This window comes from Leucoraja erinacea, chromosome 2 (assembly GCF_028641065.1).
Source record: "Leucoraja erinacea ecotype New England chromosome 2, Leri_hhj_1, whole genome shotgun sequence".
NCBI lineage: Eukaryota > Metazoa > Chordata > Chondrichthyes > Rajiformes > Rajidae > Leucoraja > Leucoraja erinaceus.
The window spans coordinates 52,224,986-52,356,461 of NC_073378.1; the positions used below are offsets into that span (position 1 = coordinate 52,224,986).

The 131,476-nt window shown below is 44.2% G+C and overlaps 2 protein-coding genes across 2 annotated transcripts in view; both read left to right on the forward strand.

Annotated features, from left to right (window-relative positions):
- Window positions 1-22,856, forward strand: part of blvra (biliverdin reductase A) — a 45,060-nt gene extending 22,204 nt beyond the window's left edge. The window contains exons 3-7 of the mRNA XM_055656803.1: window positions 2,915-3,034; window positions 8,477-8,574; window positions 10,917-11,024; window positions 14,888-15,059; window positions 21,549-22,856. Coding sequence (XP_055512778.1) covers window positions 2,915-3,034; window positions 8,477-8,574; window positions 10,917-11,024; window positions 14,888-15,059; window positions 21,549-21,819 — 769 coding nt within the window. The 3' untranslated portion in view covers window positions 21,820-22,856. The remainder of the gene's footprint in view (window positions 1-2,914; window positions 3,035-8,476; window positions 8,575-10,916; window positions 11,025-14,887; window positions 15,060-21,548) is intronic.
- Window positions 22,857-60,572: 37,716 nt separating this feature from the next.
- On the forward strand, window positions 60,573-121,492 carry vopp1b (VOPP1 WW domain binding protein b). The gene is made up of 5 exons (XM_055656815.1): window positions 60,573-60,774; window positions 104,800-104,858; window positions 107,451-107,528; window positions 115,155-115,306; window positions 119,988-121,492. The coding sequence occupies exons 1-5, from the start codon at window positions 60,715-60,717 to the stop codon at window positions 120,179-120,181; spliced, it is 543 nt and encodes a 180-aa protein (XP_055512790.1). The 5' UTR covers window positions 60,573-60,714; the 3' UTR covers window positions 120,182-121,492.
- Window positions 121,493-131,476: the final 9,984 nt, after the last annotated feature.

The window sequence follows — 131,476 nt, forward strand, 5'->3', positions numbered from 1 at the left end:
CTCCTTTCTGAAGGTACATCCTTTTATTCTGAGGCTGATGTGATTAGATCACTTAGCTGAGGAAACCCTGGACAGAACAAAGACCCTGGATAACCAAGGTACATCCCAGCCATGCCACATATGTCCCAAATGCACTGCAGCAAATACATTTTACAGAGGTTCCACTCGTCCTTTTATTCTGAGGTTACGGCCTTTGGTCCTAGACTCTCCCACTAATGGATACATCCTCTCCACATCCACTCGATCCAGGCCTTTCACTATTCGGTGAGTTTCAATGAGGTCCCCCTCATCCTCCTAAACTCCAGCAAGTACAGGCCCATTGCCATCAAACACTCTTCATATATTAACTCAATCATTCCTGGGATCATTCTCGTAAACCACCTCTGGTCCCTCTCCAATGCCAGCACATCTTTCCTCAGATATGGGGCCAAAAACTGCTCACAATACTTCATATGTGATCTGACCAGTTCCTTATAAAGCCTCAGCATTACATCCCTGCTTCCTTGCTTCTTATTGCTATGAACATTACTATCTTCCACTGTTAATCTTTGGTTGGTTATTTCGATTTATTCTAACTTCCCTTTGAAAAGTCCTGGTGGAAAAAGCTGTTCATTTTTTCTGTCGATTCTAGCAAAGACTTTTTAAACTTTAGTTTTAGAATGACAAACAAAAACAGATAAAGTCCTGGAGCAATTTTCTTTTTAGAAATACTGCTTGGAAACAGACCTTTCAGCCCACTGAGTCCAAACAGACCTGTTTGCTCCCTACACCATTTACACATACCAATTATCCTACAAACCCACACATCTTTGGGACATGGGAGGAAACTGGAACTCAGAAATTGATCCATAAGGTATTTAAAACTAACCCAGGAGACCAAAGTGGCTTTGGACAGTATTTTAAGTTACTTTGCTATCCACCTGTTTAATAGTGAGATCAAGGCAGAAATATGCTCATCTCCCTCCTGAAGGTTGGGGCGAGATGGCTCAGTGGCATATCAGCTGGCGCTACCTCCTGGTAATTCCAGTGACACAGATACAGTCCTGACGATTGGAGTTTATCTATTTTCCCTTTGACTATGTGTGTTTCCCCTGGGAGCTCTGGTTCTTCCTACATCCCAAAGACATGCAGATTGTTAGGTTCATTGACAACTGTAAATTACTCCTGTTGTGGTACCCCTGATGGTGGGGTTTGGGAAAATCTAAAGGGGGTTAATGGGTGACTAAGAATAGATTATAAGGAAATAAATAGGAAAATGAAATTGTTGGAGGTGTTGTGAGAGCCAATATAGCCTTGCTGGTCCAAATAGCCTCTTAGCAAGTTGTGAGGAAATATAAATATGGTTTCCTTAGTTTTGCTGATTAGGATATTTGGATAGGTTCATGGTTAGGAATGGTTTAGAGGGATATGGGACAATCCCAAGCAAATAGGACTAGCTTATGTAGACATTGATGAGTTGAGCCAAATAGCTTAATTCTGTTTAAGAAGGAACTGCAGAAGCTGGAAAATCGAAGGTAGACAAAAATGCCGGAGAAACTCAGCGGGTGCAGCAGCATCTATGGAGCGAAGGAATTAGGCAACGTTTTGGGTCGAAACCGTTCCTCAGACTGATGGAGGGTGGGGCGGGGGGGGGGGGGGAAGAAGGAGAAGAAAGGAAAAAGGAGGAGGAGCCCGAGGGCTGAGGGAGAGCTAGGAAGGGGAGGAGACAGCAAGGTCTAACTGAATTGGGAAAATTCAATGTTTATACCACTAGGGTGCAGACTGCCCAAGCGGAATATGAGGTGCTGTTCCTCCAATTTCTGGTGGTCCGCACTCTGGCCATGGAGGAGGCCCAGGACAGAAAGGTCGGATACGGAATGGGAGGGGGAGTTGAAGTGCTGAGCCACCGGGAGGTCAGGTTGGTTATTGCGGACCGAGCGGAGGTGTTCGGTGAAACGATCGCCACGCTTGGTCTCACCGATGTAGATCATCTGACATCTAGAGCAGCGGATGCAATAGATGAGGTTGGAGGAGATGCAGGTGAACCTCTGTCGCACCTGGAATGACTGCTTGGGTCTTTGAATGGAGTCGAGGGGGGAGGTAAAGCGACAAGTGTAGCATCTCGTGCTTTTGCAAGGGAAAGTGCCCGGGGAGGGGGTGGTGCGGGAGGGAAGGGAATAATTGACAAGGGAGTTACGGAGAGAGCGGTCTTTGCGGAAAGCAGATGGGGGGAGATGGGAAGATGTGGCGAGTGGTGGGGTCACGTTGGTGGTGGCGAAACTGATGAAGGACTATTTGTTGTATGTGACGACTAGTGGGGTGAAAGGTGAGGACTAGGGGGACTCTGCCCTTGTTGCGAGTGGGGGGATGGGGAGAGAGGGAGCAGTGTTATGGGGTATGGAAGAGACCCTGGTGCGAGCCTAATCTATAGTAGGGGAGGGGAATCCCCGTTCCCTGAAGAATGAGGACATTTCCGATGCCCTGGTGTGGAACACCTCATCCTGGGAGCAGATGCGGCGTAGACGGAGGAATAGGGGATGGAGTCCTTACAGGAAGCAGGGTGGGAAGAAGAGTAGTCTAGATAGCCATGGGAGCCAGTGGGTTTATAGTGGACTGTTGCATAACTCTGTTATGGGAAGGGTTTTGTGGTGATGGCATTCATGGTACCTCTCCACTACTTTGCCTGCCCTTCTATGTCTATATTTTCCGATATTGTTAGAGGGTAAGGATCACTGTGGCTTGAAAGAAGATGAGCTTGTTGCTCGGTGTGAAGTCTTGATCTCCTTGCCTCCATCACCCAAATTCTTTACTAAAAGCAATGGTGAATGTGTGATCATTGGTGGCACGAACTCAGTGGGCCAAGGAGCCTGTGCCCATGCTGTACCTCTAAACTAGGATTAAAGTAATTGCTGTGCTTTGTCCTTCAACTCTGTAGGCGGACATTGGGCAAGATAGAGCACGTGGATCAGATCACCTTGGATGAAGCCCTGCTCAGTGATCAAGTACAAGCTGCCATCATCTGTCTGGAGAATTCGTTCCATGAAGAATACACCAGGTATGAGGAAGAAGGTAGCTGGCGAAGTTGTGTCTCGGTTAATCACATTAGTGAGACAGGAATCCATTTTAATGCTCTGTACTACCTTGATGAAGGCAGCAGACCAGAACATATTCTGCAATTAATCTGGTTGCTTCAAAATAAATAAAATCTTGTTTACCCTCTCCCTCAAATAATTTTTTTTCCATTTATTCCCACATTGTATTTCCATCTGTTTATCCTTCTACGTTGAGTGCTTAAATTATAAAAGGCAGAATAGACTAATTTAATTTGGCATCACGTTTGACACAGATTGTGGGCCTGTTCCAATGCTATACTGTTCTATATTCCAGCTTGAGCCAATCTGTTCCATTGCCCAGCTTGTGTTCAGTGACCTGCAGTTACAATATGTAAAGTGCTCGTCCAAATATTTAAAAAAGATTTTCTGCTTCTCACACCCAGACAATGAATTACAGATGTCACCACCTACTGTTGATTTTTGTTATTTCTTAGTTCCTCTCGTTCTTAATTCCATTATGGAACCTGTTCATGTAATGGAAATTCACTTTTTCAGAATTTGCAACTTACTACCCAAAAAGTTGAGATACAGAATAAAATAACTGAATTTGCATGAAAAAAGCAAACTTTTTTTTCAACTTACAGTGTAAATGTATGTGTAGATGATACGACTTTGCGTTTATGGAAAATTGTGATTTGGACCGTTATCTCGAAAGGAAAACCCGCCCGCTCTGTGACAAGGGATTGCCTGTACCGTAAATGTATAACAAAAATAGGCAATACAAAGAACATACAACTGTACAACACAGCAACAGGCACTTCAGCCCACAATGTCCATGGTGAACATGATGCCGCATTACTCTCCTCACATGATCCCTATCCCACCATTCCCTACATATCCATCAGTGTATCTAAAAGCCTTTTAAATGCCACAGTTGTATTTGCTTCCACCACCAACTCTGGCAGTGCATTCCAGACACCCTTTTGTTAAATAAATTGTCATCCTCTGACTTTAAAGCTATGCCCTCTAGTCTTTGACATTCCCATCCTGCAAAAATGGTTCTGATTGGTCACCCTATCTACGTCTCTCATCATTTTATATATTTCTATCTGGTTTCCCTTAACCTATGCAAAATTCCAAATAACCATGGTTTCCACACATCTTAATCTTCTGCACCAACCAAAATGAAGGACTTTATCAGATCCATGTAGAAAACATCCACTGCCTTATCCGGATCAATCACCTCCTCAAAAAAACACCAAGCAAGTATGATGTTGTAGGAATTACAGAGACATGGCTGCAAGAGGGCCAGGGCTGGGAACTGAATATTCAAGGGTATATCTCCTATCGAAAAGACAGACGGGTGGGCAAAAGTGGACAAAGGTAGCTCTGTTGGTGAGGAATGAAATTCAGTCCCTTGCAAGGGGTGACATTGAAACAGGAAATGTGGTCAGTATGGATAGAACTAAGGAATTGTAAGGGTAAAAAGACCCTAATGGGGCTTATCTACAGGCCCCCAAACAGTAGCCTGGACATAGGGCACAAGTTGAATCAGGAGTTAAAATTGGCATGTTGCAAAAGTAATGCTACGGTTGTTATGGGAGATTTCAACATGCAGGTAGACTGGGATAATCAGGTTGGTACTGGACCCCAAGAAAGGGAGTTTGTGGAATGCCTCCGTGATGGATTCTTAGAACAGCTTGCATTGGAGCCTACCAGGGAGAAGGTAATTCTGGATTTAGTGTTCTGTAATCAACCGAATTTGATAAAGGAACTTGAGGTTAAGGAGCCATTAGAGGTACTGACCATAATATGGTCAAGTTTAATCTACAATTGGAGAGGGAGAAGGGTAAATTGGAGATGTCAGTGTTGCAGTTGAATAATGCGGACTATGGAGCCATGAGGGAGGAGCTGGCCAAAGTTAACTGGAAAGATACCCTAGCAGGGACAACATGGCAGATATTTTTGGGAGATGCAGAAGGTGCAGGATCAGTTCCAAGGGGAGTAAGGGGCGACCGTGGCTAACAAGGGACGTCAGGGATAGTATAAAAATAAAAGAGAAGTACAACGTAGCAGAGATGAGTGGGAAGCAAGATGATTGGGTAATGTTTAAAGAGAAACAGAAGATAACTAAAATGGCAATACGGGGAGAAAAGATGAGGTACGAAGGTAAGCTAGTGAAGAATATAGAGGAGGATAGTAAAAGCTTCTTTAGGTATGTGAAGAGGAAAAAATTAGTTAAGACCAAAGTTGGACCCTTGAAGATTGAAAAAGGTGAATTTATTATGGGGAAAAAGGAAATGGCAGATGAGTTGAACAGGTACTTCACCAAGCAGGATACAAACAATCTTCCTGATGTACTAGTGGCCAGAGGATCTGGGGTGACAGAGGAACTGAAGGAAATCCACATTAGGCAGGAAATGGTGTTGGGTAGACTGATGGGACTGAAAGTTGATAAATCCCCAGGGCCTGATCGTCTGCATCACAGGGTACTTAAGGAAGTGGCTCTAGAAATCGTGGACGCATTGGTGATATTTTTGCAATATTCTATATATTCAGGATCAGTTCCTGTGGTTGGAGGTAAGCTAATGTTATCCCACTTTTTAAGAAATGCGGGAGAGAGAAAACAGGGAATTATAGACCAGTTAGCCTGACATCGGTTGTGGGGATGATGCTGGAGTCAATCATAAAAGATGAAATAGCGGCATATTTGGATAGCAGTAACAGGATCGGTCCGAGTCAGCATGGATTTACGAAGGGGAAATCATGCTTGACTAATCTTCTGGAATTTTTTGAGGATGTAACTAGGAAAATGGATAAGGGAGAGCCAGTGGATGTAGTGTACCTGGATTTTCAGAAAGCATTTGATAAGGTCCCACATAGGAGATTAGTGGGCAAAATTAGGGCACATGGTATTGGGAGTAGGGATTAACGGGTCCCTTTCTGAATGGCAGGCAGTGACTAGTGGGGTACCGCAAGGCTCGATTGCTGGGACCGCAGCTATTTACAATATACATCAATGATTTGGATGAAGGGATTCAAAGTAACATTAGCAAATTTGCAGATGATACAAAGCTGGGTGGCAGTGTGAACTGTGAGGAGGATGCTATGAGAATGCAGGGTGACTAGGACAGGTTGGGTGAGTGGGCAGATGTATGGCAGATGCAGTTTAATGTGGATAAATGTGAAGTTATCCACTTTGGTAGCAAAAACAGGAAGGCAGATTACTATATCTAAATGGTGTCAAGTTGGGAAAAGGGTTAGTACAACGGGATCTGGGGGTCCTTGTTCATCAGTCAATGAAAGTAAGCATGCAGGTACAGCAGGTACCTCCGGTAGGCGGCGCGGCTCTGGCCAGCAGCGGCCTCTGCAGCCTGTCCGCGTTTTTATTATTTTTGTCTGTGTTTTTATGTAGTGTTTGTTATTGTTGGGGTGGGTGTGTGTGGGGGGGGGTGGGGGTGGGGTGGGAGGGGGGGGGGAAAACTTTTTGAATCTCCCCCTGCACTGGAGACCCGACCTTTTCTCGTCGGGTCTCAGTCGTCGTTGAGGCCGCAACGAGGAGCGGCCTCCAACAGGAAGAGACCGGGGACTCAGGTGTCGACTCACCGTTGCCGTCGCGGAGCTGGCCGAGTCCGGAGCGGTGGAGGAGCACTGCTGCTGCTGCTGCTGCTGCTGCTGATGCTGTTGCTGCTGTTGCTGCTGTTGCTGCTGTTGCTGCTGTTGCTGCTGTTGCTGCTGTTGCTGCTGCTGCTGTTGCTGTTGCTGCTGCTGCTGCTGCTGCTGCTGTTGCTGCTGCTGCTGCTGCTGCTGCTGCTGCTGCTGCTGCTGCTGCTGCTGCTGCTGCTGCCGGAGAGTCGGAGGCTCTCTACAGGTCTGTGGACGACGGCACCGGGAGCCCACGGCTCCCTGGAGGGAGACCGCTTTTCGGGGCTTCTGCGGCGGCGACTTCTCCCGCCCGAGTTGCGGGGGGTCGAAGAGCTCCTGGAGCGGGGCCTGACACCACTGCCCCGCGCGGCTGGAATGGCCGCGGACTCTGCGAGCGCACACCGGGGGCTCCAACACCAAGACCCAGTGTGCGACCTCGCACCACCCGGCGTGGCTTTAATGGCCGCGGGACAATCGCCATCGCCAGCCAGGGGCTATGACTTTGAGTCTGACATCGGGGGGGGGGGGGGAGAGTGCAGTGGAGAGAGAAGTTTATTTGGCCTTCCATCACAGCTATGTGATGGATGTTTATGTTAAATGTGTTATGTTGTGTCTGGGGTCTATTTGTGTGTAATGTATGGCTGCAGAAACGGCATTTCGTTTGGACCTCCAGGGGTCCAAATGACAATTAAATTGACTCTTGACTCTTGAGCAGGCAGTGAAGAAAGCGAATGGCATGTTGGCATTTATAACAAGATGAGTTTTGTATAGGAGCAAAGAGGTCCTTCTGTAGTTGTATAGGGCCCTAGTCAGACCACACCTGGAGTATTGTGTGCATTTTTGGTCCCCTAATTTAAGGAAGGACATTCTTGCTATCGAGGGAGTGCAGCGTAGGTTTACAAGGTTAATTCCTGGGATTGCGGGGCTGTCATATGCTGAGAGAATGGAGCGGCTGGGCTTGTATACTCTGGAGTTTCAAAGGATGAGAGGTGATTTTATTGAAACATAAGATTATTAAGGGTTTGGACACACTAGAGGCAAGAAACATGTTCCCGATGTTGGGGGAGTCCAGAACTAGGGGCCACAGGTTAAGAATAAGGGGTAAGCCATTTAGAACATAGACGAGGAAACACTTTTTCTCACAGAGAGTTGTGAGTCTGTGGAATTCTCTGCCTCAGAAGGCGGTGGAGGCCGGTTCTGTGGATACTTTCAAGAGAGAGCTAGATAGGGCTCTTAAAGATAGTGGAGTCAGGGGATAGGGGGAGAAGGCAGGAACGGGGTACTGATTGGGGATGATCAGCCATGATCACATTGAATGGCGGTGCTGGCTCGAAGGGCCGAATGGCCTACTCCTGCACCTATTGTCTATTGACCCATAACGACCCATAAAGGAACATACAACTCTGACGGGGCGGGGGGGCTAAAATCGTGAGCAAAAAACAAACTGCAGGTGAGGCAGCATCTAGAGAGAAATGACAATTATCGTTTTGTGTCGGAGGCCATTTAGTTTGAAGATATGAGTGGAGCAAACTCATAAATAACAAAAAGCAGGCCAGTTTGAACCATTGAAGATTCTCGAATGGCCCATCATCCTCTTCTGTTTTAATCTTCTCCTCAAGTAACTGAATCCCTTCGCTGTTGCTCCATGCTTTTTGATCACAAGATGATCATTCACTCGATAAAGGGATAAGGTCATCATTATCTTTCTTTTCAAGATGATATGACTCGTGCTAGATTCAGTTTGTTCCCAAAATAATCATGCAATTTTGTTTATTTGATGTTCATTTTTTTTTAAAAAGGAAATTTCTGAATGCGGGAAAGCATGTCTGTGTGGAATACCCAATGGCACTCTCAGTGGCTGCTGCCGGTGAACTGTGGGATCTTGCTGATGCCAAAGGTAATTTAATGAAATAGTTGTAGTGAAATAGTGTTAGTAGTGACTGGATTGCAGTGACTAACAATTGGAAATATGTTAGTGCCAGAGATTGAACAGTTCTTCCAGCAATTTATATTTTAGTGGATAAAATAATTTTGAAAACCAGGGTCCTTTGGAGGCTGGTCTTTGAATTAATTTTAATATTTAATTCATCCCTTGTTCTCACCTTGTTGGGGAAAATAGAAAAATAACCATATTTAATTATAATTATATTATGAAAGACTTTTACTGAAAAAATGAACATGTGACAGCAACAATAACAGCATTGATATGTTTTTCAATGAAGATATACAGATCTAATCCAGTGCACTTTACTTCTTTACATCATTGAAGCAATTTAATTTTGCATACATTTCTCAATACAATGACCGACATCTACTACAAACCCACTGACTCCCACGGGTATCTTGACTACAATTCTTCCCACCCAGCACCCAGGTTGAGGCGTTCCAGTGCAGGGCATCGGAGATGTCCTCATTCTTTAGGAAACGTTGGTTCCCCTCTTCTATTATAGATGAGGCTCTCACCAAGGTCTCCTCTATATCCTGCAGCTCTGCTCTTACTCCCCACCCCCCTACTCGTAACAAGGACAGAGACCCCATGTCCTCACCTTCCACCCCATCAGCCAGCGCATCCAAAATATAATCTCTGACACTTTCGCCACCTCCAGCGAGATGCGACCACTGGCCACATCCACCCCTTTATTCTTTCTGTGGAGACCGTTCCGTCCTTAACTCCCTGGTCAATTAGTCCCTTCCAGACCATCCCCTCTCCTGGTACTTTCCCTTGCAACCGCAGGAAATGCTACACCTGTTGCTTTACCTCCCCCCTCGACTGCATCCAAGGACCCAAATAGTCTTTCCAGGTTCGGCAGAGGTTCACCTGCACCACCTCCAACCTCATCTACTGCATTTGCTGTCGTTGGTGTCACCTTCTCTACATAGGCGAGACCAAGCGTGGGCTCAGCGACTGCTTCACCCAAAACCTCCACTTAGTCTGTACTAACCAACCTGATCTCCCGGTTTCCCAGCACTTCAACTTCCCCTCCCATTCTGAATCTGACCTTTCTGTCCTGGGCCTCCACCATTGCCAGAGTGAGGCCCAGCATAAATTGGAGGAACAATACCTCGTATTTCGCTTGGGTAGTTTACAGCCCCAGCAGTATGAACATCGACTTCTCTAATTTCAGGTAGTCCTTGCTTTCTCCCTCCTTCCCCTCCCCCTCCCAGCTCTCCCACATAGCCTACTGTCTCCGCCTCTTCCTTTCTTTTTCCAGCCCCCCCGACATCAGTCTGAAGAAGGGTCTCAACCCGAAACGTCGCCTACTCCTTTTCTTCAGAGATGCTGCCTCACCCGCTGAGTTTCTCTGGCATTTTTTTGTCTACTTTTGAATTTTCCAGCATCTGTAGTTCCTTCTTAAACAATACAAATGATTGCTATGTTTGATAGAAACCGAAAATTAGGAATGTCTCAAATTGGGGAACATTTGCTTGAAAAATCATTACTGTGCTTTATTCTCCATTAAAACCATTAAAACCCCCCCACAAACAGTAGCAGGTTTGCTAGACTGGTTTGATTGGTAGTGGATCAGTCAGGAAAAATGAGGGGGAAGGAAGGGGGTAGGGGAAATTATGGAAATGGGATGCAGGAAGTGGAACAATAGATATGTAATAAAGTAACGGGACATTGGTCTCCTGGGGAACTGCCTTCCTCCCCACAACTATCGAGAGGAACCTGTGATTCAGGCCACGCCCAATCACTTGCAATCAACAGATGTGGTGGGCACACACATTGAGGTGCACATTGCATCAGATTTTTCCAATTAAAACATTTCTCCCATGAATATATGTTGAACAAAGAAAATCTAATAATGGGGGAGTGGACTAGGGAAGATTTTAAAACACACATAGTCCATTACTTTCATATTGATGCACTCCTTGTGAGGTGTAATTATGAAACCCAGGGGAATGACCTCTTCACCCAATTTCTGTAGTTGTACAGATTTAATCCAGAGTATTGTACATTATTTTTATTGTTTTGTATCATCTAAAGAATGAATTCCCCATAACATTTTGAATACAGTAAAATATGACATATACATTTATTGCCTTCAATGCACATTTATCATTTTGACATAACTTAAACTACTAATTTCCAACTGGAGATCAGCTCAAAGAACATTACAATGTCTCCGTATTTAATGCCAGGTGGGATTAACTGGTAGAAAATCAAAAGTGTGTCAAAAGTAACTTTTGTATGCCTTTTAATGGCTGATGTTATGGATTTTTTTTTCTGAAATGCAGGAAAGATTCTACATGTGGAGCACATAGAACTACTAACAGCAGAGTACAATCTGTTAAAACAAACAGTGAGCGGAAAAGAGCTGATGGAGGGTACTCTACATTTCACAGGTAGCCATAATAACCAAATGCCTGCACCTGAAAAGCAGCATAAATTAACATGATGATATGAAAAGGTGCAAAAACGTGCTTCCACAAATTGTGCTATTAACGCGTCCGTTTAATTTACTAAAGATGATAGCTGATGTAAAGAGAGCTCCCTCCGTCTGCAACAGATTATTCTGCCACATTGTGACAATAGGTAAGGAAGTGTTGTAAAGCTTGTTACAAATGCATATTATTTTATTATTTTCAACCAAAATTATGAAGGGACTTGCATTTGTACATATCAAAACCATTCCACTGTTTTACCACACTTTAGAATGTTCTAAGATCACAAAAGGAGTATATTATAAGAGTAAATATTAGCATTTTTCGTTTTCTACCATTTAATTCAGTTGAGGATTCTCAACTCTTCAGTAAACTACATGTTGGCCATGCTTTTTTTTGTGTGTCTGACTGGTGAGGAAAATAAAATAACGAAGGACTATTGAGGTTGCTCTGTCCTAGTGTTCATAACACTAGTGAATGCCCTATATTTAAATTGAGACAGCATCGGCTAACTGGCTTTTACACAAGATCAATAACTTCTTTAATGAATTTTATTTTTTGACTGTAAAATACTTTAGCACAAAAGTCATATAATAAATGGAAGGTTTTTACTAAACCAAACCTGCAAGCTGTAGTGGAGAAAAAAAATGCTGGAGGAATTCATTACGGATCCTGATGCAAGGACTCGATCCAAAATGCCAACTATCCTTTTCGCTCTTCACCCACTAGGGATGCTGCTTCACCCACTTTCAACCAACAGTTAAGGGTCTGTCCCACTTGCATGCGATTGTGTGCGTATGTCGCGACCAAGCGGAGGTCGCGCGAAGTTCGCACGTGACGTCATTTACACATATAAACGTGTTGTTATAAACCTCAGATATGCACTTCTAAGCACCAAGCCTTCACTTCATTCACACAAAAGCAACGGCATTTTGGACTGGAAATTGTATTGGTGATTTGGTTTAGGCCAAAATGAGCTGTTATTGTGGACTGTGGGATGGCTTTGAAAAGTGGTGGATTGAGGTTGAAAATTCTCATCAACTGGGTGCAACACGAGAGATATTGAGAAATTCACAAATTCGGGTCATGACACTTAATTAACAATAAAGAGTGAGGATGGATGTGGCTGCCTGAAGCAGTCAGTCAAGATATTCAGGCTAGAGCTTTGCCTGTGTGATTAAAATGAGAATAATGGATTGGCTTCAGGCGGTGACCTCATCACGCAACGCCACGCGCTAGGCGTTTGCCGTCAAGACGCTGCGTACGCCGTCAAGATGCTGCATACTCCCGCAATGCACCTGTGTGCGTACCGACAGGCCTCTGGCGCGCGAAGATTTTGGTCACTGCAGGAATTTCGGAGCCCCGCGCGATGTCGCGACCATCCCCGCACAACGCGCCATACCCCTCCGCCCTCATAAGTGGGACCGGCCCCGCACGGCCAAACGGTGCCCGTACGCCTGAAGCGACCATGAGGTCGCGTAATTTGTGAGCAAGTGGGACAGGCCCTATAATTACTATCTCCAAACTGCAGTATTTACAGTCTTTGGTGTCTCATTAAACAAGACAACGCCACATTAATCAATCTGCAGTCCGTCTGTCTTTTTTATTTTTGTCCCGTTGAATGTATAGTTTGTTGTGGTTTTATATTGTTTTTAGCTGTGTATATATGGGAGGGGGGGAACTTTTAAATCTCTTCCCTGTACGGGTGACCCGACCTTTTCCCTGTCGGGTCTCCGTTGTCGATGGGGCCTTGCACCGTGGAGCGACCTCCAACCGGAACGACCTGGGACTTGCCTGTCGCGGAGCCTGCCGACTTACCGTCGTGGGTCTGGCCGGCTTCGGAGCGGGGAGAGCTGTGGTGGCGCACGGCTGCGACCCGACTCCGGAGCTCGGAGCTCCAGCCTGTGGTGGCGCACGGGGCGGGCGACCCCGGACGGCCGGAGCTCGGAGGCTGACCCAGAGCCGCAGGTGAGACCCATTGACGACCTCCGCTCGGTCCGACCAACCTGACCTCCCGGTGGCTCAGCTCCACGGTCTCCTCCATGGCCAGGCGAGCACCACCGGAAATTGGAGGAGCACCGCTATTTCGGAGCATCCTCCCATTGCAACGGCAACTTCTCAGTGCCAAGAAGGGTTTTGGCCCAAAACGTTGCCTATTTCCTTCACTCCATAGATGCTGCTGCACCCGCCGAGTTTCTCCAGCATTTTTGTGTACCTTCAATTTTCCAGCATCTGCAGTTCCTTCTTAAACACTTGATTCTTTTATATTTCAGTGTAGTGTAATTGAACCACATTTTTGAAAATGGGCTGTAAGGTGTATTTGATACAAGAGGAAAGCTGTATAATGTAGATTTCAAACTTTAAAAATAAAATTCTTATCTGTTTCCACACTGTGTGACTATGATTGTGTTCATGCAAGTGTGTAAGAGACCCATGTGAGTTTAGTTATTCTTTTTCAAATTACAGTACCCTGTACTTTAATATCATTTTGCTCTTATTCCACACAAAAATAGTGTCCAGTACGATTTAGATTAAATAATGCTATCGGAGAACCCAACTGTAGGATATTCTTTCATTTCCATGATTGGAAACTATAATATTGAATCCTTTTGTGGCTGAAAATAAAGCCTTTGCACTTTGCATCCTGACTGAAAAGGGCTAATTATTACCATCTAATTCTGGGTACATCATTTATTTCAAAATCATCCCATAAGTACCAAATTATCTGCATTCTTATAACACCTTTCCAATCCTTGGAAGCCCGCCGGATCTTTCATATATAGATTCAGTGGTAGGTAAATTGCAGTTAAGTGATGTTTTTGCAGGGATAGATGTTAGCTAGAACACCAGGAAATTTTGCCTGAACCTCTTCTCATGTTTAGTTTACTGTATTATTCCTCCTCATATAATGTCATACAAATTTAACATCATCATAACAGATGGACAAGTCTGTAGGTAATTCTTTCTCTGTAAGACAGTCCCTCAAGAAATGTCACATGCCTTTTGTACAGCACTGAAGTATCGTGACTTAATCGTATTCTGGTTTATAAGATCCGAATCATAGACACAAGGAACTGCAAATGTTGGTTTACCAAAAAAAGATACAAAGTGCTGGAGTAATTCAGCAGGTTGGGCAGCATCTCTGGGAAACATGAAAAGACAATGTTTTGGGTCAGGATAGTTCTTCTGATGAAAGGTCCTGACCCCAAAACGTCACCCATCCAAGTTCTCCAAAAATGCTGCCTGATCCTTCGAGTTACTCTCGTACTTTGTGTCTTTATGCATGTCATTGAGTGATCCCAGCTCATCATCATAGAGAAGAAACATCGAGATTTTTGAAATTCCTATTAATTTTACACCAATTGTGATAAAAGTAAGATCCTTGGCCATGGCTTAATCCCTGTTGACTAAGAATTTAATTTTTCAGTGTCATTTAAATATGAATATTATGTTTATTGAAATCTACATTTATATTTTCGGCAACTAAACCTTTGAAAGCATCCCTGATTTTAAGAAAAAACAACTGTTGGAGGTACTCGGCAGATCGGGCAGCATCTGTGAAGGGTAATCGACAGATATTATTTCTGGTCGGGACCTTCATCAGCCTGAGGAAGGGTCCTGACCTAAAAAAATCATCTGTTCATTTCCCTTTACGGATGCTGAGTTCCTCCAACAGTTGTTCTCTGCTCAAGATTCTAACATTTGCTGTCTCGTGTCTCCAATTGTTTTTAAGAAGATATTTATCAAATTATATTTATCTGCTTACATTTGAAAAGTATTGTCGTTGCAAAGCAAAGGCATTAAAAATCCTTATTATCTTCTAGGTGGACCTTTGGATAGGCAACACAACGGATTCCCTGCCTTCAGTGGTATAGCCCGTCTGACTTGGCTCATAGATTTGTTTGGCGAACTCACATTCAAATCTGCTACACTCAGTGAGGATCTAAAGCAACAATACTGGAAGATGACAGCACACTTACACACAAAAGATAACAGGTTAGAAATTCAGATATCAGTCGTGTGACAATATTTAGTTCTACTTACAGCAAGCAGTAGAAATTTAGAGATTTGTCAAGGCAAGTTTATTGGCATATGCACAAGTACGGTGAGGTACAGATATAACTCGCACCTAGACGGGTAACATATAAAACATAAATTACACAAATTCTGCAAGAGAATGAAAAGAACATGACTGCAACAAACACAAGACATTAGGGCAAAATACAATCAGTAAAATTTAACAGAAGAACAAATATCACAAAGTACTGGAGTAACTTAGCCGGTCAGGCAGCATCTATGGAGAACATGGATAGGGATTGTTTTGGGTTGGGACCCTTCTTCAGACTAATTGTAGAGGACGTGGAAAGAAAGCTAGAAGAGAGGATGGGCACGACAAAGCCTGGCAAGTAGAAAGTGGATATAGGTGAGGGGAGGTTTTCATGGGCAGATGGTTGGACAAAGACCAAAGATGAAAAAGCAGAAGGAATGAGACAAAATGATCGAAGAGTTACAAATTGTGAAGCTAGAGGAAGGAATTGGAGGGGGGAAAATAGGTGCAAGTCTAGGTGGGGTGCAGGGGAGGGAAGGGGAATAAAGGGAGTTGGGAAGAAGAGGAAGGAGATGTGGTTTAGTTACCTAAAAATTGAGAATTCAACGTTTATACCATTGGGTTGTAAGCTACCCAAGTAGAATATGAGGTGCTGTTCCTACAGTTTGCACTTGGCCTCACTGTTTCAGTGGAGGAGGCCCAGAACAGAAAGGTCAGTATGGAAAGCATTGCCCAAATTCCTCCAGAGAGGCAAAATAAGAACTAATGATATCTGTAAAAGGGTATGCTTCTGTCAAATTATAGCTGAAAGTCAATGGAAGTATTCAAGGACCAACAGTGAAAGATGGATATCAGTAATTTCAAGTCATGCTACCTCTTAGTGCAGTAGAGTGCTGTACTATCTTTTGATTCAGAGACTAAGCTTCAACGTTAAAAAGATTAAAATGCTTGATTAAAGATTGTGTAATCTTAATTCACCACTGATTATGCACTACAGTTGTTTGCTTTATGATATGTAGAAATTGTACTGTACTTAAAGGTGCCTTAAAATAGCAATGTTACAAAACTTACCTTTAGCGGCGCTGCAGTTCTGCCACTGGCCGTGTGCACGACTTTGGCGCCTTTGGGGGGTGGGTGGGATTAAAATGCCATTTTCTCCTGCCTGTCGGAGGCGGATTTCCTCGGGCTGCTAGCTGCTGAAGAATAATCGATCCGACTTCTGTTACCGATGTGTGTTTATTTATATATATTTTTTAATCGCGAGACAATTTAATAATTTGATTAAAATAAAATGCGACTTCTAACGCCTTCAACGCCTACAATGTGTCGGATCGCAAGAACGGGACAAAACAAAGGGTAAATCATTTATTTTACATATAAACTTGCTTCTTGGTATGGCTTTAATCTAATTTTACGTTGCGAAAATGTGATTTGGGCCCCATACGAACCGGCAGTGTTTTTCCTGCTGATATGGAGTTCAAATTCACCGCAAATGCAACGTTCCAATCGATCGCGTTCCAGAAAAACCCACTTGCAAGATGATTTACATGCTCTTTTTTTTGGACAATCATGTCATAAGAGCATCTAAATCGTCTATGTTTTGTGTTATTGTTGACCCATGGTCAATATTTTTATACTAAATTTTAGTTTTGGTCCCAGGTATTGTGCAAAAAAATTAAAATGTTGATTATATTGAGTGGATGTTTCTAGATTAATTTATGGGATTTAAACATCAAATTCCTTCCATCTGGCAAATTAATTAATGACAGATTTAAAAATCATGTTAGATTGTGAATTCTTGTGTGAATGGGATTAGTTTGTTATTTGGATATATTTGGCTATTTAAAAAAAAAACATCATTTTCTTCAGAAATGGAATCTACAGGACATTCTTAATGGGAAAGTAGTGGGCAGAAAGGCATGTCATGCGTGGTTTGAAGAGCAAAAACTTGTAGTTTACAATGCCAAAATTGAAAAGTTGAGGTGGCTTGCTATATCAGATACCAAGGTTCAATCCTGACCTCAGGGGCTGTTTGCACCAAGTTTGCACGTTCCCCCATGACTGCCTGGGTTTCTTCTGGGTGCTTTGGTTGCCGCACACATCCCCAAAATGTGGATTGCTAGATTAATTAAGCACTGTAAATTCTTCAAGAGAGTGAAAAGAACTTGTGTAGGTAAGCAATAGAATATGAGGATATATCGGATGGAGGCGCAGGCAGGCCCCGAGGAAGCAAATGTGGCTGTGGTATCGAGTCTGGGTAAGGATGTGGTCGTACAGTTGGAGGGCAGGGGGATCACAGAGGGTGTGCAGTTAGAGAGGAGGTTGTGAAACTGTCTCCGGAGAGAGGAGGAGAACTTCTTCAAAGTAGGCATACAGAATATGAGGATAGTTGATGAGAATGTATAGAGAATTAAAAAGTAACATTAATGTAGGATTATTGTAAACGGGTGGTTGATGGTCAGTGTGGACTCGGTGGGTCAAAAAGCCTGTTTCGAGGCCGTGCCTCTATGGCACGATTAGAGGATGCTTGGACTTTCCAAGTGAAGTAGGAAGGCTTGGAAATGCTAAAATTAAAACCAAAGTTACCAAAGTAAGGGTTTCTGCAGTGTGTGAACATGGTTAATCATGGACCTTGTACGTGCAGAACACTGTCGCACAATTGATGTCAAAATATGTATTGCACGCTGCTTGATGTTTCCAGAAATGGCCACTGGCCTCTTCATGCATGTAGCCACATGGCCACTGGTGTCTCTGTGAGAATGTGTAAAATTTCTAGCTGGTTTTCTTTTTTGGCAAAATATAACATACTAGATTAGTCTGGACCGACATCTACTACAAACCAACTGACTCCCATAGCTATCTTGACAACATTTCTTCCCACCCTGCTTCCTGTAAAGACTCTATCCCCTACTCCCAATTGCTCCGTCTATGCCGGGGCATCGGAGATGTCCTCATTCGTTAGGAAATGGAGTGAAAAACTTGGAGTGAAAAAAAAAGTTTAATTACCACTGGAAAATCATTCTATTAGAATGATAAAAAAAAAACATTCCAACATCTAAACATCCAACAACATCCAAAAACATTCCAACATCTTCAGCCCCATCCTTTGATTTACTGCTGTTTTTATCCTTGGAAAAGCAGCTCAAAAAACCATGTAGTATGTGATTTAATATATTAGTATCCAGCTAATATCTATATATATATATTACTAAACCTCTCATCTTGACCACTTCCTGTCTGCGTTATAATTAAATTTGCGCAAAAATAATCCCCCATAGCACTACGATTTTTTGTCATCTTACTCACCATTCTCCTCTGCTACAAGTCAAATAAGTTTTGTTCCGATCGGTGAAATAGTACAAAGGTTTTGAAGGTTCCCCCTCCCCCACACGTCCCCCTTCCCCACACCACCCTCCCCCACACCCTAGGCAGATGGCTGGGATTCTGATTTTTTTACCTTTGGGATCTCCTCTGAGGCAGAGGTGACCTGCACAACAGGGATGGGTTGCATCTGAATTGCAGGAGAACCAATATCCTAGCCGGCAGATTTGTTAGTGCTATTGGGGTGGTTTAGAATAGATTGGCAGGGGACAGGATCCAATGCAGTATTCAGGCAGGTGGGAGGCTAAGCGTTGGTCCAAAAGTTAATTACAGCAATTTCAGTAGACAGGATTGGCAGGAACATAGCAGGAGCGAGGAAAGACATTTGGATTAAATTACAGTTATTTCAATGCTAAAGATAGGTAAGGCAAACTTACTCAGGGTGTGGATAGGTACATGCGACTGGGATGTTTTAGCCATTACAGAAACCTGGCAAAGGAAGGGACAGGACTGGCAGCTTAATGTTCCAGGATATAGGTAGAATAGAATAGAATAGAATAGAATAGAATAGTTTCTTTATTGTCATTGTAACATGAACCATGTACAACGAAATTTAAAATGTCAGCCAGTCAGTGCAGCATTCAAACATTTCTAAAAGCTAATGATACATACAAGGTAAAATATTAAAGATAAACAACTAAATAAATATCACGGACAAAGCACGCATACACACCCAACCCTCCATCCTTCTGTCGATTTCCAATTACCACAGTCCCTTAGTCTGTTCCCTGCGTTCCTTGGCGGCTACATTTAGTGCTTTTATAGCAGTGGGGTAAAAAGGTCTAAACTTGTACTGTAGATCTGTACCGTGTGGATAGGCAACAGTTCAAACAGGGAGTGTCCGGGGGGAAATGTCCTTTATGATATTCTGGGATTTTTTGGTGCAGCGGGAACTGTGTAAGTCCTCCAAGGTAAGGAGAGGGCAGCCGACAATCCTCTGGGCGTTGTCAATGGCCCTCTGGAGTGCTTTCCTCTGAGCCGCTGACCCTCCCTAGGTGAGATGGAAGTGAGGGTAAATGAGGAAGGGGAGTTGATTTATTTATTAAGGAGAACATCGCAGCAGATAACGAGCTGACATCAATGGGACTAAATGGGTGGAGCTATGAAATAAAAAGGTGATGATCACCCCACCCACGCTCTCCCTACGTACATTCTTGTGCAAGAATCATTATTGTAGTTTATTTCCCTTTAAAAGCTTTAAGACCCTCCCTACATGTGTCACAGACAGTAGCAGCTTGCTAGACTGGTTAGAGTTGAAGCGGATCAACCACAGAAAAGACGGGGAAGGGTGGAGGTTGGGGAAATGTTGGAAATGGGATTCAGGAAGGGGATCATCAGGGATGAAATTGAGTAACTGGACATTAGTCTCCTGGGGAACTGCCCGTGGAGAAGAACCTGGGTGTTGCTCCAATCCCCTGCAAACTACAGAATCAGTGGGCTCACAGATCGAGCTGATTATTAGTTGACACAAATTATTTTTTTTCAAATAAAGATGCATGGGAGGATATTTTGAACAAAGGAAAGATAATAATAGGGTAGTGGATCAGGGGACATTTTAAAGCACACATAGTTCATTGCTTTCATATCAAGAAACTCCTCACTTTTCTGTGAGGTGACTATGAAAGCCCTATCACAACCAATCCTATTACAGTTGTTAAATACTTGAACTGAGCTGTGCATGTTGAAGATATCATCACATGCTGGAAATATGACATACCTTAAACCTGTGTTAGAGTGATTGATGTTCAATAGTTCTCCTAATCATACTTTATTACCCAAGTATGTTTTGCAACCTGCAAGGAATTTGATTTGCCATATGGTCATACTAATAAAAAGCAACAGAACACACAAAATACATTTTAATGTAAACATCCACCACAGTGACTCCTCCACATTCCTCACTGTGATCGAAGGTGAAAGCTCTTCCCTTCATTGTTCTCCCGCGGTCGGGGAGCCTCGAGCCTTCCGTTGATGGGACCATCTTGCCTCCCGTAACCGGTGGCGGGCCCTCGCGTCGGGGCAGTCAAGCTCCTGCATCGGGGGGATGTCAGGTCCCCAAGCCAGGCGATCGGATCCAGGCCGGGCTGGTCGAAACCTTCAGCGACTTTGGAGCACCCAACATCAGTCTCTCATCTGAGACTGCGACCTCCTGATGTTAAAGTCCGCAGGCTGCGGTTGGAGCGTCGATCCCAGGCAAGGAATCTGCCCCGATGGTAAGTTCACGCGCCACCGTGGGGCTCAAAGTCAGTCCCGAGCATGGCCTCCAGCTCCATGGTGTTGGGCCGCAGAGGGACCAGATATAATCGCATCTTCGGCAAGGGAAGAGATTGAAAAAAAGTTTCCCCCGCCCATCTCCACATAAAACAAACCAGAGAACATTAACACAAACTTTTAAAACACTAAAAATGACAAAAAAAAAGATGAAAGGACAGACGGACTGTTGGCGAGGCTGCCATCGTGGTGGCACTCGGTGGTCAAATCTGTTCCAATTTCCTTACTAGCAGTGCCAGAAATAGACACAAATATTTCAAAACAGGCAAATGTTTTTTTTTGTAGGTACACAAAAATGCTGGAGAAACTCAACGGGTGCAGCAGCATCTATGGAGCGAAGGAAATAGGTGATGTTTTGGGTCGAAACCCTTCTTCAGACTGATTTTGTTTTTTTTGTGCCCTGTTATGCCTAATAAACAGGTGCAAGTGGATCCAAGTTCAATGCACTCGAGAATTTATCCCATGCCACTAATTTAAAAACCTTCTCCACAAGGAAATCTTTGTTATATCATAAATGAATGTTTACCATTCTACACAAAATATTGTAATGATGACAGAAATAGTGAAAATATTTTGTTTATTTTGTAAGAGATATCAATTTCTTGATGACTTTAGTTGTGATTTTGAGTTTGCTTTTTCGGTCTCTCTGAAGTTAAAAGACTTGGGCTGATCGACATCTAATGCTGAAACGCCAGGTTGTACTGATGTATCAAGGAAATATGTGATATGGAATTTCAATATACTATATCTTATCAAGTGTCTGTTTTTTATTAACTCCATTTTAGAGCCTTAACCTGGATTGAAGAAAGAGGACCAGGATTAAGACGTGCAAAGCAGATCAATTTCCAATTTAAATCGGACATTTTGGATCGTCTCCCAGAAGTGCCCAATAACCATAGTGGATTATTCATGAAAGACCTCAATTTGTTTGTCCAGAAGCTAATAGGGCAAAATCTCACTGACACTCCTGAAAGGAAACGCATCCTGTACTGCCTGGGCCTGGCAGATGAGATAAAGGCTTTCTGTGAGCAGTCTCCATCAAATTGTCATGATTAATAAACTTTTACTTTTGCATGTATAATTGGCTATGTTAGATTGTTGGAATTTGGTGTGAGGATTAATATGTGTGCCTGTTTTAAAAAACATTTCAGATGAATATAATTTCATTAGACCTCTTCAGAGCTTATGTTAAAACCAGAAAGTGATATATTTCGTAATTATACAAAGTAGTTACCAGCAGTTGGATAAATACTGATTTCATTGAATCTTTTGTTTTGTTCTTTTCTGATGGTGTTTGTTAAAATATCACATGGCTAGAAATACTATGATTTATTTTGGACATAACCTTTATCTGAAGCAATAACTGGAGCAGGGGTCAGTAGTCATTAGTCTTTTGCTGTTAATTTTTTCCTGCTTGCTTACTAAAACTTGATACGTGTGATATCTGAGCCTTTAATATTACTTGTTTCCTATAGCAACGCAGAATTATAAGACAGCCATTTTCCTCTCTTCTCTTTAGCAATGTTATATGTATGCATGGAGATAATTCATGAAAAGATTACTTTGTAAATATTTGTTAGATCCATACATTCTCATTATAGTAAGGTTAAGAATACACATTAATTCTGATTCCAACCACAATAATTTCAGTTATGTTTAGGTAAAATTGTAGCACACTCCATGACTTAATTTGTGATCTCCACAAGATTGATTAAAGTAGTCCCCGTGTGGTAACGTATTTGATTATTGTGCAAAACACAATATGCTGGAGTAACTCGCGAGTTAGGCAGCATCTTAGAGGAAATGGATAGGTTACATTTTGTAGTAGGGGGGAGAACAAAGTCTGACAGGTTTAGGTGGATGAGTGGGCTGATTGGCAGATAGATGGAGTAAGTGACAAAGGTTAGTTGAACAGGAGACAAAAGGGTGTAAAGAGAAGTTAAATGTAAAACCAGAGGGTTATATGTGGAAGAGACCAGGGGCGAGGTGAAAGAGGGTGGTAGAGTGAGAGAAATAGGTGCATGCTGGGACGGTGTGGGGGCGGGTGGGTAAGAGCACAGGAAAGAGAGAGGAGGAATTTCTCCCACCTACCCCACCCCCCCCCCCCTAACATCACCCCTCCGTCTATATGCTTTGGCTTTACAATTAGTTCAGCGCATTCTTAACTTTTACTTAAGCAATAAATAAGTGAAGCAAGGCCTGGCATGTCTTCCTCCTTTTCCTTTGTCATGTAATTTTCAAAATTCATCAAATTTCATGTGATGTGTCTTTAAATAATGATGCTGAAATTGAGCTATCGATATTACAGATCCACTACTGATTTTCTGGCACTCTGGAATCGAACGGTACCGGAATGGTTCAGAAATTTCAAGTGCGCTCCCATAATTATGTTCGGATTATAGGAGGTGCCAGACCTCCAGTTGCCAGAAAATTGATGGTGGACATGTATCATTATGCCTGTACACCCTAATGGCCCTGTCTCACGGTGCGAGTTGACCCACGAGTGTCCCAGAGTGAATGACTCGTGGTTGTATATGAGATTCCAAGTTTATGATTAAGAGTTTAACCGAATTCCCACAGGTATGACTAAGTTTGTCGTTTACTTGTCATTTCTGCGATGTTCCAAGTTCCACTCCCGAGTTACTCTTGAGCCAACAACGTCTACCGACTTGTTGAAGAATCATCACATGGTAAAAATGACTTTGTTTTATTTAACTTTAACTGTGGACTTATTTTTTCATTTTAGTGTAAGTAATTTAATTGCATCCGTCTTTTCTTTAAAAAGTGATTATCATGCATCTGCTTATCTGATGGTAGATGTCAAAACTTGCCATTGAGTGCTTTGCATTGTCTCTTTTATTGCTTGAATTTAGGCTTGTGCTCCATTTCTCAGCTGAATGAGAGTATATACTGGAAATACTTATTTGTGCTTAATTTGTTGATTTGCATGTTTGAAACGCCCTTTTTCAGACCACTGTGTTGTTTGCTGTGGTGCTCCTTTACTCAATATGTGCAAAAAAGTGTTTTTCATATTGAACAAGATGAATAAAGACTTTGTTTCACATTCACCGTGCTGTTTGTCTTGTTTTCTGATCTACTGAGAGGGGACAATTTTTAACATTTAAAAAGCACAGCATACGAGGCACCTGAGTCCTTAACTCTCACAAATGATTGTGAGAATCAAGATGTGAATATATTGTGCCACTTCCTCAATTTTGTGTTGTATGATGAATGGAATATTACATTCAAGTCATGAGACTTTGTAGTGATATTAAAATGAAGACTTCCAGACATCAATTTGATCTTGATAACAAAGAACTCTATTTTATTGTGCAATGAAGTAAACAAACAGTGAGAATCAAACGGATTAGTAAAAAGCATTTCAACACTTTAAGCTATTAGAAAAAGTGGGAGTATCCAAAAGAAACTAAAACATGCTCAAACAGGCAAAAAATAACATAAACATACAGATAAGAATCAACATCAGAGGGATAACATAACTAATCTCCCAGGTCACTGTTCTCTGTCCAGCTGCCGAGTTTAGAGTGCCCACGAGTTAACACGGTAGACTCAAAAGTCACTAAGGTAAATTCGCGGGCCACCAAGTTCTTACAACAAGTTTAAATGTCTCAATTTTTAACTTCAACAGTAAATTTGACTCGTAGAAAACTTTAAACATGTTTGAAATTTTTCAAGAGTTAACAAGTATCACGGCTACCTGCCATTAGCGCCACGAGTCGCTAAGTTGCGTCCACAAGTTCCGACGTTCCCGCTACGTTAATCGTACGTGATTACCACGAGATTAATTTGTTTTAAACTCGGGGTTACTCGTGGGTCGACTCGCACCGTGAGACGGGTTTAAGGGTTGATAAACTCTGGTTCCAAGAGACACACTGTTGCAGTGTCAAGAATTTAATAAACTGTATTCATTCACATCATTTGTTATTGTTTTATCATATGCAGAGTTTGGCAAAATTAATAATAATATATTAATCTGTATATTCAACTATATATCTGTATATTCAAACTCGGCAAGGCCAGCAGCATAATCAAGGATGAGTTGTACCCCGGCCACTCCCTCTTCCCTCCCCCCATCAGGCAAAAGGTATAAAAGTGTGAAAACACACACCTCCAGATTCAGGAGCTGTTTCTTCCCAGCTGTTCTCAGGTAACTGAATCATCCTACCACATCCAGAGCGCAGTGCTGAATTACTATCTACCTCTTTAGTGACCCTTGGACTGTGGGAGGAAACTGAAGATCTCGGAGAAGGCCCACGTAGGTCACGGGGAGAACGTACAAACTCCATATAGACAGCACCTGTAGTCGGGATCGAACCCGGGTCTCTGGCGCTGCATTTTGCTTTAAGGCAGCAACTCTACCGCTGTGGCACCGTGACTTTCCAGGTTTATGTCCTCGATAAGGTGGTGTAAATGTGGGAATGTACCATGATGGCGGACTGAGGTCTTATATCAAAGAGTCAAGAGTCAAGAGTCAATTTAATTGTCATTTGGACCCCTGGGGGTCCAAACGAAATGCCGTTTCTGCAGCCATACATTACACACAAATAGACCCCAGACACAACATAATTACATTTAACATAAACATCCATCACATAACTGTGATGGAAGGCCAAAAAAACTTATCTCTCCACTGCACTCTCCCCCCCCCCCCCCGATGTCACAGTCAAAGTCAAAGCCCCCGGCTGGCGATGGCGATTGTCCCGCGGCCATTAAAGCCACGCCGGGTGGTGCGAGGTCGCACACCGGGTCTTGATGTTGGAGCCCCCGGTGTGCGCTCGCAAAGTCCCGCAGCCGTTCCAGCCGCGCGGGGCAATGGTGTTAGGCCCCGCTCCAGGAGCTCTTCGACCCCGCAACACGGGCGGGAGAATTCGCCGTTGCAGCAGCCCGAAAAGCGGTCTCCCTCCAGGGAGCCGTGGGCTCCCGGCCGAGCCGTCCGCAGACCCGCAGTAGCAGCCTCCGACTCAGCAGCAGCAGCGGCATCGGCAGCAGCAGCAGCAGCAGCAGCAGCGCTCCTCCACCGCTCCACCCGCTCCGGTCTCGGCCAGCTCCGCGACGGCGACGGTGAGTAGCACCTGAGTCCCCGGCTTCTTCCCGTTGGAGGCCGCTCCTCGTTGCGGCCTCAACGACACCTGAGACCCGACGAGAAAAGGTCGGGTCTCCAGTGCAGGGAGAGATTCAAAAGTTTCCCCCCCCCCCTCCCACCCCCCCCCCCGCCCCCCCACACACACACCCCAACATAAAATAACAAAAACTACACAGAAACACAGACAAAAAATAACAAAAACGCGGACAGGCTGCAGAGGCCGCTGCTGGCCAGAGCCGCGCCGCCTACCGGAGAGAGAGACGCAAAGTGTCAAGAATGTTTATTAGGAACGGGGTACTGATTGGGGATCATCAGCCATGATCACATTGAATGGTGGTGCTGGTTCGAAGGGCCGAATGGCCTACTCCTGCACCTATTGTCTATCCTTTATCTGGCTTTGCTGGCTTTACCTTGCACTAAACATTATTTCTCTTATCATGTATCTATACACTGTAAATGGCTCGATTGTAAAGCATGGAATAATCTCCACCCAACTATAGTTTCCTAACCAGATGCAACTAAATTTAAAGTAGCTCTTTCTTCCCAATAACCCTTTCTGGCTTAAGCCCTCCCTTCACTACCTCCAGTTTAAATTCCATTTGCAATATTTTGGAGGACCAAGAAACCAAGAAACAAGAAACCAAGATGTATTGTCTTTCTGCTGACAGGACAGCACGCATCAAAAGCTTTTTGCTGTACCGCAGTGCATGACAATAAACTAAACTGAACTGTATCAATTACCAGTTTGCTACTTCAACAGGAGAAAATTAAATAATGTTTCTAATAATACAAAGATTTGGGATATTATTAACAAAAGATTGTTTTAACAATCCTTTGTGGTTCAGAAATGTAATTGCAAACTCAGAATAAAATAGATCAGGATGCTAGCTTAATTGGTAGCATCACCATCATTGCAGGTTTGTAATATTCTTATATTCTCCAGTCTTGAAGATTACTTCAAATACACCATATGTGACGCTACCGTGAAGATTCAATGTCCTATTACAATTCACATTTACCATCACATTGCCTTGTCGTGTAAAAAAGTGAAACTGATTTACGTTCTTATTCACTACTTATGAATTTTGTTCTTTTAAAATATAAGTATAGTGCTTCTAAGAACTAAATTACACAGTTAGATGTTTTAAAATAAGTTTACTAAAAGTATAGGGCACGCTGAAAATAGCAATAGAAAGCCCACTAAATACATTTACACAGGTTTGTCCTCCCCACCCAAGATCATGAATCATGCATAAGTATATTTAACTGTTACCAGCATTATCTGCACTTCAATCATTGAGTGCAGAGGAGCGCCAGCAAATTATTTGACTGCTGTGAAATAGGAGAAGCAACCCACCTGTGCCATTACCGGCCTGCACCTAATATTCAGCAGGAGTATTAGATGTCATTGTTAAACTAGAAACCCGGCTGATATTTTTCCACTTACTTTGCCCAGAGACATTGAAACCAACCACAGAGTAACAACATGTTACTGAAACCAACAAGCAATATAGAGATTGAACCTTAAGCTCCACAACCCTTTTCTATATTCGATATTGCAACTTCACACTGGGCCATTGATTTATATTAAATGGAGAGATACAGCAGACACAAGCAAATGCAGATGCTGCTTTACCACATAAAGACACAAAATATTGGAGTAACTCAGCATGTCAGGCAGCATCTCTGAAGAACATAGCTGATGGTTTGGGTTGGGATCCTTCTTCAGACTGATTGTTAGGGAAAGTTGGAAGGAGGAGAGAGGTAGGATAAAGGCTGGTGGGTGAGGGAGGTTGGTTTTAGATAGGCAGATATTTAAACAAAGGCCAGAGATGCAAAGGCAAATGGTGTGAGATAAGGATCGAAGACTTGCAAATTGTCAAGCCTGAGAAAGAAATATAGTTGGAAGGGGAAGTGGAGAATGGTGCGTGTCCTGGCACAGGAAGAGGAGGGGGAGAAAAAGAGGATTGTAGGTTAGTTACCTTAACTTGGAGAATTCAATGGTCACACCATCAAGTTGCAAGCTACCCTAGCGGAATATGAGGTGCCATTCCTGCTGTTTGTGCGGAGCCTCACGCTGGCAATGGAGGAGTCTCAGGACAGAAAGGTCAGTATGGGAATGGGACGAGGAGTTAAAATAGTTAGCAACCAGGAGATCCAGCAGGCCTTGGTGGACTGAGCACATTGTTCGGTAAAACGGTGGCTGGGTCTATGCTTGGTCTCACCAATGTAAAGGAGGCCACATTGGGAACACCACAAACCCTGTTAAAATAGGTCAATGTAAACCTCTGTCTCATCTTGACTGCTGGGGTCCCTGGATAGATGTGAGGGAGGAGGTATAGAGTTAGGTTTTATATCTCCTGCAGTTGCAGGGGAAAGTACCTGGGGAGGGGGTATTTTGTGTGGGTGAGTAAATCAAGGAGTTGAGGAGGGAGCAGTCTCTGCAGAAGGCAAATAGGGGTGGGTTTGGGAAGATGGAACCAATGGTGGGATCATGTTGAAGCAGGTAGAAATATTGGAGAATGATGCAGAAGTTGGTGTGATGGATAAGGATCAGGGGAACTCTCCTTGTTTCCTCTTGGGGAGGGGAAACAAGAGCAGAACTCTGGGAGACAGAGGAAAGTAGGTGAGGGATTCATCTATGAAAGCAGGGGGAACCACATATAAAAATGAAAGAGAGTAGGGGATAGTTTCATTGCAAGAGGCAGGGTGGGAAGAGTTGTCATCCAGATAACTGGAATGGAAGTTGGTGCGTTTGTAGCAGATGTCAATCGGTAAGTCTGCCCCGTGATGACGAGAGATCAAGAAAGTGCAGAGAGGTGTCAATGTTTGGCATTGAAAATGGAAACAATAATTTTCAGAGTTAAAGGGAGTCTTGGTTCTTGCGTTAACTTGGAGTAAACAAGAATAGGTTTGCAATTAACTTGGAAACACATCTGTCTTTGTAGCTGGAATCACAAATTGGATCGAATGCCCTCGTCTGCTCCTAATTGGTTTGTGTTTGGTGTAGGTCTTGTAATCTATGTCGAGCTGACCATTTAACATTTTGTAAAAACAGGTCAAACGGTGAGCTTCACGTCTGTCTTGGGAAGGGTTCCACCCCAGAGAATTCAGAAGTTTGGTAACACTCGCTTCTCTCTCATAGGTGTTAGTAACAAATCGAGCTGCCTGTCTTTGGACACGTTCGATGGAAGAAATGTTTTTATTTGTGTATGGGTCCCATGCTGCAACTGCGTAGTCCAAATGAGGTCTAACGAGGGTGAAGTATAGCTTCTCCTTGACAGAAGTTGAACAATGATGAAAGTTGCGCCTCAGAAAGTTTAGGACACCTGTTGCTTTCACCGTTGCATGATGAGTCTGACCATTCCAACGCAGATCATTCTGCAATTTGATGCCAAGATACTTGGTTTGTTTGGATTCTTCAAGGGTGGCACCAAGTATATTGTAAGATGTTTCGCCTGGATTCCTCTTTCTGGTGACACGCATGGTTTCACATTTGGAAGGGTTGAACTGCATGCCCCATTGTTGTGACCACTCAACCATAGTATCGAGATCCTTTTGGAGAGCATCTTCATCATCAGCTGACTTAATTGGACGGTACAGCAAACAATCATCAGCGAATAGTCTGGTCGTACTTGCGACTTTTTCATGGATGTCATTTATGTAAAGCAAAAACAGATGTGGGCCAAGTACTGTGCCCTGAGGTGTACCACTCAACACTGGATGCCAATTGGAGCTCTTTCCGTTCACACACACACACACGCTGAAGACGTTTTGTCAGGAAACTGGAAATCCATCGTTTCGTGTTGGAACGAATACCATAGAAGTCAAGCTTCCGAAGCAGTCTCTGGTGTGGGATGGCATCAAATGCTTTAGAAAAGTCCAGCACAACTAAATCCGTGATGACGTTACTATCAAGGTGCTTGGCCAGGTCATTTGTCGTCAGGATAAGCTGAGACTCACATGATCTATGCCTCCTAAATGCATGTTGGTTGTCAGTAAGAATGTTATGTTTGCTCACGTGTCGCATCAGATTACTATCAATTAAATTCTCCAGCAATTTTCAGCAAGTACTTGTTAATGAAACAGGACGATAATTCTCTGGGTTGGTGGTTGAACCCTTCTTAAAGAGAGGAGTGATGTTAGCCTTCCTCCAATCCAGCGGAACATCACCTGAGTCAAGCGATTGTTGGAAAATAAACTACAAAACTGGAGCCATTTCTTGGGCTGCGATCTTGAGGGCTTGATTCTGTATCTGACCTGGTCCAATTGCTTTTGTGGTATTGATGTTGAGCAATAACTTCTTGACACCTTCAATCTCAATTTTAATAGCAGGCATATCAGCATAAGGGCTGAGCGGTAGAACTGGAAATGATGAAGGCTCCACATCTTCCCGGGTGAAAACGTGTTGAAATTGGTTTGCAAGAGCTTCTGCTTTCGCCTGGTCCTAATATAAATCACGAGTCTAATATAAATCACTTAGCATACAAAGATCACTCAACACCAGAGATTTTAGTTTTCAATTGGTGATGTGATGTTGTTAATTGAGGTGTGTCGATTCATGATGCTAAGTGGAACCTAACCCCTGCCAAATTTTTTAATAACTTTCTACCTTTCTTCTGATTTAATGTCACGGTTATGCTGATGCACCAAGGCTAAGCACAAACCGAAAATGTTATATTTTCAAAGAGTAAATTTTATAAACCTCTCAATCCCGTTACTTCCACAATTGTAGGGGTGGAGGAAGGAAGTATAGCTGGAACAATTAGTCTTCAGGTTTGGTACACTGTTCTATCTCAAATTAGCACATTGCCAGAATAATATGGTTGAGATTGCTGCCATGTCAGGCTTGCAGTGAAGTTCCAAAACTCTTCCAAGTTTATTCTTATTTGCCTGGTTACAGCATTTTCTAGAAACAAAACCACTGTGTAGCTCGTCTGGTAGAGCTGCTGCCTCAAAACCTAGTCTTCCATCCAATTTTGGTTGCTGTATGGAGTTTCTATGTTCTGCTTGTGACCGTGTGGATATACTCAGGTTACTCTGTGTTCTGCCTATGACCCATGTTCTGCCTATGACCACAATGATAGTCCCTGCTCTGGTTTCCTTCTACACCCTAAAGTTGTATTGTTTATAAGCTAAATGGGCACAGCAACTAATCATGGTAGTGATTGGAATTGGGGGCATGTTCATGAGAATATGTGGGGAATTGATTACAGAAATAATTAGTGGGGGAATGTGAGTTGCCATAGATGATCTAAATTTCAGTTAAGAATAGGTTTGCAATTAAACATAGAAATTAAGATCTTAATAGACAAATGCTGCTGTCTGCCTGTCTGCCTGTCTGTCTGTCTGTCTGTCTGTCTGTCTGTCTGTCTGTCTGCCTGCCTGTCTGTCTGTCTGTCTGCCTGTCTGTCTGTTTTCCTGGTCTAACACTAAATTCATCAATTTTAAATCATTCATCTTTATTCAGGGCTTACATTGATTCTTTATGTGTTCTTCAATTTGCTTGGTCTAGTTACACAAGTTTGATGTGTACTTTATAATAATAATAATAATAAATTTTATTTATGGGCGCCTTTCAAGAGTCTCAAGGACACCTTACAAAAATTTAGCAAGTAGAGGAAAAACATGTAAACGGAATGAAATAAATAGTAGAGACATGACTAGTACACAAATTAAAGACAGAATTCAATTCAAAACACAATACGAGGCAATTAATGCACAGATGAAAAGGGAGGGGGCCGTGGGGCTAAGGATAGGCAGAGGTGAAGAGATGGGTCTTGAGGCGGGACTGGAAGATGGTGAGGGACACGGAATTGCGGATCAGTTGGGGGAGGGAGTTCCAGAGCCTGGGAGCTGCCCTGGAGGAGGCTCTGTCCCCAAAACTGAGGAGGTTGGATTTGTGGATGGAGAGGAGACCGGCTGATGTGGATCTGAGGGACCGTGAGGGTTGGTAGGGGGAGAGGAGGTCAGTGAGATATGGGGGGGCCAGATGGTGGAGGGCTTTGTAGGTGAGGACCAGGATTTTGTAGGTGATCCAGTGGGAGATGGGAAGCCAGTGAAGTTGTTTGAGGACTGGAGTGATGTGATGCCAGGATTTGGTGTGGGTGATGAGTCGGGCGGCTGCGTTCTGGACCAGTTGGAGTCGGTTGATGTAGGTGGAGCTGATGCCAAGGAGAAGTGAGTTGCAGTAGTCCAGTCGGGAGGAGATGAAGGCATGGATGAGTCTTTCAGCAGCGGGAGGTGTGAGAGAGTCTGATTTTGGCGATGTTGCAGAGATGAAAGAAGGAGGTTTTAATGACATGGCGGATGTGAGGCTCAAGGGAGAGGGTGGAATCAAAGATCATGCCAAGGTTGCGGGCCTTGGGAGATGGGGAGACAGTGGTGCCGTCGATGGTGAGAGTGGGGTTATTGATTGTGCTGAGTGTGGCTTTGGAGCCTATGAGGAAGAATTCTGTTTTATCGCTGTTGAGTTTGAGGAAGTTATGTTGCATCGTGGTTTTTATAGCTGTTTTATGGCTATGACATACCGTTTGCACAATTACCAAATACAGGATGAGAAAAAGGAGATGGGTATTAAAGGAGCAAGGACAAATTTAAATTAGTAGTTGACAGGATTTTTTTTGCCATTACAAGAAGTAACTGTGAGGTGCTTCAGTATACAGGTGCACAACCTTTTATCCGGTGTTCCGGAAACAGAAAACCTCCGAAAACCAGCCATTTTTTCCAGGATGTCGTCTACACACCAAAGCTCGCGTTTGGCGCCAAACTTGACCCGAAACGACCCACGGTCAACCTAGGTCTGTACTACTGTAGCGGCTGCCTCCTCCCCGGAGACCGGGGAGACACTTAAACATCTGTAAATCATTGCTTAAATGTTAGTTTGGAGGGCTTTTATGTGAAGGGGGGGTGAAGGGGTAAACTTTAATTCTTAGTCCCCTACCTGGTCGGAGAGGCAGGGAGCAGTCAATGCCTTACCGGGTCGCCGTGCAGTAAGCTCCGCAGCGCTGGGGCTGCGGGCGTCCGGCGCCGGTTGTAGCTCCGACCCCGGCAACTCTACCCCTGGCTGCGAGGCGCTCCAAATACACCGCCGCCCGCGGCCGAACGCCCGCAGCCCCAGCTCCGCGAATGTTGGGAGTCGGCGGCGTCGCAGCGCTGGGATACCAGCGGGGAGCGGGCAATGCCTTACCGGGTCGCCGTGCGGTAAGCTCCGGAGCGCTGTGTCCGCCGACTCCCAACATTCGCGGAGCTGGGGCTGCGGGCGTCCGGCCGCGGGCGGCGCTGAATTTGGAACGCCTCGCAGCCAGGGGTAGAGTTGCCGGGATCGGAGCTCCAACTGGCGCCGCCCGCGGCCGGACGGAGCCCCCAGCTCCGCGATGTTGGGAGTCGCCGACCAGGTAGGGGACTAAGAATCAAAGTTTCCCCCTTTACCCCCCCCCCCACCACCACCACCACATAAAATCCCTCCAAACTAACTGACTAACATTTATGCAATGATTCCCCGGTCTCCGGGGAGGAGGCAGCTGCTCCAGACTTTTCAAGCTGCCCGCGCTACCTTCCAAATCTACGCTAAAAATCTTCCATTCAGAAATCCGAAAATGTCCGAAATCCGACAAGTGTCTGGTCCCAAGGCTTTCGGATAAAAGGTTGTGCACCTGTATACAGAAAATTAAGTGCCATAAAAATCTAAGGGAAATAATCTGCTTTTCATGCCAAACAATTCACATGAAGACAGACATAAGGGGAAGTGAGATATTATGTAAGCTATTTTTCTTGTTCTTGCCAGCTAGATCTCATTTGTTTTTTAACATCAAAATGTAACAAGGCCACAGCATAGGAGATCAGATTTCTATGTAATTTACATTTCCTCTTTAGCATCAATGCAATGACTTGAGCTTTAAGAATGCATAGCATTAATTTATGTAAATTGAATGGTAATAGTTGGCAGCTGAAGGCATTGAGTTTATTGTCATTTGCACAAGTAAGGTGAGATACAGTTACAATGACAATTGTACTTGCATCAACATCACAGGCACATGGACACAGTGTAGTGGCCATTTGGCCTGTTTTACATGCAATTGATGATGGCATGTGCCTTTAAATTTTCGACTGCCCATTATATTGTCGGTGAGATTTATGACGTATTTTTGGGCGTGTTTGGAGCTAAGATACTTGCGCAGAAGTTTAGCTTTTCGTGTAGTTTGGAGCGAGCTAAGGAGAAAGTTAACCCTTTGACCATGCGGGCCATGTTGGCCACATGCGAGATCATGTGAGTTTTAAAGGAGATCATGCCAGTGTTATGGAGACACGAGGAGTTTTCTAATGTTTAAAGTAATAAGCTGGAGCTCGATGAAGATTGTAGTAACGAGTCTGAAGAAATTTGGATGTATCTTACTGTTTTCTATCAACAATAAAGCATTCATTCATCAAAAGACTGTGTTTTGCAGCCATATCTATGACGAAGCTCTGAAGGTCTCTGTGAGCCAGCTCGTATGCGTATCGAAGATATTCCCCTTATCCCTTTGCATCCTTTCAGCGACTAGGGAGTTAATTTCCCAAAAGATATGAAAATCTGCCGCTACACACAGATAAACACGCAAAATATAAATTATATATAAATTATACAAGACTGAAAAGGAAAAAGGTCTTGTAAAACCAAGACATAAATGCAAAACATACTTGGAAACCAGTCCAGGGTAGTACAAGAGATGGTCCATGGTGTTCCGTTGCTGAGGAAGGATTATGGTTGTCCAGGTTGGTTCAAGAACCATGAATGTGGGAAAGTGGCTGTGTCTGAACCTGGTGGTGTAGGACTTCAGGTTGCCCAAACGAAGTAGCGAGAAGAGGACAATCCTGGATGGTGAGGATCCTTGATGATAAATGCTGCCTTCTTGAGGCAGAACCTATGTAGATGGTTTAGATGGTTTTGGGGGGGGGGGGGGGGGGGGGGGGGGGGGGGGGGGGGGGGGGGGGGGGGGGGGGGGAGGGGGGGGGGAGGGGGGAGGGGGGGGGGGGGAAGGGGGGTACCTGTGAAGCACTTCCCTCATTTCACCACTCTCAGCAGCCTCTGTGCATTGGTATAACCCTACCAGGCCATGATGCAACCAGTCAGGATATTTTCTACAGTGTATCGGCAAAGGCTTGTTAAAGTATTCAGTGACATGCCAAATCTCTTTAAATTTCTAAGAAAATTAAGATTTTGGCACATCTTCTTTATAATCACATCGAAGTGCTGGGCCCAGGACAGGTCATCTGAGCTGTTTATATCCAGGATTTTGAAATTGCTAACTTTCTGTACTGCTGACCCATCAATGAACATGCAAAACAGTAACATGCAAAAACTATAACGCTTGTAAGGGATTGAACTTGTTCCCAAAACTCGACCAGTGTTATGTTGTTTCCCTGGTTACAGTATTTCACTGAAATAAAATTACTGTTATAGCAGTACAATGCTGCAGTGAGTAGAGCTGCTGTCTCATGATTCAGGTTCAATGTTGACCTGTGGTGCTGCTAGTATTGCGATTTTGTGTTCTCACAATGACTATTGGTTTCCCTGGGTGCTGTCATTCCCTTGAACATCTCAATGACATGTTGCAGATTGGCTAATTGGCCTCTATAAATTACTGTAGGAGGCTGGTGGGAGAATCAGCGAGGAATTAATGACCATGCAAATAGTTTACAGGGAAATAAGTGAGGGAATGGGAGTGGTGGGATTGCTCCGAGCAGGGCCTCTGAGAGGAATTTTATCAGTGGGTACAAAGTTTCTTTCGGGCCCCCTTCCCTTCTGTATTAGTCATCCTGTTTTATCCACTACATTTTATGCCATGAGCTGTAGCCTGTAAGGCCAAAATGGGTATGGAAGATGAGAGAGGGGTGGAATGGAGCGCTCTGTTGATTTTCTGCATTTGAGGCCTTATGCTCCTATACTCCCTCCATGATAAATATGAATAAATATAAATAAAATAAAAGGATCCGAAAGAAGAAAGCACATTTGTTTTGAACATCTTTGTTTATGCTACAATACAGATGAGAAATAATTCACATTGAAACACCCTTTTATATTTCAATGCAGATCAGATCATCAGAAGACATAATTATTAGTAAAAAGTAAAAAAAAGGTAGATAGTATTTACTTTAAATAAAGAGCTTTCTAGGACTCCAATGCCGCAAGTATGCGTACAAGTATGCATGGAACCTTTCACAGGCCCAGTGCTTCTTTCTCTGTTTGAGAATACCTTCTCTCCACGCTGGTTAACAATCGACTGGCATATGCTATGATTCTGGGTCCATCTGCATGTGTCTGTACCAGCACTGCTCCTAAGCCGACCGGACTAGCATCTGCTATGACTTTTGTTGGTGCAGCTAGATCATAATATCCAAGGGTGTCTGCACTCATTAGACTCTGCTTCAGTGATTTGAATGCCTGGCTCTGTTCACTATTGAACTAGAATTGTACGTCTTTCCTGGTCAACTTTCTCAGTGGGATCTGCCAGTGTAGCAAATTTTGGAATACATTTTGCACAGTAATTGACCAGTCCTAGACAGCTCCTCATCTCGGTTGCATTCTGAGGTTCACGTGCATCTGCACCAGCTTTCACTTTAGCTTTGGCTGGGTTCAGCCCTTCACTTGTGAGTCTGAGGCCGATGAAATCCATCTCAGAGTCGGCAAACTTGCACTTGTCTTCATTCACAGTGAGACCCGCTTCTTTAAGTTTTGTCAACACTAGCTTCAACCTCCCTTCATGCCCTTCACGAATTGATGCATGGACGATAATGCCATCTGATGTGTTTGCTACTCCTGGTACACTTTGAATCACTCTGTGGATTTCGTATTGATAGATCTCGGGAGCAGCATTGATTCCAAACATCAGTCTTTGTATCGGTACAATCCGCAGTGAGTGACGAATGTTGCCACCTTTCTTGACTCTGGATGTAATTCCAAATGATGATATCCCACGAGCAATTTTGGACACCACTTTACTGGTTGATAACTCTTGTAGCACCTTATCAACCGTAGGAACTGGGTGTCTTTCTCTGATTATTGCCTCATTGGCTCTCCCCTTGTCAACGCACAGCCAAATGTCATCATTGGGTTTCGGCACAAACACAACTGGATTCACCCATGGCGTCGAATATTCAACTGGTTCAAACATCAACTCCTTGATTTTAACTTCTACTTTTCCACAAAGTCCAAATGGCGTTCTCCACACCGGTTGAGCTATCGGCTTGACATTTTCATCAATGGCTAACTTCACTTGCCGGCCTTTCAATTTTCCAACCCCTTGAAATACTGAATGAAATTCCTGCCTCATGTTATCATATGACTGCACTGAATTGACATGCACTTCGATGTGAAGCACTCTCAGCTCTTGAGCTGTATTTCTACTCAGCAGAGGTTCTCCCTTCTCCTCAATCACCACTAATTCTGCTTCACTTTCTCCATCCCCTACATTAGCCGTGAGACATCTAATGGTCTGCAATGGTTTAGTAGCGGTGTATGGATATAAGTTCCTACTACACATCCTTGACATATTCTTCTCTTGGGAATGCTCTTCATTTGGGAATGCTGTTTCACGCATTCCCAAATTGATCTGTCAATTGCATTGCTGTCGCTACCAGAATCTACAATCACTGGCATTGTAACACCCCCGATGGTCACTGCAACTTTCTCGTGATGGCTCTCATTCAATGCAAACTGATAATTCCTTTTAACAGCATGCTCACCAGCTTCATCACTGTCTTCATCACTTTCGAAATCACCTTCTACGTGACGGATATGACCCTTCTTTTTCTGCCAAGGTCAGTCTTTCTTTTCACTGGAGTTCCCTTTCTTGTTGTAATCACTTGTCTTGTCCCTGGCCTTACTTTTACATTTCTTTTCAAAATGATCTTTATCTCCACATTTCCTATATGTTCTACCTTTTGCTGGACAACATGCATCTTTACCTGTGTGACCCTTGTTGCCACAATCTGTAACAAGTGATCTCACGTTCAGGCATACTTCTTGGTCTACCGTAGGACAGCTGCTTAACTTGCCCAGTCTTGGAATCTTTCAATTTCATGCTGTGAAATTGTCCCAGAACAGCTTCCAGTGCTGCTGCAATCAACAAAGCATCATTAAGGACAGGGACAAGACAAGTGATTACAACAAGAAAGGGAACTCCAGTGAAAAGAAAGACTGACCTTGGCAGAAAAAGAAGGGTCATATCCGTCACGTAGAAGGTGATTTCGGAAGTGATGAAGACAGTAATGAAGTTGGTGAGCATGTTGTTAAAAGGAATTATCAGTTTGCATTGAATCACCCCCTTTTTCTAGCAGCCTTCTCCTGAGCTTGGCTGAGTTGTAATGCTGGATAACCTGATCCATCTGGTTTTCCACATCAGCAGCCGCATATTTGCATACTATAGACACCTGTCTGAGTCTCGTCACAAATTGAGCAACAGTCTCGCCCTCTTCCTGCATTGTTTTACGGGATAAATGGTGTTGAAATGCAGCATTCGGCACAACCATATAATGACCGTTCAAAGCATCAACGGCTTATAGGCCCCACGGTGAAAATTTCTCGAAGTAAGTAAGTAAGTAAGTAAGTAAGTTTTATTTATATAGCACGTTTTAAGTCAACTCGCATTGACATCAAAGTGCTTTACATAAATTAAATAATAAGTTCCATTATAAACCATAGAAAAAGCTTAAAAAAAAAAGAATAAAATGGACACAACACATTATAGAGTTCAACACAAACGTCCCCCCACAGCAGAATCAAAACTTTCCACTGTGGGGAAAGGCACCAGAAAGTTAAGTCCTCTTCCTCTGTGAAACACCCGAGGTCGGGGCCCATTTGTGGCCTTGCAGCCAGTCCGATGATTTTCAGGGCCCTCTTGCCGTGAAGATGGAACGTCGGCGTCGGGTGAAACATTCCTCAGCGGCTTGGAAAAGTCTGGAGCGGCTGCCTCCTCCCCGGAGACCGGGGCACTCGTAGCCCTCAGGCCGCGCCGGTTGGAGCTCTGACCCCGGCAAACTCGAACCCTGGCTCTGCGGCGCTCCAAATCTAGCGCCGCCCGTGGCTGGACGCCCGCAGCCACAAATCCGCGATGTTGAGATCGACGGCCACAGCGCTCCGGAGCTTACCGCACGGCGACCCGGTAAGGCATCACCCGCTCCGTGTTGGTATCTCAGCGCTGCGCCACCTCCTGTCAGCGTAAGCTTCAAATTCCACCAGCCAAGCATTCCACTTCACGCTGATGATACTTGCATCACCTGTTGGATCGGTGTGGAACTCCATGACGTGCTAAGAAATCAGCTACAGCAACCACCATTTAAAAAAAAATCTGTTTCCAGCTCGAAGCCACGGATTTAGAATCCAAAATATCTAAAATATCCGAAATATCCTCGTCGCCAATATCGCATCTAGGCCTCAGATGTGGAATAATAATGATACGGACGCAATATTTATAGGTTACATTCCTTGGTCTCTGTGTTTGTTATCTCACCCAGTCATGGCCTCCTTCCTAGGTTTCCACAGCGCACATGTGATCTGACCTCCAGGTCAGCTGATACAAACATAGAAACATAGAAATTAGGCGCAGGAGTAGGCCATTCGGCCCTTCGAGCCTGCACCGTCATTCAATATGATCATGGCTGATCATCCAACTCAGTATCCCGTACCTGCCTTCTCTCCATACCCCCTGATCCCCTTAGCCACATCTAACTCCCTCTTAAATATAGCCAATGAACTGACCTCAACTACCCTCTGTGGCAGAGAGTTCCAGAGATTCACCACTCTCTGTGTGAAAAAAGGTCATGATATTTGCATATCATCATCATGACTCGTCGTCATGACAGCCCGGTGCTCCACCGCTGAACCGCGGCGCTGCCTGCCCGAGATGGCCACCACCAGGAGCAGCAACAAAATCCACCCCTCTCCGACCCTCACCGTCTACCCGGCCAAACCTAGACCTGGCCCACTGAAACTGCCACCAATGGTTGCCACTCTCACCGCCTCCCCGGGCGGGGCCACCGCAGCCACTGTCGCCGACCTTCACTGTCTTCGGCAAGCCATCAATGCTGCTGCCCTTATCCCTACTCCAGCCCCCCATGGGCCTCCACCAGCCACTCCGCCGACCCTCACCTTTCCACTGGCCACCAGCGGGCCAGATCCGTCACCTCACCAGAGTTCCAGGCGCAGCACTAGGCCCACAACCTCCACGATGCAGACAGCACGTGGTCTGACTCTGCTGGGTCCTACTGTTCTCCCACCCCACTCCTACAGGAAAGTTACATCAATAGTGATGGGTGTTCCCCTTCCCCCTCTTTTAATCAGGTTACCCTGACCACACACCCGCTAGTTAAAATTCCCCACTTTATTATGGATCACAATTTCTACGAATGACGATATATAAAGCTATGTAGGCTCACACAAAATGTGCATGCTATCTTCACAAAATATACGCAAACATTTTCTGAAATTGCAGGAAATTCCTGTCTCTCTCCCTCTCCCTCTCCCTCTCCCTCTCTCTCTCTCTCTCTCTCTCTCTCTCTCTCTCGAAGACCTCGCAGACGCACAACTGGTTTGAGGACAAGTCGACTGAGATGTCTCCCGTCATCAAAGCCAAACGTGCCGCCCTAGCCGAGTACAAGCAGTCAGCTAACGAGAAAAACCTGCAGATCCTCAGCGCTGCCAGGAACAAGGTTCAGCAGACTGCCAGGCGTTGCGCCAATGACTACTGGACACAGCTTGGTGAGGACATCCAGATGGTCACCATAACAAGGAACACCAGGGGAATGTACGATGGCGTTAAGAAGGCACTAGGACCAGTCCAGAACAAGACAGCCCTCCTCAAATCCTCCGCTGGTGAAGTAATGACAGTGAATGCCAGCAGATGGAGATGTGGGTGGAACACTACTCCGACCTCTACTCTAGAGAGAACATTGTCCCCCCCTCAGCCCTTGATGCACGAGTGCCTGCCGACCATGGATGAGTTAGACGCAGAGCCGACGGAAGAAGAACTCAGCAAGGCCATTGACAGCCTGGCCTCAGGCAAGGCCCCAGGCAGCGACGGGATACCCCCCTGACCTGATCAAGCATTGCAAGACTACCTTACTGCTTCCTTTGTATGAAGTCCTCTGCCAATGCTGGCAAGAAGGAGCAGTACCGCAGGACATGAGGGATGCCACAATCATTACCCTCTACAAGTACAAGGGAGAGAGAAACGACTGCAGCAACTACAGAGGCATCTCCCTCCTCAACATCGTCGACAAGGTCTTTGCTCGGGTCATCTTGATCCGCCTGCAGAAGCTGGCAGAACACGTCTACCCGGAGTCACAGTGCGGTTTCCGAGCTGGAAGGTCAACAGTGGACATGGTCTTCTCCCTTCGCCAGTGCCAGGAGAAGTGCAGAGAACAGCAGATACACCTGTATGTTGCTTTCATTGAGCTCACCAAGGCGTTTGACCTCGTCAGCAGAGATGGCCTATTTAAGGCCCTGCCAAAGATCGGCTGCCCACCAAAACTGCAGAGCATGATAGAATCCTTCCACATCAACACGAAGGGGACAGTGCAGTTCAATGGCAGCTTCTTGGAGCCCTTCGACATCCGCAGTGGCGTCAAACAAGGCTGCGTCCTCTCTCCCACATTCTTTGGGATTTTCTTTGCTCTGCTCCTCAAACATGCCTTCGGCACTGCAACAGAGGGGATCTACCGGCGTACTAGATCTGATGGCAGGCTCTTCAACCTCACCCGCCTCAGAGCAAAGAGAAAAGTACCTGAAGCGAGACATGTTGCTTGCCGGCAACGCTGCAGTTGTGTCCCACAGGAACTACAGTCACTGATAGACCGCTGCTATCGGGCATGCAAGGACTTTGGGCTGACCATCAGCCTGAAGAAGACAAACGTCTTGGGGCAGGTTACAGAGGCGCTGCCTGTCATCACCATCGACGACTACAAACTTGATGCCGTCCATCAGTTCACGTACCTCGTCGCCACCATCACCAACAACCTCTCCTTGGACACAGAGATTGATAAGAGGATCGGGAAGGCAGCTACAACTCTCGCTCGCCTCACAACTCGAGTGTGGACAACCCAAAGCTGACAGTGAAGACAAAGATAGCAGTGTACAACGACTGTGTCAACAGCACGCTGCTATATGGCAGTGAGACATGGACTACATATGCCAGGCAGGAGAGAAGACTCAACAACTTTCACCTGAGAAGCATCCGCCGTATCCTGGGCATATCCTGGCAAGACAGAGTGTCCAACGCCGAGATCCTGCCTCGCGCTGGCCTTCCCAGTACGTACACTCTACTCAGGCAGCGCAGACTGCGGTGGCTGGGCCATGTCCACCGCATGGAGGATAACCGTATTCAAAAGACATCCTCTATGGAGAGGCGACATCTGTGAGGAGAACCATCGGCCGCCCCCAGGGGATGTCTGCAAGAGAGATATGAAGGTGCTCAACATCGATGTGGAGTCCTGGGAGAGCCTTGCAGCTGACCGCATGAGGTGGAGAGGTACCCTGATCCAACATCACAAAATGGGGAAAGAGAAACTGTTGAACGCAGCGGCAGACAAGCAGGCACGCAGAAAGGAGCGCAGCAACTTCAACAAATCAGAGACCACACACAAATGTGACCTTTGCGACAGAGACTGTCACTCCCGCATTGGTCTCTTCAGCCACAAGCGACGCTGCTCTAGCCGAGGTTTGGAGCAAACAGCCAACAACTAAGATGCGTCCGTCATGACTGAAGGGGGCCTACGATGTGCAGGAAGGAACTGCAAATGCTGGTTAAAACCAAAGATAGACAAAAAATGCTGGAGGAACTCAGCGGGACAAGTATCATCTCTGGTGAGAAAGAATGGGTGACGTTTTGGAACAAGACCCTTCTTCTATGCCATCTGAGTTCCTCCAGGATTTTGTGTCTATTTCCAGTACTATATCCCTTGTTCTGCAGATCACACGTACACAGCAAAGTGTTTATTGCATATGATGAAAGTTTCTCTGTCTGTCTCCTTCAGTGAGTCTCTAACATTTTGTCTCTAATATTTTCCAGTTGAAAAACATTTAATCATCTCTCTTTCTAATTTTTCTGCTACTACCTTTAATAATGACCCTTCTCAATAGTACCATTTACGCACTATGCCTCATTATTTTACCAAATCAAACTAAGTTTTCATTCAGACTTTTCAATTTCAAAGCAGCCAACCCTAGTTTATCCAATATTCCAGCCTCGTATATCTCCACTGCACACTCCCCAGTGAATCGCATCTTCATTGTTATGTGTTATTGAACCAGAAGTGTAAGTAGTATTCAAGCTGTGAAACTAGTGCTGTATTTAACAGTTAGGCATTGTTATTCAAGCAAACACTGAGTTTTATTAAGCTCCTTTCTGGTATTCGTCATCTCAACATGGTGGGAAGAGATTATAGTACCAAACTAATAACCCAGATGACTGGCAATCATCCAAGGTTATGAATTAAAATCCTACTATAGCAGTACTGAGTTAATTATTTGGAATTGATATAAAGAAATTGTCTTCAATGACCAGGAAACTACTGAATTAATATATAGCTCCACCTGGTTCACAAATTTACCATCCATGCAGCTTATTTTTGACTCCAAAACCATCAGAAGTGTGGTTGATTCTTAACTGCCCTTTTTCACTCAGTTGTATCATGATGACAATAGTGAACCAGATCAGAAGTGAACAAACAGACCATGTAATATTGACTGAGGCACTAGATTCAGACGTGACAAAATGCTCCGAACAAAGGCACCCAAACATCTGGCAACCGCCACCTATATTGGGAGAGATATCCCACAGACAGAACATACAAAAACCTGATATTCGCAGAATCTTAAGGGCCTATCCCACTTGGGCCGTCACTTACGCGACAGTCCAGTAGTGACTGATGCGCGACGGTCCCGTACGTCATCATGCGTCTGCACAGCCGTCTGGAGCGCGTGACGTCATTTGAAGATGGACACAAAATGCAGGAGTAACTCAGCGTGACCGGCAGCATCTCTGGAGAGAAGGAATGGATGATGTTTTGGGTCGAGACTCTTCTTCAGTCTGAAAGAAGGGTCTTGACCCGAAGTGTCACCCATTCCTTCTCTCCAGAGATGCTGCCGGTCCCGCTGAGTTACTCCAGCATTTTGTGTCTATCTTCAATCTTTTTGGCCCCGCTCTGGGAGTAGGAGTGGGGGCGGATCCGGATCCGCAACGGCCGTGAGCCCCAGGCCGAGCACAGCGATCGCCTGCCTACTTCTGCTGCTGTTGGAAGTGAGACGTTGCGCCGCGCTAGGGTCTGGGGCCTGTCCCACTTTGGCCGTCAGTTACGCGACAGGCCAGTGGCACGCGAAGATTTAGTTCAGGACGAAGTTCACACTCCTCCACACTACTCCACACTACTCCATGCATCCGTCCCGCACTACCCACGCGCTACCCACTCGCTACCCACACATAGAAACATAGAAACATAGAAATTAGGTGCAGGAGTAGGCCATTCGGCCCTTCGAGCCTGCACCGCCATTCAATATGATCATGGCTGATCATCCAACTCAGTATCCCGTACCTGCCTTCTCTCCATACCCCCTGATCCCCTTAGCCACAAGGGCCACATCTAACTCCCTCTTAAATATAGCCAATGAACTGGCCTCAACTACCCTCTGTGGCAGAGAGTTCCAGAGATTCACCACTCTCTGTGTGAAAAAAGTTCTTCTCATCTCGGTTTTAAAGGATTTCCCCCTTATCCTTAACCTGTGACCCCTTGTCCTGGACTTCCCTAACATCGGGAACAATCTTCCTGCATCTAGCCTGTCCAACCCCTTAAGAATTTTGTAAGTTTCTATAAGATCCCCTCTCAATCTTCTAAATTCTAGAGAGTATAAACCAAGTCTATCCAGTCTTTCTTCATAAGACAGTCCTGACATCCCAGGAATCAGTCTGGTGAACCGTCTCTGCACTCCCTCTATGGCAATAATGTCCTTCCTCAGATTTGGAGACCAAAACTGTACGCAATGCTCCAGGTGTGGTCTCACCAAGACCCTGTACAACTGCAGTAGAACCTCCCTGCTCCTATACTCAAATCCTTTTGCAATGAAAGCTAGCATACCATTCGCTTTCTTTACTGCCTGCTGCACCTGCATGCCTACCTTCAATGACTGGTGTACCATGACACCCAGGTCTCGCTGCATCTCCCCCTTTCCCAATCGGCCACCATTTAGATAATAGTCTGCTTTCCCGTTTTTGCCACCAAAATGGATAACCTCACATTTATCCACATTATACTGCATCTGCCAAACATTTGCCCACTCACCCAGCCTATCCAAGTCACCTTGCAGTCTCCTCACAGCTAACACTGCCCCCCAGCTTAGTGTCATTCGCAAACTTGGAGATATTGCCTTCAATTCCCTCATCCAGATCATTAATATATATTGTAAATAGCTGGGGTCCCAGTACTGAGCCTTGGGGTACCCCACTAGTCACTGCCTGCCATTGTGAAAAGGACCCGTTTACCCCTACTCTTTGCTTCCTGTTTGCCAGCCAGTTCTCTATCCACATCAATACTGAACCCCCAATGCCTTGTGCTTTAAGTTTGTATACTAATCTCTTATGTGGGACCTTGCCGAAAGCCTTCTGGAAGTCCAGATACACCACATCCACTGGTTCTCCCCTATCCACTCTACTAGTTACATCCTCGAAAAATTCTATAAGATTCGTCAGACATGATTTACCTTTCGTAAATCCATGCTGACTTTGTCCAATGATTTCACCACTTTCCAAATGTGCTGCTATCCCATCTTTAATAACTGACTCTAGCAGTTTCCCCACTACAGATGTTAGACTAACTGGTCTGTAATTCCCCATTTTCTCTCTCCCTCCCTTCTTAAAAAGTGGGGTTATGTTTGCTACCCGCCAATCTTCAGGAACTACTCCAGAATCTAAAGAGTTTTGAAAGATTATTACTAATGCATCCACTATTTCTGGAGCTACTTCCTTAAGTACTCTGGGATGCAGCCTATCTGGCCCTGGGGATTTATCGGCCTTTAATCCATTCAATTTACCCAACACCACTTCCCGGCTAACCTGGGTTTCACTCAATTCCTCCAACTCCTTTGACCAGCGGTCCCCTGCTATTTCCGGCAAATTATTTATGTCTTCCTTAGTGAAGACGGAACCAAAGTAGTTATTCAATTGGTCCACCATATCCTTGTTCCCCATGATCAACTCACCTGTTTCTGACTGCAAGGGACCTACATTTGTTTTAACTAATCTCTTTCTTTTCACATATCTATAAAAACTTTTGCAGTCAGTTTTTATGTTCCCTGCCAGTTTTCTTTCATAATCTATTTTTCCTTTCCTAATTAAGCCCTTTGTCCTCCTTTGCTTGTCTTTGAATTTCTCCCAGTCCTCCGGTATGCTGCTTTTTCTGGCTAATTTGTACGCATCATCCTTCGCTTTGATACTATCCCTGATTTTCCTTGTTATCCATGGATGTACTACCTTCCCTGATTTATTCTTTTGCCAAACTGGGATGAACAATTTTTGTAGTTCATCCATGCAGTCTTTAAATGTCTTCCATTGCATATCCACCGTCAACCCTTTTAGAATTAATTGCCAGTCAATCTTGGCCAATTCACGTCTCATACCCTCAAAGTTACCTTTCTTTAAGTTCAGAACCATTGTTTCTGAATTAACAATGTCACTCTCCATCCTAATGAAGAACTCAACCATATTATGGTCACTCTTGCCCAAGGGGGCACGTACAACAAGATTGCTAACTAACCCTTCCTCATTACTCAATACCCAGTCTAAAATAGCCTGCTGTCTCGTTGGTTCCTCTACATGTTGATTTAGATAACTATCCCGCATACATTCCAAGAAATCCTCTTCCTCAGCACCCCTGCCAATTTGATTCACCCAATCTATATGTAGATTGAAGTCACCCATTATAACTGTTTTGCCTTTGTCGCACGCATTTCTAATTTCCTGTTTGATACCATCTCCAACTTCACTACTACTGTTAGGTGGCCTGTACACAACACCCACCAGCGTTTTCTGCCCCTTAGTGTTTTGCAGCTCTACCCATACCGATTCCACATCCTCCAAACTAATGTCCTTCCTTTCCATTGCATTAATCCCCTCTCTAATCAGTAACGCTACCCCACCTCCTTTTCCTTTCTGTCTATCCCTCCTGAATATTGAATATCCCTGGATGTTCAGCTCCCAGCCTTGGTCACCCTGGAGCCATGTCTCCGTGATCCCAACTATATCATAGTCATTAACAGCTATCTGCACATTCAACTCATCCACCTTATTACGAATGCTCCTTGCATTGAGACACAATGCCTTCAGGCTTGTTTTTACAACACTCTTACCCCTTATACAATTATGTTGAAAAGTGGCCCTTTTTGATTTTTGCCCTGGTTTTGTCTGCCTGCCACTTTTACTTTTCACCTTGCTACCTATTTCTTCTACCCTCATTTTACACCCCTCAGTCTCTACGCTCACACATTTAAGAAACCTTTTCCCTTTAACTCCATCCTCCACTATCCCATTCGACACCCCACCCCCCTTTATTCAGTTTAAAGCCACCCGTGTAGCAGTGGCAAACCTGCCTGCCAGAATGCTGGTCCCACACCTGTTAAGATGCAATCCGTCCCTTTTGTACAGTTCCCCATTACCCCAAAACAGATCCCAGTGATCTAAGAATCTAAATCCCTGCCCCGTGCACCAGTTCCTCAGCCACACGTTCAGGTCCCGTATCTCCCTGTTCCTGCTCTCGCCAGCACGGGGAACTGGAAGCAAACCGGAGATAACAACCCTGGAGGTCCTGCTTTTCAACATTTTTCCGAGCTCTCTAAAGTCACGCTGCAGAATATTCATCCCCTTTTTTCCGACATCGTTTGTGCCGACATGCACTACCACTTCCGGATGTTCACCTTCACCCTTGAGGATTTTCTGCACTCTGTCAGTGACATCCTGGATCCTGGCACCGGGAAGGCAGCACACCATCCTCGCATCCCGTCTGTTGCCGCAGAAACTGCTGCCACACGCTACCCACACGCTAGCAGTTCGCGTAAATGGCGCGCGAAGGACAGCCAAGTGGGACAAGCCCTTTACTTTGAAAAAAACGTGACAATCTAGGTAATAACTCATCCCAGCAGCAAGACAGATCCAACAGAGAAACAGGAAAGTGTACTCCTGGGCATCATTAAGATTGATTCATGACCCTGCGAAGCCACATGGGATCAGGTGAAACATGGGCAAGGAAAACACTTCTTTACTACCTACTGTCCATCCTCAATTAATGAATTAGTGCTTCTCCATGTTGAACTATGCAGTAAAAGCTCTGAAAAGTCGCTGCATGTGTTTGGCATATGGACACACTGATCTGTTTTGTAGTAAATGCCTACTATGTTCTGTGTGCTGAAGCAAAGCAAGAATTTCATTGTCCTACCAGGGACACACGACAATAAACTCACTTGAACTTGAACTTGGGTGGTGATCTTCAATACCTCACATTGAATACCTCTTATTGAATCCTGAAGTATTTAGCTGCCTATATATACCTGAAGCAGCTAGTGATTGAACCAACATGAGGGATTCTGCCTACTGTGTCTATACTGGCTCTATTAATCCCATTAATCCTATTCTTGTGTGCCCATTAATCACCACCCCCTCCCCATCTCCTCGTTTCCCGCTATTATTTCCACAAACATTTCTGTAAAGGAACGTTCATTTTTTACCTCTTCTTTCTCATACATCTCGAGAAACCTATAATGTTAATTGGTTTTATCTCATATAATGGGGAAAGAATGGGAATATGGACAGGGGATGTCATGATCGTATTAATGATAGGACAGACTCAAAGAATCATATGGCGTATACCTGCTCTGACTTTCTATGCCTTTATTTCTCAAATTTTTCCTTTCTTGTATATTTCTTTTAGTCATGCTTTTTTAAAATATTCTGATCAAACATCTGACCTGCTACTTTGCCCAACTACATGTTTTGTTTTAGGCTCGTTTGCTATCTTTAATGTTTTTAGTTAACGATCGATGGTGGGGTCTCCCCTTCGAAATATTTTTTCTTACTGGAATGCAAATACGAGCAGTCCATGGCTTATGTTATGGTTCCATTCTTGAGAACTGTCCATAAATTGAATTCTCTATATATCAGAGACATCCATTTTCTCCAGTAATCCATCTTATATAAACTGACAACCTTCGCTTCCCCCCTGGCCATCCACTGACCGGGAATACCGATGCTTCGTCCGCTGACCCGGGCTCCACTCCCCGTGGGCCTCCACCAGCGATTCCACCGACACTCGCCACTCCACCGCCCACCGTCGCCTAACCTGAGTCCCAGGCTCAGCACCGCGCCACGATACAGACTCCCACACCACGGGGCCTGACTGTGCTGGGTCCCACTGCTTCCCCGCCCACCCCTCCTGCAGGGAACCCTTCTTTCCCTTTTACCCACAATAGTCCTCATGTCCCCTATCCTCTCTGAACACCCACGATCCCCCCCACCAGATATTGCCTCGGCCTCCATCCACTCACCTGCCTCCGACTCCAACCCCCACCCTTGTCGTGTGTTCACCATCCCCGCTGACCTCCCCCTTTCTTATATGGAAGAGTCTGTCCTCAGCAGAGGCCTCACCTTTCCCTCGGGCCCCACCTCAATGAGTTCCAGGTCCACCACGATGTAGAGCCCTTCTTCCGTCGCCTCCGACTCTGGGACTTTTTCTACGGGAAGGAGTCCTCACCACCCAATGATGACCCCTTCTCCTGACTCCAACGGACCCCCACCCCTTGGACCCCTGGATGGCCATCTACCTTCTTTAGACCTTTTCATTTCCAACTGCCGGCATGACATCAACCGCCTCAAATTTTCCACTCCCCTTACTTACTCTAACCTCTCCCCCCTGAACGTAAAGCCTTCCGCTCACTCTGCAGCAACTCCGACTGGATAATCAAACCCGCCACAAGAGAGGTGCCGTGGTAGTCTAGCACGCGGACCTCTACTGGGTTGAGGCCATGCTCCAACTCACAGACACCTCCTCCTACTTATCCTTGGACCATGACCCCACAGACAAGCACCACGCCTTAATCTCAAGCACCATTACTGATTTCATCACTTCCGGCTCTCTGCCCTCTAAAGCCTCCAACCTTATTGTTCCTCAGCCGCTCACGACCTGATTTTATCTTCTCACCAAAATCCACAAACAGAACTGTCCTGGTAGACCCATTGTTTCTGCTTGACCCACCAAATTAATTTCCACATACCTCAACTCCATCCTATCCCCCTGGTCCATTCCCTCCCTACCTATGTCCAAGATACCCCACACGCTCTTCGGCTCCGCAATGACTTGCGTTTTCCAGGCCCCCACTCCCTCATCTTTACCATGGATGTCCAGTCACTCTACACCTCCAGCCCCCACCAGGAGGGTCTTAAAGCCCTCCGTTTCTTCCTCGACTGCAGAACCAGCCAATTTCCGTCGACTAATAATCTCCTCCACCTAACAGAGATGCTCCTTACCCTCAAAAACATCTCCATTGACACCTCCCACTTCCTCCAAATTCAAGGTGTAGCTATGGGCACTCGCATGGGGCCCAGCTATGCCTGCCTCTTTGTAGGGTACGTTGAACAATCCCTGTTCCAGGCATACACTGGCCCTATCCCCGAACTCTACCTTGATGCTACCTCCTGCACCCATGCAGAACTCACTGACTTCATCAACTTCACCGCTAATTTCCATCCGGCACTCAAATTCACTTGGACCATCTCTGACATCTCTCTACCGTTTCTAGATCTCACCGTCTCCATCACAAGAAACAGACTATTGACCGACATCTACTACAAACCTACTGACTCCCATAGCTATCTTGACTACACTTCTTCCCACTCTGCTTCCTGTAAAGACTGTCTCCTACTCCCAATTCCTCCGTCTTCACCGCATCTGCACCCAGAATGAGGTGTTCAATACCAGGGCATCGGAGATGTCCTAATTCTTTAGGAAATGGGGGTTCCCTTCTTCCATTATAGATGAGGCGCTCACTAGTGTCTCCTCGATATCCCGCAGCGCCGCTATTACTCCCCCACCCCCCATTCATAACAAGGACAGAGCCCCCCTTGTCCTCGCCTTCCAGCCCATCAACCGAAGCATACAGCATACATGCCTCCAACATTGTCGTCACCTCCAACAGGATCACACTACTGGCCACATCTTCCTATCTCCACCCCTTTCTGCTTTCCGCAGAGACCGTTCCCTCCGAAACTCCCTGGTCAACTTGTCCCTTCCCACCCAAAACCATACCCTCCCCGAGTACTTTTCCCTGCAACCGCAGGAGATGCAACACCTGTCCCTTTACCTCCCCTCTCGACTCCATCCAAGGACCCAAACAGTCTTTCCAGGTGAGGCAGAGGTTCACTTGCACCTCGTCCAACCTCATCTACTGTATCCGCTGTTCCAGGTGTCAACTTCTCTACATCGGCGAGACCAAGTGCAGGCTCGGTGATCATTTCGCTGAACACCTCCACTCAGTCCGTCTTAATCTACCTGATCACCCGGTGGCTCAGCACTTTAACTACCCCTCTCATTCCCAATCTGACCTTTGTGTCCAGAGCCTCCTCCATTGTCAGAGTGAGGCCCAGCGCAAATTGGAGGAACAGCACCTCATATTTTGCTTGGATAGTTTACACACCAGCAGCATGAACATTGACTTCTCTAACTACAGATAGCCCTTGCTTTCTCTCCATTCCCTTCCCAATTCTCCCACTTGTTTTACTGTCTCCACCTACATTCTATCTTTGTCTCGCCCCCCTCCCCTGACATCAGTCTGAAGAAGGGTCTTGACCCGAAACGTCGCCCATTCATTCTCTCCAGAGATGCTGCCTGACCCGCTGAGTTACTCCAGCATTTTGTGTCTACTTGCTATACTTATTTACTTTTTTTGAATAATTATCCAAACACCACTTATAATTGAACTAATAGAATATATGCTATATCTGGCCATTAATGAATAATATGAAACATTATTATTACTACCTTGAAAAATGTTTTTTAAATGTTTGCGACAATTTGCATAAAGCCAGATCTCGATAAGTATGGCATTCATAACCCGGAGAGCCCCAGTTTTCTGTATATTCCGAAAGTTACCCTTAAATGAATGCTACTGCATTTTATCTGACTGATCTCTTGACCTAATTTTCCAGCTGGCTTTAGCTTACTCTGCTTTCAGTTTCTCAAATGTTCCCCTTATTTAGTCCTCTTTTCCTCAAACTCGATGTAAAATTTAAGCATGTTGTGAGGTACGTGTTTCTCCAAAATGAGGTAATTAATTAACCCTATTTCATTGCTTAATTCAAATTGGGTATACATGCTCTCTGGTAGGTTTCTGAGAATAGTCTTTGAACTCATCTTGGTGACCTTTGCTTATCTGATTTTCAAGTGTGTATCTAGATTAAAATCTCCCATAATGATTGCCATACCTGACAATTTTTTTGCTTCTTTTATGCTCCTGTCCCAATTAGGAAACCTGAACGGAAACCTCTGGAGACTTTGCGCCCCACCCAAGATTTCCGTGCGGTTCCCGGAGGTTGCAGGTGGTTGCCGGAGGTTGCAGGTAGTGGAAGCAGGTAGGGAGACTGACAAAAACCTCTGGGAACTGCACGGAAACCTTGGGTGGGGCGCAAAATCTCCAGAGGTTTCCGTTCAGATTTCCTAAGTGGGAGAGGGGCATAACAGAGCCACTTTTCCTACCTTCCTCCCCTTTCTAAATATCGCATAATCAAATTCCAGTCTGTGTTGTCCTGCTGCCACGTCGCTGTAATGGCCATTGGGATGGTCTTAACAATTTATATTTTCAGGTAAATTGGCTTCCGTAAAGAAAAAGTCCCTCATGTGTAGGATAGAACTAGTGTATGGATGATTGTGGTCGGCGTGGATTTGGTGGCCACACTGTATCTCTAAACTAAACGACATCTTTCTTATTTCAAATGCATTCAGAATTAGATTTTTTTGTTTTGTCCTTTTATTGGTTTTATAATCTCTAGCCTCGTTTACTAATTTACTTAATTATTTTTACTTTCTATTTGTTTCTGTTGATAAACTATTTATCATTTTGTAGACATTGAGCCTCATGGGTAAAACACTCCAATAGTTGGAGTCAAACTTTGCACAAGAAAATGTGCTTGTGTGGGTCCGTCACCTGTGGCAAATTAACTTTACAGGAATTCCAAAGTACAACCATTTTCAACTCCATCATCAATTATCACTCTTTCTTCATAAAATCAGATGCAGGGTGGGGTGGAAGATTGCAACCTTCACGTGCAACCCTGTTTTGATTAATGCAATCAACCCAGTGTGCACATTCAAATAAGATCAAATAGAACAAGTTATCCTACAACTTTAGGCTGTGCACGCCATACGCAAGAAGAAGACGCAGGGTAATTATTGCATTTTCTTCCCCCCCCCCCCCCCCCCCCCCCCCCCCCCCCCCCCCCCCCAATTACCTAGTTCCATCCACAAACTGCCCACATGTTGCACCCACTGGATCCCCTACTCCACCTGGTTCCTCTGGCCTTCATCTCTCCCCTCATGTTTCCCATTATCACTTTCCTTAAATATCAGTTTCCCGTGCTGGTAGTCCTTGTGTTCCCACGTATCACCCTCCAATAGTTATCTTCACCTTCCCCACCCTCCCCTTCCTCCCACTTGGACACATCTGATCTTTTATTTTGTCTCTGTCTGCTTTCATCAATCAGCCACCTTCCTCTTCCCATTTTCAACCCATCTGCTGCTGGCTGCATCTGTCTGCCATCCTTCACCTCGATCCACCTATCACCTACTGAATCCTGTCCCACTCCTTCCCTCGCCTCTTTACACTGGATATTTTCCATTTTTCTCAACTTAAAACGCCAGCAAATCATTTCATCCCACAGATGCTGCTCTACCTGCTGAGTTCCTCCAACATATTGTTTTTCTGTTCCATTATCAACATCCTGGAGGTCACCAGCGACTAAAATCACCGCTGCACCAGCCACACAAACACCGTGGCTACATGAACAGATGAGATACAGATTGTGTGTAGGAAAGAACTGCAGATGCTGGTTTAAATCGAAGGTAGACACAAAATACTGGAGTAACTCAGCGGGACAGGCAACATCTCTGGAGAGAAGGAATGGATGACGTTTCAGGTCGAGACCCTTCTTCAGATTATCCCATTGCAAGTGACTCACCTCATGACACCCAAAGCCTTTCCACCACCTACAGGATTCAAGTCAGGAGCGTGGAATCCCTTTGCCTCCACAGAGACGCTGCCTGAATCACTGAGTTGCTCCAGATTCCAGCATTTGCAGTCTCTTGTGTCTGCATGGAAGAATTTTCATTTGGTTGGATGAGTGCAATTGCAGCAATACTGATCAATCCCGAGACCTTCCAGGTCAGTGAAGCCCACTTGATTGGTGTCCCCATAAATAGTCAGTTGCTCCATAGTGGCTGCTGAGTGCACTATCCACAAAATGCATTGCAGTTACTTAACAAAGTTATTGGAACCGTATTTTTCTAAATCTCTACCACTACTAACACAAGCAGCAAGCGTATTGGTATGCCAGCACAACATATTCCCCTCCTACACCACCCTAGTTACCAAATATTTGGTGTTCCTTCGTCATCATTGCATTTAAATCCTGCAACTTTATGTCCAACTTCACTACCAGAAGAACAGTAGCAATTCAAGAATGTGCTAATTGCGACCTTCTCACAAGCACTTAGAGAAGGGCAATAAATGCTGAATTGTCAGTGATATCCTTATTCTGAAAAATAAATATATAGAAAATACACAACACCATTTGTGTCATTCGGGCTCTTCCAGTTTCTGCTCTAGTACAGACTTTTATTGTTTGTTCTCCACCTCTATACACTTTATTTTGCAAATAAGGCTGTTAATCCTCACCATTAACAGTGTTGATGCAATACATATTATGCATGTAAACAATAGTCCTGGATAAATATCAGCATTTATAGTTAATGGGATCTATCCCAGGTTATTGAAGGAGGTAAGAGAGGAGATAGCAGGGGCCTTGACAAGGATATTCTGACTGGAGATCTGTGACCAGTGGAGTTCCGCAGGGATATCTGCTGTTTGTAGTAATATATAAAAATGACCTAGACGTAAATGTAGGTGGGTTGGTGAGTAGGTTTGCTGACAACAACAAAATTGGAGAAGTTGTATTCAGTGAGGAAAGCTGTCAGAACATACAGCAGGATTATAGATCAGGTGCAGAAATGGGCAGAGAAATGGCAGGTGGAGATTAACCCCATCGTGCAAGTTGTTGAAGGTTGATTGTAAGAGAGTATACAGTTAATGACAAGACCCTTAACAGCATTGATGAGCAGAGGGATCTTGGAATCTGGCAGCACAAGTAGATAGGGTGGTAAAGAAGGCGTATGGTATGCTTAGCTTCATAGCTGTGGGAATTGAATGTAGGAATCAAAACATCATGATGCAGCTCTGGAGGACTTTGGTTATGCCACATTTGGAGTATTATGTGCATTTCTGGTCACCTCATTATACAAAAGATGTGGAAACTTTGGAGAGGGTGCAAAGGAAATTTACCAGAATGCTGCCTGGATTAGAGGGCTTCAGCTGCAAGGAGAGGTTGGATAGACAGATTGTTTTCTCTGGAATGCGAGAGGTTGAGGAGAGATTGACAGAAGTATATACAAATATGAGAAGCATAGATTGGGTACAGTCAAAAGCTTTTTTCCACTTTGAAAATGTCCAACACGAGAGGGCATAGTTATAAAGTGAGTGGGGGACATGTGGGGTAATTTGTTTTACAGAGGATGGTGGGAGCCTGGAACGCATTGCCAGGGATGGTGGTGGAGGCAGATATGACAGTGGCGTTTAAAAGGCTTTTAAATCAGCACATGGAAGTGCTGGGAATAGAGGGATATAGATCATGTGCAGGCAGATGAGATCAGTTCAGTTTAACTGGGCATCATGTGTAGGAAAGAACTGCAGATGCTGGTTTAAATTTTAGGTAGACACAAAATGCTGGAGTAACTCAGCAGGACAGGCAGCATCTCTAGAGAGAAGGAATAGGTGATGTTTTGGGTTGAGACCCTTCTTCGGACTGATGTCGGCATGAATCATGTTTGGCATGAATATTGTGGGCTGAAGGGCCCATTCCTGTGCTGTGCCGTTCTATGTTATATGTATATGTATGTAGGTACTATAATGTGGATTCACATTTTCTTGTCCAGAAATTACCTGAAGGTTTACTAAATGAGGCAAAAGCTTTTAAAACATTTTTTCAACTTTACACACATCAAAAAAAATCCCCAAACGAATAGATTAAGAGCCAGCAAAAGGAATATATAAAACATGTATTTTCAATTCTATACGTCACAACTATGACAAAAACAAGTCATAGATAACCCCATCGCAAAGAGGAAGAAAGATTCTAAGGGGAGTAAGAGGCAACCGTGGCTGACAAGGGAAGTTAGGGATGGAATAAAACTAAAAGAAAAAGTGTATAACATAGCAAAGAGTAGCAGGAAACCAGAGGATTGGGAAACTTTCAAAGGACAACAGAAGGTAACAAAAAGGGCAATACGAGGTGTACGATAGATAGATGGAATTCAAATATTATGAGTACTGGACATTGAACCTGATTAGAATAGTCTGTAGTTTACATAGAAACATAGAAATTAGGTGCAGGAGTAGGCCATTCGGCCCTTCGAGCCTGCACCGTCATTCAATATGATCATGGCTGATCATCCAACTCAGTATCCCGTACCTGCCTTCTCTCCATACCCCCTGATCCCCTTAGCCACAAGGGCCACATCTAACTCCCTCTTAAATATAGCCAATGAATTGGCCTCAACTACCCTCTGTGGCAGAGAGTTCCAGAGATTCACCACTCTCTGTGTGAAAAAAGTTCTCCTCATCTCGGTTTTAAAGGATTTCCCCCTTATCCTTAAGCTGTGACCCCTTGTCCTGGACTTCCCCAACATCGGGAACAATCTTCCTGCATCTAGCCTGTCCAACCCCTTAAGAATTTTGTAAGTTTCTATAAGATCCCCTCTCAATCTTCTAATTCTAGAGAGTATAAACCAAGTCTATCCAGTCTTTCTTCATAAGACAGTCCTGACATCCCAGGAATCAGTCTGGTGAACCGTCTCTGCACTCCCTCTATGGCAATAATGTCCTTCCTTTACAATATTTAGAATAGCCTTATTGCTCTACAGTCCTTAAAGGGTGTCACTAGTAATTATATTGATTATTGTGTTGGGATATATTATGCAGTTACACAGTCCGCTCAGCCTAGTCCTCGTTGGAGGAACCGTAACTATAAACTCTAAAAGGGACACACATAGGCAAATACATTTTTTGTTGCTTTTTCTAAAAATCTAACACTACAATCGCAAATGTTGTACCTCTGAGATTCCTTTCCTAAAATAAATTATTCCTGCTGATGTACAAAGGCACCCGGTGGTTTTCCATATCTTACTTAAACAAAGTATCCTCAAGCATGCCTAGATAATGAATATTGGCAGGCTTTTCAACAATGGAGATCATTACAGCTGACCCCAGAGGTGCATTTCCAGAAAAAAATTCAGGATAACAAATAGGAGAGGAATGTATAGACATTTTTTTATCAAGGTAATTAGATTAACTGTAGCATTACCCTCTGTCACCTTGAATGAAAGCAAACAAAGTCAACCTTGAATTCCCTTGTTTGTACCTTCATATGTTGGTGGTGATCGTGAGGGCTTTGGTACATTCGGTACATTGGTCTTCATTAGTCAGAGTATTAAGCATTGAAGTTGGAAGGTTATATTACTGTTTACAATACAAAGGCAGCATTTGAAGTATTCACTTCTGGTCACCCTACTGTAGGAAGGATGTAATTAAGCTGGAAAGAGTGCAGAGAAGATTTAGAAAGATGTCATCAGCAGGCCTGGACTATTCCTTGGAGCACAGGAGGTTCAGGGATGATCTTATAGTGGTGTATAAGATCAGGAGGGTAATTGACCACTAGGGTCGCCATACGATTGGCAGCCTCGCCAACAGTCTGTCTGTTTTTTCGTTTTGTTTTTGTTATTTTTAGTGTGCTTTAAAAATTTGTGTAAATGTTCTCTGGTTTGTTTTATGCGAGAAGGTGGGGGGGGGAGGTGAGACCTTTTTTTCAATCTCTTATCCTGCGGGAGATGCGATTGTTTTCCGGGTCGTATCTCCGGTTGCTCTGCGGCCTAACATCATGGATCTGGAGGCCTTGCTCGGGACTGACTTTGAGCCCTCCCGCGGGGCGTGGACTTACCATCGGAGCCAATTCCTTTCTGGGATCGCTCCAATCGTGGTCTGCGGACTTTACCATCGAGAGCTCGCAGTCTTGGGTAGAGACTGTAGATGTCGGGAGCTCCAAGACGCAGAAGGTTCGACAAGCCCCGATCCAGGATCCAAACGGCAGCTGGGGAGTAAGATGGTCTCGTCAATGGAAGGCTTGAGGCCCCCGACCGCGGGAGAACAAAGAAGGGCAGAAAGTGAACTTTTTTCCACCTTCCATCAGTTAGGTATGTGGAGAAGTCACTGTGTTGGATGTTTATGTTAAAATGTATTTTGTGTGTTCTGTTGCTTTTTATTTGTATGATTGACTTGGCAAATGAAATTCCTTGTATGTTGCAAATCTTTATACTTATAAAACTCTCACCTTGTCCTCTTCCGGTTTGCGTTATTTTTTAATTTGCGCAAAAATGGCACGATAGCACTACAATTTTTTGCCACCTTACTCGCCATTCTCCTGTGCTGCAAGTGCAACAAGTTTTGTTCTGATCGGTGGAATAGTACGAAAGTTATGAACGTTTAAAAATTACAAAAAACGCCCCTTCCGGCACCCGTTGTCAATCACCGGCGGTGAGGAGAATAAAGCTGAAGGAGCGGATTGAGCAGAGTGTATTGAGTGAGTGCGGGGAGTGAGCAGCGTGTGGGGAGTGAGCAGCGTGCGAGCTGCGTCTGCTGCGCCCACACCCCACCTCCCCCACACCCACCCTCCCCCACACACACCCCCTCCCCCACACACCACCTTCCCCCCACAGCACCCTCCCTCCCCCACACCCCCCCTCCCTCCCCCCCACCCCCTCCCCACATCCTATCTCCCCACGCCCACCTCCCCCACACCCCACCTCCCCCCACGGGGGGAGTTTCGGGGATGGGAGCATCCTAGAGCTGGGGACGGGATGACTCTGCTGCAGTGGGGGAGGGGGAGGCTTCCGGAGGGAGCTGTCGGGAGCCGGGGTGGGGGGGGGGGGGTCCTACAGCGGTAGGCCATGGCAGCGCTGCCCCCACCAGCTCCCGACAGGCCCCGTCTGAAGAACGCACCAAGAGACGCAACACATACACACCTCCCCTCCCCCCACCCCACACCCCCCACTCTCATCCCCCCCCCCCCAACCTCCACCCCCCCTGCCTGCACACATGAAGGGGGGGGGGGGGGGAGTGCTGGGGGATGAGGGGAAATGAGCCGCACCTGCGCAGATAGGGGCTATGGGTGAGTGGTGGAATATTACTTTGGGGGAATGGGTTGCATTGGGAAAACAGGTGAATGATAGAATATTGCGTTGGGGAATGGGTTGCACTTAGTCTAGTAAAGTATCATTGTGTTATATTGTATGGATAGGATGAATGCACAGGAATGAGTCCTTTACCCAGAGTAGTGGGATCAAGCACCAGAGGTTATAGGTTTAAGGTGAAAGGAGATTTAATTCGGATCTGAAAAACAACTTTCACACATAGAGTGGTGGGTTTATGGAATGAGCTGCCAAAGGAGGTCGTTGAGGCAGGTAATATAACAACATTTAAAAGGCATTTGGACAGGTACATGGATAGGAAGGGTTTAGAAAGATATGAGCCAAACACAGGCAGGTGGGACGTGTAGATGTCGGCATGGGCAAGTTGGTGCCCCATGGACCAATGCAGTACGGCTCTGCTTGTCATTGGCTTGCTGAAATTAATATTTTCACATTTCACAGGGTATTGTCATTGTAGTTGTACTGGTTTCACTGTCGTCCTGATGAGTTTCATTGTCTGTATAACTTATTTTCATCTAGCCCATAGCTAACAATGGACCGTTTCCTTGATCATCGTTACTTTTTCGCATATCTTTCAATCATTTGTTCTATCTCTCTATATCACCGTCTATATCTCTCGTTTCCCTTTCCCCTGACTCTCAGCCTGAAGAAGGGTCTCAACCCGAAACATCGCCTTTTCCTTTTCTCCAGAGGTGCTGGCTGACCATTGATTTATTCCATATTTATGTGTCTTGCCGGGGTTCTGTTATTTTTTGACTTAATAGTTGTCATTTAATTGGGCCAGAATGTACAAATGGTGTTGATGGCTCTAGTCTAAAGGTAACAGATCAGTTCTTCAATCTCTCACAGCTAAGTATGCCACAGACATATGCTGGCCTGTCATGAGGCTGGGACTAACAGGGAATGTAATAGGTGGTAGTTGCAATAAGATATTAATATAAAAATCAAACGTTTATAAAACGTGTTGTAATAACCTTCGATGGTTTGTTAAAGCTGCTATGTCCAATAACACTGGCCCCCGGGACTGGCGGGTTAACGGTGCGCAGTCTCTGTCCACAGGCGTGCTGTCCCTCGGGTGATTCAAGCGCTCGTGCGCTGCGCGGGGCGGCGCGGGGCGGGGCGGCCGTTACATAAGGCTAATTATAGCAGCACCGTCGGCCGCCGCTCGCAATCGTTGGAAGACATGAGACTCGCTTGAATCGTCTTGGCCCCGCTCTGGGAGCAGGAGTGGGGGCGGATCCGGATCCGCAATGGCCGTGAGCCCCAGGCCGAGCTCGGCGATCGCTTGCCTGCTTCTGCTGCTGTTGGAGGTGAGACGTTGAGCTGCGCCGCGCCGGGGTCTTTAGACAGCGGGGTCAAGGAGGATGGAGCCACCGTTAACCCGGGGCTGGACCCGGTCCGGCTTGGGGAGACTGGCGGAGGTCTCCGCGCAACTTGAGCTGTCTGAGCGAGGGAGCCCTGCTGTTTGTGTCTTAATCAAACCGGAGGCCCCGGGATAAGACGCGGTACTCGGCTTACAGCTGCCTCTGTCTCAGCAACCATCTCATTCCTTCCCTCCTGCCTACTGTAGAAGGGCATTTGTTTATGCGAAAGCAGGGCTGGAAACGTGAATATGTATATTTCATCAGTGTGTTGATAGTTTTGGAAATTGGAGTCAAAATTGCCTTTTTTTAAATTAAAAAAGGGGAACGTTGCCGTGTTTCGAATATGTGTTGTCAATAAGTAGACGTGGACCAGAGTTGAAGGGACAAGCTGCTCCAGATCATTTGCATAAATCCAGATATTTTTGGAAACTTCGGTACAGCCACAAACCATTAACCCACTGTAGTTTTATAATGTCTGGGATCATCAGCTCACCCTAATTAACTAGCTTCTCTTTTGTGTAAATAGATACAAACTGATTATATGTTACGTTAACATAGAAATTAGGTGCAGGAGGAGGCCATTTGGCCCTTCGAGCCTGCACCGCCATTCATTGTGATCATGATTCTGCTAGCCCCTAGAGCTCTATCTAACTCTTTTAAATTCATCCAGTGAATTGGCCTCTACTGCCTACTGTGGCAGAGAATTCCACAAATTCACAACTCTCTGGGTGAAAACGTTTTTTTCTCATCTCAGTTTTAAATGGCCTCCCTTTTATTCTTAGACTGTGGCCCCTGGTTCCCCCAACATTGGGACCATTTCTCCTGCATCTAGCTTGTCCAGTCCTTTTATAATTGTATATGTTTCTATAAGATTCCCTCTCATCTTTCTAAATTTCAGTGAATATAAGCCCAGTCTTTCCAATCTTTCCTCGTATGACAGTCCCGTCATCCCGGGGATTAACCTCGTGAACCTACGCTGCACTGCCTCAATAGCAAGGATATCCTTCCTTAAATTAGGAGACCAAAATTGCACCCAATACTCCAGATGTGGTCTCACCAGGGCCCTGTACAACTGCAGAAGGACCTCTTTACTCCTATACTCAAGTCCTCTTGTTATGAAGGCCAACATGCCATTAGCTTTCTTCGCTGCCTGCTGTACCTGCATGTTTACTTTCAGTGATTGGTGTACAAGGACACTACATCCACTGGCTCTCCTTCATCCATTTCACTTCTCACGTTCTCAAAAAATTCCAAAAGATTAGTCAAGCAGGATTTCCCCTTCACAAATCCATGCTGACTTGGACCAATCCTTTTGCTGATATCCAAATGCGCCGTTATTACTTCTTTAATAATTGACTCCAGCATCTTCCACACCACCGATGTCAGGCTAACTGGTCAATAATTCCCTATTTTCTCTCTCGCTCCTTTCTTGAAAAGTGGGATAACATTAGCTTCCCTCCAATCCACAGGAACTGATCCTGAATCTATAGAACATCGGAAAATTATCACCAATGCGTCCACAGTTTCTAGAGTCACCTCCTTGAGTACCCTGGGATGCAGACCTTCAGGCCCTGGAGGTTTATCACCTTCAGTCCTATCAGTCTACCCAATACTATTTCTCACCTAATGCAAATTTCTTTCAGTTCCTTTGTCTCCCCAGATCCTCTATACTCTAGTACATCTGGGAGATTGTTTGTGTCTTCCTTAGTGAAGACAGAACCAAAGTACCTGTTCAACTCTTCTCCCATTTCCTTGTTCCCCATAATAATTTCACCTGTTTCTACCTTCAAGGGATCCACATTTGTCTTTACTAATCTTTTTCTCTTAACATATTTAAAGAAGCTTTTACTATTCTTCTTTATATTCTTGGCCAGCTTACCCTTGTACCTCATCTTTTCAACTCGTATTGCACTTTTTGTTACCTTCTGTTGTCTTGAAAGTTTCCCAATCCTCTGGTTTCCTGCTACTCTTTGCTATGTTATACACTTTTTCTTTTAGTTTTATTCCATCCCTAACTTCCCTTGTCAGCCACGGTTGCCTCTTACTCCCCTTAGAATCTTTCTTCCTCTTTGCGATGGGGTTATCTATGACTAGTTTTTGTCATAGTTGTGACGTATAAGATTGAAAATACATGTTTTATATATTCCATTTGCTGACTCTTAATCTCGATGTTTTGGGATTTGTTTCGATGTGTGTAAAGTTGGAAAAAGTGTTTTAAAAGCTTTTGCCTCGTTTAGTAAATCAAAAATTAGAAATTGAACATGAGACATTAAAACAATATTTTCCTCACATGGATTTAAACACACTTAAAAACATTTAAAAATTCTCAAAAGATCCCATTAACTAAAAATTCTCAAATTCGCAAAATATGCTGAACGATTCAATTTTAGTTGAGAGATTCCCTGTGGTTTCAGAAAAGTTGTGATGCCGGACTGTCATATGCTGAGAGAATGGAGTGGCTGGGCTTGTATACTCTGGAGTTTAGAAGGATGAGAGGGGATCTTGTTGAAACATATAAGATTATTAAGGGTTTGGACACGCTAGAGGCAGGAAACGTGTTCCCAATGTTGGGGAGTCCAGAACCAGGGGCCACTGTTTAAGAATAAGGGGCAAGTCATTTAGAACAGAGGTGAGGAAACACTTTTTCACACCGAGAGTTGTGAGTGTGGCCATTCTCTGCCTCAGTGTGTGTGCCAGTTCTCTGGATACTTTCAAGAAAGAGCTAGATAGGGCTCTTGAAGATAGTGGAGTCGGGGGTTATGGGGAGAAGGCAGGAATTGGGTACTGATTGGGGATGATCAGCCATGATCACATTGAATGGCTCGAAGGGCCTAATGGCCTATTCCTGCACCTATTGTCTATTATTAGTGAATGGTAGTTATTGAAAATATGGAGGATCAAACTTGAAGTAGATGTCTGAATTCTTGTGAAAAATGGCTGTTTAAATCTGATATCCAGAGTGACTAGCATAAAATGTCTATGAAGATGGAGGAAATTGTCAATATAAAAACTGAAAATGCTTGAAATACTCAAGCCAAGCTGCATCTGTGAAAGAGACGAGGCTAACATTGAGGTTGAATACCTTTTGTCAGAACATGCACTTAATTAGGTGAAATTTACTGGTTGGCAATTTCCTAAGCATGTTATGATCTAGTACTAAATGCAAAAATATCAAGTTCTTGACTGCAATCTTATTTTAAGCTGGGAGGGGGTGGGATGGGATGCTGGGAAGGGGTGAGAGAGAGATTCTTGGAATTTAGCTGTTGACCACGCAGCAGTTCTTGCCTAATGGGCCTGCCCAACTTTTAAGAAGTCAGAGATACACAGCTGTGAAGCTCGGCAGACATTTAACATTACCGGTCGGTTATCCTTGGTTCTGAAAACGGCTGCTTACCTTTTTTTTCCCCAATGAGCCAATGATATTCACCTGTCAGCACCGGCTACAACCTTCGAGAACCTTAGACCTCCTAGCAACCCATTAGGACCTCCTGGCGACCCACTTACGGCTCCAGAATTCTCGCTACTCTCCAAGGCGGCTTCATTCCAGTCGGCGCTAATTTTTCAACATGTTGAAAAATTCATGGCGGTCATACTGAGGCTGCGACTAGTTCCCAGAATGTGGGAACTCCTCATGACCATGAAGGCGACTCCCCGGCAACCACCCATGAACATGTGGCGACTGCAGTCGCCTAAAAAGTCACTGCTAAGTGGGACAGGCCCATTAAGCCGCATAATGTATTTCTGTATTGAACTGTTGCAGCAGTAGTAACTGAATAAAACCAGGAAAAATGATTTTCTAGCAATGCCAAGATAAGCTGATATATCTGTTTAAACAAATATGGCTTTGAGGTGTATGCATTAGAGAAAGCCCAGCTGCCCCCGACTCAGTCAGAATGACTATTTGGTTTTGACACTTCCTAGATTAGGGAGAAACTAATTGGCCAATTTCCTTAGTTAATGGCTATTTAGTAACTCCAGATGAAAGAGTGTATGATGACATTTATGGTTTGTTAACGTATTACAATTAATTCTGTAGACTCTAATAGAACAAGTAGTCAATTGAGGAAGAGTACCAACAAAGAATCATCAAGGGCAGAATGGATAACATAGGAGTAATTTGAGATTTTCAACCAGTTTTACTTCAATAATCCAGTGTAAGATTTAATATTCACTAAAGCAACTTCATTAGTGCTTATGGAAGTATTGAGGAAAATTGAAATACACCATTGATTTGTTAATGGTAGCTTGTCAGAGCAAATTGATTTCTTTGATATGATGCATGATTACTGAAGATAATGCTACATAAGGATATTAAAAGATTTATTTTATCAGAATTTCAATCCTTATAGTTTAGGACAGGGGTCGGCAACCTGTGGCCCTTGGGCCGATTGCGGCCCGTAACCCAAAATTATCCGGCCCGCAGGGGGATTTTTTTTTCCCGTAATCATCCGGCCCGCCGAGCAAGCTCTGGCTGTACAGCATCCTGCGCAAAGCTGCCGGCACGGCCGCGAGCCTTCTGTGAACACATTTAAGAAAGAACTGCAGATGCTGGAAAAATCATAGGTAGACAATGCCGTAGAAACTCAGCAGGTGAGACATGCAAGGATTGCATGTGGCTGTCTCACCCGCTGAATTTCTCCAACATTTTTGTCTATCTTCTGTGAATATGAGATTTGATGCCTGCCTGCCGGGGCAGGCTGAGGGCGGGATCCATGTGTACACGTGATAGATGTGGCCCGCCATCCGCTCACAGACATGCATCCTGGCCCCTATGCAGAACAAGTTTGCCGACCCCTGGTTTAGGAGGTGGAAGTGAATTAATAAAGGCACAAATTCTTCTAGTTGATTCTCCTCAGTCTGAAGAAGGGTTTCGGCCCGAAGCGTCGCCTATTTTCTTCGCTCCATAGATGCTGCTGCACCCGCTGAGTTTCTCCAGCAATTTTGTGTACCTTCTTCTAGTTGATGGTTATTTGATAGATTAAAGGGAAGTGTGCAATGTTTTATTATGTCAATTGATGTTAGGACTGCAGTTCTTTTTTATGCATATTAATTACATGACTTGAAGGCACATGAAATGGATCCAAAGTTGTTTTTGAGAATGTGAAACTCAAATACTGTAAGGAGTCAGGAAAATAGTAATGCGACATAAGGATGTAGACATACAATAGGAAAAATATGCCTGGTGTTGATATTTGATCATCAATGGTGACCCCAGTGACTATTGGTTACAGAGAACCGTTTGTAGCCCTGGTGTGTGTGAGGGACATTATGTACTTGTCATTTTGATCAAGGGAGATTTTCAATTATTTATTCATTTAATTATTACATTGTTATCACTCATAAAACAGTTTGGCAGCAATGAAATGGCACCTGGGAATTTGGCAGTCTTTTTATTGCATCCTGCCTAATTAAATTTGGCCTGAAGCTACAATGGTTCAATTAAAAATAAGATCTCTTGGCGTTTGGTAACTTGACTTTCACCTTTCAAACTGTCAATACATCCTCATACATAAACTGGAAGCAAATTAAGTTTCAAATGATCAAAAAACACTGCATTAGAGTACAGTATTTTCAATTTATTTGAACCAGCCTTTTTAAAAAAAATGGTTAGGACTGAATGGGTGACATATTTTAAGTACAGCTAAGGATCAATATTGGCTTAATCAAAGCCTGCTAAAATGGATTCTGAAATAACCAAAAAAATAATTATTTGGCTATATTCATCACCATCTGATATTCCAATCTAAATACATTTGGTGTAATTAGTTTGTTGCACTGATATACAGTGCCCTCCATAATATTTGGGACAAAGACTGTTCTCTTATTTATTTGCCTCTGTACTCTACAATTTGAGATTTGTAATAGAATAAATCACACGTGGTTAAAGTGCACATTGTCAGATTTTATTAAAGGGTATTTTTATACATTTTGGTTTCACCATGTAGAAATTACAGCTGTGTTTATACATATATTCAGAAGACAGAAAAGCCAGAAATCTTCCAAGACCGGACAATGTTTCCCCCTCTACTCTCAAACTCTGTGCCGAACAACTGGAACCGGTCTACACAGACATTTTCAATCAGTCCCTGCAAACCTGTACTGACCCTGCCTGCTTCAAAATCTCCACTATTGTTCCTGTACCCAAAAAGGCAAGGATTACTGGTCTTAATGACTACAGGCCTGTCACACTGACCTCTGAGGCGATGAAGACCCTTGAAAGGCTTGTGCTGACCAAGCTGAAAAATATCATGAACTTGGACCCTCTGCAGTTTGCATATCGGGCCAATAGATCTGAGGATGATGCAGTCAACCTGGGCCTGTACTTCGTCCTCCAGCACCTAGACCGCCAGGGGACCTATGCGAAGATTTTCTTTGTTGATTTTAGCTCTGCATTCAACACCATTGTGCCAGAGCTACTACACTCCAACATTTCTGAGTTGACTGTGCCTCAACCCTTCTGTCGATGGATCACCAGCTTCCTGATAGACAGGCAGCAGCATGTGAGGCTGGGAAAGCTCGGACCCCCAAACCCTCAGCATAGGAGCTGTGTACTCTCCCCTCTCCTCTACTCTCTCTACACCAATGACTGCACCTCCACTGACTCCTCTGGCAAGCTTCTCAAGTTTGCTGGATCCAGGATGAGGAGGAATCTGATCCAGGATGGGGAGGAATCTGCCTACAGACAGGAAGTGTCACAGCTGGCGTCCTGGTGCCTTCGTAACAACTTGGAGCTCAATGCTCTTAAGACAGTGGAATTGATTGTAGACTTTAGGAGAGCTCCCCCTCCCCTCACCCCTTGCTCAGTTAGGAAGAATCTCCGGGAGCCCGGGATGGCGGAAGCCCGCAACGGGAAGGTTGAGCCACATGGACTGGCTCGCTCAGGTCCAAGTGGGCCGGTCGGTTTCAGACGAGCCACAGACACCGTTTCACGCTGGCCTCCCATGTCCAAATCGAATGCCCATGCTGCAGCACGTGAAAGGGACCTTCATATGGGCGCTGCAAGGGTGACTTGTGGGAGTCTCGGCGAAGAAAAATGTACGGGCAGCCCATCAGTGGCAGTGGCACATGGGAAGGGGCCACTTCATGACGTGACGTTGGGATGGAAGATAGGGCGCCGACCCTCTCCCACAAGCGGATCAGCACCGATGACGGGGGTTCCTGGGACCCATCAGCAGCAGGGACAAACTCCCTGGGGACGGTGAGCGGAGCACCATATACCAACTCCGTAGAGGACGTTAACAGATCCTCCTTGGGGACCATCCGAATGCCCAACAGGACCCACGGCAACTCGTCCATCCACCCAGGGCCTGTGAGACGAGCCTTCAGGGCGGCCTTCAGACAGCGGTGGAACCGCTCCACCAACCCATTTGATTGGGGATGGTATGCTGTGTGGTGGAGTTGCGTCCCCAACAGGCGGGCCATGGCGGATCACAGTTCAGATGTAAACTGGGCGCCCCGGTCGGATGTGATGTGCAGTGGAACCCCAAAGCAGGCAATCCAGGCTGCTACGAGGGCACGAGCACATGACTGCGTTGAAGTGTCCGTGAGCGGGATGGCCTCCGGACACCACGTAAAACGGTCGACCACCGTAAGCAGGTGTGAAACCCCTTGGGATGGAGGCAGCGGCCCCAAGATGTCCAAGTGTAAGTGATCGAACCGCCGGTGTGGCACTGCGAATTCTTGAGGCCGAAGGGCATCCACAGGAACTCGAACAACCCGAACGGGGTGATAATTGCCGTCTTGGGGATATCCTCCAGTCGAACGGGGATCTGGTGATATCCCCGGACTAGGTTGATGTTAGAGAAGAACCTAGCCTTGGCCAGATGTGCTGAGAAAACCTGTATAGGGGGAATAGGGTAACGGTCAGCGGTTGTAGCCATGTTAAGGCGGCGGTAGTCCCCACACAGCCTCCAACCGCCGGACACCTTTGACATCATGTGCAGTGGGGAGGCCCATGGGCTGTTGGAGTGTCGAGGAGCTTGTCAGCAGCGAGCCTATGGGGGCGAGCGTGGAAAGGTGGACCCGATGTCAGAATATGGTGCATGACGCCGTGCCTCAGGCTGGCCGAGCCGAACTTGGGGGTGACAATGTCCGGGAACTCAGCCAGTACCTGGGCGTAGACATTGTCCACCGTCGCTATAGGGTTGCTGACTGGCGCTGTGGGCGCAGTGGCGCGCAAGGAGATCTTCTCAAAAGAGAATTTTGAGAAGATCTCAAATTTTACTTGAATAGAATTTTTTTTAATTTTCTAAACTTAATATAAAATGAATGTTGTTAATGAAGCATAAGATTTAACAAATGAGTCACTGTTGCAATAAGCTGGGAAAGATATATCCAACCGTTTATTTGGAATGAATTAACAATATACCATTTGACCTCTCGCTCGTTCACTATTATGCAGTAAATTAGGGAAGCATTAAAGTATTAAAATTGCGTAATCAATGCAATTTCTTGTTCGTGCTTTCAACCCCCCAGCCCTTCACTTTAGTATTTTTATTGGGTAATGTGATTGTTTTAATTCCACATATGGCATAAGTACTGTCTTGGCTAAGCCAATGAATAGGAACTTTTAAAACTTTGCAAACTTAATTAGGGTGATGGCAAATGGTTATGGTTTGCTATCTGATATCCATCCAATAACTACTGGGAAATGTAGATATTGGATAAGGTATTTGGGCTTGGTGTGATTTACTTTGTGATCAAAAAAAGTTCATATTTTAGGAAGTCCAGACCTTGATTATTATATATCAGTCACGCCATGCTCAAATCTATGAGCCTCAGAGTACTCCCATTCGAAAACAAATCTGCACATGAAAGTGGCATCACAATTCAGCAGCGTGGTGATGTAGACATTTGGTACGCTTGCCTTCATCAGTCAAAGCACTGAGTACAGAGGGTGGGATTTTATGTTGCAATTGTACAAGACATTGGTGAAACTGCACCTGGAGTATTAGGAAATATGTCATCAAGCTGGAACGAATGCAAAGAAAGTTTACAAGAATATTGCCAGGACTCATGTACCTTAGTTATAGAGAGGTTGGCAGGTTAGGACTATTCCTTGAAGTGTAGGAGACTGAAAGGTGATCTAATAGAACTGTATAACATTGTGGGGCATACATAATGCATATGCACATTTTTCTTTTTCCAGGAACTGGAACAACAAAAACTAGGGGTAGAGATTTAGGATGAGGGGGATAAAGATTTAGAAGGGACCTGAGGGACAATGTCTTCACAGAGAGGATGGTGCATATGTGGAATCAAAGTTTAGAGGGATACAAGCCTAACTTGAGAAAATAGGGCAAGCATACATGAGTATCTTGGATGAGTTGAGCAGACTGGCCTGCTACCATGATATATTATTTAAGAAGGAACTGCAGATGCTGGAAAATAGAAGGAACAGGAAACTCAGCGGGTACAGCAGCATCTATGGAGTGAAGGAAATTGGCAACGTTTCGGGCCGATACCCTTCTAGGGTTTCCATGATATATTACTCTGACTGTCTTTGGCCTACTATTGTGGTCTTGCTACATTGCTGATTTTGTTTGCTTAAATTTTTCATATCACTTCATTGCAATTGTAACTGTTCAATGTCGCGTATGGCAAGAGTTCTCCATAATTTTTTAATGCATGTTATGAATTGTTAAATCTTGATTTCCATACAGTATAGCCGTTGGTTGCCATGTGACAATGGGTGTTGACTATCCATTCAGATTTCCAGCGCTTTTAAGTGAGGTGCTTATTCCTATTGTTATTTGGACCTGATCCAATTGGATTAAAAAGGAATAAAAAGATATGACTTTGCTTTGTGAATTTCTTTTTTTTCCAACAAGATTAAGTTCTTGCATTGCCACAACCTGGAGTGTTAAATCTAAATGATGCAAACTGCAAGGATAGGAGGAATAAAACTTTGTATAAATTTTGAATTAGGCCACATTTGGAGTATATGCAGTTCACATTACAGGAATGGTAGGGAGTCTTTGAAGAGGGTTTGAAGTGGTTCACCGGGGATGTCAACTGGATTAGAGAGTATTAGCTCTAAAGGGGTGTCCGTGGCTAAAGAAAACCTGATAGAAGAATGTAAAATTATGAAAGATATAGATACAGTAGATAGCCAGAATCTTTTTTTCCAGGGTGTAAATGTCAAAGGCTGGAGAGCATAGCTTTAAGATGAGGGAAGGAAAATTTTAAAGGACACTAGACCAGGTGTGGACCCATTGGGTCTGTTCCCCGAGGCAATATTCCACCATTGACCCAAAGCCACCAACTGCACAGGCGTGGCTGACTGGTTCCCATTGTGACAGCGGATATCCCCGTTGTGACGCGTCACGGCTAACGCGGCTAACGCTGGCTACATAACCTCACCATCCTTCCTACCCCTAACCTCCTTTAATCCCCCTCATCCCCAGCACTTCCTTCCCCTCCTCTTCTTTCCCCTTTTCTCCTCCCCTTCCCACTCCTTGCCTCACCTCTCGCTCCCTCTCCTTTCCCCTATCCTCAGACACTCCCTCCCTTCATAACCCCTCTCCCCTTCCTACCCCCTCCCCCACTGCCCTCCTCTCCCTCTATCCACCACTCCTGCTCCTCTCCCTCTATCCTCTCTCCCTCCTCACCTCCCCCACTTTCCCCTCCCTACTCCTCTCCGTCTATCCCCCTGCTCCCCCACTCCTCGCCTCCCCCCTATCCAACCCCCCCACAATGAAAATCGTCCTGTTTTTTAAAATGACCCCCCCCCCTTATCCCACCCCTCACAATGAAAATCTGGATTTAAAAAGAAAGAAACCTCCTCCCTATCCCACCCCCTCCACAATGAAAATCGCAATGATTTTTGTTAAATGATCAATGATAATCGCATTTTTTCTTTAAAGTAACCCAAACACACTGTTGACTGTTAATGAAAACGGAAGAATTTGATTAAAACTGAGTTTTTGTGAAAAGCACGATTTAAAAAAAAAAAAGTAAATGAGATTCGGGATCCCATTGTGACGTAACGTCGAATACGGCTGACAGGCAGGGCAACTGGCAAAGTGGTTTGAAAAGTGATTTTTGTAAAGTTTATTGTCAATAACTTGTAAACTATACTATCAATCTGAATGAAACTTGTTTCGTTTGCATCCCAGGACAACAGTGAGTGAGGTGGGCCTAAAATTGTAGCGCTATCGTGTACCGTTTTGACGGGGTTTTGGGATATCATGCACACATATGCATGCACATATACAAACAAACAGAGTAATATACTAGACCAAGTGGGACGAGGATTTGGTCCCGTCCCCTCAACGCACAGTTGTGGGTGGGGTGGGGGGCGTTTTGCGGCGTCACACACTTGCACTAACCACCCCCCCTTGATATTATATTAATATAATTAATATTAATTAATATTTAATTAAGAGAGAGCGACACAAGGAACTACAGATGGTGGTTTACCAAAAAAGAGGCAAGATGTTGCAACTCAGTAGGTCAGACAGCATCACTGGAAGACGTGGATAAGTGACATTTTGGATCAAGATACTTCTTCAGATTTATTTAGTTAGTTGGATTTAAATCCCAATTTGCCATAGAGGGATTTGGACACCTCTCTGGTTCCCTGCACTATCAAGCACATAGTTTACTGATCAGGAGCATTGACTTGTGGAGTAAATCTGACAATTCCAATTTGGAAAATATCCGATGGTGAAATGTTGCAGTAAATTAGTGGCTTTGGCACAAAGTGGCCATGGGGCACTTGGAATTCTGAGCGTCAAAGGTGGATGGTGCTGCAAGTTTTGTAGTATAAGAGATCAGTTCCCCATCTGCTTGCTTCCATTCACATTCTGGAACCTGGTCTATGGTTCTCTTCAAATTGATTCACCATTGATTGTTATGTAATCATGACACAAATTCAAATTGAAGTCTGCAGACTGTTCATAAATATATTTAACCTGGGAGCTTTGTCTATCAGCAGTCAGGTTCTGGGACCTTTACAAATGTTGATGTCAAATGTATTATAATGGAGCAGGTCAATGAATTAACTCCCCTTCCAAAGCTGACCTTTTTGTCCTGGGCCTACTCCATTGTCAGTGTGATGCCAAACGCAAATTGGAGGAACTGTACCTTTTATTTGGGCAGCTTCCAACCCAGGATTTGAACGTTGATTTCTTTAATTTTAAGTAACACTTTCATTCGCTCCTTTTCCCCCATCCCCCGCCCTATCCACACGCATAGCATCCAACTGCGTAGGTGCGGCTACAGAGGGGGAGGGGGGTAGTGAGGGGGAAGGGGTAGAGGGAGGAGGATAGAGAGGGAGGGGGTGGAGAGGGAGGTGAAGGGTAGAGAGGGAGGTGATGGGGTAGAGGGAGGGGCAGAGATGGGGTTCGAGAGGGGGAGGCAGAGTGGGGGGGGAGGGTAGGGGAGGAAGGGGGTGTAGAGACAGGGGGGCAGGGAGGGTAGAGAGGAGCGGATGTGAGAGGGAGTGTAGACGTTTGAGCAACTCTCCCTACCCCCTCCTTCTCCCCCCCCCCCCACTCTCCCTCCTCAACTCCCCACGATTCTTTTTCTCTCCTCCACTCCCCCCCTCACCTTTTCGAGGGGAGCCGATGGGGCTGGACTTAGCAGGTCCGAGCCGAGCGTGCGGGGCCGAACGGGTCCCAGCAAAGCCGAGCGTGCAGGCCGAAACGGGCTAAGCAGATTGGAGTGCTGGAGGGGGAGCTGGTGGAGAGGGAGATGAGAGAGGGAGGGGGGGGGGAGGGGAGGGGGCAGAGAGGTAGAGGGGTGTTTCGAGAAGGTGGTAGAGTGGGTGGGGGGGGGGGATGGAAAGGTAAGGTAGTGATGCAGAGGGGGCGAGGGATCCCAGTGGGGCCGAGCGGGTTGGAGTGACCCTCGCACCCAGAGTTTGCGAGAGGATTGTGACGGTAAAAAAAACTTGCTTTTTGTTTACCGCGCGGAGCATCCTGTCCTGATTTGCGAGTGGATTGTGACATCACTCGGAATTTTTTTTCTTCAAAATGTGAGTTTGGAAAAATAATATTTTGAAGCTGCTTTTAAAAGGTTAATAACTTGTGAAATGTAGGTTGAAATGTGACGGGAAGATATTTATCCTGTCCGCGGAAAAATGTGAGTAGCAAGTGTGAAAATGGGTAGGCTGTGGCCTAGAGTTTGGAAGAAGATAGGAATTAAGGAGATTGACAAAGTTGACACAATCCTGGCCCACACAGACACAAGAACAAAGGAGAGAGAGAGGACGAGAGAGGGAGAGGGGGAGACATGCCTGGAACATGTTGACAGGACAAGTGGTGTAAACAGAACCCATGGCAAAGTTTAAGAAGCATTTAGACTGCCACATGAACAGGCAGGGAATGGAGGGATATAGATCATGTGCAGGCAGATGGGATTATTTTGGATTGGCACCATGATTGGGACATTGAGGGGCCTATTTCTGTGCTGCACTGTTTATGTTCGGAGTATGATTGAGAGCAAAATTAAAGTATGTGAGTATAAACAACAGTAAAAGCTTCTGCAAAGAAGTAAAAAGATTGGAGAAGGCAAATTAAGTCCTCTGGTCATAAATGGGACTGTGTAGAAGGCAAAGCATTTAAATAATACTTTGACTTTTGCGTCTTGAAAGACAATAGACAATAGGTGCAGGAGTAGGCCATTCGGCCCTTCGAGCCAGCACCGCCATTTAATGTGATCATGGCTGATCATCCCCAATCAGTACCCCGTTCCTGCCTTCTCCCCATATCCCCCGACTCCATTATTTTAAGAGCCCTATCTAGCTCTCTCTTGAAAGCATCCAGAGAACCTGCCTCCACCGCCCTCTGAGGCAGAGAATTCCACAGACTCACAACTCTCTGTGAGAAAAAGTGTTTCCTTGTCTCAGTTCTAAATGGCTTACTCACTCTTAAACTGTGGCCCCTGGTTCTCGACTTCCCCCAACATCGGGAACATGTTTCCTGCCTCTAACGTGTCCAAACCCTTAACAATCTTATATGTCTCAATCAGATATCCTCTCATCCTTCTAAACTCCAGAGTGTACAGATACTGGTTTATACATAAGATAGACACAACAAACTGGAGTAACTCAGCGTTTTTTTATTATATGTATGACTACAAGGCAACAAAATTTCATTCAGACCGGATCTCTGCAACTCATCTCTGAAGTCCTGCCTCCCCGTTCTCTGCCCCTACCTCACTCAACTCCTCATTGTCCCAAGGAATTGTCCCCTCCGCTTTTAAAACTGCTGCTGTCACACCAATCTTAAAGAAACCTGGTCTTGATCCCTCCTCTCTCATTAACTACCGCCCAATCTCAAACCTCCCCTTTCTTTCAAAAACCCTGGAGCGTATCGTTGCGTCGCAACTTCATTCCCACCTCCTTGCGTATAACCTACTTGAACCCCTCCAATCTGGCTTTCGCCCCCTCCATAGCACAGAAACTGCTCTCCTCAAAGTCCTCAACGACCTCCTCACCTCTGCTGACACTGGTTCCCTCAACATCCTCGTCCTCCTCGACCTGAGCACAGCCTTCGATAGAGTGAACCATAACATCCTGCTCACCAGACTCAAGGACCTCGGCATTGAAGGCTCTGCACTCAGCTGGCTCCGTTCCTGCCTTTCCAACAGATCCCACTTCATCTCTCTCCACAACCACACCTCTGCTACAGCCACAGTCACTCAAGGCATTCCCCAAGGCTCCGTACTCGGCCCCCTCCTCTTCATCATCTACATCCTCCCCCTTGGTCAGATACTCCGCCACTTCAACCTGGACTTCCACTGTTACGCCAATGACACCCAGATCTACCTCGCCCCAAACCCCCCCACACCCCCCCCCCCTCTACCATATCAACTGTTTGTCAGCTATAAAAACCTGGATGCAACATAACTTCCTCAAACTCAACAGCGATAAGACAGAATTCCTCCTCATAGGCTCCAAAGCAACACTCAGCAAAATCAATAACCCCACTCTCACCATCGACGGCACCACTGTCTCCCCAGGCCCGCAACCTTTGCGTGATCTTTGATTCCACCCTCTCCCTTGAGCCTCACATCCGCCATGTCATTAAAACCTCCTTCTTTCATCTCCGCAACATCGCCAAACTCGGACCCTCTCTCACACCTCCCGCTGCTGAAAGACTCATCCATGCCTTCATCTCCTCCCGACTGGACTATTGCAACTCGCTTCTCCTTGGCATCAGCTCCACCTACATCAACCGACTCCAACTGGTAAAGAATGCAGCCGCCTGACTCATCACCCACACCAAATCCTGGCATCACATCACTCCAGTCCTCAAACAACTTCACTGGCTTACCATCTCCCACCGATCACCTACAAAATCCTGATCCTCACCTACAAAGCCCTCCACCGTCTGCCCCCCCCATATCTCACTGACCTCCTCTCCCCCTACCAACCCTCACGGTCCCTCAGATCCACATCAGCCGGTCTCCTCTCCATCCACAAGTTCAACCTCCGCAGTTTTGGGGACAGAGCCTTCTCCAGGGCAGCTCCCAGGCTCTGGAACTCCCTCCCCAACTGATCCGCAATTCCGTGTCCCTCGCCATCTTCCAGTCCCGCCTCAAGACCCATCTCTTCACCTCTGCCTATCCTTAGCCCCACGGCCCCCTCCCTTTTCATCTGTGCATTAATTGCCTCATATTGTGTTTTGAATTGAATTCTGTCTTTAATTTGTGTACTAGTCATGTCTCTACTATTTATTTCATTCCCCTTGCATGTTTTTCCTTTACCTGCTAAATTTTTGTAAGGTGTCCTTGAGACTCTTGAAAGGCATCCATAAATAAAATGTATTATTATTTATTATTATTAATAAAGGATACTTTGACTTTCTTTGATTTTGCATTCGCTTTCTTCACTGTCTGCTGTACCTGCATGTTTACTTTCATAGACTGATGAACAAGGACCCCCAGATCCTGCTGTACTTCCCCTTTTCCCAACTTGACGCCATTTAGATAGTAATCTGCCTTCCTGTTTTTGCTACCAAAGTGGATAACCTCACATTTATCCGCATTAAACTTCTTGCATCTGCCCACTCCCCCAACCTGTCCAAGTCACCCTGCATTCTCATAGCATCCTCCTCACAGTTCACACTGCCATCCAGCTTTGTGTCATCTGCAAATTTGCTTATGTTACTTTGAAAAGAGGATAAAAATTACTTTGAAAGAGGATAAAAATATCTTCTCGTGCCAGGAACCAGGTGTAATGGAAAAAAGGGCTGGTGAAATGAATGCTACTGAAAGCTGTTAATCTATATCTCAGTGTATTAACAGGCAGCCACTAAAACATGGTTGTATCTTTCAATCTTCAGATTATGGAATGAAGGTAGGCAATTTGAAAGAGAGAAGGGAGAAGGAAATTGGAGTCCAACGGTGAGCTTGGCTTGATGCCAATGGTATATAATATGCCTTTGTCTTTTATTGCATCCTTTATAACAGGGCACTTGGAAATTTTCAATGAGATTAGAGAGAGTAAGAATTCCTGGAAAGAGAATAGTTTGTTAAACCAACTGGAATCCTTTGAGGATGTAGTAGAAAATAGAGGGAATAAATCATTTTCAGAGTGGAAGACTGTCTGATGGGGTGTCACAGTGATCAGTGTTTAGTACCTCAACTATTCATAATATAAATTCAGTAATTTGAATAAAGGAAACAAATGTAATTGTTATCAATTTGTTGATGGCAAGAAACTAGGTGGGTTTGTGAATTGAAGGGTGATGCCAAGAGGTTTGAGAATGATTTCGGTAAGTATATTCAAATATATGGCAGATGCATTATATTGTGACAAATGTGAATTTGTTCACTTTAGTAGGAAAATAAAGGCAGAGTAATAGCGATAGATTGAGAAACATTGATATAAAAAGGGATCTGGGTGTCCTTGTACATAATTCGCTAAAAGCAAGCATGCAGCTAGAGCAAGCAATTAAGGTGGCAAATGGTATTTGGCCTTCATTGCAAGAGACTTTGAGTAGAAAAGCAAGAATGTCTTGCTATAATTATACAGACCCTGGTGAGACCACATCAGGGGTATTGCATAGTCTTGAATTCCTTGTGTAAGAAATTGTATACCTACGCTGGAGGGAGTGCAAATAAAAAGTCTTAAGGCTAATTGCTGGGATGGTTGAATTTTGTAGAAGGAAAGATTGGGTCAACCAGGTTTCTGATAGGTAAGAGTTCAGATAAATAAATAAGAGGAAATCTCTTGAAACCACCAAAAGACTGACAGGGTTTGATAGGCTGCAGTGATTTTTTTCCCCAGATTAGGGAGGAATAAAATGAGGGATCACATTCTCAAATTGTAGCGAAAGGCATTAAAGACTGAGATGAACATTTTTCACACCTGAATGGTGACGAATATGCTATTCTCTACACTAAATTGGTTTTGAAATGCCAAAATGCGTCTTGCTGCATGAGGAGAGAAGGGAACATGGATTAAGAAAGATGATCAGTCAAGATTGAATGGAGTGGCAGAGAAGGCTCAAGGAGCCAAATGATCTGTTGCTGCTTTTTTCATTATAGACTAATGTGATACTACATTTTGAGACAGCTGAGAAGTTAAGCTATTTAATGTTGGAAATCTATGAACAAATTCACTGCACAGTAAATCAATAATCCTATAGAATTGCATTAACTGACCTCGAAAGCAAATTATATTTTGAGATATTTCCAACTGTTGTGATCAATATGATGATGATGCTGACTGTGCACCTTTATAATGTATGCTACGTTTCATTTGAAATCTCTACACCTTTAACGATGATGCTGTTAACATTATATTGAAAATTGCAGTGTTATTGTTGCACATGAATAATTCATTATTAATGCTAGTAAAATCCAGTCATACAGCGTGGAAAAAAGCCCTACAGCCAAACTTGCCCACACTGACCAATATGCCCCAACTACACTAGTCTCACATGCCTCCAAACCTATCCTATCCATGTATCTGTCCAAATGTTTTTTTAAACATTGTAATAGTACCTGCCTCCACTACCTTTTCTGGGAGCTCATCCCATATACTTATAACCCTTTGGGTTAATAAAATAAAAAATCTATATCTAATATACAGTACCCTCCATAATGTGTGGGACAAAGACCCATTATTTATTTATTTGCCTCTGTATTCCACAATTTGAGATTTGTAATGGAACAAAAATCACATGTCGTTAAAGTGCATTGTCTAAAGGCCATTTTTATACATTTTGGTTTGACCGTGTAGAAATTACAGCAGTGTTTATACATAGTTCCCCCACAGCAGTAAATTAAAGTAATCATGTTTAGTATTTTGTTGCATATCCTTTGCATGCATTGACGGCTTGAAGTCTGCGATTCATGGACATCACCAGTTGCTGGGTGTCTTCTCTGATGATGCTCTGCCAGGCCTGTATTGCAGCCATCTTTAGCTTATGCTTGTTTTGAGGGCTAGTCCCCTTGAGTTTTCTCTTCAGCACATGCTCAATTGGGTTCAGATCGGATGATTGACGGCAACTCAAGAATTTGACCATTTTTTAGCTCTGAAAACTCATTTGTTGCTTTAGTATGTTTGGGATAATTGTCTTACTGTAGAATGAACCACTGGCCAATCAGTTGAGGCATTTGTTTGAACGAGCTAATATGATGTGTCTATACACTTCAGAATTCATTATGCTACTACCATCAGCAGTTGTAGCTTCAATGAAGATACTCTGCAGGCTTGTAGAAATAGGGTTTTATGTAAAAACATAAGTGTGTCCAGCCACACTTTTTACATCCGCCATTTCAGGACGTAAGTAAATGGTCAAGATTTCTGTCTTATTAAAGTAAAAAATCTGCAGATACTGAAAATCTGAATCACTCCTTTTCTTGCAGCATTTTCTAAAGCAACCGGGTTAGATGCAACAATTAGCTTTCGACAAGGTCCCACATAAGAGATAGGCTTTCGACAAGGTCCCACATAAGAGATTTAAGATACAAACTTAAAGCACACGGTATTGGGGGTTCAGTATTGATGTGGATAGAGAACTGGCTGGCAGACAGGAAGCAAAGAGTAGGAGTAAACGGGTCCTTTTCACAATGGCAGGCAGTGACTAGTGGGGTACCGTAAGGCTCAGTGCTGGGGCCCCAGCTATTTACGATATATATTAATGATTTGGACGAGGGAATTGAATGCAACATCTCCAAGTTTGCGGATGACACGAAGCTGGGGGGCAGTGTTAGCTGTGAGGAGGATGCTAGGAGGCTGCAAGGTGACTTGGATAGGCTGGGTGAGTGGGCAAATGCATGGCAGATGCAGTATAATGTGGATAAATGTGAGGTTATGTGGTGGCAAAAACAGGAAAGTAGACTATGGTTACACAGAAAAGCTGGAGAAACTCAGCGGGTGCAGCAGCATCTATGGAGCGAAGGAAATAGGCAACGTTTCGGGCCGAAACCCTTCTTCAGACTGATCGGGGGTGGGGGTAGGTGGGGACAAGAAAGGGAAAAGGAGGAGTAGCCAGAAGGCTGGAGGGTGGGAGGAGACAGCAGGGGATGCTGCTGCACCCGCTGAGTTTCTCCAGCTTTTCTGTGTAACCTTCGATTCTCCAGCATCTGCAGTTCCCTCTTAAACAACAGGAAAGTAGACTATTATCTGAATGGTGGCCGATTAGGAAAGGGGGAGATGCAACGAGACCTGGGTGTCATGGTACACCAGTCATTAAAAGTAGGCATGCAGGTGCAGCAGGCAGTGAAGAAGGCAAATGGTATGTTAGCATACATAGCAAAAAGATTTGAGTATAGGAGCAGGGAGGTTCTTCTGCAGTTCGACAGGGTCTTGGTGAGACCACACCTGGAGTATTGCGTACAGTTTTGGTCTCCTATTCTGAGGAAAGACATTCTTGCCATAGAGGGAGTACAGAGAAGGTTCACCAGACTGATTCCTGGGATGTCAGGACTTTCATATGAAGAAAGACTGGATAGACTCGGTTTGTACTCGCTAGAATTTAGAAGATTGAGGGGGGATCTTATAGAAACTTACAAAATTCTTAAGGGGTTGGACAGGCTAGATGCAGGAAGATTGTTTCCGATGTTGGGGAAGTCCAGAACAAGGGGTCACAGTTTAAGGATAAGGGGGAAATCTTTTAGGACCGAGATGTGGAAAACATTTTTCACACAGAGAGCGGTGAATCTCTGGAATTCTCTGCCACAGAAGGTAGTTGAGGCCAGTTTGTTGGCTATATTTAAGAGGGAGTTAGATGTGGCCCTTGTGGCTAAAGGGATCAGGGGGTATGGAGAGAAGGCAGGTACAGGATACTGAGTTGGATGATCAGCCATGATCATATTGAATGGCGGTGCAGGCTCGAAGGGCCGAATGGCCTACTCCTGCACCTATTTTCTATGTTTCTATGTTTCTATTGTCATAGAACTCAAAACAGTCAGCACAGGAACCTAACAGAATTGGGCTACGATGTCTATGCCGGAACATGACGCCAGATGAAACTAATCCCTTCCTCGTGTGATATATATCCATTCTTTCCCCTGCTTGTTTGTGTTGATTAAAAAGCCTCTTGAACTCCACTATCGTGTGCCAAATCATTATAGTACATGGCTGCTATTAAGCCTAGTCAGTCTTGGTTACTCCTTATAGAAATGTAGGTGCTAGAATCTTGAGTAAAATACAAAATGCTGGAGGAACTCGGTAGGTCAGGGAGCATCTGCGGAGGTAATGGACAAACAATGTTTCGGGTTGGGATCCTCCTTCAGACTGATAGAAGAAGGGGGTAGAAAGCTGGATCTCCTTTCCAGCTTTTTCCCCGCAACTACAATAAATCCAAAGGTTCCTGACCTGAAACATTATCTGTCCACAGTTGCTGTCTGACATGACATGTTCCTTCAGCACTTTGTTTTTTCTCTCTCTCTAAAATGCCCCATTCAGTCTAGCTTGCCATTTTTCTCCAGAATTGTGTGAATGTTTTTATCTTTGCATATTTATTGATTTTGTTTTTAAAATTAAATCTGCATTTAAATCTTTCAGTAGTGCATTCTGAATGCCTGGTGTTCTTCGCTGGGCAGCACAGAGGCACAGTGGTAGAATAGTAAGATTAAACGAGAACTTACCAGTTTGAAGTTTGATCTGTATTTTATGAGGAGTTACGATGAGGGATTACGTGAAGAACCCGCTCAGCACGCATGCGCGGCATACTTCAAAGCAGCGGTGTGGAATCGCAGATAGACACAGTTATTGAAGTAAACATGGTAAAGACAAGGAGACCAGTTTATGAATTTGACCCATATTATTGAGGGTGGGAGCGGAGGGCACGTAATCCCTCATCGTAACTCCTCATAAAATGGAGATCAAACTTCAAACTGGTAAGTTCTCGTTTAATCTTACTACTTTACTTCGGAGTCACGTGAGTGATTCCGTGAAGATTTCAAAGCTCTGTGATTTCAAACCGTGTAACAGTTATTACTACATCACTGCCGAAGTCTTTGAGGGAGGAAGTGTGTTATCGTACCAACCAATTAATCTGTTTGTAGAAAAACACAATGGTATTTTTTAACAACAACAACAAAGAAATTAAATTGCTCCCCGGGCTTAAATTAAATATTTGCAGTCTGTAAAATCTTTCCTGCAAATAAAACACGTTTTGCCAACGGCTTATCATAAAATTTCTGAACGGTTTTACCCCCGCCATCCAGCTGTAGCCAGGATGTGGTTTATAGGCACGTCAACGTGGATGCTGACCTGGTGGAATGAAATTTGTACATGTTAGTTTTTATCCCAGCAGCTTTTAGCACCTGCTTGAGCCATCTCGAAATGGCTCGTCACCCGACCATAAGGTTTTTTATGACTGACCCACAAGGCTTTTCATCTCCCTCGAGTATTTTGGTTGTGTCTATGTAGGATAGTAGGGTCATGGCACATAAACGTGTTTCTGACGGGTAAGCCCCGGAATTCCACGACAGGATTAGGTGTTCCTGGTCTGTTCTGTTTGATCATTCCCTGGATAACGACAGAGATCTGGTCTGGAGCTGTGAGCATGGTGTCCAGTCGCAATAGGTGTAGTGACTGGACCCTCTGTGCAGATACAAGTGCCATCAACATTAGTGTTTTGAGCATAGATGGTTCCAGGTTGAGGGATCCGGCTGGTGGCCATCCCCTGAGGTATGTCAGGACCACACTGACATCCCATATATGGGTGTACCTTGGTGTAGGGGGTTGTAGGGAGTTGTGAATACCCTTTATTAGTTTGACCACCAGCTGGTGGGACCCCATGTCCTGTTATCCTGGAGCTGGTTTTAAATAGACAGGCAGGGCACTTCTAGCTGTGTTGATGGCTCTGTAGCTGAGTCCTTCATCGTGGTGAAGGTTCGCCAGGAATGGCTGTGTAGGCCAGTTGGGTACTATCAAAATACAGGTGCAACAACCTTTATCCGGTGCCTCGAAACCGGCCATTTTGTTCCAGGAAACCGACACCCAAAAGACCACCACGGTCGAAAAAACCTGCCATTTGGAGACCGGGAGACGCTTTCCAGTATGTTGGTAACTGTAGCGGTTGAGTAGGTGGTCCCTGTATCCAAGCAGTACTTCTCCCATTTTTTGATGCTGGACAAGTGCTGTTTTTTAGTGGATGTTCGGAGGGATGCTGACATGGTGTCGACGGTTTGTTATGATAATCCCAGTCCCAGAAGTGGTTTGTGCAGAATCTGCAACCCAGGAGTTTGATTTTTTCATGGCACGGTTGGCTTGTGCCCGACACTGGGTGTTAATAACTCTGGGTCACTGGGGAATACCATCGGAGCTTCAACAACCATGTCATGGAGTATTGGGAACCATGGCTGTGTAGGCCAGTTGGGTACTATCAAAATACCTGAAACAGAGTCCATTTGTATTGTGCGTAGACCCCGACTGATGAGGCAGAAGGGAGGGAATGCATAGAAGAAGAATTTCCCCAATCCAGCGCGAACGCATCTACCGCTGCTGCCTTGGGGTCTGGTTCCCAAACGACATACATAGGTACCTGGTGATTTAGCCTTGATGCAAATAAATCTATATCTGGCGTGCCATATTGCTGGAACTTTTGTGAAAACATTTTTGGGGGTTTTTAACATCCATTCGATGTTGTCATTAAATTTACGTGACCTGGTGTCTGCCACTGTATTTAGCTTACCTGGCAGGTAAGTTACTGATAGCCAAATATGTCTTTGGACACACCATTGCCAAATTGTGTTGACCAACTTGTCGCATGATACCGATTTATGCCGCCCATATGGTTAATGTAGGCCACCACCGTAGTATTATCTATTTATAACCGTACATGCAAGTGATGCATATTTATGCATTTGCTTTTAAACCATAAAAGTCACCCAACATCTCTAGATAATTAATGCCCATTAATTATAAGTTTAAGTGGTAACGATGATTCTGGGTTAGTCCATCTACTACTTGTGCTGAATATAGAGTTAGTTGATCCCCAGCCTTGAGCACTGTCATCTGTTTGGATAACTGACGTAGGGTTGGTGATGATAATAGGTTGAAAACTATGTCAAACGTTTTTTGCCCGCCACTGTAGTTCTGATATTACTTCAGTGGGTAACTTCATGAAATGATCATAATGACCTGTATGTCGTTTTTGGTACAAAGGTCCGAATTATGTAGCCGGAAATGCTGCTACCATTTTCCCAACTACTCTGTTACTTGTCGAGTAGTTGGTAGTTTGTTGACCATTAAATTGTTGCATGATTGTGCCAATTCAACTCTTTTGTCTCTTGGCAATGTTACAGTCACGTAGACTGAATTAATTGTGAAGCCCAAGTAGTCCATGATAGAGGATGGCTTCAACTTAGATTTATCTGAATGTAAGACAACCCCAGGGTTTCAAATAACTGTTTGGTAGCTGAACAGCTAACATAGTCAATTTCCTGGTCTTGCCTACCATTTAGGATATCATCAAGATATGCCATGACAATATGTTTTTGTCTTCTGAATATTGCCAGAGCTGGTTTTAGTGTCTTGGTGACACTCTTGGCTGATGTGAACCCATTGGGTAACGCTTTAAACTGCTATAGCTGCCCCATCCAGGTAAATCTGCGATTATCCTTGTGAATGGTACTAAATAGTAAACATCTTTAAGATGAATGCTTGCCATGAAGTATCCTTTGGAATTTAGTTGTTTGGCAGTAACAACCGGTCCCATTTTGAAATGTATATACTTAACAAACATATTTAGTGAAGTTAAGTCAATGATGATGTGACATCCACCATCTTCTTTGGGTTTAGTGAATATATTTGATACAAATTGCAAGGGTTCAGGTTTTCCCATGATACCCTTTGTAATTATTCTCACCAGTTCAGCTTGTCCCTCTTGTTTCTTTAACGGAGAGGGGAAAAATACCCTCTGGGGTGAATGTTGACCTGGTGGCAATTTTTCTAGTATGAATGTATTTGTATTCACTAATGCCATTGAGTATGTACTGATCACCCGTGATAGACTCCCATGTGTTAGTATTACTCTATATACTGGTAGGAACCAGACCCACCTACCTCCATGGTTATGGGTATTCTTCTGTTTCCTGCCGGTCCAACGAGTGTTGCACGTCATCTGACGTGGCGGTGATGTTGGGGGGTGGCACATTTTCCATGGGGTCCGCTCTGGGCCCTGGTCTAAAGAAGACTTTAGGTGATAGAATGCGGACCCCGAGCTTTCATCAGTCCGATATGATAGACGTTGACTGATGGACGCGATGGGGTGCTGCTGCGTAGGAATTACTATTTTTGGTTTGCTCGTCCCAGCCCTGCCCTCATGAGCCGGAAGTTTTGTAAAGCCTCTTGCATGTCCTTCATATGCTTTGTGAGGTTTTTGCAAAGAGCAGTGGGTCTGGCTCAGTGGCTGGGGTATGCACAACCCCGCAATGTAGGATTTATGGCAGGTCTTATGACTTGTTTACGAAGGTTGTGGTCATCTCCGTATTTGTCCATGGAACGAGGAGAAACGATGTGATGGCTGACGTCAGGCTTTTAACGGCCTCCTGTACGTGGGGTTTCCACGTAGCTGTCCACTACACCTAGCAGCTCTTCCTGTTCCTGCACCCCTTGCATACTCCCGAGATCTTCAGCCATTGCCCCTGTTCTTGACCAGCCCAGTCCTGGTCACCAAAGCTATCCTCTGGAAAGGAGGAAGCAATGGACAGTGCACAAGGCACTGTGGAGGGAGTGCCTGACCCCCCTCTGCGAGAGCGCCCCTCCTGGGGTGCACCTCGCTGGAGCTCCTGCTCCAAGAGCCGCTCCATGCGGCTCAGGCAACTGTCTCTCCCCCGCCTGGGTGGAGAGACGTCCCCGTCCGATAAGTCGGAGCCACCGGCCGGACACCTCTTCCATGGCTTTACTTCCAGCCCGCAGCTCAGGTGCTAGCGGGCTGGGTTCGGCACGGTGTAGGGGTATAGTGGACCACCTGGTATGCGGTCCTACCACCTTGTTGCTGCCCCCGCGAGATGGAACGCTCCTCCGTGAAGTCGAGCGGGGGGCAGGTCTGTTCAGGCGGCTGTCTTTCCCCCCCGTGCGGGTGGAAAGACGTCCCGTCCGATAAGTCGGAGCCACTGGCCGGACACCTCTTCCGTGGCGGTACTTCCTGCCCGCTGCTTAGGCGCTAGCGGGCTGGGCTCGGCACGGTGTCGGGATAGCGGAACGCCGGGTAAGTGATCCTACCGCCTTGATGCTGCCCCCCAGATGGAACGCTCCTCCGTGGAGTCGAGCGGGGAACAGGTCTGTTCTGTTGCTGCCCCCCCCAGATGGAACGCTCCTCCGTGGAGTCGAGCGGGGGACAGGTTTGTTCTAGAGCCTTTCTTCTCTGCCGGACAGCAGAAGGCTCCCTGTGAAAGAAAACCCGACGTCAGCTTACCTGACGGTCCGTTCTTTCACCTCCATAGCGGGAGCGCCTGACTCCCCCGCTGTGCCGCTGTTGCTCTGCTGGACGTAATTATTATAAATTATAAAAGCTTTATTTCAGACACGGGTCCATATAACACATCATACAGTATAAGGAGATACAAAAAATACATTAAAAATTGCATATTAGCCTATAAGATATACAAGCTATTGCACCAATGCCATCTTAGCCTAGAAGTGAATCTATAGCAGCTTTTTAGAGGGCTGACTAGGGCTTCAATTATGTGGTTCTCTGACTTGTCCAGGCGACACATAAAACTAAACATCAGCTGTCTTAAGAGTGCCTCACAGGTTGGCACTCTAGTGGACACAAACAATTGACTGGCACTATGCCACCTAGGGACACGAAGCAGCAACGTCATTGCATCATTGTGTGCTACCTTGAGCCTCTGCATACTCTTTTTCTTATAGTTAGACCACAATTGAGCAGTATATAACGGTGTGATATAGGTTCTGAACAAGGAACACGTCACACAGTCAGAGCACATAGAAAACTTCCTTATAAGTATGTTAGCTTGAAAATAAATTGTACAGCGCTGTCGGTAGAGGTCTTTGTTATCCGTCCAGTCATCGGATATGACATGACCTAGGTATTTATTTTCCTCACACACAGTTAGAGGACTGTCTGACAAATAAAAGATCGGAAAAGTTGATATCCTGTCCTCAGCGCTTCTAATTATCATTATGAGGCTTTTCTTAGCGTTATACTTTATGTCATAATCAAGGCCATACTGAGAGCACACCTTCAACATCTGCTGCAGCCCAGCACTATATGGACAGTGCAGGACCAGGTTGTCTGCATATATAAGATGATTAACAATAGTGTTGCCCACAAGACAGCCAGTTTTTAACCTATTTAACTGATTTGATAATTCATCCATATAAACATTAAATAAAATAGGAGACAAAATTCCTCCTTGCCGCACTCCGTTACTAACACTGAATGGAGCAGATACAACATTGTCCCATTTAACCTGAAACGTTTGATGGGCATACCAAAACACTAAAATTCTCACTAAATATTTAGAGGCACCTCTATCTAGCAATTTTACAAACAATTGTTCATGATTAATTCTATCAAATGCCTTGGACGCATCAATAAAACATAGGAATACAGATGAATTCAGGCTTGTGTACCTGAACACAATCTCTTTAAGAGCATAGATACACTGGTCAGTTCCATGTTTTCTTTTGAACCCAAACTGATTGTCAGTAGTAAGGACATACATTTCTAGCTTTGTTAGCAGTATTCTCTCCAGTACTTTAGACAAGGTACTGGCTAATGCAATAGGTCGATAATTGTCAATACTGTTGAGCTTACCAGCCTTGTCTTTAAGCACAGGCACTAACATTACAGACATAATAGCATTTGGCAGGACACCATGAACCAGACAACCATTAAAGCACATGGAAAGCAAGGCAGAGCTTATAGCTGGCATATTTGAGATGTTCTGCAGTAATGCAGTCCATATCGCAGGCTTTGTTGTTGTCCAACATGTTAATGGCATCATAGACATCTGCTGCCCTAACTATCATATCTGCTGAGAGATCAATATGTTCATGATTGATTCTAACTGGGTTACTTTTAAGACAATTAAAAAGGTTACGGTAGTGCTCACGCCAAATCTCAGCTATTTTTTCTGGGCTACTAACACCTTCAATGTCAGACGGTAGGGGTGTTTTATTGTTATTCATTACTTTGACCTCTTTCCAGAAGTTAGTAAGGTTGTTGTTCTGTAGCTTTCTGGCAAGCGAGTCTGCTCTCATTGTGCTTTCATTTTTCTTAATAACACGAAGTGCATACTTAACTCTAGCATTTGTGCGTTTTTTCATATCTAGCAATACCCCCTGTCTAGGCCTACCTGCCTCTGACCAGAGTCTAAAGGCCTCTCTTGCCTCAGCGTACTGCTCAGCCACAAACTCATTCCACCCAGGTCTGATGTTGGGTACCTTACATTTACTTTTACGAAAGGGTTCACTGGAAGCATTGAGACATTTCACAATAACATCATACATGGCACAGAGTTTTTCAGCATGTTGCACATCCTTACAATTCATATCTGAGCACATTAGGGCCTCTTGAGGCAATGCAATATTATTTTAAAAACTGTCCGTTCGCAGTGAGTGTCCAGCCATAACCTCTCTGCTCAGTTTTGACCAGTCCAGTTTACTTGAGGAAGCAACATTATTATTACTGGACAGTAGGGGGGACATTCTCAACATTTAACCGTGCAGCAATAGGTATGTGATCAGAGGTGGCAAGTTCATAACAAATCTCCACATTTTCCAGTGAGGCATGACTACTCTGTGTCGTCTCTATTTTTCTACATATCACTTCCCAACCCAGCTTCGTTTTTAAGTAGTCACTGAGAGTGTTGGCGTCCACGCTGAGATCAAACTTTGTAGCAAATACCTTTACCATCTTTGTTTTGACAGCCAGTATATTGCTAACCACACCAGTCCCGATTATGCCGGTCTTCTTTCTCACATGCCTCGCTGGAGTTTTTACAGTGCGAGGTGTAGGGCGTCGATGGGCAGAGTTCTCAGGTACCTGCTTCAGTCGGCGCCCTTCCTGCACCACCATGCTCCACGGGGGTCTGCGTTCGTCCCAGGGCTGGATCTACAGGCTGGGCTGGTTGTCTACCATCGGTCCCGCCAGGCGTTACTGTCAACCATCCATTAACCACAGAGGGAGTGCAGGGAGCTGGATCAAGGCCCGGCGGCTTCTCCATCAGTCGAGGAAAGACCTGTTGCACTGGGCGCAGGGCCCGGTTGTATCTCCACAGCAGAGAGGCAGGCAGCCGAAAAAGTAGCGTCCGGGCCACAGGGCCCCTCCACAGCAGGCAGACAGCCGCGCATGCATGCTGAGCGGGTTCTTCACGGAATACCTCGCGTGACTCCGAAGTAAAATTGCTGCCTTACAGCACCACAACCCGGGTTTGATCCTGTCTATTGGTGCGGTCTGTATGGAGTTTGTACATTCTCCCATATTCCAAAGAGGTGCAGGTTTGCAGGTTAATTAGCTACTGTAAATCGTCCCTACTCTGTAGGATAGAACTAGCGTGCAGGGGAATCATTGGTTGGTGTGGACTTGGTGGGTTGAAGGGCCTGTTTCCATGCTATATCTTCAAATTAAATGTAACTGAAATCTTATACCCCCCTCCTCATCTGTACCACCTTTTCTAGTAAATCTGTATCCATTTCCTCGCAGGACCTTTCTCTGTCCATTCAGTTTTCAGAAAATAAATAGGGCACATTTCAATAACATTAGTTGTGAGTGGCTCTTGTTGGGGGGTGTTTTATGAAGGTTTGTCTTATATGATATCCTTTTTCTTGCTCCACTCCTTGGCTCTATTTATGCATCTCTTCTTGTAGCCCACGTTGGAGCCCATAATCCTGCTGCGGTCTTCACTACTGCTTTCGTTTGAGCTTATCCTGATGCCAGGAAGTGAAAGAGTGTATTCAAGTCCCCCTGTAAAAATATCCTTTAAGTTTTGTTTCTGGTTCACTGTTTTGGAATTACACATTATTATTTCTGTATCTTTACGTTAAAATGTATCCTTTTGTGCCATTTGAAAATGCAATGCTTATTTGTTGGTGTGTACACCAGTCTGTTTCTTCCAGTAATGTCTCTACAGTTGGCCTTATTGCTACATAATGAAGTTTCTTTGCTTTTGCAAGACTGAGTCATTCATTTAACTGATATGTTGTCATAGAACTGAATCTGGGTGTGTGGGTAGCTGTGAGGGGAGGAGTACTGTTCTGCTTCTCTGTAGTCCTCAAGATAAAACTTTGTTTCTATTTTATCCTTATTATAAATATGTTTATCTTTGGCCCTTTTGACCAAGAGCTTTTTTTTTTCTAGTTAACCTTCAATAAGAAAGTTTATCAAATCTCAACTGAAAATGTATTTGTGTGCATTCTACAATACCCTCAATTCTGTTACACAATGGAAAAATTAAAATTGTTAGTTATATTTTGGCTTTGAACATGCCTTTATTTATGTGTGTCTTCAAATGACAATTATGTCCTGATTCTCATTCTTGGAAGCTTCCCCGGCAATATTAAAGTAGAATATTACAGTAGATCTGTTCTTGCATCCATTTTCTGTTTTTTAACAATGGCAGTCCAACATCAATCCTGAGAATATGAATGATTGTAAGTTATAGTTGGTCCTTCTGCATATTTCTAATTATGACCTTCTCTTCCCACCCACAAGCCCTCACCTTTATTTTCCCTCCCGTCCCCACCTCTCGCCCTTCTCTACTCTCTACTTTTCTACCCCATCTCTACTTTTAGAACACTTGGATAACCTTTACTAGTCATTTCTGCAGCTTAGTTAATTACAACTCATTCTTTCATCCAAGTCGAGTCAAGTAAGTTTATTGTCATGTGTCCCAGAGAGAACAACAAAATTCTTGCTTGCTGCAGCACAACAGAATATTGTAAGCATAATGCAGATCAGATCAGTGTGACCATATACCATAGAATATATATATACACACACATAAATAAACCTGATAAAGTGCGATAGGCTGCCATAGTTCAGAGTTTGTTTGAAGTTGTGTTTAATAGTCTGTTGGCTGTGGGGAAGTAGCTTTTCCTGAACCTGGATGTTGCAGATTTCAGGCTCCTGTACCAACTTTTTGCAGCCTTTTCCGCTCCTGGACGCTCAGGTTGCTGTACCAAGCCACGATGCAACTGGTCAGCATGCTCTCTACTGTGCACCTGTAGAAGTTAGAGAGAGTCCTCCTTGACAAACCGACTCTGTAGTTTGCTCAGGAAGTAGAGCTGCTGATGTGCTTTCTTTATGATTGCATCAGTGTTCTGGGACCAGGAGAGATCTTCGGAAATATGCACGCCCAGGAATTTGAAGTTCTTGACCTTTTCCACCATCGACCCGTTGATATAAACTGGACTCTGGGTCCCTATCCTACCCCTTCCGGTCCCCAATCAGTTCCTTGGTTTTGCTGGTGTTGAGAGCCAGGTTATTGTGCTGGCACCATTTGGTTAATCGGTTGACCTCACTTCTATCAGAATTTTTCTCTTTACAAACTCCCTCTTGTTTCCCAGAAGCTCTTTTATTTTTAGTAACGGTTTTGCTCTTTTGCACTTCTGTTTTTTTTAATAGTTTTTTTTAAAGGTTCTGGTGGAACCTACTTTCGATTACAACTTTATCATCTGTCAGCAAAGGCATTGCCAATCTGCAGAGTATTCCAGCTGTTTGCATGCTTGTTCCAACACCACCAATTAGCAAGCTCATCGAAAGAGCAAACAGTACTTATGCTGATTTCAAAATAGTACTAATCATTGATGCAATTATTGTAATGACTATTAAATATATTGTTTCAAACCTGCAAATTCATTTGTGTAGGAAGGAACCGGAGATAGACACAAAATGCTGAAGTAACTCAGTGGGTCAGGCAACATCACTGGAGAACAAGGATAGATGACGTTTTGGGATCCTTTAGGCTGATTGTGGGTGGGGGAGCGGAATATGGGAAAGAAGCGAATCGGGACAAGACGTAGCAGGTAATCGGTGAAGACAGGCAAAAGATTTTTGATAGGCAGATGGAACAAAAGACATGGATTAAAACAGGTGTGGGGCAAAATGATTGAAGAGTTGCAAATTGTGAAGCACGAGAAAGGAATGTAGGGAGAAATGGGTGAGAGTTCAGGTGGGGCACAAGGGAGGGGGTCAAGGGGGGTGGGAGAAAGGGGGGGTGGGAGAAAGGAGACAGCAGTGGAGAGGGGGGCAGTTAGAGATGACAACATTGCATTTGGGCTTGTAAAGAATTAGCATATATCTAGAGTTGTTTTCATTGTATGCAACTAGTGGAACAAGTGCCTAATACCTTTGCTGACATGCAAATCAGGACTAAGCTGTGTCAACCGCAATATTTAAGCACCTGTGAAACCATGTTGGGGATTTTTGCACTACCCAGATTAAAACCACACAGCAGCTTTGTTCAGTAAATGGCTTTCACTCAGCTGATTTGATTGAAAGGTTTGTCTATTTTTCCTGAATGGTGCTTGTTGGTGCTACTTTTCTTATCATTGTAAACACAGCAGTTTTAAGAGTTCAGAATGTTTATGTCCCTGTTTGGTTGAAAGGAAATAGTAAAAATTGGAAAGAGCCATCGTTTTCAAGGGAAATTGGACACTTGGTTCGGAAAAAGAGAGAGATCTACAATAATTATAGGTAGCATGGAGTAAATGAGGTGCTTGAGGAGTAAAAAGAATCTTAAGAAAGAAATTAGAAAACCTAAACGAAGATATGAGGTTGCTTTGGCAAGTAAGGTGAAAGTAAATCCAAAGGGTTTCTACACCTATATTAATAGCACAAGGATAACGAGAGATAAAATTGGTCCATTAGAGAAACAGAGTGGACAGCTATCTGCAGAGACAAAAGGGATGGAGATATTGAACAATTTCTTTTCTTCGGTATTCACCAAGGAGAAGGATATTGAATTGTGTGAGGTAAGGGAAACAAGTAGAGTAGCTATGGAAACTGTGAGATTCAAAGAAAAAGAAGTACTGCCACTTTTGAAAAATATAAAAGTGTATAAGTCTCCAGGTCCTGACAGGATATTCCCTCGGACATTGAGGGAAGTTAGTGTAGAAATAGCAGGGGCTATGACAGAAATATTTCAAATGTCATTAGAAACGGGAATAGTGCCGGAGAATTGGCGTACTGCTCATGTTGTTCCATTGTTTAAAAAGGGTTCTAAGAGTAAACCTAGCAATTATAGACCTGTTAGTTTGACTTCAGTGGTGGGCATATTAATGGAAAGGATACTTAGAGATTATATGTATATGTATATATATATATAATGTATATATATATATAATAAACATCTGGATAAACAGGGTCTGATTAGGAACAGTCTACATGGATTTGTGCCTGGAAGGTCATGTTTGACTAATCTTGTTGAATTTTTTGAAGAGGTTACTAGGGAAATTGATGAGGGTAAAGCAGTGGGTGTTGTCTATATGGACTTTAGTAAGGCCTTTGACAAGGTTCCTCATGGAAGGTTGGTTAAGAAGGTTCAATTGTTGGGTATTAATGCAGGAGTAGCGGGATGGATTCAACAGTGGCTGAATGGGAGATGCCAGAGAGTAATAGTGGATGGCTGTTTGTCATGCTTCCTTGCTTGTCCACTGATTTAACTGAATTTCGGGAGTTTTGTTTCATAATGCCGCCTGATGTTGAACTCCTTGTTGACACTAACACGTGCGTGGCAGATAAGGCATATGGGTCATGCCGAACTGTTTATAAAGAAGTACTTTTCTGTCCAAGTGTCTTGGAAGACAGCACTCAACATGCACCTTCCTGCATTTTGCAGCCATTGGAGAGAGAGAGAGTCGCTTTCCGCCACTGCCAATCGAAGTTTTGCCGCGCTCACTGCTGTTTTGCCGCGCTCACTGTTGTAGCCTTTTGCCCTGTTCATGAACCTTTTGCCCTGTTCATGGTGTTACATTGGTTCTGATTTCTTTGTATCAGCAAACAGGGTTGCTAGGAATGGAAAAGAAATACGCCTGCTGGCCGGAATGGTTCTGGGGCGTGTTGAGCAAAAAACCCCACAAAATCCGACTGCAGGCAGATACCATATAACCATATAACAATTACAGCACGGGAAACAGGCCATCTCGACCCTTCTAGTCCGTGCCGAACACGTATTCTCCCCTAGTCCCATATACCTGCGCTCAGACCATAACCCTCCATTCCTTTCCCGTCCATATAACTATCCAATTTATTTTTAAATGATAAAAACGAACCCGCCTCCACCATCTTCACTGGAAGCTCATTCCACACAGCCACCACTCTCTGAGTAAATAAGTTCCCCCTCATGTTACCCCTAAACTTCTGTCCGTTAATTCTCAAGTCATGTCCCCTTGTTTGAATCTTCCCTACTCTCAGTGGGAAAAGCTTATCCACGTCAACTCTGTCTATCCCTCTCATCATTTTAAAGACCTCTATCAAGTCCCCCCTTAACCTTCTGCGCGCCAAAGAATAAAGCCATAACTTGTTCAACCTTTCGCTGAAACCCTGGCAACATTCTAGTAAATCTCCTCTGTACTCTCTCTATTTTGTTGACGTCCTTCCTATAATTTGGCGACCAAAATTGTACACCATACTCCAGAATTGGCCTCACCAATGCCTTGTACAATTTTAACATTACATCCCAACTTCTATACTCAATGCTCTGATTTATAAAGGCCAGCACACCAAAAGCTTTCTTTACCACACTATCTACATGAGATTCCACTTTCAGGGAACTGTACACAGTTATTCCCAGATCCCTCTGTTCACCTGCATTCTTCAATTCCCTACCATTTACCATGTACGTCCTATTTTGATTCGTCCTGCCAAGATGTAGCACCTCACACTTATCAGCATTAAATTCCATCTGCCATCTTTCAGCCCACTCTTCCAACTGCCATAAATCTCTCTGTAGACTTTGAAAATCTATTTCATTATCCACAACCCCACCTATTTTAGTATCACCTGCATACTTACTAATCCAATTTACCACACCATCATCCAGATCATTGATGTACATGACAAACAACAGTGGACCCAACACAGATCCCTGTGAGTCACTGGCCTGCAACCTGACAAACAACCATCCACCATTACTCTCTGGCATCTCCCATTCAGCCACTGTTGAATCATTGCTACTCCACCATTAATACCCAACAATTGAACCTTCTTAACCAACCTTCCGTGAGGAACCTTGTCAAAGGCCTTACTAAAGTCCATATAGACAACACCCACTGCTTTACCCTCATCAATTTCCCTAGTAACCTCTTCAAAAAATTCAAGAAGATTAGTCAAACATGACCTTCCAGGCACAAATCCATGTTGACTGTTCCTAATCAGACCCTGTTTATCCAGATGTTTATATATATTATCTCTAAGTATCCTTTCCATTAATTTGCCCACCACTGACGTCAAACTAACAGGTCTATAATTGCTAGGTTTATTCTTAGACCCCTTTTTAAACAATGGAACAACATGCACAGTACGCCAATCCTCCGGCACTATTCCCGTTTCTAATGACATTTGAAATATTTCTGTCATAGCCCCTGCTATTTCTACACTAACTTCCCTCAATGTCCGAGGGAAAATCCTGTCCGGACCTGGAGACATATCCACTTTTATATTTCTGAAAAGTGTCAGTACTTCCTCTTCTTTGAATCTCATAGTTTCCATAGCTACTCTACTTGTTTCCCTCACCTCACATAATTCAATATCCTTCTCCTTGATGAATACCGAAGAAAATAAATTGTTCAATATCTCCCCCATCTCTTTTGGCTCTGCAGGTAGCTGTCCACTCTGACTCTCTAATGGACCAATTTTATCCCTCGTTATCCTTTTGCTATTAATATAGCTGTAGAAACCCTTTGGATTTACTTTCACCTTACAACCTCGTATCTTCTTTTAGCTTTTCTAATTTCTTTCTTAAGATTCTTTTTACATTCTTTATACTCCTCAAGCACCTCATTTACTCCATGCTGCCTATAAATATTGTAGTTTTTTTCTGAACCAGGTGTCCAATTTCTCTTGAAAACCATGGCTCTTTCCAATTTTTACTATTTCCTTTCAACCGAACAGGGACATAACATTCTGTACTCTTAAAATTTCACCTTTAAATGTCTTCCATTTCTCTTCCACATCTTTCCCATAAAACAAACTGTCCCAATTTACTTCTTTTAAATCCTTTTGCATCTCCTCAAAGTTAGCCTTCTCTAGTAGGTACTTCTATGTATTGCTGCAAAAAACTATCCTGCACACATCCTATCCAGCCCATTTACAGAATGTGTTTCCCAGTCTATGTGTGGAAAATTGAAATCTCCCACAATCGCTACCTTGTGCTTACTACTAATATCTGCAATCTCCTTACATATTTGCTCTTCCAATTCTCGCTCCCCATTTGGCGGTCTATAATACACCGCTATAAGTGTTGCTACCCCTTTCCCATTTCTCAGTTCCACCCAAATAGCCTCCCTAGACAAGCCCTCTAATCTATCCTGCCAAAGCACTGCTGTAATATCTTCCCTGATAAGCAATGCAACACCTCCACCTCTTGCCCCTCCAATTCTATCACACCTGAAGCAACGAAATCCTGGAATATTTAGTTTCTAATCACAGCCCTCCTGCAACCATGTTTCACTGATCGCCACAACATCATACTTCCAGGTGTCAATCCAGGCTCTAAATTCATCCACCTTTCTTACAATGCTCCTAGCATTAAAATATACACATTTAAGAAACCACCCTCTCTTATTCTCTGTTTATTGTCTTTTTCTTCTCTCTCCCCTACATTTTGGGTCAGAGTGCTACCATTCTCTGCCTCCTGCCTCACACACTGACTGCTAGCTTTCCCAATTTGAAATCCTCCCCCCAACCATACTAGTTTAAAGTCTCCCCAGTAGCCTTTGCAAACCTCCCGCCAGGATATTGGTCCCCCTCGAGTTCAAGTGCAACCCGTCCTTTCTGTACAGGTCGCACCTTCCCCAAAAGAGGTCCCAATGATCCAGAAACTTGAATCCATACCCACTGCACCAGTCCCTCATCCACTCATTTATCCTCCACCTCGCTCCATTCCTACTCTCACTGTCGCGTGGCACAGGCAGTAATCCTGAGATTGTTACGTTTGCAGTCCTTCTCCTTAACTCTCTACCTAACTCCCTAAATTCTTCTTTCAGGACCTCTTCTCTTTTTTTACCTATGTCGTTGGTACCTATATGTACCACAACCTCAGGCTCCTCTCCCTCCCATTTCAGTATTTCTTGGACACGTTCAGACACATCCCTGACCCTGGCACCAGGGAGGCAAACTACCATCCGGGTCTCCTGTCTGCGTCCACAGAATCGCCTGTCCGACCCCCTGACTATAGAGTCCCCTATTACAATTGCCCTCCTCTTCTTTTCCTTACCCTTCTGAGCAACAGGACCGGTCTTTGTGCCAGAGGCCCGGCCGCTGTCGCTGCCCCCAGGTAGGCTGTCTCCCCCACCCTTACTCAAACATGAGTACTTATTTTCAAGGTGTACAGCCACCGGGGTACTCACCAGTCCCTGCCTCTGCCCATTGCCCTTCCTAACTGTGACCCAGTTTTCTGTCTCCCGTGGTCTTGGAGTGACCACCTCCCTGTAACTCCTTTCTTTGACCTCCTCGCTCTCCCTGAGCAGACAGAGGTCATCGAGTTGCTGCTCCAGGTTCCTAACACGGTCCCTTAGGAGCCCCATCTCGACGCACCTGGCACAGATGTGGACGTCTGGAGGGCACTCCGACTCCATGACCTCCCACATCTGACATCCAGAACAGTAAACTGCCCTGGCCCTCATTCTCCCCCTTATCCTGGATACAATAAAGCCTTACCCGGGATACAAGCCAATCAGCTGCTTCCTCTGGTCCTCTTCCACCAATCAGAGGCTTCCACCAGAATCCTTCTCTGGAAGTGAGATGGAACGTTGCAGATTTGGGTAACTCACAGCTCCAGGTAACTCCTCCTCGCACCAACGGCTCCCTGGGCCTCTGTAGAAGCAAGCCCCGCGCTGTTTTTATACTCACAGCTCCAGGTAACTCCTCCTCGCACCAACGGCTCCCCGGGCCTCTGTAGAAGCAAGCCCCGCGCTGTTTTTATACTCACAGCTCCAGGTAACTCCTCCTCACACAAACGGCTCCCCGGGTCTCTCCAACGGCTCCCCAGGCCTCTCTCCGGATACTTGAAGGAAAGTGAAAAAAACCGCCTGAGGGCTGGTTGATTTTGAGTTATTGGACGCATTTGGCCCGTGGGCCGTAGGTTGCTGATCCCAGTCTTAAGTAATTACTTCCTATGAACAAAAATAGACAGTGGTGGAATAACTTGGTGGATCAGGCAGCAACTCTGGATAACGTGGATGGATGACATTTCTGATCGTGAGAACCTTCAGGCGCATTGTAATAGAGGGGGGAAAGCTGGAAGAGAAACCTGGCGAATGATAGGTGAAAGGTTACATAGAAAGGCTGGAGAAACTCAGCGGGTGCAGCAGCAGCATCTATGGAGCGCTCTGGAAATAGGCAACGTTTCGGGCCGAAACCCTTCTTCAGACTGATCGGGGGGGGGGTGGGTGGGGACAAGAAAGGGAAAAGGAGGAGTAGCCAGAAGGCTTGGAGGGTGGGTCCAGAGACAGCATGGGGAGCTGAGGAAGGGGAGGAGACAGCAAGGACTAACAGAATTGGGAGAATTCGATTTACATGAAGAAGGGGGTGTGACTCCCCAAACGGAATATGAGGTGCTGTTCCTCCAATTTCCGGTGCTGCTCGCTGTGGCCATGGAGGAGACCCAGGACAGAGAGATGAGAGGCGGAGTGGGGAGGGTAGTGAAGTGGATGAGCCACCGGGAGGTCAGCTTGATTATTGCGGACCGAGCGGATGTGTTCGGCGAAACGATCGCCCAACCTCCGCTTGCTCTCACCGATATAGATCTGCTGGGTTATGATAGGTGAATATGCCTGCCTATAGGCAGGATATGAGGTGCTTTACGTCCATTTTCAGCGTGGCCCGGAGCTGTAAGGTTAGTGTGGGAATAGGAAGGGAAGTCAAAATGGTTAGCAACTATAGATCCAGTAGGCCTTAGTGGACCAGTTGCCTAGTCCAGGCTTGGTCTCACCAATGCAAAGAAGGCCATATCGGGGTGCAGCGGGCACAGGACCAATACACTATAGTGGAGGGAAATCACATTTACTGAAGAAAGAAGACATCTCTGATGTCCAAGAATAGAAAGCCTCATCTCAGCAGCACACATAGTGGAGACAAAGAAATTGGAAGGAGAGGATGTCTTTGCAAGAGGCAGGGTGGGAGGATGTAGTCTAGATAGTGAGAGTCGGTGGGTTTGTAGATGACATCTGTGGATAGTCTGCCCCTGTGATAGAGAGAGATCAAGAAAGGGGAGAAAATGTAATCCAGGCGATTGTTTTGTTGAACACATGCACTTGGTCCTCAAATGACTGCTGGATCTCTTGCTATCCATTCAATGTATAGACGATAAGAATATACAAAGTTTTTTACATTTTTTGTTTTGTATGTATTTTCTATTCTTGGTGGTGGTATGAGGTGGGGGTGGGAGGGTTGGAGAAAAATATGTTCCCTAGAGATGCTGCTTGACCCATTGAGTTACTCCAGAAATTTCTCTTTTTGTAAACTAGCATCTGCAGTTTCTTGTACCTACCTTCCCGTGAATAACTTGTTTTGAGAGACTGGTAATGAACATGAGAGGCTGGCGGGGGCGCTGCGAGTCGGCTGCCTTGCCAGCAGCGTGTTCGTTATTTTGCTTTTTTAAAAATATTTTTTTAATGTGTCCAAATGTTTGTTTTAGTGTCTCTCAGTATGTCTTGTGTTGTGGGGGGGGGGGGGAGGAACGACCGCTTTTGGTCGCCTCCTCGACGGAGAGGCGATTATTTCCATGTCGCCTCCCTCACGGTCTCCGGTAGGAAAGTGCCGATTCGGGCACTCCAAGCCGCGGAGTGTGTTCGATCATCCCGATGTCGGAGTTTGGATCATCCCGATGAGGAGGTCTATACATCGGGCCGTCTGTAGCGGCGAGTACGAAGGGTTCATGGCCCTGATCACGGGGGAACAAAGGAGGAGGACTGGCTGAACTTTGTGCCTTCCACCACAGTGAAGAATGCCGGGGTGGATGTTGGTGTTAAATCTTATTGTGTGTTGTGTGTTTTTAAGTGTATCGCTGCTGGCAAATTCATTTCACATGCATCCTTCAGGTGCATGTGACGAATAAAATTGACTTTGACTTTGAACATGTGACCCACTTGGCCTACCCAAGAGAGCTTCTAATTTCTACGTATTGTGTTTTAATTGACTTGCCTGTTATTTTGTAGTTATGTCCTCTTGTGCAGGACTGTCCCCTTGTGGAAACATCTCAATGTCTTCCGTGTCAAACTCCCTTTGGATCCTGTATGTTTGAAGGAATACTAACTCAAATGGTCTAGCCTTTTTTTTAAAGGACTACTCTCTCATCCCAGGAATATCTGGTGAATCTCCACTACTACTCCCCACTCTTTTGTGCTTTCCGCAGGGACCATTCTCAAGTCAAGAGTCAAGAGAGTTTATTGTCATGTGTCCCAGATAGGACAATGAAATTCTTGCTTTGCTTCAGCACAACAGAATATAGTAGGCATGAATAGAGAACAGATCAGTGTGTCCATATACCATTATATAAATATATACACACATGAATAAATAAACAGATAAAGTGCAAATAAACAGGTCTATTGATGTTCAGAGATTTGTTTCAGTTGAGTTTAATAGCCTGATGGCTGTGGGGAAGTAGCTTTTTTCTGAACCTGGGCGTTGCAGTCTTCAAGCTCCTGTATCTTCTACCTGAAGGTAGCAGGGAGATAAGTGCATGGCCAGGATGGTGTGGGTCGTTGATGATGCTGCCAGCCTTTTTGAGGCAGCGACTGCAATAGATCGCCTCGATGGTAGGGAGGTCAGAGCCGATGATGGACTGGGCAGTGTTTACTACTTTTTGTAGTTCTTTCTGCTCCTGGGCGCTCAAGTTGCCGAACCAAGCCACGATTGCAACCGGTCAGCATGCTCTCTACTGTGCACCTATAGAAGTTAGAGAGAGTCCTCTTTGACATACCGACTCTCCGTAATCTTCTCAGGAAGTAAAGGCGTTGATGTGCTTTCTTTAGGATTGCATCAGTGTTCTCGGACCAGGAGAGATCTTCAGAAATATGCACGCCCAGGAATTTGAAGCTCTTGACCCTTTCCACCATCGACCCGTTGATATAAACAGGACTGTGGGTCCCCATCCTACCCCTTCCAAAGTCCACAATCAGTTCCTTGGTTTTGCTGGTGTTGAGGGCCAGGTTATTGTGCTGGCACCATTTGGTCAGTTGGTCGATCTCTCTTCTATACTCTGACTCGTCCCCATCAGTGATATGTCCCACAACAGTGGTGTCATCTGCGAACTTGATGATGGAGTTCGCACTATGACCGGCTACGCAGTCATGAGTATAGAGTGAGTACAGCAGGGAGCTGAGCACGCAGCCTTGAGGTGCTCCCGTGCTGATTGTTATTGAGGCTGATACAATTCCACCAATACGAACAGTCTGGTCTGTGAATGAGGAAGTCGAGGATCCAATTGAAGAGGGATGCGCAGAGACCAGATCTGAGAGTTTGGTAACCAGCTTGGATGGGATGATAGTGTTAAATGCCGAGCTGTAGTCAATGACTAACAGCCTGACAATTGAGTTTTTGTTGTCCAAGTGGTCCAGAGCAGAGTGGAGAGCCAGCGAGATCGTTGATCTGTTGTGGCGGTAAGCAAACTGCAGTGGGTCGAGGTTTTTGTAGGTGTTTATTTGCGCCATGATCAACCTCTCAAAGCACTTCATCACCACTGACGTTAGTGCCACAGGTCGATAGTCGTTGAGGCACGTCACCTTGCTCTTCTTGGGCACCAGTATAATTGATGCCCTTTTAAAGCAGGTGGAAACCTCAGACCTCAGAAGAGAGAGATTGAAAATGTCCGTAAAAACTCCAGCCAGTTGGTCCGCACAGGTTTTTAGAACACGACCGGGTATACCATCAGGTCCAGGTGATTTTTTAGGGTTCACCACTGAAGGATTTTCTGACGTTGGCCTCTGTGACTGAGTGAAATGCCATCACAGCGAATGGGGGCTCGAGAAGGCACATCAGTATTCTCCCTATCAAAGCGTGCGTAAAACGCATTGAGCTCGTCAGGGAGTGATGTTTCGCCGACATTCGAGCTGCCTCCTGATTTCGCCTTGTAGGAGGTGATTGCATTCAGGCCCCACCACAGCTGCCGAACATTTGTCTCATCCAGTTTGGAGCAGTAGCCCGTTTTGGCCTTTTTGATGGCCTTACCAAGGTTGTATCTGGACTTCTTGTAAACCACTGTACCATCAGACATGAATGCCCGGTGTCTGGTCTTGAGAAGAGTGCGGATCTCAAAGTTCATCCAAGGTTTCTGATTGGGAAACACTCAGAAGGATTTTGTAGGGATGCAGTCCTCCACACATTTTTTTATGAAGTCTGTAATGACTGTGGCGTATTCGTTCAAGTCCGTCGCCGAGTCCCTGAACATTGACCAGTCTACAGACTCCAAACAGTCCTGGAGTTGTTCCTTTCCCCCCCCCCCCCCCCCCCCCCCCCCCCCCCCCCCCCCCCCCCCCCCCCCCCCCTCTGAACCAACCGATCTCACCTCTGGGGGTGCGCTCTTCAATTGCTGCCTGTAAGCAGGAAGAAGCAGCAGTATGGTCAGATTTTCCGAAGTGAGGGCGAGGGATAGGCATCCTTGATGGTGATGTAGCAGTGGTCAAGGGTGTTTGGTCCTCTGGTACAGCAGGGGACGTGTTTGTGGAAGTTAGGGAGTGATTTCTTGAGGTTTGCCTTATTGAAGTCCCCGGCTACGGTGGTAAATGCCTCGGGGTAAGACGGCTGGTGTTTGTTGACCACGGCGTGCAGCTCTTCCAGTGCCAGACGGACGTCTGCCTGGGGTGGGATGTAGACCGCGGTCAAGATAATGGAGGTGAATTCCCTTGGAAGGTAGAAGGGGCGGCACTTCACCGCCAGATGTTCGAGGTGTGGAGAGCAGGATTTGGACAGGACTGTCACGTCTGAACACCACGCAGAGTTGACCATGAGGCGGACTCCCCCTCCTCTCCCTTTCCCAGATGCCTGCGGACGGTCCATATGGTGGATGGGGAACCCTTCAGGCGGGACCGCTGAGTCTGGGGAGCAAGGGGTGAGCCATGTTTCTGTGAAATAGAATACAGAGCATTCCCTCAGCTCCCTTTGATAAAGCAGCGTTGCCCTAAAGTCCTCCATTATTTTCTAGTGATTGTACATTGGCCAGTAGGATAGTAGGGAGAGGGGGCCAAAGTCCTCTCCGCTTCTTTCTGACCTGTAGTCCTGCCTGACGGCTTCGATTCTGGACTCCATGGAGCCCTCCTGGGTGTTCACAGGTAAGGTTCTTGCTGTGCCTGCGCTCCTCTGCTAGACTGGGGAATCCCTTCTGACCGTGGATTCCTTTACCAACGCTAACATTGGGAGGTCTCAATAGCACTAATGCATTTAAATGCGTTAGCAGCTCGCTACTTACCCTGTTGATTTCAGTGGATTTCCTGATGCAGGTGAGTTCATAAATGCTGTATCTTACTGTTTATCTTTGTGCCGTTTGCAAAATGACGCTGCAGGTAGGCGCCATCTAGTCATTCTCTCCACGATTCCACAGTTTGCTAATCCCTTACCCTCCGGCATTTGCCTATGCAACTGTAGGAGTTTTAATATTTGCCCCTACACCACTTACCTGATCTTCAGCCACGGCCAAATCAGTTCTATTTTTGTAGTCGTCATTACTAACAATTAATCTTTTAAAATTCTAGGTATAACTTGAATTTAAATCCCATACTTCCCATGATGGAGTTTGAACACTCCTTTTTGATCCTTGCCTATTGAATTTTAGCCCAGTATTGTAGTATATTGTGCCTTTATCTTTAGCTCTTTGTGTTCAACATCAAGTAAAAAGAAAAAGATTAAGATAAATCTGAAAATGTGGAAATATAAATTCTAGACATGTTTGAAATCGGCATCAGATTAGTAGGTGTTTTAAAACAAGAAAGATGATAAATTGTTCTGTAATTATTCTGATTCTGCTTGGGCTAATTTCAAGCAAAACAATACTGATATTTCCCACCCTAATGCTGATGAAGCAGTTGCGAATATTTATCGATGAAAATGCATTTGTAAGTCTCTCACTCCATCTTTTTTCCACTCATTCCCTTTTCAGACATTGCTTATTTGTGTCTATGTATTTGAAGTACAAAGAAAAGAAATGGATTCAGAAAATAGTCTGGAAATATTGGATTGCATTATAGAATCTTTTTACAGTTGAAGAAAATCTTGCTTAAATATACTGATGTTAGTGCACTTCGAAACCTGTGTACTGAGCAAGCCATAATATTATACTTGGTTTATATGCTTAAATGAATACTTTGTGTCTACTGATTGTGCAAAATGTAATCTGTTGGTACAAATTAAGTGTTTTCATTTTTTCCAGAGTACAGCAGCCAAGAAGTACTGCTGGTATGTGGATGCAGGATATCCCACTTATTTTATGTGAGTATTTTTTTTTTTAAATAGCTTAATGTATGCTTTTAATTTTGTTTTATGCTGATAATGCTCTTTGGATACAGTGGTCATAAATCTCGGTCGGTGGAGAAATCGAGCAAACATTTGAGGACTTACTATATGAAAAATGTAATTGGCAATATATACGCTGTGGTTTTTAAATTGTCATATCTCTGTTTGCATGGATCAATGTAGGAATCATCTTCTTTCTAGACCTGTTATTGTTTATGCTCCATATTTGCTCTTGCATAATTGCCCCTTAAATACAAATGTTAGCCACTTCAACAATGTAACAAGGCGGAAAATTCTGCATTCAAGCTGCTCTCGGGATGAGTATTTAAACTGAGATTGTCTTGTATTTATGGCTTTAGTTTTGCATTCCCCCATAACATATAACCATATAACAATTACAGCACGGAAACAGGCCATCTCGACCCTTCTAGTCCGTGCCGAACACATAATCTCCCCTAGTCCCATATACCTGCGCTCAGACCATAACCCTCCATTCCCTTCCCATCCATATAACTATCCAATTTATTTTTAAATGATAAAAACGAACCTGCCTCCACCACCTTCACTGGAAGCTCATTCCACACAGCTACCACTCTCTGAGTAAAGAAGTTCCCCCTCATGTTACCCCTAAACTTCAGTCCCTTAATTCTCATGTCATGTCCCCTTGTTTGAATCTTCCCTACTCTCAGTGGGAAAAGCTTTTCCACGTCAACTCTGTCTATCCCTCTCATCATTTTAAAAACCTCTATCAAGTCCCCCCTTAACCTTCTGCGCTCCAAAGAATAAAGTCCTAACATGTTCAACCTTTCTCTGTAACTTAGTTGCTGAAACCCAGGCAACATTCTAGTAAATCTCCTCTGTACTCTCTCTATTTTGTTGACATCCTTCCTATAATTAGGCGACCAAAATTGTACACCATACTCCAGAATTGGCCTCACCAATGCCTTGTACAATTTTAACATTACATCCCAACTTCTATACTCAATGCTCTGATTTATAAAGGCCAGCACACCAAAAGCTTTCTTTACCACCCTATCTACATAAGATTCCACTTTCAGGGAACTGTGCACAGTTATTCCCAGATCCCTCTGTTCACCTACATTCTTCATCAGTTCCCTACCATTTACCATGTACGTCCTATTTGGATTTGTCCTGCCAAAATGTAGCACCTCACACTTATCAGCATTAAACTCCATCTGCCATCTTTCAGCCCACTCTTCCAACTGGCATAAATCTCTCTGTAGACTTTGAAACTCTACTTCATTACCCGCAAACCCACCTATCTTAGTATCATCTGCATACTTACTAATCCAATTTACCACACCATCATCCAGATCATTGATGTACATGACAAACAACAGTGGACCCAACACAGATCCCTGTGGCATCCCACTCGTCACTGGCCTCCAACCTGACAAACAACCATCCACCATTACTCTCTGGCATCTCCCATTCAGCCACTGTTGAATCCATCTTGCTACTCCACCATTAATACCCAACCATTGCACCTTCTTAACCAACCTTCCATGAGGAACCTTGTCAAAGGCCTTACTGAAGTCCATATACACAACATCCACTGCTTTACCCTCATCAATTTCCCGAGTAACATCTTCAAAAAATTCAAGAAGATTAGTCAAACATGACCTTCCAGGCACAAATCCATGTTGACTGTTCCTAATCAGACCCTGTTTATCCAGATGCTTATATATATTATCTCTAAGTATTCTTTCCATTAATTTGCCCACCACTGACGTCAAACTAACAGGTCTATAATTGCTAGGTTTACTCTTAGACCCCTTTTTAAACAATGGAACAACATGCGCAGTACGCCAATCCTCCGGCACTATTCCCGTTTCTAATGACATTTGAAATGTGGAACCATCCTCCCTTGTCTTCTTTGATGTTGATAATCTCTAATCGGTACACTTCGGAGATTTGTTGAACACATGACCTAATTTATCCATCGATTCAACTAGATGATTGATCTGGGCTCCATAGCTTTTTGATAATTTAGAAAACCACTACCATGCAACTGATAAACCACTGCTACCAATATTGCCCATTTTTGGTAAAAAAAAAAGAGTTCAAATGAAAAGAGTGAAAATGAGAGAGTGCCCTATTAAAATGCAAAACCTTGGCAGTTGGGATACAATAAACTACTTTCCTTTTCCAAGTGTTGCTCGAAGTGTAACTTGCAACTCTTTTTGGGAAATGTTGGGTAAGGAGAGTATCGTGAAGCAATTGTATTAGTAACTGTCAGGGTTTTTGTTTAATGTCTTTCACTGAAAGATTGAACCTGTATGCACTTTGAGCATTTCAGTGCTGCACTCGTTACTAATTACTTGCAATAACTTTCTATACTCTAAAAGATTGAGCTCGCAGCTTTCTAATGTAGGTCCACTAACAATTGGAAAAGGATTGATACTTGCAGCAAATAATACAATAATCAAGATTGAGATTAGCTCTGTTTATCCTTGAAGGACTTTATGTTGGGACCAAAAAATTATAAAATTGATCTGCATAAAACGTGTGCTGTTGTGTTGACTAGTTTATCTAACATTTTCATAGATGCCGTGCATATGAAGATTGTTGTGGTACAAGATGCTGCATGCGAGCATTCTCTATTCAACGATTATGGTATTTTTGGTAAGTTTTCGATGTGACATTTTATACATGGATGTAGATTTGGTGTGGGGATGAGGGGGGAAGGGGAGGAAACTATAGATCTTCAAATCTTGTTTGTCATCAGTTTTCTGGCGCAATATAAACATATCTAAATTTTGTTTAATCTTGGGAATTCAGCTTTGTAGATGGAAGATACTCCATTACAAGTAGACTTTTGGGTTGGCTATAATGCATGGTATTTAATGTTTTGCTGAATTATTAAAACTGTACTCCAGAATTGTACTTCCTGGCTGACTACCTGTTAGCTTAGCACAGGTATAGTTCTTAACATGGGGGTTGAGACCCCCATGGGGGGGGGGGGGGGGGGGGGGGCATTTGGGGCTTTACGGGGGGGGGGGGGGGGGGGGCGGGACATGGGGGTCATAAATAACATATCCATTTGTTAAGCCCATTTTTAGGAATCTAACAAAGGTACATACCACATACAGTATTTTGTTCGCGTACACCAAAAAGGTTAAGAACTACTGGCTGAGAATAAGTGTGAAGTCGTGCATAGGTTTTGAGCAAATAAAATCTAGATTCGTGAGAACGTAGATGTGAGGACATAAGGTTTTGGGATAATTAAAAATTCAGGAGTTTAGTTTATTGTCACGTATACTAAGGTACAGTGAAAAGCTTTTGTGTTGCGTAGTAACCAGTCTGCAGAAAGAATATGCATGATTACAATCAGGCCATCTACGGTGTACAGGTACATGATACTGGGAATGACGTTTAGTGAAAGGCGAAGCCTGGTTAAAGATGATCCGAGGGTCTTCAATGAGGTAGATGGTAACTCAGGATTGCTATCTAGTTGTTGGGAGAATGGTTCAGTAGCCTGATAACAGCTGGGAAGAAACTCTCAGAATCAGGAGGTATATGTTTTCACACTTCTGTATCTCATGTCTGATGGGAGAGGGGAGAAGAGGGAGCGACTTAGGTGAGACTCATTCTTGATTATGCTGGTGGCCATAATTCTCTGCAATTTCTGGAGGTCTTGGCTGGAACTATTGCCAAACCATGCCGATGAAATGTTTCTACGATGCATCTATCGGAATTGGTGAGACCTGTTGGGGATGTGCCTCACTTCCTAAATCTTCTGTGGAAGTAGTCATTGTACTTTCTTAGCCATTGCTTCGATATGGCTAATAGGTTCTTGTGTTAGGTGTAGAATTAGACCATTCGGCTCATCAAGTCTATTCTGCTATTCAATCATGGCTGATCTATCCCTGCTCACGCCATTCTCCTGCCTTCTTCCCATAACCTCTGACACCCGTACCTATCAAGAATCTATCTATCTCTGCCTTAATATCCACTGACTTGGCTTCCTCTGGCTTCTGTGGCAAAGAAACCTAAATACACGAAATTTGGGGTTCAGTACTGATGTGGATAGAGAACTAGAGAAACAGGAAGCAAAGAGTAGGAGTAAACGGGTCCTTTTCACAATGGCAGGCAGTGACCAGTGGGGTACCGCAAGGCTCAGTGCTGGGACCCCAGCTATTTACAATATATATTAATGATTTGGACAAGGGAATTGAATGCAACATCTCCAAGTTTGCGGATGACACTAAGCTGGGGGGCAGTGTTAGCTGTGAGGAGGATGCTAGGAGGCTGCAAGGTGACTTGGATAGGCTGGGTGAGTGGGCAAATGTATGGCAGATGCAGTATAATGTGGATAAATGTGAGGTTATCCACGGTGGCAAAAACAGGAAAGCAGACTATTATCTAAATGGCAGCCGATTAGGAAAAGGGGAGATGCAACGAGACCTGGGTGTCATGGTACACCAGTCATTGAAAGTAGGCATGCAGGTGCAGCAGGCAGTGAAGAAAGCGAATGGTATGTTAGCATTCATAGCAAAAGGATTTGAGTATAGGAGCAGGGAGATTCTACTGCAGTTGTACAGGGTCTTGGTGAGACCACACCTGGAGCATTGCGTACAGTTTTGGTCTCCAAATCTGGCCATAGAGGGAGTGCAGAGAAGGTTCACCAGACTAATTCCGGGGATGTCAGGACTTTCATATGAAGAAAGACTGGATAGACTCGGCTTGTACTCGCTAGAATTTAGGAGATTGAGGGGGGATCTTATAGAAACTTACAAAATTCTTAAGAGGTTGGACAGGCCAGATGCAGGAAGATTGTTCCCGATGTTGGGGAAGTCCAGGAGAAGGGGTCACAGCTTAAGGATAGAGGGGAAATCCTTTAAGACCGAGATGAGAAAAACATTTTTCACACAGAGTGGTGAATCTCTGGAACTCTCTGCCACGGAAGGTAGTTGAGGCCAGTTCATTGGCTATATTTAAGAGGGAGTTAGATGTGGCCCTTGTGGCTAAAGGGATTAGTGGGTATGGAGAGAAGGCAGGTACGGGATACTGAGTTGGATGATCAGCCATGATCATATTGAATGGCGGTGCAGGCTCGAAGGGCCGAATGGCCTACTACTGCACCTATTTTCTATGTATCTATGTAATTCCACAGATTCACCACCCTCGAACTAAATAAATTCCACCTCATCTCCTTCCTAAAAGAACGTCCTTTAATTATGAGGCAATGACCTCTAGTCCTAGACTCTCCCACCAGTGGAAACATCCTCTCCACATCCAGTCTATCCAAGCCTTTCACTATTCTGTATGTTTCAATGCGGTCTCCCTCATTGTTCCAAACTCCAGCGAGTACAGGCCCAGTGCTGACAAACGCTCATCAGTTTAACCTATTAATTCCTGGGATCACTCTTGTAAATCTCCTCTGGACCCTCTCCAGAGCCAGCACATCCTTCCTCCAACATGATGCCCAAAATGGCTCTCAATATTCTAAATGTGGCCTTACCAGTGCCTTAATGAGCCTCAGCATTACATCCCTTTGTTTTAATACAAACCCTCTTGAAATAAATGCAAGCATTGAGTTTGCTTTCTTTACTACCGATTCGACTTGCAGATTAACTTTTTGAGAATCCAGCACCAGCTCTCCCAAGTCCTTTTACACCTCCAATTTCTGGATTCTCTCCCCATTTAGAAAATAGTCTACGCCTTTATTCCTACTACCAAAATGCATGATTCCACACTTTGCTACACTATATTCCATCTGTCACTTCTCGGCCCACTCTCCCAACCTGTCCAAGTCCTTCTGCAGAGGCCCTGCTTTCTCTACACTACCTGCCCTTCCACCTATGTTCGTATCATCTGTAAACTTGGCCACAAAGCCTTCAATCTCCTTGTCCAAATCATTAATATACAACGTGAAGATTAGCGGCCCCAGCACCGAACACCTGCGTAACACTGCTAGTCACTGGCAGCCAACCAGAAAAAGCCCCTTTAGCCACTCTTTGTCTTCTGCTATCCCACTAACCTGCTATCCATGCTAGTATCAGCCCTTTGAAACCGTGGGCTCTCATCATCCTTGGAGCCTTGCATGCGTCACCTTATCAAAGGCTTTCTGAAAATCTGTAAACACCATCTATTGACTCTCCTTTGTCTGTCCTGCTATTCCTCCAAAGAATTGCAACAAATTTGTCAAACCAGACGTCTCCTTCACAAAGCCATGCTGACTTTGTCCTATTTTATCGTGAACTTCTCAGTACTTCGTAACCTCATCCTTTTTATTGGACTCAAAAATCTTACCAACCACCAAAGTCAGACTAACCGGCCTATAGTTCCCACTACTCTCCCTTGTCCCTTCTTGTGCAGTGGGGTAATATTGACAATTGTCCAATCATCCGGGACCACTCCTGTCTCAAGTGATTCATGAAATATCACTGTCAATGCCTCCACAATCTCGCAAGTCGCCTCTTTCAGAAACCTAGAGTGCAGTCCACCTTTAGCCCTTTCAGCTTCCCATGCACCTTCTCCCTAGTAATAGCCACTCCACTAACTTCCACCCCCTGACTCTCCCTGAATTTCAGGCATGTTGCTGATGTCTTCCACTGTGAAGACTGATGTAAAAAAGTTATTCAACTCCTCTGCCATTTCTTTATTTATTCAACTGCTCTGCCTTTTCTTAATCCAGGACAAGTTGTTGGTGAATTAATAAGCTGGACATTTTTGCAGTGTGATCGTTTATTGCAGCAAAAATATGGTTCATGTGAAAAAATGAGAAATGACCAAATGAGGATAAACTGCCCACTAGTTTGTATTCACTTTAATTCTTAGTAATTGAAAAGTCAAAGCATTGTTCCATGCCAAGTAAATTCTGTGTATTCGCAAATTATTTGCATTTTGATTTGAGGAATTATTATCAAGCTGTATGAAAAACATATTTCCGACTAGCTGTGCGCAAATCCAACGCTAGATGTCATACAACTCTTGCTCACATCATCAAGTACACAAGGTTTATGACTGTTTGGAAATAAAGGCATCCTGCAATCAATTTAAAGTGTGAAAGTGGTGGGAGTTCTAATTTTTTCATGACCTGAATTTTTACTGCATTAAACGGCCACACTGCAAAAAAATCCCTGCTTATCATTTTGCTGCAGTAATTATATTTACAACATTCAAATTACTGAGTGGCTTCTGATTTGTATTAGGATGCAATAAAAGCAGGTGCTTCTGCATAAGATGTGTTATATTCAACAAGCTATATTGGCATATATAACCTAAGTTTCCTTTGTGTGTAAGTGTGCGTATATATGTGATATGTAAATTTATATTTATAGATATAGATGTATATCTATATATGTGTGTGTATAGAGGGGTGTGTGTCGAGGGGGGGTGTATATGTAGGTATGTATATACAGTGGCTTGCAAAAGTTTTCATACCCCTTGAACTTTTCCACATTTTGTCACGTTACGACCACAAAGGTAAATGTATTTTATTGGGATTTTATGTGATAGACCAACACAAAGTGGTGCATAATTGTGAAGTGGAAGGAAAATGATACATGGTTTTCAAATTTTTTTACAAATAAAAAATTGTGCAAAAGTATTCAGGCTCCCTGAGTCAATACTTTGTAGAACCACCTGCAATTACAGCTGCAAGTCTTTTGGGGTATGTCTCCACTAGCTTTGCACATCTAGAGACTGAAATTTTTGCCCATTCTTCTTTGCAAAATAGCTCAAGCTCAGCCAGATTGGATGGAGAGCGTCTGTGAACAGCAATTTGCAAGTCTTGCCAGAGATTCTCAATTGGATTTAGGTCTGGACTTTGACTGGGCCATTCTAACACACGAATATGCTTTGATCTAAACCATTCCATTGTAGCTCTGGCTGTATGTTTAGGGTCGTTGTCCTGCTGGAAGGTGAACCTCCGCCCCAGTCTCAAGTCTTTTGCAGACTCTTAACAGGTTTTCTTCCAAGATTTGGTTCCATTTGGCTCCATCCCTCTTCCCATCAACTCTGACCAGCTTCCCTGTCCCTGCTGAAGAAAAGCATCCCCACAGCATGATGCTGCCACCACCATGTTTCACAGTGGGGATGGTGTGTTCAGGGTGATGTGCAGTGTTAGTTTTCCGCCACACATAGCGTTTTGCATTTAGGCCAAAAACTTCAATTTTGGTCTCATCTGACCAGAGCACCTTCCTCCACATGTTTGCTGTGTCCCCCACATGGCTTGTGGCAAGCTGCAAACAGAATTTCTTATGGCTTTTTTTCAACAATGGCTTTCTTCTTGCCACTCTTCCATAAAGGCCCGATTTGTGGAGTGCACAACTAATAGTTGTCCTGTGGACAGATTCTCCCACCTGAGCTGTGGATCTCTGCAGCTCCTCCAGAGTTACCATGGGCCTCTTGTCTGCTTCTCTGATCAATGCTCTCCTTGCCCAGCCTGTCAGTTTAGGTGGACGGCCATGTCTTGGTAGGTTTGCAGTTGTGCCATACTCTTTCCATTTTCGGCTGATGGATTGAACAGTGCTCCGTGAGATATTCAAAGCTTGGGATATTTTTTTATAACCTAACCCTGCATTAAACTTCTCCACAACTTTATCCCTGACCTGTCTGGTGTGTTCCTTGGGCTTCATGATGCTGTTTGTTCACTAATGTTCTCTAACAAACCTCTGAGGCCTTCACAGAACAGCTGTATTTATACTGAGATTAGATTACACACAAGTGGACTCTATTTACTAATTAGGTGACTTCTGAAGAATTGGTTGCACTGGATTTTATTTTGGGATATCAGAGTAAAGGGGGCTGAATACTTTTGCACGCCACACTTTTCAGTGTTTTATTTGTAAAAAAAATTTGAAAACCATGTATCATTTTCCTTCCACTTCACAATTATGCGCCACTTTGTGTTGGTCTATCACATAAAATCCCAATAAAATACATTTACGTTTGTGGTTGTAACGTGACAAAATGTGGAAAAGTTCAAGGGGTATGAATACTTTTACAAGCCACTGTATGTGTGAATGTGTATATATATGTATGTGTGTATATGTATGTTTATATGTGTGTGTATATGCATGTGGGTTTATGTGTATGTATACAGTATATGTATGTGTGGGCATATATGTGTATATATGTGTGTGCATATATATGTGTATGTGTGTATGTATGTGTGCATATATGTGTATGTATATGTGTATATGTGTATTTGTACGTGTGATTTGATTTAATTTATTGTCATTCTCTTCAATGAAGAGACAACAACATTCTTTTTCCCTTTCAGTCATACAAAAAAATAAAAATTCAAAAACCCCCCACAAAACACAGAACACAGAGTCCACAACACAAACATCCCCACAGCAGCACCAAAGTTCCCCACTGTGAGTGAACGAACCAAAGTCCAGTCAGCCTCCTCGCTGATGTTCCCCAATGTTCACCCGTGGTCGGGGCCTCCCGAGCACCCCGTAGTCGCCGCTACGGGCGGGCCGATGTTCAGGCCCTCTCGCGGGAAACACTCGTCGGCCACCTTCCACCGGAGTCCGCGGCTCCCGATGTCCATAGGCCGCACTGGGTGGAGATTCGCGCTGGGGACCCCCGGCAAAGGGTCCCAGGACTCTGCGATGTTAAAGTCGGCGCCGCCCGCATTGGGTCCTGCTGCCGTTTGCCCCTTTGTTAACTATACCTACATCACCCCACACACCCCATCCTATCTGAGCCCCCGTCAATCCAGGCTGCAAAATTTGTTGCAAGGAGATTAAATTGAAGTCGTCCTTGCAATAAAGGAGACGCAGGAGAGATGTAACTTGACTTTTTTTTATGATTGTGCTGTGAACAGGGAGAGTGAGGGTAGAAATGTTTCTTTAACAAATTGATCCCTTAATCTAAGCAGTAGGAAAAATTGGAGAAAAATATCACTTGGGTAGTGGTCTGTAACTGAACAAAAGCCCTTGCCAAAATTTACAAAGTACTCGAACATTGGGAAGAGCCAGAGAAAGGGATTAACCTAAAGTTCACTGTAGGTTGTAGGTTGGCATTGACATAAGCCAGCTAGTGGCCTGCAACGGTATATATTTTAATGAAATCTTCAGTGTGGAGGGTGAAAGAAGTAGGCATAAGAGAACAATGGCCTCGTGTTTTTTGTTATCATAAACCGTCGTGGATATGTATTACTGTTCCTCCGTCATTGGATTTTCGAGGGGTGGGCAATAACACATGGTGGCCCTGCCTTGACATCACACAAAACAAATAAAAATTGAAAAAGCATGTGCATATGATTCCTTATGATGTTTATCTCTTTCACAGGTTTCTTTTAATGATGGGTGTCCTATTTTGTTGTGGAGCTGGTTTCTTTATCCGAAGGCGATTGCATCCTCCGCAAATGACTGATGAACCTCCCTTTACAGTGGGTTTCACCAGGCAGCCTGTTAACACAACTGGATGTCAGACCACAGCAAGTAAGTACATTCTAGGAGTAGATTGTGCCCTGAATGATTGAGCACATTTCTGTTGAATGCTGTCAAATTTCCAAAATGAAGTGATTTGTGTAAAGCAATGAAGTAATTATCTAAAATCTGGTTAATCCTTTTGGGCCAAGCAGTTCTCTAAATTGGCATCAGATGTGATACAAAACTACAACTATATTTGGCTTGTTCAAAGTTGACAGGAAAAGAAGATGACAAGCAGGAAGCTACAGGCCAGTTAGTTTGATATATGTTATAGGCAAAATAAAACTATTATTAAAGATATTATAGTTAACATAGTTCTAAACGATTGTTCTAAAATAAATCATTTTTTGACAGTTTATTGAACATCTTTGAAGACATTTATTTATTATCCTTAACTTTTTTGCCTGTTATGTAAATTACATGCATGAAGACACTGAAGTTAATGGATGGTAATTTTACTGTGGGCAGGAAAATAAGCTGTGAAGAGGATATAAGGCTTTGAAGGGACAAAGATAACTTGAGTGACTGGATATAGACCTGGTAAATGAAACAATGTAAAATTTTCCATTTTGGTAGGGGGTGGGGAAAGGAATTAAATGATGAGCTTGCAGGGTTAAAGCGTAGAAGCATTGGATGCAAGGCAAGACCAAGGAATCTCTATCCTTGTTTTGGCCTCGAGCAGAGCATGTGAGAGTGGAGAAAACGTACGCAGGAGCAAAAACTGACGGAGGAACTCAGTGGGTCAGGTGACGTTTCCTCAAAATGTTCTACCCTCTTCCCCCATGCATTGGTACCTTCTTGCCCTTTCTCAATTGCTCCTAACTTATATCTCCATTCTTGTATGTTTATTGTGCATCTCATAATCTCATTGACCCAAAGCATTTATAGCCTAAGTAGTAGTTTGGTGTATTGTTGCTGTTGTGATGATCAGGCATAGAATTTTGTGTTATCCTAAACTGACATCTTCTGATTTCTAAGAAGTAACTAAGAAATTTGCAGGTATTCCACGTAGCGCAGCCCTACAGAGCACTGATTTATTTTGGCATTATTGGCCTGCTAAGCATTCCAGAGTTAGTACATCTGTACTTTAAAGGGCCTGTCCCACTTACGCATCCTTGGCTTGTAAATTACGTGACCTCGTGGTCGCATTATGGCCCAGTGTAGTCCTGGAACAGGGATTGTTCAACATACCCTGTAGTTTGGTGTATTGTTGCTGTTGTGATGATCAGGCATAGAATTTTGTGTTATCCTAAACTGACATCTTCTGATTTCTAAGAAGTAACTAAGAAATTCGCAGGTATTCCACGTAGCGCAGCCACGTGTGTGTTTATTGTTGTTTTATTGTATTGTATTATATGTATGACTGCTGCAATTTCGTTCAGACTAAGTCTGAATGACAATAAAAGGCTATCATCTATCTATCTACCCTACAAAGAGGCAGGCATAGCTGGGGCCCATGTGGGTGCCCATAGCTACGCCTTGGAGGAAGTGGGAGGAGTTGAAAGAGAAATTGGTGAGGGTGAGGACCTGCCTTATTCTCACACACCATTTCTGAGTGTAGTGTTGGTAGAGGAAAAAACAGGGCTTTAAGGCCTTCCTGGTGGGGGATGGAGGCATAGAGTGACTGAAAGTCCATAGTGAACATGAGGGAGTGGGGGCTCGAAAAGTGGAATTCACTAAAGAGCAAATGGCATGTGAGGTATCTTGGACATGGGTTGGGAGAGATTGGATCAGTGGGGATAGGATGGAGTGGAGGTACGTGGAAATCATTTCTGTGGAACAGGAGCAGGCAGAAACAATGGGTCTGCCAGGGCAGTCGTGTTTGTGGATTTTGGGGAGAAGGTAAAACCGGGCTGTGCGGGGCTGGGAAACAATACGGTCGGAGGCTGTGGAAGGCAGACAGCCTGAAGTGATGAAATCAGAAATGGTGTGTGAGAATAAGGCCTGGTGCTCATCTGTGGGATCATGGTCCAAGGATAAATAGGAGGAGGTATCTGAAAGTTGTCGCTTGGTCTCAGCCTGGTCGGTAGAGGCCAGCGGCCAGACTACCACGGCACCTCCTTTGTCGGCAGGTTTGATTATAATGTCGGGGTTGCTGCAGAGTGAGCGTGGGCTGTATGTTTAGAGGTTAAGGGAAGTGGAAAAGTTGACAGTTGATGTCATGCCGGCTGTTAGAAATAAAAAGGCCTAGAGAGGGTAGAAAGCCATTTGGGGAGTCCAAGAGGAGTGGGACCGGTGGAGCAGGGGTCAACGCTGGGTGGTTAGGACTCTTTCCCATAGAAAAAGGCACGGAGGCGGAGGCGACAGAAGAAAAGGGGAAAGAAGACCATCATTACTGAGGTTCACTGTAGGAGGGAAGGAGCATTTGGACCCAGGAGGGTCAGACAACATGGTATTGGAGTCTGCAGCATGGAAGCTATGGGCCTGTTGCTGAGCCTGGAACTCAGGTGAGGCGACAGCTCCAGCCCGCTGGTGGGCGGTGGGTCTGCGAGGCCCGCAGGGGGCTGGGATAAAGATACGTGTTGGTGGTAGCAGCATCGGTGATCCTGGGGCCACAGTGAAGGTTGGTGGCGATGGTCGGCGGGTCCCTGATGTAAGGCAACAGCCTCGAGGCACAGTCTTGTGGCAGAGCTCCCACCACATGGAAGTACATGGTAACATCTGCTATGGTACGATGGAGGTGAAACTGTGCCTCAACGTGGGCGAACCACACCTGAGGTTGATCGGGCCAAAACGATGGCAATTTGAAGCCCGGTGAGCCCTGTTGCGTGCCAGCCGATTCTGCGGGAACGTAGTCCTCCTGCATGATCTGCTTGTCTAACGACGGCTAGACAGGTCGGGGTCACCAATTTGGCGGTCGCAAGAACGACAACTGAGTTTTGAACAAATTTTATTTCAGAAAATCACTTCTCAGTTTACAGGTTCTCTCGACACAACAGTGGTCAGCGCTGAACAGCCACGCGAAAGCAAAACTAAATCAGAGAAATGATAGGTATCCTGCTGGAAGCGTTCTATATCAAAGGATCAGATTATAAATTGACTCAAAGCCTAGATTATAAATTAATTGAAGATTGCCTGCCTTATGCAAATCTACCTTTGGCAAGATAACTCATACAAAACAATTGCCAATATTTCTTGCTGTCAAGGCTTAAAGGCTTTGACTATTTTATTTAAAAAAAAATGCAATGCAATGAAAAATATAATCCTGAAACGTTTTTGCAGGCAAAGCTGGATTTCCCCCAAAAAAATTTAAACCTTGAAAGCATTGCCTTCAGGGGCGGTTTCTCAGATACCTAATAGGACATTTCTTTTCTGGAGAATTAATATAATAGTTTGTTTAATTCTGGAGTACACCAAATATTTCCCATTAAATAATTAGTCATAGAGCATGGAAACAGGCCCTTTTGCTCAACTTGTCCATGTTGACCAAGATGACCCATCTATGCTAGTCCCACCTACCTGTGTTTGATCCATATCCCTTTTAACCTTTCCGATCCATATACGTATCCAAATGTATTTTAAATGTTGTTATATGTATCTGTCTCAACTACCTCTGGCAGCCCATTCCACATACCCACCACCCTCTGTGTGGAAAAAGTTGCTGCCCTGATTTGTCTTTCCCAAATGCAACACCTGGCAATTATTTCCATTGAACTCCATTAGTCATTCTTCAGCCACTGGTCCAGGTGATTGTGATCAAGATCCAGTTTTAAATTTTGTCTGAAGAAGGGTCTTGACCCAAAACGTCACTGTGCCTTCTCTCCAGAGATGCTGCCTGGCCTGCTGAGTTAATCCAGCTTTTTGTGTCTTATCTTCTGTAAATTTTGATATCTGTCTTCACTATCTTTATTGTCACCCACTTTATTGTCATCGACAAACTTGCCAATCATGCCTTGTACATTCTCATCCAAATTGTGGATATAAACCAGAAACCGCTATGAACCCAGCACCAATTCCTGAGGCACACCACGTCACAGGCCCCCAGTCTGAAAAATCTGCCACTATCAACCTCGTCATCCTTCTAAGAAGCCAATTCTCGATGCAGTCGACTAGATTTCCCTGGATCCCATGTGATCTAAGCTTCCCAGAGCAGCCTACCATGAGGAACCTTATTGAATGCCTTGAAGTCCAGGCATTCTGGACTTCCAGACATATATATATGTATATATCCTTATAATAATGTATATATATATATATATAATATATATATATATATATATATATATATATGCATGTGTGTGTGTGTGTGTGTGTGTGTGTCAACTAGTATTTCCCTGTATGTATCCCATGTATATATATATAACCTTCGTATATGTATATATATGTGTGCAGCCTACCATGAGGTATATATATATGCATATATATATATGTGTATATGTATGTATATATATGTATATATGTATATATATATATATATGTATATATATGTGTATATATATATATATATGTATATATATATATATATGTGTATATATATATATTTGCCCTCGTCAACCCTTTTGTTTACAGCCTAAACTAATTTGTACACCAATCTTGATTTGTAAAAAAGGATTTTTAAATTTGTTACATTCATATTGGATTAATGGTACAATGACCACTTGCAGGTGGCAATATTAAAGTGTAAGCTGTATTGAATATATTTTAGTATGTGTTGCCTTTATTGTTACTATCTTTTCCTATTTGTTTACAGATACTCAGGGTGGAATGCAATATTATACAGAACCTGGAGCACCTGTTGTTAATCCCATTGCATCAACTTTTCAAATCCAGCCAAACTTTCCTCTTCTCAACCCAGCCTACCCACCCCCGCCAGCATACTGCAATCAGCCACCCCCACCCTATGAGCAAGTTGTAAAAACCACAAATAAGGAAGCAGAAAGATAAATGTTGGATATCGGCAGAAGTAGACGGGCCGACTTTTCTTTTTAGAGACAGACTGGAGAGCTGCAAATCTTCAGTGATATTTCGCTTGACCTGTGTATATCCTAGGAATCGTATTTAGCTCTGATGCTTTTGATAGTTTAATGAACTTAAGCATGTATGATCAGGCTTTGTAGGAAATTATATGTTTTATTGAATATCTGAAAAATTTAAGTTGGAAGATCTGTGTAAGGCAATTACACATCAAATTCTGAAGAGATTGCATAAAAAGCTATTCGATCATGGTTACAAATAAATTGTTTTTGTCTTAAATCTTTGACAATTTTGGTCAGATTAAAATGGAAAAATCCTTCTCAGTTAATTGGACGTGTTGATATTACAGTTAGCTAATATGAAGACATTTAATTTTTATGATAAATGGTGATAACCAAATAATGTCCTATAAAGTCATTGAAAATAGTTTTAACAGTTTCATTTTAGTCTTATTTTCATTGGCACCTTGGAGGTTTTGAAATAAAGTTTTGTATAGAAGTTTGGATGTCGTGTCGAATACAAGTTTACAGTAGCTAGATGTTTTCTTAGAATATTCCATAAAATGGATCATATTTAATGGTGAATGGAGAATTTAGTGCTTTGTAAATTTATTTAGAACAAATAGGAAATTTAAATGGTATGATTGAGCAGACTTCAGCGATTTTTCAATGCTCGTGTTTTCTGTTTATCAATGAGGTTAAATCTGTTTTGTCAATTAGAAAAATCTTTAAATAATTTCTCAACATAGCAAAATGGTGTTCAGAAAGATACATGACTGCATTAAAAACATAAAACATTGAATCATTTTTCATTATACAGTTCTTAAAATTTTTGGTGAAAATGAGTTGCTTTCCATTTGCTGGTAGTTCTGCTCTGACACGTGTTCCCACGACGTGAACTCGATTTAATATGATTGAATTGGGTAACACCTTTTTATTAATGGGTCACATTAGATCGGGAACTAAAGTACCACTTAAATGTAACTTTGGAAATTGACAGTGGAAAAGGCAGACTTGGTTAAAAAATAAACCTCCCTGCAGTAATCAAACTCCATTGTCTCTTAAGAATCCAGGCCCAATTGTTATCATGCAACCTTCTCTAAAACAAGATTTCTTGGGAACACATAATAGCGAAACTACCTGTACGGTATTCACTTCCATTGTATTAAAGAAGCAGTTTCTATATTCTGGGCACCTATTTATGTTATCTTTCAATTAATGGAGTAGAACTATTGATGCGAACGATCAATGTAAAATAAAATTTAGTTCTGCAATATGCTAATTAGAAACTATTGTGATTTATGCAATTTTAAAAAAAAGCACATTACCATTTCTCATTTCCTCCATACTAAATGGGCTATTCAGAAGGTGTGAAATCGTTCTTGAGCATGTTTGTTTTATTTGACCATAGCCAAAGAAAATACTGATTAGATACTGGATGAGCATTGGGATTTAAAACTACAGGATTGTTTGCTTGTGCACAACAATAACATCTCCTTTCTTAAAAAAAAACTTAGTTATAAGGGATGATGTGAACTTTATATATTTGAGTGGAATTAAAGTTTATAGGGGCCCAGGTATCTGATCTCTAAAATTAAGGTTGAATCTGAAAATAACCTCTGAATACAATATCCAGAAAGTCTTGATTTTTGGAATCATAGGACTAAAGCATAGAAATAGGCCCAACTCTTCCATGCCAACCAAGTTGCCTAACTGATTTAGTCCCACTTGCCTGCACCTAACCAATATCCCACCAAACCTTTCCTATCCTTGTACCTGTTCAAGTATCTTTTAAATGTTGTCTTTGTACCTGCCACTGCTACTTCCTTGAGCAGCACATACTGCATATTCACTACCTTCTGAAAAAGTCATCCCTCTGGTCCATTAAAAAAAATCTTCCCTCCCCTTGTGCCTGCTAATTTTAGATCCCCTATCCTGGAGAGTAGACTGATCTTATTACTGGCGATTATTTCAAAAAATTAAAAACCGGCCGCGACTAAAAATAGGTTGCCGTTTTTAAAAATCGGTAATTTTTTAGTCGAAGCCGGTTGCGATGCTAGTTGAAGGTGGTTTGCGGAGGTTGCAGGTAGTGGAAGGTCTTACCTTCCACTACCTGCAACCTCCGGCAACCACCTGCAACCACCTTTACAGTGTTTATAAAAACTTCTGTACATTGTTGGTGCTGCAGTTGTCACCCCAATGGAAGGACTTCAGGGGCTGATGGACAGATTGTCTCATGCATGCAGTGAATACTGGCTGACCATCAGCGTTAAGACAGTTACTATGGGACAGGATACTCCGCTCACCCCTGAAATTACCCTAAATACAACTGTTGGAAACTGTCAACAAATTCTCCCACCTAGGATCTATGGTGACTGATGGCCTCTCTAGTGAGGAAATTAATTTGCGTTCAGGAAAGGCAGCAGGAGGCTATCAAGTGGGCGTGGAAGAACAGGAAACCCAATCAAGACCAAGATAATTGCTTACAAAGTGTGTGTCTTGAGCACATTGCTGTACACCAGTGAAACTTGGACAAATTTTAAGGACAAAAATTGAATAATTTCATTTCTGCCGCCTTTGGATTCGGGGAGTTTCTTGGCAGAACAAAATCATCAATTAATCTGTCCTCTCACTGACCAACATGCCTAGCATCCCTATGATCCTCAAGTAGAAGCATCTCTGCTAGCTTGGACATGAACACAGGATGAAAATTTGATGCATCCCCAAAGATGTACTGTACAGGGAGGTCGCCTATGCGCGGCCAAGAGGAAGACCAAAGCTTTGCTGCAAGGATATGATTAAGTGATACCAAATTTTAACATTGGTATCAACAAATGGGAAACAGCTGCTGAGGACCGGGTGATATGGAGAAAGGACATCCAGGCAGTTTTAAATCACTACGACAGCATGTGGTTCAAGATCTTGGAGGCCAGGTACCAACGCCAAAAAATAATAAACGGTAACAGCAAAACACACCCCAATCCAATGGCTAGAGACAACTTCGCCTGTGAAAGGGTGTGCCTGTCAAGAATAGGCCTAGTAAGCCATAGCAGGAAATTCAACCACTAATGTAACTTTCCCCTCCAAGCAGGACAAAGTCAAATCCGTTCCATCATCACTCGCAGATGGATAGATGCCAACCACCACAAATTGGTTACAATACAATACAATACGGTTTTATTCGTCACATTGCACATAAAGTGCAAGTGAAATTAATTTGCCAGCAGCGGTACAATGATATAGAACACACAATACACAATAAAAATTTAACACAAACATCCACCACAGCATTCATCACTGTGGTGGAAGGCATAAAAATCAGCAAGTCCTCCTCCATTTTCCCCTGTGGTCGGGACCTCAACCCTCCGCAGCCGTCGCTGTGGGCGTCCAGATGTTCAGACAAGGTAAAAGTCCAGGTAAGTCCAGAATCGGTGCCTTCCCCACCGGAGACCGCGGCTTTAGGTTGGTGTAGGTCGCAGGCCGGCGGTCGAAAGATTTAAAGTTCCCGCTGCGCCGCAGCCAGAAGCACCGCAGACCGCAGGGCCAGCAGTCGAAGCTCCCCTCCAGCGGTGAATGTAAGTCCACGCCGGGCCTGCGGTAGAAGTAGGCCGCGGGCCGGCATTCGGAGCTTCTTCTCTCCCCCCCGGGTGACCCACGAGGGATCCCGGGCTGCGGACGCCGCGCCAGCTGGAGCTCTGCGGATCGCGGCTTCAGGCTGCCGCAGGCCAGTGAAACGGAGCGCTACCCTCCGGTGAGCCCCAGCGAGGGCTCGCCCGCTCCACGCCGAGAGTCCATGCTGCGCCCGCCGCTGAAGCCCTGGGCGCGTCTCCGGGAAAGGCCGCGCCGATCCTCGCTGTTAGGCCATGGGGAAGGCGACCTGGAAAAAGGTGCCTCTCTGGAGGAGGCGACCAAAGCGGTTTCCCCCCCACACAAGAAACATTAAAAACACACTTTAAAACATGCTAAAAAAAAAAAAAAAAAAATTTGAAAAAACGAACATGCTGCTGGCAGGGAGCCGGCTTGCAGCGCCCCCACATTTGGAGTATTGTGTGCAGTTTTGGTTGCCCCTTTTAGGAAAGAGTTGAAGTGGTTTATCAGAATGCTGCCTACATTGGAGGTTATAAGGTTTTAGAGGAGTCTGGACATTTTTGGACTGTTTTCTCTGCAGTAGAGGTTGAGGGGAGACCTGATAGAAATACATATAGTATAGATAGGGTAGACAGTCAGAACCCTTTTCCTAGGATGGAAATGTCAAAGAGCATAGCTTTAAGATCAGAGGGGGGAGTATGAAGATGATGTGCAGAGCAAGTTTTTTAAAAACAGTATAAAACATGGAACATGCTGCTGGGGTGGTGATGGAAGCAGATATGATTGTTTTCAGATGGACACATTGATATGCAGGGAATTAATGGATATGGATCATGTGCAGGCAGAGGAGATTAATTTAGCATCATGTTCAGCACAGATATCATGGACTAAAGGGCCTGTTTCTGTAATATACTGTGCTTGAAGTCAGTTTGCAATTTTGTGCATGGGACAAAGACCCATCATTTATTTATCTGCCTCTGTACTCCACGCTTTGAGATTTGTAATAAAAATAATCACATGTGGTTAAAGTGCACATTGTCAGATTTTAATAAAGGCCATTTTTATACATTTTGGTTTCACCATGTATAAATTACAACAGTGTTTATACGTAGTCCCCCCATTTCAGGGCACCATAATGTTTGAGACGCAGCAATGTCATGTTAGTGAAAGTAGTCATGTTTAGTATTTTGTTGCATATCCTTTGCATGCAATGACTGCTTGTGGTCTGCGATTCATGGGTATCACCATTTGCTGGGTGTTTTCTCTGGTGATTCTCTGCCAGGCTTGTATTGCAACCATCTTTAGCTTATGCTCGTTTTGGGGGTTAGTCCTCGTCAGTTTTGTCTTCAGCATATAAAAGGCATGCTCCATTGGGTTCAGATTAGGCGATTGACTTGACCACTCAAGAATTGACAATTTTTTTAGCTTTGAAAAACTCCTTTGTTGCATTGGCAGTGTTTGGGATCATTGTCTTGCTGTAGAATGAACCACTGGCCAATGAGTTTTGAGGCATTTGTTTGAACTTGAGCAGATAGGATGCGCCTATACACATCAGAATTCATATGCTACTACCATCAGCAGATAAGTGAGCCAGTACCTTCAGCAGCCATACATGCCCTGGCCATAACACCCCCACCACCGTGTTTCACAGATGAGGTGGTGTTGTTTGGATCTTGGGCAGTTCCTTCTCTCCTCCATACTTTGCTCTTGCCATCACTCTGATACGTTAATCTGTCCACAAGACCTTTTTCCAGAACTGTGGTTGCACTTTTAAGTACTTATTGGCAAACTAACCTGGCCATACTATTTTTGCAGCTAACCAGTGGTTTGCATCTTGTAGTGTAGAAACATAGAAAATAGGTGCAAGAGTAGGCCATTCGGCCCTTTGAGCCTGTACCGCCATTCAATATGATCATAGCTGATCATCCAACTGAGTATCCTGTACCTGCCTTGTCTCCATACCCCCTGATCCCTTTAGCCACAAGGGCCACATCTAACTCCCTCTTAAATATAGCCAATGAACTGGCCTCAACTACCTTCTGTGGCAGAGAATTCCAGAAATTCACCACTCTGTGAAAAATGTGGATTCGATATGGGTAGAGCTGCGAAACACTAAGGGGCAGAAAACACTAGTGGGAGTTGTGTACAGGCCACCTAACAGTAGTAGTGGAGTTGGGGATGGCATCAAACAGGAAATTAGAAAAGCGTGCAACAAAGGTAAAACAGTTATAATGGGTGACTTCATTCTACATATCGATTGGGTGAATCAAATTGGCAGGGGTGCTGAGGAAGAGGATTTCTTGGAATGTATGCAGGATAGTTTTCTAAACCAACATGTAGAGGAACCAACGAGAGAGCAGGCTATTCTAGACTGGGTATTGAGTAATGAGGAAGGGTTAGTTAGCAGTCTTGTTGTGCGTGGCCCCTTGGGCAAGAGTGACCATAATATGATTGAGTTCTTCATTAGGATGGAGAGTGACATCGTTAATTCAGAAACAAGGGTCCTGAACTTAAAGAAAGGTAACTTTGAGGGTATGAGACGTGAATTGGCCAAGATAGACTGGCGATTGATTCTTAATGGGTTGACGGTGGATATGCAATGGAAGGCATTTAAAGACTGCATGGATGAACTACAACAATTGTTCATCCCAGTTTGGCAAAAAAATAAATCAGGGAAGGTAGTGCATCCGTGGATAACAAGGGAAATCAGGGATAGTATCAAAACAAAAGATGAAGCGTACAAATTAGCCAGAAAAAGCAGCCTACCAGAGGACTGGGAGAAATTCAGCGACCAGCAGAGGAGGACAAAGGGCTTAATTAGGAAAGGGAAAATAGATTATGAAAGAAAACTGGCAGGGATCATAAAAAATGACTGCAAAAGCTTTTATAGATATGTGAAGAGAAAAAGATTAGTTAAAACAAATGTAGGTCCCTTGCAGTCAGAAACGGGTGAATTGATCATGGGGAACAAGGACATGGCAGACCAATTGAATAACTACTTTGGTTCTGTCTTCACTAAGGAAGACATAAATAATCTGCCGGAAATAGCAGCGGTCCGGGGGTCAAATGAGATGGAGGAACTGAGTGAAATCCAGGTTAGCCGGGAAGTGGTGTTAGGTAAATTGAATGGATTAAAGGCCGATAAATCCCCAGGGCCAGATAGGCTGCATCCCAGAGTACTTAAGGAAGTAGCCCCAGAAATAGCGGATGCATTAGTGATAATTTTTCAAAACTCTTTAGATTCTGGAGTAGTTCCTGAGGATTGGAGGGTAGCTAATGTAACACCACTTTTTAAAAAGGGAGGGAGAGAGAAAACGGGGAATTACAGACCAGTTAGTCTAACGTCGGTAGTGGGGAAACTGCTAGAATCAGTTATTAAAGATGGGATAGCAGCACATTTGGAAAGTGGTGAAATCATTGGACAAAGTCAGCATGGATTTATGAAGGGTAAATCATGTCTGACGAATCTTATAGAATTTTTTGAGGATGTAACTAGTAGAGTGGATAGGGGAGAACCAGTGGATGTGGTGTATCTGGACTTTCAGAAGGCTTTCGACAAGGTCCCACATAAGAGATTAGTATACAAACTTAAAGCACACGGTATTGGGTTTTCAGTATTGATATGGATAGAGAACTGGCTGGCAGACAGGAAGCAAAGAGTAGGAGTAAACGGGTCCTTTTCACAATGGCAGGCAGTGACTAGTGGGGTACCACAAGGCTCAGTTCTGGGAGCCCAGCTATTTACGATATATATTAATGATTTGGACGAGGGAATTGAATGTTTTCCATATCCCCAAGTTTGCAGATGACACGAAGCTGGGGGGCAGTGTTAGCTGTGAGGAGGATGCTAGGAGGCTGCAAGGTGACTTGAATAGGCTGGGTGAGTGGGCAAATGCATGGCAGATGCAGTATAATGTGGATAACTGTGGTTATCCACTTTGGTGGCAAAAACAGGAAAGTAGATTATTATCTGAATGGTGGCCGATTAGGAAAGGGGGAGATGCAACGAGACCTGGGTGTCATGGTACACCAGTCATTAAAAGTAGGCATGCAGGTGCAGCAGGCAGTGAAGAAGGCGAATCGTATGTTAGCATTCATAGCAAAAGGATTTGAGTATAGGAGCAGGGAGGTTCTACTGCAGTTGTACAGGGTCTTGGTGAGACCACACCTGGAGTATTGCGTACAGGTTTGGTCTCCTAATCTGAGGAAAGACATTCTTGCCATAGAGGGAGTACAGAGAAGGTTAACCAGACTGATTCCTGGGATGTCAGGACTTTCATATGAAGAAAGGCTGGATAGACTCGGTTTGTACTCACTAGAATTTAGAAGGTTGAGGGGGGATCTTATAGAAATGTACAAAATTCTTAAGGGGTTGGACAGGCTAGATGCAGGAAGATTGTTCCCGATGTTGGGGAAGTCCTGAACAAGGGGTCACTGTTTAAGGATAAAGGGGAAATCTTTTAGGGCTGAGATGAGGGAAACTTTTTTCACAGAGAGTGGCGAATCTCTGGAATTCTCTGCCGCAGAAGGTAGTTGAGGCCAGTTTATTGGCTATATTTAAGAGGGAGTTAGATATGGCCCTTGTGGCTAAAGGGATCAGGGGGTATGGAGAGAAGGCAGGAACAGGATACCGAGTTGGATGATCAGCCATGATCATATTGAATGGCGGTGCAGGCTCGAAGGGCCGAATGGCCTACTCCTGCACCTATTTGCTATGTTTCTATGTTTCTATCAGCTGTAGAGGTCTTCCTTGGCTTGCCAGTCCCTTTGCGATTAGTAAGCTCACCAGTGTTCTCTTTCTTCTTAATGATGTTTCAAACAGTAGATTCTGGTAAGCCTAAGGTTTGGCTAATGTCTCTAACAGTTTTATTCTTGTTTCTCAGTCTCATAATGGTTTATTTGACTTTCATTGGCACATCTTAAGTTTATCAACTCATGTTGATAAACAGCAATAAAAGTTTCCAAAGGTGATGGAAAGACTGGAGGAAAGACTAGGTGCTGAGTGCTTTCATATACCTGCATTAATTAGGCATTTAAACACCTGAGCAATTACAATTACTTGTGAAGCCATGTGTCCCAAACATTATAGTGCCCTGAAATGGGGGGGAGGGGGGGCTATATTTAAACACAGCTGTAATTTCTATATGGTGAAACCAAAATGTATAAAAATACCCTTTAATAACATCTGACAATGTGCACTTTAACCACGTGTGATTTTTTTTCCTATTACAAATCTCAAATTGTGGAATACAGAAGCAAATGATGGGTCTTTGTCCCAAACATAATGGAGGGCACTTTGTATTCAATAGACAATAGATGCAGGAGTAGGCCATTTGGCCCTTCGAGTCAGCACCACCATTCAATGTGATCATGGCTGATCATCCCCAATCAGTACCCCGTTCCTGCCTTCTCCCCATATCCCCTGACTCCGCTATTTTTAAGAGCCCTATCTTCCTCTCTCTTGAAAGCATCCAGAGAACCTGCCTCCACCGCCCTCTGAGGCAGAGCATTCCACAGACTCACCACCCTCTGTGAGAAAAAGTGTTTCCTCGTCTCCGTTCTAAATGGCTTACTCCTTGTTCTTAAACTGTGGCCCCGGTTCTGGACTCCCCCAACATCGGGAACATGTTTCTTGCCTCTAGTGTGTTCAAGCCCTTAACAATCTTATAATTTCAATGAGATATCCTCTCATCCTTCTAAACTTCATAGTGTACAAGCCCAGCTGCTCCATTCTCTCAGCATATGACAGTCCCGGGAATTAACCTTGTAAACCTACGCTGCACTCCCTCTATAGCAAGAATGTCCTTCCTCAAATTAGGGGACCAAAACTACAAACAATTCTCCAGGTGTGGTCTCACTAGGGCTCTGTACAACTGCAGAAGTACCTCTTTGCTCCTATATTCGATTCCTCTTGTTATAAAGGCTTGTATTCAACAGAAGATGTTTGAGATCTGGATGATAAATTGTTTATGCAGTCATTCACTACAAAACAGGCCCTTTGCCGATCTGTGACCATGCAGTACCTATCTATGCACTTGGCTCATGGTCTTCTATAGACAGTGCTGGAGTAACTCAGTAGGTTGGACATCATCTGTGGAGAACAGGGCTAGTCAGGACCCTTATTCTCAAAGGTCCCAATGCAAAATGTCACCTATCCATATTCTCCAGAGATGCGACCTGACTTGGTGGGTTACTCCAGCACTTTCTTTTGTAAACCAGCATCTGCAGTTCCTTGTTTCTCCATAGTTTTAGAAACATAGAAAGCAGATGCAAGAGTAGGACATTCGGCCCTTCGAGCCAGCACCACCATTCAATATGATCATGGCTGATCATTCAAAATCAGTACCCTGTTCTTGCTTTTTCCATATCCCTTGATTCTGTTAGCCCTAATTGCTATATCTAACACTCTTTTGAATACATCCAGTGAATTGGCCTCCACTGCCTCGTGTGGCAGAGAATTCCACAAATTCACAACTCTCTGGCTGAAAAGGTTTTACCTCATCTCAGTCCTAAATGGCCTACCCCTTATTCTTAATCTGTGACCCCGGTTATGGACTCCCCCAACATCGGGAACATTTTTCCTGCATCTAGCCTGTCCAATCCCTTAATAATTGGATATGGTTCTATAAGATACCCACTCATCCTTCTAAATTCCAGTGAATATAAGCCCAGTCGATCCATTCTTTCATCATATGTCAGTCCCACCATCCTGGGAATTAACCTGGTGAACCTATGCTGCACTCCCTTAATAGTAAGTATATCCTTCCTCAAATTAGGGGACCAAAACTTTACACAATAACCCATGTGCTGTCTCACCAAGGCCCTGTACAACTGTAGTAGGACCTTCTTGCTCCTATACTCAAATTCTCTCGCTATGAAGGGCAACATGCCATTTGCTTTCTTCACTGCCTGCTGTACCTGCATGCTTACTTTCAGTGACTGACGTACAAGGCCACCTATGTCTCGTTGTACCTCCCTTTTTCCTAATCTGACACTATTCAGATAATAATCTGCCTTTTTTTGTTCTTGCCACCAAAGTGGATAACCTCACATTTATCCACATTATACTGCATCTGCCCACCCACCCAAACTATGAATGAGTCAACGCATCTTTATTGTCATTGCACATGGTACAACAAAATTTAAAAGTCCTTTGTCTAAATCATTAATATATATTGTAAATAACTGCTTGCCATTCTGAAAACAACCCATTAATTCCTACTATTTGCTTCCTGTCTACCAACCAGTTCTCTATCCATGTCAAAACCCTAGCCCCCCCCCCCCCCCCCCCCCCCCCCCCCAATACCATGTACTCTAATTTTGTATGCTTGTGTGGGACCTTGTGTGGGACCTTGCCAAAGGCTTTTTGAAAATTCCAGATACATCACATCCACTGGGTTTCCTTCATCCATTCTATTTGTTAAATCCTCAAAATTCCAGAAGATTAGTCAAGCATGATTTCCCCATCATAAATCCATGCTGACTTTGACTGATCCTGTCACTGTTTTCCAAATGCACTTCTATTACATCTTTAATAATCGTCTCGAGCATCGTCCCCAATACCAACACCAGGCTAACTGGTTTTCTATGCCTTGTGATTCTAGTACTTGTCAATATATTTAAATGCCTGGGCCAGCCCTCTGCCAACACATTGTTTGGATGTGTCTGGGAACTAGCA

Bases quoted from the DNA above. Each gene is read 5' to 3' on its own strand.
- vopp1b (XM_055656815.1), top strand. From the start codon at position 60,715: ATGGCCGTGAGCCCCAGGCCGAGCTCGGCGATCGCTTGCCTGCTTCTG. The intron at 60,775-104,799 runs GTGAGACGTTGA...CATTTTTTCCAG, and splicing joins TGCTTCTGCTGCTGTTGGAG to AGTACAGCAGCCAAGAAGTA. The intron at 104,859-107,450 runs GTGAGTATTTTT...ACATTTTCATAG, and splicing joins GGATATCCCACTTATTTTAT to ATGCCGTGCATATGAAGATT.